The sequence below is a fragment of the Mauremys reevesii genome, linkage group 8, assembly GCF_016161935.1.
Source record: "Mauremys reevesii isolate NIE-2019 linkage group 8, ASM1616193v1, whole genome shotgun sequence".
Taxonomy (NCBI): domain Eukaryota; kingdom Metazoa; phylum Chordata; order Testudines; family Geoemydidae; genus Mauremys; species Mauremys reevesii.
In genome coordinates, this window is record NC_052630.1 from 89,474,449 (window position 1) to 89,595,562 (window position 121,114).

The window sequence follows — 121,114 nt, forward strand, 5'->3', positions numbered from 1 at the left end:
TCCCATAAATAACTGAAAAGCAGTAATGCCAGAAACCACTAATGAGGGCAGGGGTGAACAGAGTGAATTAATTCTAGATTGTGATATGGCAACATGTGAGCAAACGTACTGTCAGAGACCAGCTAGTGATAAGCCCTCTCTATGGCACTGGTGAGATTGCAGCTAGAATGCTGCATTCAGTTCTGGGCACCTCCAAACTTTGTCTGTAATTTGGAGGAAATTCAAAGGACAGCAACAAAAATAATTAAGTGGTTGGAGGAACTGAAGTAAGGAAAGAACTTTGGCTGACGTATCACTAATTGGAGGAGACATAGCCTTGTAGCATCTGAAGGACCTGAACACCAAAGAGGGAGAGCCTTTATTCAATGGTGGCATAACTGGGAAGAAACTGAATATCATAGAAAACTTACCGCTGTCTTTATCTGGAGCAGCAACTGCCCTGACTGCTTGTGGACACTAAAGAACTTGTTTTGTATAGGTGTATGATCTTTGGTGTCCTGGCTAAATTTCAACTTAATTCACGTTATGCCTCAACTAAACTCTTCCTGCCGTATCAGATGGATATAGTATTCATTTGTGGTGTTAATGTTTGCCCTTAAAGGAAATCTGCATCTCGCCCCAGGGTGACTGTTTCAGCAGCATATTATGTCCTTTACCTTTACCTGCATTTTAGTGATGTGTTAAAGTCCTTATCCACTGGGGCATCCTTTATTTACCCTACATTGTGCTTTGAAATCCTCCTTCTGGAAGGTGCTAAAATAGAACATAATGTTATTAAAACCATGGATAATGCTTAGCACTGAAAGCACTTCGTGTTTGTAGTGCATTATGGAGAAAAAAAACCCTACTACACTAGTGCAAATCTCACCCTTAAAACTGCCCTGGAGAACGCCCTCAAGGGGACACTCCTGGACTGGACTAGCTCTTCTACCTTCTATGTTTGTATTCTTCAAAAACCAAAACAAGCAACCCTTGAATGGGCATCTCTGGCTTTTCCCGCAGCTGAAGAGGCTGCCACTGCTGTATGAGACTGACACCAATATCTGCTGCTGCTGAATGGATCCGGGAGGGGAAAAGGGGGGTGGGAAGTGGAGAGGAGGAGGTAGGTATCATGTGATTCGCTTTCCTGCTCCTTTAAAGCAGCCACATGCAGCCGAGTACCGGCCACAATCACAGCTCTCAGCAGAGGGGGAGCCAGATCTGGGTGTGCCTGGGCAATCTGTGCTGAGTCTGTCTCCTTTCCATCCCTGCAGCACTTTCAGAGCTTTAAGTTTTGCAGCGAGAGAGAAGGGGGGTGGAAATCTCTGCAAAAATGGCTGGGGCAATTATAGAAAACATGAGCACTAAAAAGCTGTGCATTGTTGGAGGGATCTTGCTGATTTTCCAAGTCATCGCCTTTCTAGTGGGAGGTCTGATTGGTAAGTGTTAAAGGTGCAAACTTTCTCCTTCGCTCTGTCGTGTTGTTTAGCTACTTGTTACTGTATCACTGCCCTGCTTCTATGATCTAATTAGTCCGGCTATTGTAGTTAAGAAAACATAGCTCCGCGGGTCTCTTTGTGCACATTTCACTCTAGTGGCTACAAGAAAAGAAGGGGTAGGGAAAAGTTTTTTTGGCCTAGTTTCAGTGTCTGCTTAAAGAACGAGGAAGAGGGAGAAAATCTTAAGCATGGCGACTGATCGTGCATGGAAGTGTTGGGTTACAAAGTTTGTTTTGTTTTTCTCCTTACCTTCAACCCTTTTCTCTCTTTGAACCGGCTGCATGAGGAAATCTAATCTCCTTCAATTTAAAAAAAAAATCAATGAGCTGCTCTAGCAGAGGAAAGGAAGGTTTTTATTGTCTCTAATTTGCGGTGTTCTGTATTTAGATCACTGTTTACTTTTATTCTCCAACAATCTGCTGTTTTAGGTTGTATTTCAGCCTGAGGGGCTTTTGGGGGGAGGTATTCCTAACATAATGTGATGTGAGCTTTCAGCAAAGCTGGAGTGAGCGGGAGAGACTTTTGGGTGGCCATGGTAGCAAGTTCTTCTCCTAGCTTTGTGCTTTGAAGGTTTTTCTCACCCATCCCCTTCTCCTAGCCCGGCGGAGGGGGAGAAAACTCCTCTGATCCTGCTTCAAGAAGCTTGAGACTGTTTGTTTTTGTTTTTTGTTTGTGAAAAGTTTTCTGGCTATTGCTTATGGGCTTGGAAACACTCCCTTCCCCAAATGTGTATTGTGAACACTGCCTCCACTTTACCTCCTTGTTGGTACCCTGCGGGTAAGAGATGCTATCTTGGCCATCTTTGCCTCCTCACTCTCAAATCTCAGAATCAGGGAAGCTGCTGTGATGGGGCTCCACAGACATCCCATTAACTGGATCTTTTTCTTGCTCCCTTTGTTAATGAAGTGCCTGTGGCTGCAGCTTCCCAGAGCCTCTTCCAAAATTCGCTTTCTGGTGGAAGCTAACTGGTCCATACTTTTCAGCAGCAGCACCACCAAACTTTCCTGGGTGAAAAAATGTTAGAGCCACAGATTTTTATTTATTTTGCCTTGAAGGGGGCAAGTTTATTGTTTCACTACAAAATTTTTATGGAAGTGCTGACAACTTGTAATCCTGTTTCCCTCTCTTTGCCCCCATATTCTCATTCAGTGCCTATTGTCTAACTTATCCTGTCTGTGATGGTTGTGATTTTTTTTTTTGGTGGGGAGAGAGGGGGAGAGTTGCTGAGGGGATCCCAGAGTTTGGATGGTCCTGGAGGTATGAACTGTACATGGGAATAGTGCCAGAAAGCAGTTTTGTGGGTGGTTTTACTCCCTAAGGTGTCAGTTCCTTGCACAGCCACTACAGCATCCAGACAAATATTATCTCTTGTGTCTTGATAAATGGAGGAGGAGGTGGCAGCAGCATCTACTAGAAGAGACTTTGCCCCCAAACCAGGCGAACTATAGAATCCCCTAAAATCCTTCCTCTTTTGTCCCTTTCTATGAGGTGGAAATTATCCCACAAACTAGACAAGAATTTGTACTCCACATCTCTATGTACAGTTACTCAGGGCTCTGATGTGAGTGATGGCACTGGCTAAGATTATCTAACAGACATAATTTGCTCATGAGTGGTTGCTGTAAGGATTTTAATTATGGCTGATCAGAAATCCAACATCTTTTACTTTAGGAATAAAGCGGGGCTATTGCCATACCTGACCTTTACCAAACCTTCTCATTTCCTTTTATAGCCTATGAACCGATGATCTATCTACACCCCTAAGAGCAGATCCATTGTGTCTTGGTATGCAAGAACACCTTCAATTTCTAGAACACTTATTTGAGAATTCTTAAATGTCCTACAAACGTAACCTCCAGACCCCATGAGGATTTTTACAGCTTGTGTAGAAATGAGGCATAGACCCTTACTGATTTGGGCAAGGTCAATCACGTGGGATGTCTGTGGCAGACCTGGAAGGAGCTGGTGGTATTTCAGTCCTGTGTGCTTGAATCACAAAAAGGTAACATTACAGAGAAAGGGCTAAGGATCCAGACTCCCATAACTCTTAAAAGCTCTGCTCTGGCTTAAGCATAAGTTATTGGGCTAGATGCCTCGATCACTTGGTGAAGTTCTTGCCTTTGTCATGCAAGAAGGTCTGACTTTTGATGCTCTTAATGGTCCTTTTTTTGGTCTTAAAATATGAATCCATTAACATCCTTAATTTTCAATTTGCCCAATTTTCATTTGAAAATAGGGTGACTGGACAGCAGTATTCCTTATTTTAGTTGTAGAACAGCTGTGACCAACACAAAAATGCTCATTTAGAGCCAAAATGACTTGGATCCTAAAAGTTCAGTTTTCACTTTTTTGTATCTACCATACCACTTGCAGGTTGTGGACACAGCTACTTCTTTGAAAAAGAAATCCTGCTGAAACGAGATGGTGAAGTTCTTCCCTTTTGTGGGTTTACAACCTTTGGATACATATAAAGGGTTCTCTTTTTTTCCTCCCCATCCATTTAGTCATTGTCTGGGTCGCTTGATGGTGAACTCAGTTTCTAATACTCTATCAACAATTGCACGTACAGTATTTGCTTAAACTTACATGTTTACTTTTTTAAAAATTTGCATATGTAAACTGGGTGTGATCCTCCAAATCTGGCATGTTGATAGTGTACTCATGGTGCAAAGTTTACACTAGACCACCTGCACTAAAATGTTACTTCAATATTCAGTAAGAAATCTTCTGAGCTCTTCCGCCCCCAACAGTGTCCCAGTGTCTTTCAAACTATGGTCCCTGGAGCATCAATGATCCACACAAACCTACTTAATTCATACAATGGAAATTCTCCGAGTGGAGTTCAGGGAAAAGTGGGTCCATGGCAGGATTTTTGTCTTACAAAGTGGCCTGAGATTTAAAATATGAACAACTGCCATAGATTAGTCAATAAACTCCTCTTCATGGCTTTGACAGGAATGGTAACTTCACACATCAGAATCTTGGTCTTTTTGAAATTACTACAATACAAGCAGGGATGGGAGCTGAAGATGCATCTGTAATGATGACTTTGGTCTGCTTTGGTTAAGTCTAGCATAAAAAAATCCTCGGTTTATTTTTAGTCTATCCAGGTCTAGATACATATACAACTGGAACACAGCTACAAAGGTAAAACACCTCTCTGTTATCAGGAAATTAGGTCATGTTTCAGAACAACGCCTACGTGATGTTCTATGTTAGCAGGTTACTCTGTTGTCTGATTTGGGAACTGCAACAAAACTGCATGTTTTGAGCCTGTGGCTCCTGCCAGTGCTGGCTGTCAATCTACTAAACGGTATCCATACCTAAAATGTAATAAGGCTGCAGACATGCTGTTTAGGAAGCAGGGCTTTTATCAGTATTCACATGGAATTGTATGTCTGACTGAAGTAAGGAGTAACATTCCTACCAGGGTTAAGTTCCTGCTGAAGTCAATGGAATCTTTGCCTGAAGTAGGGAGGAGTAAGCAGCCCAGAAGGGGTGGTTTCCCTCCCTTCCTCCCCCGCCCCCCAGTCATACTTCTGGTATGAAATGCTGACTCCAGGCAACTGGAATTATGTGAAAACTCTGTACCAACTGCTCTCCAGACAGCAGAAGTCAATGGGAGACGCTGCCTAAGCTTTGAAGTAACAGTTCATTGATATATGTGTAGTTCACTCTCCTAAATATTGTACAAATGTAGTTGTAACTGAGATTGTGGGACATGAAGGAGATTAAGAGAAGACTTCCCTCCTGTAAATAAGGAGACAGCTGTTTACACAGCAGAAGTGAAGGCTGGGTGTGCAGTATGCCAGACCTCATGGACTAGCCAGTGTTAACAAACAGGGACATTTTGTGAAGCCAGTCTACCACTGGTCAGCAGCAATGATTATGAGGAAACTAGGGTTGGGACTTGATTTCATTGGTACCAGGAAGCCCTCATAATCTTTAAGGCTGGAAGGGGGCCATCATGATCAGCTAGTCTGACCTCCTGCACCTCATAGGCCACAGAACCTCACTCATCCACTCCTGTAATAGACCCTTAACCTCTGGCTGAGTTACTGAAATCCTCAAATCATGGGTTAAAGGCTTCAGGTTACAGAGAATCCACCATTTACACAGTTTAAACCGGCAAGTGACCCATGCTCCATCCTGCAGAGGAAGGTGACCCCCCGCGCCCCAGTCTAAGCCCTGCCTGCTGACACTGAGTTTACTCTGCTGTTGGCACAGAGGCCTGGTCTTGTGGGGGGGGGGGGGGATTTCGACCTAAGATATCGACTTCAGCTACGCTATTCTCATAGCTGAAGTTGTGTATCTTAGGTCAACTTACCTCCCATCCTCACGGCGCGGGGTCGACTGCTGCCTCTCCCCTGTCAACTCCGCTTCGGTCTCTCACTGTGGTGCAGTACAGGAGTCAATGGCAGAGTGATCGGGGATCAATTTATCGTGTCTACACTAGATGTGATAAATCAATCCCCGATAGATCGATCACTACCTGCTGATCCAGCGGGTAGTGTAGACGTACCCAGAAGGTGTTCAGGATTTGGGAGGGGTGTGGCCAGGGTGATCTGTTCCCATAACCTACCAAGCCATGGAAGTCTTGAGTTGCACTAACTAGTAGCTGGCTCTAGGCAGCTCCAGGGTCAAAGTAAGCCACAACTTCCTCTCCCATCTTTGCTCTGATTTCTGCACAAGTGTAAATCTGACCAATGCTCGCTTCCTTGGGAGATGCATATGGACTCCAGCACTAGTCTCGTTGGGAATGTTCTTTCCTTACAGAAGCTTTGCTTTGCTCCCTCTTCCCCCCACTCCTTGTTCAGGTATGGTGTTATGGTGTGGATATGCCCCCTCCTCCCAGCAGCTCAAACAACCACAGGGTTTCGAAGTAGTTATTAAAATTGGCCTTCTAAGACTTGTGTGTCTTCCACTGAAGAGCCAATTCAGGATTGAGGAGTTTTGGGAAAAAAAATAAACCAAAAGGGGGTGGGTGGGGGGATAAAGTTGCCAATCTCAAGCAATCTTCACCTGAGTCAATATGGAGAATTGTTGACAGTTATCTTACACACACGCACCCCTCTGGGGTGGAGGGAAAACTATATATACAGTAAGCTGCTTTTAAAAACAATGGAAAACTTACTATTTTTCTGTTTCTTGGAGTCTGAGTGTATATTTAACAATAAATTGTATTTGTTACAGGCTTAGTTAGAAAGTATATTTACCTTTATGTACAGCTAGGACATTAGTTGTGTCCTTAGAGAATTCCATTTGCACTGCTGGTGCTGTGGCAGCATATTATGCAGGGGAGCTTAGACCATACCTGTACATTGCAACATGATTTTGATAATCTGTGTAGATATGTAATCTTAGTTAAGCAGGAGTACTGAGTCTGAGACTGGATTGCTCTATTTTAAATATTTGGAGTAGAGAGATCTTCCCATTGTCCTGACTCCCCTCTGGCTTGGCATCTGCTGTAATTCTACATTTCCCATGCGTCAGTATGATTTGACCTGTGCGTCAGTATTTTTTTTTCCAGTTACGTACAAGACCCCGTGAAGACCAATGTAATGAAGAGTACAGGATGTGCAAGAGTTATTGGGAAGTTGTCACAAGTTCTAGGCTTCCCCGTAGTCATTCATTTGCTAATTCATGTGAAGACTACAAACTGTCTTGTCACTAGGATTTTTGGTAACTTGAGTTAAGAACACATCTTTCTTGTAGTAAAAAGGAGGCCAAAGAGTGGGAGTACTGCTGAGGCTTGAAAGCATACCTTACAGCCTCTGGTTTTGCAGGTGACTATTTTTACACAAGAGAAATTGAGGTTTTCATTCTAGTGTATAAAGTTGCTGGGAGGAGAGAGACTCATTTAAAAACACCGAGCATCATCACTTGCTTGCACTTGGTCAAGGCTGAGCAAACTCTGAAAAGTCGATGTGCTCCAATCAAAACAATTACTTGCAGGTCTTAACCAGTTAGATAATGAACCATTTATATACATGGTTCAGCAGCTATCAGCAATTCCAGTTCATTATCTAAGAGTCTGCTCTGTTACTTACCCGTGAGTTTTCTACAGGTTCCCCCCCCCCCCCGCCCCCTCTGATTTTATTACATTTTTAGGACTGGATGTTGCTCCTGAGAGAACACCATGCAGACTGCCAAAGTAAAATGGTTGTGAATTCCAGCACAAAACCATTTTTTTTTATATTCCTGATTTTCTTTTATTGTTTGACACTCCAAAACTATGGACAAGTTGTGCTGAATAGGTCCATGCTGTACTGTGGACACGAATACTGATAGACTCTCTTGTGTATTGAAAGATTCCTTCAGCCTGAAATTTTGGCAGGGATTCTGGGAGCTGATGGAAAAAAACAGAAATGAAAGGTCATGTCTATTTAGTTTAGGTCTACTCAATTCTTCTTTTAAGAGCTGTTACTGTAGCTGAATGGGCAAATGTGCCAAAGTTGACTATTCCCAGACAAAAACTTCTGTCCTTTGAGGAGCAGGCAGTAAACTTGACAAGGTAATATTTTAGATCCTCTTGTAACTGCATCTCTTTCAAGACAACAATTAACCTGAAAGGTCTGGGTGACAGAAATTCTGTGCTTCATAGTTTACATAAAGTGAAAACAACTGCATGGTTTTCCATCTTAGTTGTGTCTGGTTTTAAGTATAACAAACTTTATTTCTAAATTTTATCTGAAGATTTAGCAAGTGATGGTGGTCTGCCTCTTTAAGTCTCTCTCTCTCTCTAAGACTAAACAGGAAGTCTTTCCCTGGCAAATAGCATTTGTCGTCTTGCAGTTAAATTACAAGTCTCTCCTGTTAACCCAGGAATGCCTCTGAAGAGGGAAAGGCGAGCATGCATGCATTCCAGTGTTTCCTTAGCACTAGTTCAGGCATGTGTGAAATACTCATAGGCAACCACGTGTATGTCTGGGAGAATCTAAGCTGTTGATTTCAAAATGCAGAATTAATGTCAGTATCCATGTATTGGAGGAGAGAAGCGCCAAGGAAATATCGGTTGTCAAAACACAACTGCTTGTAGCATGAGATAGAGGGGTCACCACTGCAGTTACAGATCCCCATTTTCAGGGACTTACTAGCTTGACTCAGTGTAGCAGGAAACACTGTTTGATTTGACCTGAAAACTGACAAATGAGAGCTTGGATGAAGATTCAGCTTGCTTGTAATAATTAGAAAATTGAATTCTAGCATTTTTAAGTTAATAGAATATCTTGGGTGCATGTTTGTGCACTTTATAGAACTCAAAATGCTGGTTCTTTGGTGTAAAATGACAACTATCTGTGTACTTAAATGCAGTGTCTGAACACACTGCCTAAATTTCATTGTGAATCCACGTTCCAATTAGTTAAATGCTTCTTGCACAGGTGATTCTTTTCCAAGTGCTTTAAAAGCTAAACCCTGTCTTCACATCTGTAGAAAGTATCTCCTATTTTGGTTTTGTTAATTTAGTTTTATATGAGAAGAGCACAGTAAGAATTCAGCACCTTGTGAAACCATGGAAGTGGAGCAGTGAGGTACATGCCTGCTCCCTCTTTCATGTACTACCATGTGTAAGTACACCCGTGCTGCCGCTCTACCATATTGCTCACTCTGGGATTTGGGACTGGTGGCAGTGTGACTTTGGTGGTAGTACCAAGATCTGTGGAAACAATATCCTTTCCCCAAAGATCTTGGCCTTTCTGTACTTCCTATGAAAGGCCATCTGAAACCCCTTCTGTCAGAAACCGTATGAAAGGCTCTTGTACCTCAGTGTTGACACTGACTGGGAACCCCACCAGTCTATCCTTTGTTTGGTTTGTAAACACGTTGGGAGTAGTGATTACTATTGATCTGTGAGCAGTAACTTAGGATACCAAAAAACCTCTAAACATGTACTCCTCTGAAGAGAGCATGCTGTGCAGAATGTCTGATTTTTGCCTAGACAACTTCTCCCTTCTACCATCTATGGCCGCAGTTATGCAAGAACTCAGCTGTATACAACTGCATCTAGTCCCCATATGGCAATGTTGCAGGGCAATGATAGTATGGAGCGGTTTTCCCTCTACCTATGCCACTCCCTTCCACACCACTTAACAGGAGTCTATGCCCCTAATTTATTCTCTCTTCCCTCCCTCCCCCCACAGTCAAATCTTGAACAATGTATTCCTGTTACTTTTCTTGGGACAGTGCATATCTGGTCTTGTTTATATGACTGATTGGTATGGTTCAGTTCCAATGTATAAAGCCAACAATAAATGCATTCTCTAAATCCAATGGACGGTGTCTTAATGATGAACCTATCATAGGTGGTGATGGTTCTGAGTGAGAATCTCGTAAGCAGATCTCCTGTTGCGGGGTGATGGACTCGGTTAGATGATCCATGCTTGGGGACTGGATCTTATTTTATTGTAGAAATCTTAGGGAATAATGATGTTCAACTAGTAGACCCATTAGGGCACTGATCAATCTTGTATCTTGTCAAGAGTCTCCTCGATATGGGCAAGATATGAAATACCTAGCAGAAAGCCCCAACTCAGGCTTGCAATGGAAAACAAGTTACAGTTGTAATTATGGAGTTACTATTGCTGCACAGAGTTGCTATCAAAAAATGGCCAGGACACTCATGTCTCCAGCACAGGAGTGTGCCTTTTCCTGCATTGCCTTGATTTGTGGAACCATATAGATGCACGGGTCTTGGATGGTTAAAGCATGAAAACAGATGGAACTTAATTAACAATTCTGATCTTTGAGCTAGAGTGGAATGAATCTATATTCACATAACTGTGTGGCGCTAATAGGAGTAAAAAGTGGCAAAAATTTACTCTTGTAATTATAATTAAAAGAAGTGTTGTCCAATGGAAGTGGCACTGGCATAGGAGTCAGGGCATCTGGGCTCTGTTACTTGATGATGATGATGTGTCACTGATTTGCTATGCAGTCTTGGGCAAGACAGCTCATCTGGGCCTCTTTCCTTTCCCACCCCACCCTTTATTTTCTTTTAGATTGTAGTCTCTTCAGAACAGGGATGATATTTTTATAATGTCCCCAGCACAAAAGGGCCCCAGGATCTGTTGAGGGAGGAGGAGAGGAGTCTCTAGGCCTTACCATAATTGCAAAAATAAATAACACCTTTTTTATATACACACAGGGAATGGGGCTCTCTTATACAATCACTTCTATCCAAAGAAGTGCAGCTGTTGGTGATTGGAAGGGGATTTTTGACTTAGTCTTGGGAAATTGTAACTGTACTGAAAAATCACCCCAGGTGTCTCGTTAATATAATAGACATATTTATGCCAGTAGCAACACCTGGTCTGTCTGAAGTTATGATTTCTACCTCACATTGATATTGCTGTGAATAACTTAAAAGCCCACCACCAACAAACTTTTCAGAATAGCAAAAGCTAGCTCAGTCCTGATAAATTAGCTTGTTTATTCCAATCCTGCTGCTGGTTAGTGTAATGAAGCAGAAGTCCATTGTACATGCTCACTGGGTAGTGGTGGCTCTGCACAGAAGGGGGTAATTGAGTAGAAAAGCAGAATGCTCTTGGTGCATGGGAGAAGTTAATACCATGTGAGGTCACTAGGCTTCAAGCTTTAATCAATGTGGACACAATGCAATTGAGATTTTCTAAAGGGCTTGTTTATAGTATGATATCGAGGGTTAGTAGTTAATTTGAAATGCTGTAGGTGCTTCAGAAAAGAAGGTACAGAATATACTTATCACAAATATCCTTAATAGTAAAATGGTCACATCTATCCCATCCTAAATTTTGGGCTGAACCCATGTAAAAGATGTTTTTAAAAAGGGCCCCGTAGATTAACTGTAGTTTAGAGAAGAGGTAATCTATGTACTGCTATAGATATACCTAGTACTGCAAAATGCAATTCACAATTCATTTGTTTTTGTCCAAAAGAACCTGACATACTTAAACTAAACTGAGCCCTGAATATAGCAGAGCACAATACTGGACAAACAGGGTGGGAGTGTGGTCTCTTGGAACACTTCATGGGACAGATGTGGCTCTCAGCTTCTTGTTGGAGAAGAAAGGCGGGGTGGTTGGTGAATGTCAGTGGGGAAGATTGTTCGATTAATTTATCGGTAGTTAATTCTCTGCTCGCTCTACAGCAGAGAAGTTATTGTGACAGTCACCATCTTGGGGCTTGCCTACACTGGCAGTTTGCAGTGCTGCAACTTTCTCGCTCGGGGTGTGAAAAAACACCTCTCTGAGTGCAGCAAGGTTCATCCCTGAAAAGCGCCAGTGTAAACAGTGCCCCAGCGCTGGTAGCTGTGCCTCTTGTGGAGGTGGTTTGTGTGTGGGTATCTATTTTTTTTTTTTTTCCAAGAGCGCTGGGAGAACTGCGCCGCGACCACACAAGCCATGTTAAAGTGCTGCCATGGCAGCGCTTTAGCGTTGCCAGTGTAGACTAGCCCTTAGCTAACATCAGGGTTTGAACCCAGGACCTTCAGAGCTGAATTGAGGACTCTGAGGCCTTTTCCCTTTAGTGCTGATAAGTCAATCTCTAAGCTATGCAATTTGGGTTACATGAATAGCATAAGTCAAATTGACATAACTTAGATCTACTTCCTGCAGGGTCAACACTATGCGATGTTGATGGGAGACACTTTCCCATTGACTCCCCTTACTCTTCTCGATCAGGTGGAGTACAGGAGTTGATGGGCGAGAGATCGGCAGTCAAGTTAGCGCAGGGGTCTCAAACTCCCAGCCCGCAGGCCATCTGCAGCCTGCAAGCCTCCCCAATGTGGCCCGTGGTGCTCCAGCAGTTTTGGGGCTGGGTCTCTCCCTTAGCCCCACCTGCCACCCCCAGGTGCTCCCCCGGGGGCCCTGGCAGCGCAGTGGAGCGGTGTCTGCTTGCCCGCTCCAATGGCAGCCGGCCCCTCCCTGAGGGATAGGGCTGGACTGTACCTCCCCCCAGTGCCCCTGCGGCCAATGAGATGCTGCAGGGGCAGTGCCTGGGGGGCAGCAGTATGCAGAGTACCCCCCCCCCCCCGGCCTGCCCTGCCTTGCCTTGGAGCCCCAGGTAAGTGCAGCACCCTCAACCCCAGCCTGCCTCCAAACTCCATCCCAGAGCCTGCACCCAGACCACCTCCTGCACCCAAACTCCCTCCCAGAGCCTTGGGCAGGTGGGGGAGGGGCAGCGGTTTTTTTTTTTGGTGGGTGGGTAGGGAGGTTCTGGTCGGCATGAGTGACATTATTGGCCTGCTGGGAGGATTTGAGAACTGGCACTGGCCCTAAGGAGTTTGAGACCCCTGATTAGTGGGTCTAGTGAAGACCCACTAAAATTGACTACCAATGCATCAATCGCCACAGCATCCATCCTCTGGTAGATGTAGAGAAGCCCTAATACTGACCTGCTTTGTGGAGGCTTCGAGTAGAAATGATTTCAAGGAGGAGACTTCAAGTTCAAAGGGAGGCATAACAAATTTTGTTTCTTATGTGGAACAAAGAATGAAAGGGGCATTTAAACTTTACACTCAATTTTCAGAAAATGTGGTTTGTGCCTTATTTTACTTTACGATGTATAAAGCCCTGAAAGGCGTGTTTTTGGGGTGTCCTAATTTTCTGCTTGGTTTTTTACGTTTTAGAAACACAGTGAGTATTAAATGTAGCTTCTCCTGGTCTTGATGGAGAATTGGCTGAGGTTCTTGGAGGAGATAATTGTTCCCTCAGTCCTTAACTGGAGAGTTGGAGGTGATGAAGCTTTTTGCTGAAGCTTCCTTTCTCCATGACTGATCGGTCATTTTTGTTAACACCTATTTCACTTCAATTAAAGTTTGAAAGTGATGACTTTGTGTCCAGGCTAGAGCTGATCAGAAGTTTTCCAGTGGAACATTTTTCCATGGGGTGTGTGGGCGGGAAATGCAGATTGATCTAAATTGAAGTGTTCCATGGGAATGTGTCAATTTTGATGAATATCCAACGGAAAACTGCAAGCTCACCAGGCTGTCATGGAGCTGGGACACTCAGGGCTGCCAGGCTCTTCAGCTCTTGAGTCAGCTGGCTCCTTGGACTACCAGAATCCCAGCAGTCTGGAAACCATGCTCCAGAGCTCCTATCGCCACATCAGCCAGCCAGGTAGAATTTTCTATTTTGAAATTTTCTAAATAGAATAACTCCACCCCCCCCCCTGGAATTTCCCTTCGGTGGGCAACTTAGAAATTTCTACTTTCTGTTCTGAAATGAAATTACTGTTAATTTGGGAATTTCCCATGGAGGAGAACCCTTCTGTGATGCTTAAATTGGTTTACAACTGGCTTATGTTGACTTGGGCCCAAATTTGGTTTACGAGCCACATAGGGATTTGCATCAGTTTATCCAAATATTTTTAAATCCATGTAGTTAAACTGATGCAAGTTGAGCTGTTTAAAAACAGCTCAAAAAATCCTTTCTCTTCTCAACCATTTAATTTTCGCATCCTGGAGATATCATCTCATTAGTCTTCAAGTCTGTCTAGCTTGGACAGGACCTGAATATTGAATGTGCATCTTAAAACAAATCCAAAACAACAACTATCTTCAGGCTTGTGATATTCTCCCCCCCCCCCCTTATTTATTATGTAAAATGAGGTCCTGAGGAGTTTAAAAAAATTCCTCCACTGCCTTCAGGCCTTTATATAATGTATAAAGCAACAAAAAAGAGCCCAAGCCTGGTTTCTGGCTCGTGCCCACTTCACTTGCAGGTCCTCTTTAGGAGAAGAGTGCAGCCAACAGGAGGAAAGGATGAGAGCAGAGATGTAGACTGGGCAGGGTTATACGTGGCCTTAAAGGCAAAGGCAAGAACTATGGTGCAGAAGGTAGACTAATCGAGTGGCCCCTCATGACTGGAATCACTTTAATTTCTTCTTTGAGTAGTGTCCTGTACATGCTCTACTGCAGGATACGTACGCCCCTTTGTGTTCTTGATTGGAGATTTTTCTTCAGCAGTGTCCATGGTCTGCAACTGCACCTTAGATATTCTCATTCTCTGCCGCTCCCAGTTCCTTCCTAACCATCTGTGGCTTGAGAAGGAGCGTCAGTGTGTCTGTTATCTAGCCATGTGGCTTGCTACCTCTCTCTCACTTTTTCTACTAATGTTGTGTTCTGTTATTTAGCACAGTTTGTAGTTTTTAGGGGAGGGGGCAAGTTGAGGGGAGGAATATCCTCCTCCTTATCTTCATTCGTATGCCTGATTTTTTCCTTGGGCCTCAACCCACAGCCTTGAATAACAGGTTATGCCCAAAATCCATGGGCTTAAACCCTGCTATAGGTCTTTTCCCCCTCAGTGCTGGACAGTCAAGCTGCCTCCACTGCTTGGGAGAGACTTTTTTTTATCTCCTCCAAGTGTAAGAGCTGCTTAGCCTGTTCTCCCTCTCTTTTTTTAAGATATACTTTTAAATCCTAAACTCCCATTAATGGAACGTTCCCTGAAACCCGTGATGTCCGAGTCACCCTCTGTGCATCTGATTCAGTTTGTTGTGGAAAATTAACCACACTGTTGATTTTTGGATCAGACAGCCTGAGGCACCTTTATTAGAGTACGAATATGCATACAAGGAAGGTCATCATGGCCCCACGCAAGGGGTTAGCTGCTTTGTCTTCAACAGATTTTCACCAAGCTTATAAAGGCTAAAACCGCAAATTAACACTTACTTAGATTCCCTTATTTGGGATTATCAATGGCAAATTAAGCAAGCTAGCTCAGTACTTTTCCATATTTGGTTTTTCCTGTTGTTCTTTGGCAGTTTTCGTTGGTAGTCTGCCTGCCTTAAGACCCCTCCTTTGCGGTTGCATTGGATAAGGCTCTTGTCGCATTCTAGCTGAGTTGGCCTCTTTGTTCCTTTCCTCAGCTCCTCTTTCTCTGGTTTCTTCACACACCCCCGCCCCCCTTATACAGACAAATAAGTTTTTTGCAGAAGTTAACCTTTGTCCTATATAGCAATTGGGTTTTGCTAACAGGCCTGGGCCTAAAAGGCAGGGGTTAGGATGCAGTCTGCTTCTGACCCTATGGATGGGGGTCTGGCAAATTCCCTATCAAGTTGCCCAGAGAGCCCTCATGACTGTTGCTGCTGCAACAGTAAGCAAAGACCCTGTGGTTCCCCCAGACCAGGGGGTCAGCAACCTTTCAAAGAGGAGCAGCCATTTTTTGGGTCTTTGACCAAAATATTTCGAGAGATGCATCAGCTAAGCTACTTGTAGAGTTAGAATTTATCAACTAATAATGATTGAACATATTAGAGTTATTACTACTCACCAATATTTTGAATGCAACTTCTGCTGTTGAGCAACTATCTAAAGATGTCCAATGTTTGGTAACTGTGCTGTGATTTTTTTTTTTCATTTTCAAGCAGGAATCAACTGCCAGATGTTAGTCTTGGCTCCTTAGTTGCCTTTGTAATGAGCTGTTTGAATTTGAATATAAACAGGAAAGGGCTCCGGGCAGGGAATTGGGGTGCAGGGCGTGTGTGTGTGTGTGCAGTCTGGGAGGGAGGTTAGGTGCAGGAGGGGGTTCTGACCTGGAGCAGGGGGTTTGGGTGCAGGAGGGGGTGCAAGGTGCAGGCTCTGGGAAGGAGGCACTTACTACAGGGGGCTCCCGGCCAGTGGCACAGCAAGGTTCAGGCAGGCTACCTGCTGTCATGTCTGTGTGCCCCTGGTGCGGGGGAGGTGGCTCCATGTGCTGCCCCCGCCCCCAGCATGGTCCTGGCAGCTCCCATTGGTGGGGTGGTGCTTGCAGGTATGGGTAGCGCACTGAGACCCGCTGCTCCTGTCTCCCCAAGGGGCACACAGTTGCTGGCCAGGAGCAGCCTGTGGTAAACACTTCCTGGCCACAGCCTGCATCTCACACCCCATCAAAAAATGGCTCTGGAGCTGCAGGTGCCAACCCCTGCTGCAGACCATCAAAAAAGAAAGAGCCCCTTCCTCAGAACAGGATAAGAAGGGGAAAGTCACCCTCTTGGTCTGGATTTCAGGAGACATCATGTTTCCCCCTAAGGGTACTACTGGAGGAGGGGGAGGCTCTCCTCTGGTACAGAGACCCTCAGCACTGGCTAGAAAAAACACCTGTGTACTGAGAAGGCATTTGTTCAACAGCTGGCACCAGACTCAGTAACTCCGAAGCACAAGGGCTCTAAGGTTAAGCTGAAATCCTTGTCAGTACCACCTTCTGCTGCCAGCAGAAAAGGGCATCAAGGTCACACTTCAGCAGAGTCTCCATACTCCATACTGACATACTTAACTCCTGAGAGTACTTATCCTGTACCATCCAGGCTCTTGCTGGGAGGATCTTTGGATCCTAGAAGAATCTGAGTCACTTTTGCCTCAGGGTAATGAGACCCTCCCTGGTGCTACTAACTTACCTTCCAGAATCTACCTAACCTCCAGTATCAAACCAGTCACCAGTTCCTCATTCCAACTGGTACCATCTCACCAGCCAAACAAGACTTGATTGCCATACTGATGTGATTATTGGATCTTTTCCCCAGCCCCTGGCACCCACTCAGCTAGCAGTACTAGCACCACTTGCCCCTCTGATGGACCTGGGGTTTGACACCTGATCTGATTCTGAGGTGTCCATGCAAGGCTCCATTCAACTAGGGCTCAGTCTATATCTCTTGTCCTACTGAAAAGCATATCTATCTTGGACATTTACAGAGCAGCCACCTAGTCTTTGGATGTACATTTTTCCCAGCCCAAAGCTATTGTGCCTGCTTCCAGAGCTGATGTGGCTTTTGGTGATGCTGTTGTTCAGTCTGTACTGAATCCATCATTTCTGCACCCTCTTCTGTAATTGAGGAACTACTTGAGAATCTCCTCTGATGGAACATCCATAGGGACACTACTTGAAGAAGAACTTACTTACCTTGTACAGTAACTCAAGTTCTCTTAGGTGGGTGTGTGTGTCTGTATGGGTTCTCCACTACCTGCCCTCCTTCTCGTCTGCCTCAGAATCTTTGCACTGGACCTGGGAAACTGGAGAGGTGGTGGATCCACCACCTCTCGTCCCTCCTCTCCTCTTCCCCTCCCCTAATATGCCCTCATGCCAAAGCATAAGGATATCTAGGGCCATGCACAGGCCTACAGACACTGCTGATGGAAAATCTCCAGCCAAGAGTGCATGGGTGTAAACACGCTTTGTGGTGGAGCACCCCTAGGGAAACCTATCTCAAAACTCCGGTTACTGTGCAAGGTAAGTAACACAGCTCCTATCATCTCAGTCCTATTTGCTCCAAAAGTTTTGTGCCAGAGAAAGGCAGGAGTACAAACTTCCATGTCTTATTTTATGGGAGAGTGGTCTGTATGTAGCTTAAAAAAACTGAGCTGATAGTTTAGTATACTAAACTATTGGAGGTCATCGGGACATTCCTTTATTAAGGACTTGGCATCAAATGCTCTGAAACACCCTACATAGGCTTTTGTAGCCTGGTGGGGTTGTTTCACATCAAATGCTGGCATAACTGAACTTAAAATCTTGCAGTGGGGGCTTGTCTACATGGGGAAGTTAGTGTGAAATAACTAGGGTGGGAAGCTAGTGGGATATAGCTGATTTGTATTTTAACTCCCCGTGTGGACACTTATTCTGCATTTAAGAGTGCCTCTTTGTGTTCTAGGTTAATCCTTCCTAAACCACACAAAGGCACTTGTAGGGCATGTCTGCAGTGTAATCGGCTGTTGTGACTGCATGTGCAGTATGTACAGTATAAACATACTTGAGCTAGCTGTGGTCACAGTACATCAAAGCTACCTCAATTAACAATAGCAGTGGAACTGCAGCTGTATGGGTTAGTTGCACCCCCTGGGGACCTTGGGTACATACTCAAGCGGGTGCTTCACTGCTGCAGTTGTTACTTGAACTAGTTTGATCTGGTTAGATCAAAGCTAGCTCATATCTTCATGTGCTGCAATCACACTTCCCAATTGCAATGTAGACATACCTTCTGCAGAGCAAGACTGTTCACATGTAGAGCTAGTGTACAATAGTTTTTCTGAGCTGGCTATTATGGGCTTTTTTTCCCCATGTAGATAAGCCCTAACAAAATAAGTAAGTATTTTTGGCAGATAGAAATATGGCACTAGGTTTTGGGGTAAGGGTTGAATCTGGGTGCTCTGGAGGAGAGAAGATTAGAGTCCCAAAAATATGAATGAACCATTAGGATAAAAAAAGTGGGGGAGGGATATACGGAGTATCAAACTGGCAATAATAGCAAACAAATAAAATAATGGCGATCTCCCTAGCAAGAATTCAAGGTTGTAGGGTGTTTTTTTTTTTTTTTTTTTTTAAATGGTCCTGAGAACAGTGCAGCACTACCATCTTCAGTCTTCTGGCTTCCTAGAACTAAAGTGGTCGTCCCAGCGCTGGTGGGTGGCCGTGGTGTCCCAGCCACCCTGTGGTGTGTGTGCGCACATAGCCAGCTAGCAGCATTGCATTTGCTGTTGGGTTTGGGCAGGCAGGTATCTGGGCATAGTTGCAGCTTCGTGCTTTTCAAGTTTTCAAAAGGGGGGTGGGTGAAAGGGGGGGGGGGGGGAGAGAGGGGAGAGTGGGAGAGAGGGAGGAGAAGTGGAACACTGGGCAAAATCAGAAAGTTGCCTGTAAACACTGCAAAAACACCATCCAAAATACTCTTCCCCCCCTGCCCCTCCCCGTCTCCCCTCCCCTCTTCACTCAACTCAACCCCACACTATTCATTCAACCCATTGATTTCAGATTCATGATTAATGACACAGCAACAGGAGCTTGCGTTTTGAAGCAGCGGCTATGTTTGAAGAGCACGGAGCTCGAACCGAACTCAAAAAACAGAGAAAACACATAACAAAACAAGGGAATAATTAGTTAAAAAAATTCATTCTGGGATACTCCTTATACCCTGGAGGCCCAGCGCTGGTGTGAGTGTCACACTTGACTTGACCAGCGCTGCAGCGCTGCGCTGCAACCACCCCCTACCCCCCCAAGCAGACCTGGGTGGCGCTGCAGCGCTGCAGCCAGCGCTGGTTGTGCCCTGCAAGTGTGGACAGGGTGTAATTGCAGCGCTGGAAAGCCTCTACCAGCGCTGCAACTTGCAAGTGTAGCCAAGCCCTAATTGATCTATGATAATACTTGAAACTTAAGTTCTCGCTTAAATCTTGGTTCTTGAAGTTACATGAATTACTTGTTCCATGTATATGACTTGAGTGGAAGACTCCTGTATCATTAGCTACAGAATTACTTTTAATATTAAAAGTTGGAAAAATTTGTCTAGGAAATCCATGAGGGTGGTACCACAGTGTGTAGCTAGGAGTAATACAATAACAGTAAAGGAAACAGCTGAAAATTCGGGAAAACCTCTTCATAAGGAGAGCTGCTAGATTTAGGAAGAAGGAGCAATGTTGCTTGAGAGATCTCAGTCTAGTTAGGATAAAACAATCGACTAAAAATATCAAAGGGTATAGTGCTTCCCTGGAAGGCTGCTGCATAGTCTGGCTAACTCCGTGTAAACCGGAATTTTCTTGCCCAAGGCTTGTGGCTGTTTGTGAGTAAGGAGTCTTTGTGGTTGCTTGTTATAGAGGTGGAACAGTCTGAACCCCTAGTTAGTCAGACAGATGACCAGTTTGTCAGCACATACCTTCCAGACAGACTTGTTACAATATGGATATGAACAAGCTTTGAACAGTGATGATGTAGTCACGTTGGTTCCAGAATATCAGAGACACAAGGTGAGTGAGGTAGTAGCTCTTATTGGACCAAATTCGGTGGGTGAGCGGGACAAGCTTTTGAGCTACACAGAGCTCTTCTTTGGGTCACCATAGCTCAAAAGCTTGTCTCTTTCATGAACAGAAGTCGGTCTGATTTTAAATGCTGTATTTTAAAACTGTTACCTCCTCCCTCTTGTCTCTTTGAACATAGTGTGAGAAATGGCAAATACAGTGTAACATTCATTGCTTGAATCAGGACTACTCTGAAGAGCAATGAGCTACAACAGACAGGCTACTGAGATGCCTCTTGTGTTCATCTTCTATGCCCGCCCACCTGTGAGTGTTCTCTGAGTATCCTGGACTGTGAGTTAATTACCTTATTACCTCCTGCCTCTAGTGAGAGGGAATCCTCTTGTGGGTGTCAGCTCCTTCAACCACTCAAGCTGTCTCCACTGGGCTATGCCAGCCTTTCCTTCCGCCTTGCAGGCTAACAATAGGTGACTAATCCCTTTGATTGTTCCCCTGTAATATCCAGCTCCTGATACTACCTAATCTCAGAAATCCCAGATCCTCTACACCCAAAGATGCAACATATCCCAGTTTACAAGTTTTTCCTGGAAATAACACGTCTGAGTAAAACAAAGTAGGTTTATTTAAGAGAGAATAAAGACTTCTCTAGAAACAAGAGTGGTGGATAAGCAAGTGGTTACCATACAATACAAAACAAAACCATAAAACATGCTGAACATATGCTTATCAATAGTTTCCTTTCCTATCTATTAGACTGAACTGGGCAGGGGTGGGGATGGATAGGATTTAAAAAAAACCAAACCCTTACTCTGTTGCCAAGATGGTTGGCTTCTCAGTAACCAGGATCCAAAATGTTCATGAGAGCACTTGTGGCACCCCAAGTGGTTTCCTCAGTGAATGGAGCCAGAGTGCCCTTCCCTGTACTCTGATACTGGAAAGTCTTTTGTTTCTGTTCACAGCTTTCCTTTACCTCACTGGCTGATTAGGGAGGAGTGACAACTCCCTTCTGTCTGGATGGGCTGTCTGTGAGGCCCATTACTACTTGGTGATTTAAGCTCTACTCCAGTCCATAAAGCAAACTTCCAATATAAATACATTGTTCCTTTAAATGTGACCTGTACATACCTCTTGTAGCTTACCAAGATTCAAATCATTACAAGCTTTCTGTAGACACCTCCATAATATCCCTTTATGGATAAAAGAACAGGAGTACTTGTGGCACCTTAGTCTAACAAATTTATTTGAGCATAAGCTTTCGTGGGCTACAGCCCACTTCTTCGGATGCATGGAATGGAACGTGTGTGTGTGTGTGTCTGTGTGTAATTACACAGAGAGAGAGAGAGAATGAAAAGGTGGATAAATACCCTGCAGGATGTATGTTTAATAGTGTAATGAGTCTGTCAGGTCTGAGGTGAAAGCTATTGACACGGAGCAGGGGGACCCTTTGCTAAGCAGTCTCTGTTACACCATCACAAAGGGGGGAGGGGAATCTGGATAAAACTTGGTGGTAAGGAGACTTGGAGGTGACCATTGGATATGCTTCATGCACCAGCAATATTGCATGCACACTCACACCTTGGAGATTCAGCCTCACCGCCCAAGAAGTGAATGATAGGAGTTGCTGTCTCGACTTGGCTAGAGGAAGGCTTTTTCATCCAAAAAGTCTACTGACACAGTTCGGGTCAACCAGTGTCAGCAATGGTGGGAACTTTAGTGTGGCTGGCTTTCTGGCTGCAGCAGCTGTTTTCAGCACTATGTTGATTAGATGGCTTGGAATTCAGCACAATGTCTGCTTGCTCTTGCAGGTGCCAGATAGCCTTTCCCAGTTGTGCTCCCAGTGTGGCTAACTCTAGAGGTGAACTAGTGGTGGTGATAGAGCAGTGGTCCCCAAACTGTAGGGCCCTGCCCTTTGGGGGAGGGTCAAACTTTTTTTTGGCGGGTGGGCACAGTGGGGCCTAGGTCAGCCCACACAGGGGTTAGGGAGGGAGTGCCGCTCAGCCCTGTTCTATCTTCAGGCTCCACTCTGGCCCTGCCCCCTGTGCTCCTGGCTGCAGCCCCAGCCACAACTCCAGCCCTGACTGTGGCCCCTGGCTCCTGTGTGGGGGTGAGGGGTGACCAGAAAAGTTTGGGGACCCCTGTGTTAGAGATATTTTCTGTTAAAACCTTGCCTACACCAGTGGCCCTCAACCTTTCCAGGCTACTGTACCACTTTCAGTAGTGATTTTTTTTGTCTCATCTACCCCCTAGTTACTCCAAGTTTAAAAACTACTTGCTTACAAAATCAGACCTAAAAATACAAAAGTGTCAAAGCACACTATTACTGAAAAATTGCGTGTGGTCTCACTCTTACCATATAACTAAAATAAATCAATTGGAATATAAATACTGTACTTGCATTTCAGTGTATAGTATATAGAGCGGTATAAACAACTCATTGTATGACACTTTCGTTTGTACCGACTTCACTAGTGCTTTTTATGTAGCCTGTAGTAAAACTAGTCAAGTATCTAGATGAGTTCATGTACCCCCTGGAAGACTTCTGTGTACCCTGCCCCCCAGGGGTATGCGGTACCCCTGGTTGAGAAGTACCTACACTTAAAAAAAAATTCTGAAAATATCCCCATTCTATGACACACTTCCTGATTAGAAGTCCTTGTACTTGGTTACCTCTAGTAAATGATCTAAACAGTAATTACTGCAGTGGTCCTCAACCTTTTTCGTCTGGCGGGTGCCAGGTGATGAGCCCCGGAGGACCGTGGCGGTGGACGAGTATCCACCAAAATTCCGCCGACAAGCGGCAATGTCAATAGGTGCCGCCGCCGCCGAGCTGTATCATCCAGAGGCATCGCCGCCACCGAAATGCCACCAATTTTCAGCAGTGACACCTCTGCAGGCACTGCATCGGGGACCCCTGAATTACTGCATTTGGTTTTTTTTTTCATTACAACAGCAGTTGTAGAACTCGGGCAACAATACCACACTGTATTATGCTCAGAAATGTCATTTTTTTTTTAAATTACCTTTCTACTGAAATATACCAAGGCACATGTACAGCTGAACGAAATGTAAGCATGTAAAACTGTATGGTTAAAAACAGCATGCTTGGCACCAATATTTAACTGGAATCTCTTGATGGTAGAGTTGTTTTTGCATAGCTGTTGGTTGACTTGGCTGCAGTTTCACAAAGCATTTTCTCCACTTGGTTCAACGCTTTCTCCAATTTAATGGGATCTGAGCCAAACAAGTAATGTAAGCCAAGTGGCAATGCTTGTTTGGTGTGCAGTTCCTGACAAGAAATATAGAGAGAGTGTCTCTTCTTTCTCAAAGCTGTAACTTTGGCTGGGGAGATATCTGAGGTTGCAGGCCAAGTATCTAAAATCATAATCAGCCAGCAATGAAAACATATATTTAAAGCTATAATGAGTTGCATCAAAGCAGGAAACATTAAAGTAGAAATCACGATCCCTCTTAATTCAGAAATGCCTGCTTTAAATCAAACCCAAAGACCTTACAGTGTGTATAAAAGCTCCAGGAGAGCTTGTCTGAAACATCTGGCTTTTTTCTTTTAAAAAAAACAAAACAAAAAAAAACTAGAATTCAAACTCTTCATGCAAAGCTGCTGTTTTTTGTTAGTCATCAGTGCTAGATTACTGTCTTGTCATGGGGCTAAAGGAATTTAACACTCTACTGCTAAGGTGTGTGTTTAATGGGGTTGTGGGGGACACAAAGACACACATCTGTTACATAATCACGGACACAAAGTTGCCTTTTAAAAACCTATTTCTTCATTTTAACCATAGACTTATCAGGGATTTGTATTTGCTGGGGCTGTGATAACTTATACTTTGCTTCTCATGGCCCCCTATTGGGGCCTGTGGAAGCCGTGAATAGATGGAATGCAGTGAAGGGACTGTTGGAGGCAGGGGCAGTATATGTCTGAGGAGATTGGTCTGGGAAGGTTATTAAAGGCAGTTGCCTATAGACAGATCACACAACTTTTGATCTTTTTGTTACAAAGATCCCTTTCGTTGTCTTTGGCATAAAGGGGCATCAGGGCATGACATAGTCAGGTCTGTATGCCCTCCACTACAAAAAAAACAAACACACACGTTCAGATCTGTAACTAGACAGTTTTAGCGGCCAGTGACAGCAAGCATATTTGCGCCTCCTGCTGTTTCTCCTCCTCCCCCCTCCCCCCAAAGCAATTTTCTGCCCCATGACTTTGTACCTGGGGTGGCTGCCCCGCTTGCCCTACCCTGGTTACAGTCCTGCATGTATTGGCTTTGTTGATCTGTTTCTCAGTTCTTCCAAGTACCTGCAAATAACATTTTGAAATAAAATTGACGGTAGTAGCCCCCTGCCCCAGCAGACTTCCCTTTTTGAGCTTCAACTGTCCAGCCTGCTCTTAGAATAACACACACTTCTTGCCCTAATGAGCACCTTGGGGCTTCTGTACGGGTAAAGCACCACAGGGGCACAGCTGCACTGCTGTAGGGCTCCAGTGTACGTACTGTCCCCCTGTTATCTCTCCAAGAGACAGTAGCTAGGTTGATGGAAGAATTCTTGTTGACCTAGCACTGTCTGCAGGGGGACTTAGGTCAGCTTAATTACCCATGATCAGTTTAGACTTTTCACACCTTTTGAGAGCGATTTATAGCTGTGATCTAGGGAAAAAAATCAGTGTAGACCAGGCCTTGTTCTTATCAGTTATAATAACTTTAGATTTATAAATCTAAACTCTAATTTTACAAATCAGCTCAGTCAAATAGACCAAAGGGGCAGTACTAACTTTTTAAAAATTGTGCAAGTAGACTTGTGTGTAATGTGTAAATATGTGATGTCTCTGATTCTTGAGTCATTTTATCGGTGTTTGGGCTTGCTGGCATATGTGTTCCAGCTAATTACAAAAATCAGACTGACCAGGATTTTGTCCTGTGAATTCCTAAACCTTGCTGTGTAATTGGAACTGCTGCAATTTGCATGTGGGTTTTATTATGTCCTGAGTAAATCAACATATCAAAAAGCATTACCAGCAAGGTCTTTACCGGTTGTTGAGAGCTAATGGTGACCTCATGAAAATAGAATTCTGTAAGAGCCGAGTCTGCATTGAGTCTAGCCCCCTTCTTTCATATTTAAAATGACCACACTTACCAAGTCATTTTCTTCCTGTAGAAGTTTTGGCATGGCTCACTAGCATTCTGCATGCTATTCCCCCCCCCCTCCCCCGCCCCTCCTGTCTAGGTGATAGTGAAAATATGTAAGTAGTTGAGAGGGTAAGATTCAAAACACCCTCCAAGTAATTTTAGATGAGGTTTCCATTTATATTTTCATAGCCTAAGGGCACTTGTTGACATCATCTGTAATGATTGAGTAAAGCTAGTCAACTTGTTTTTGGTTTTTTTGGTATACACAAAGGTTAGTTTGGGAAATTAAAAAAAAAATTGTGTGGAAATTTTTTCACTTAAAAAACAAACAAAAAAAAAACAATGTTCTGGTGTTTCAGTGAAACAAATCAAAAGGAACATTTATTTTTCAGAAGATACTTCTCTGACCAGCTCTAGCTCTGAGTTCAGAAAACTGGATAACTGAAATCAGTGCAATAGAGTATCTTTTATATTAATGCTACCTCACCTCGTAATGCTTCAGAAAGCTGGATATCAGTTGTTAAACTAGCACTGTGGTAGGAATGATCTAGTGGACATTTACTGTGAGATCAAACTGTAGTGAATTGGTTGTTATGAAGAATCATGGAGTGTTCTGGTTTTGTAGTGACTCTTTAGTTTATTTGGTATAATACACATCTAGATATAGCCTTATACTGTAAGTACTTGTCATAATATTTTAGACCTATTATGACTTCCAGCACTTACCAAGTGTAGCGATATTTGAGAAAATGCCAGAGAGCTCTACTGGATGAACCAGAATGCAAGCTGATGTCACTACCTTTTTTATTTATTTAAATATTGGTTGGTTTTTTTTTTTTTTTTTTTTAAGATCCTTTCCTGGATTGGGGCCAATGCAAACTTTCTTTCCCTTCTGGTCATAATAACCTGATTTACTCTAAACGTCCTGTATCGAGAGACAATGTGGCATATATTATAAGATTCTTTTTGGGGGTATTTTTTATTTTGTTTTATACTAATGGCAGTTGGGTGTAAAGAGGAAAAATTGTTTTCATTTAACAAAATAATGTAAAATGTTTGTAATGCCACAATTTCCATAATATATTGATATCAGAGCCTGGCTTTTCAGACTTTGGTTTAGGCAGAAGCAGCAAGAATGTTTTCATTTCATGTTAGCTGGTCCTCTCTTCTCCTTTTTAAATGCCACAGATGGGATAGTTTCCCTGACGTGTTTGCTGCTTTGTATGTAGAGAATGTTTGTTTGGTGCTTCTAAAGACAATCTGGAAGTGATTGCATGCTTCATGAAATGCCCAAATGCTGTGAAAAGCACAACACTTTTTTTTTTTTTTCCTGGTTCAGTTTTTCTTCTGCCACTTCCCACTCTGGAAAATACACAGTAGGAATTATCACACAAGACTGCAGGAATATGAACACCCAGCTAGGAATGGGAGAGCTCTGTCATATTTAGAACCCTCTCAAAATCATGGTTGCTAGATTTAGAATTATTCCAGTTCCACTTAGCTCCAGGGTTTGTGAGGTCTCTTATGCTTATGTGTAGCTTTGAAGTATTTATTTCCCAGGTGACACTAGAAACATGACAGAACTACTTTGACACAAGAATTATTGTTTTGCATTGCAGTGATGTTAGAAATACAGGTTTTGTTTTAAGGGGGGGGAAGCTTTTAAAACCCCCAAACACCTCACATCCTTTGATTCCTACATCCAATACTGAAGGACTTGCTTGGGGTTTCATCTGTTTGTTTTATTTATCTTTTAAGACAAAGGGAGTGACTCCTTTTTTTTTTTCCTCACGTTGGTGTAAATCAGGAATAACTCTATTAAAGACAGAGAACGAGGAATACTTGTGGCACCTTAGACTAACCATAAGCTTTTGTGGGCTAAAACCCACTTCATCAGATGCATGGAGTGGAAAATACAGTGTGTGTGTGCGCACACGCACACACTCACTCTACATGAAAAGATGGAAGTTGTCTTACCAAGGGGCGTGTGTGTCAGTGCTAATGAGACAATTCAATTAAAGTGGAAGTGGGCTATTATCAACAGGAGGAAAAAATCACTTTGGTAGCAGTAATGAGGCCAATGTAATCAAGGTGGCCCATTTCAAACAGTTGACATGAAGGTGTGAGTAACAGTAGGGGGAAGTTAGTATGCGGAAATTTCACTAGAGAAACTAGTTTTCCCCTTACTGTTTCATGGAAAAACAGCGTAATGTAGACAAGGCCATGGGGTGTGACTACAATGGCAATCCAATGTAATTGGGTTTCTGTATGCTTTCTACACTACAGCCCTCCCTGCATAACAGGGTTCAGTCCCATCTACACTTGAGCTCTTTATCCAAGGGGTGGGTGGGTGTGTGTGTGTGTCCTCTGAACTGGTTATAGCTGTGTAGTGTAACGGGTCTGTATGTCTGTCTGTGACTCACTCACTGACACATACGGAAATCAGATCAGTTTTGGGGGCTAAGGGGAGTGGGGGACGACGAATACAGCAGCACTGAATTTCAGTGCTAGAAACTATTAAATTAATGGATGTCTTCCAGATGGTACAGTAGCTTGACACTCATTGTACTGTCCAACTTGCTGCTTTTTTTTTTTAAAGTTGTGATCCAGCAGCAAGAGAAATAGTTTTATCCTAGCCATATGCTTTGATTCAGTTAATCAGAGCAGGTCGTTATCTCATCTGCATGATGAGGTTCGTGACCATCTTATTTATCAGCTACTGATACAAGTATGTGCTTTACACAGAGACTTGCTCACTGGGACATATTGAAAGGGAATTGTGGGCAAAGTAAATTGACCAATAATATTTGGTTCATCTCTTATTGTTAAAGGTACCTGGAGCTGAATCCATTTATTCCCTTTCCACCAGCTAATCTTATTTTGATCCCACTGTTTAGTCACGCATATGTCTGTCTGCTTACCTAATAAATTGAGCACTTTTTACTTTGCTGCATGGCTCAGTTTCTGCTTAATCTTGAAGGATAAATATTTGTTGGAATATAAGCCTCTTGGGTAACTTATCAATATGGTAGTTGAACATAGGAGAAGTTTCTCAAAATTTACAGTTCCCAATAGTCTTTAAAGAAACAGTATTTTTATTGGCAATATGCTGATCTTCATTTGATAGGTGTCTCTCTCTCTCTCTCTCTCTCTCATGCCAACTGAACTCTAAGAGGCAATTTCTATGCATTCTTTTCTCCATTCAACTAATCTGCTGCCACATCTCTTCACAAAGGTGAGAGAGAGGCTATATTCTTCTGACCCCTATGTTCTTGGGCATAAACTAGGGAAATACAACCTATATGGAGCTGTTATAAGGTGGGTGCGTAACTGGTTGGAAAACCATTCCCAGAGAGTAGTTATCACTGGCTCACAGTCAAGCTGGAGAGGCATATAGGAAGGTCCCACAGGGATCAGTTCTGTTTAATATCTTCATCAATGGTTTAGAAATGGTATAGCGAGTACACTTAAAACGTTTGCAAATGATACAAAGCTGGGAGGAGTTGCAAGTGCTTTGGAGGATAGGATTAAAATTCAAAATGATCTGGAGAAATGATCTGAGGTGTAAATAGAATAAAATTCACTAAGGACAAATGCAAAGTACTCCACTTAGGAAAGAACAATCAGTTGCACACCTACAAAATGGGGAAATGACTGCCTAGCAAGGAGTACTGCAGAAAGCGAACTGGAGGTCATAGTGGATCACAAACTAAAGATGAGTCAACAGTATAAAACGGTTGTGCACACTATAAAAAGCAAACCTCATTCTGGGATGTATTTGCAGGAGTGTTGTAAGCTAAGACATGAGAAGTAATTTTTCTGCTCTAATCCATGCTGAGTAGGCCTCAGCTGGAGTGTGGTGCCCAGAAATGGACACACTACATGTCAGGAAAGGCTGTGGAAAAATTGGAGAGAAGCCAGAGAAAAGCAGCAAAAATGATTAAGGGTCTAGAAAACCTCTTAAGCACTGGAATAAATTGTCTAGGGAGGTTAAAAACATCCATGATGGAGATTCTACAAGAGCAGGTTAGACAAACATCTGTCAGGGATGGTTTAGATCAGAGGTGGGCAAACTACAGCCTGCGGGCCACATCTGGCCCACAGGACTGTCCTGTCCTGCCCGGCTAGCCCCCGACCCCTCCCATGCTGTTGGGTCTCCTCTTCCCCGCAGCCTCAGCTTGCTGCACTGGCAGCGGTCTGGGCAGCAGGGCTGTGAGCTCCTGCCGGGCAGCGTGGCTGCGAGAGCCGCCAGCCTGCCCCAGTGCTCTAGGCTGCGCAGTGGCGTTGCTGGCTCTGGCCAGGTGACACAGCTGCCAGTCCTGGTGCTCTGGGGAGGGGGGGCTTGGATAAGGGGCAGCGGCCGGTTGGATAGGTATGGGAGTTCCAGGGGGCCTGTCAGTGGCAGGGGTGTGGACAGTGATGAGCTGCCAAAATCTTAACCAGTTCCCTATAAAAAGTTCTGATTTATGGGGGGAGGGGCCGGGGCAGGGGAAGACATACTCGTGGGGCCAGGGGCCCCTGCAGGGTCTGGGGCAAATTGCCCCACTTGCCCCCTCGGCAGCCCTAGAGCTTGCAGCCCCCTCCCCCGTTACTTTGCTGGCAGCTCAAAGCAGCAAGACGACTCTGGAGCTCAGCTGAGCTGCCCAGCTGGTGCCGGTGGCTGGCCACGCTGCAACTGGGGGGAAGCGGGGGAAGGGCCGGGGGAGCCTCAGCCTCCCCAGGTGGGAATCCTGGGAGCAACAGGATGGTCCGGCCTGCAGACCAGAGTTTTTTGCCCACTCCCTGGCCCTTTAACAACCGGTTCTTGGGAACCTGTGGGAACCAGCTCCAGCTCACCACTGCTAGGTGTGGATAAGGGTTGGGGCAGTCAGGGAACAGGGTGGTCTGGATGGGGGGGTGGGGTCCTGCGGGGAGTCCCAGGAGGGGATGTTCAGGGTGGTTGGATGGGCTGGGGGCTCTGAGGGGGGGCAGTTGGGGTGGGAAGTGGGAGGGGGCAGATAAGGGGTGGGGGGCCAGGCTGTTTGGGGAGGCATAGCCTTCCCTACCAAGCCCTCCATACAGTTTCAGAACTCTGATGTGGCCCTAAGGCCAAAAAGTTTGCCCACCTCTTGTCTAGATAATGCTGGGTCCTGCCTTGAGTGCAGGGGACTGGCCTAGATGACCTCTCGAGGTTCCTTCCAGTGCTGTGATTCGATGCAAGATCTTGAATGCTGCAGACCTAATGTGGTGTTGCTGCCTTGGGTTGGGCAGGGAACATATCTGGATACCTAATTTTGAAGACCTGTAGATCTCTTCTCTTCTCTCCCCACCCCTGCACCGTATAGGAGACTATCCAGCAGACGTAGGTTGATGGGTGGCTACTACAGTGTGAAGGTTGCATAAGGGTATAGTGTAGCTCTGCAGACTGAGCATTCAACTGCAGACAATAATTTTTGTACCTTTTTTCCTGGGTTACCCGTGCAGATGCCATAGCATGGCAAGCATGGAGCCCGCTCAGCTCACCACTGCTGTTGTGAGCATTGTAAACACCTCGCGCATTATACTGCAGTATGTGCAGAACCTGGCTAAGAGACGGCAGCATGAGGATGATTGTGAGGAGGACATGGACACAGACATTCCTGAAAGTATGGGCCGTGGCAATTGGGACATCATGGCAGCAGTGAGGATGGTTGATACAGTGGAATGCCGATTCTGGGCCTGGCAAACGAGCACAGACTGATGGGACCACATAGTGTTGCAGGTATGGGATGATTCTCAGTGGCTGTGAAACTTTCACCTGTGTAAGGCCACTTTCCTGGAACTCTGAGTTGCTTTCCTCTGCCCTGAAGCGCAGGAATACCAAGATGAGAGCTGCCTGACAGTTGAGAAGCAAGTGGAGATTGCCATGCTTGACTGCTACCGAGTCGGGAATCAATTTGGAGTGGGCAAACCTACTGTGGGAACTGCTGTGATTCAGGCAGCCAACGCAATCAGTGACGTTCTGCTATCTAGGGTAGTGACTTTGGAAAATGTGCAGGTCATAGTGGATGGCTTTGCTGCAGTGGTTTCCCTAACTGTGGTGGGGCGATAGGGATATGCGTTCCATCTATCTTGGCACCGGGCCACCTTGCCAACCAGTACATAAACCGCAAGGGATACTTCTCAATGATGCTGCAAGCACTGGTGGATCACAAGGGACGTTTCACTGACATCAACGTGGGATGGCTGGGAAATGTGCATGACACTCGTATCTTTAGTAACTCTGGGCTGTTTGAGCAGCTGCAAGAAGGGACTTACTTCCCAGATCAGAAAATTACTGTTGGGAATGTTGAAATGCTAATAGTTATCCTTGGAGATACAGCCTACTGCTTGCTCCCATGGCTAATGAAGAAGCCATACACAGGCAGCCTGGACAGTAGTAAGGAGCAGTTCAACTAGAGGCTGAGCAAGTGCAGAATGGTGGTAAAATGTGCCTTTGGACATTTAAAAGCTTGCTGGTGCTGTTTGACTAGGTCAGACCTCAGCGCAACCAATATTTCCATTGTTATTACTGCTTGCTCTGTGCTCCATAATATCTGTGAGAGTAAGGGGGAGATGTTTATGGTGGGATGGGAGGTTGAGGCAAATCACCTGGCTGCCAATTTTGAACAGCCAGACACAAGGGTGATTAGAAGAGCACAGGTAGGTGCGCTGCACGTCGGAGAGGCTTTGAAAACCAGTTTCATGACTGGCCAGGCTACAGTGTGACAGTTGTGTATGTTTCTCCTTGATGCAAACCCACCTGCTTCGTTGTGGGTGTTTCCCCTTTTTAATTTTTTTTAAAGGAGATAACTGACAAGGTAGCCCGGGTTGGGTAGGGTGGGGTGAGGGAGGAGGGAAGGACAAGGCCACATTTTTGATTTATAATGTGGCTACAATAAGCACTGTTTGAATGACAACCTTCTCTTGCTTGGGCCATCCTCTGGAGTGGAGTGGCTGGGTGCCCGGAGCCTCCCACCCACGTTCTTGGGCGTCTGGGTGAGGAGGATATGGAACTTGGTGAGGAGGGCAGGTGGTTGTACAGTGGATGCAGCGGCGGTCTGTGCTCTTGTTGGCTTTCCTGCAGCTCCATCAGATGCCTGACCATGTCCATTTGCTCCCCCATTAGCCTCAGCATTGCATTCTGCCTCTTCTCATCGCGCTCACTTAATGCTTTCCTGGACTGTGCCACTGAATTCCTCCATGCATTCAGCTGTGCCCTATCAGTGCAGGAGGACTGCATGAGCTCAGAAAGCATGTAATTGTGAATGCATTTTTTTTTGTGGTTAAATTTTTTCTTAACCTCAGGGATGGAGATAAGGGGAGCATAGAAACATTTGCACCTGCAAGGTGATAAAAAGGGAGAGTAAAATTTAAGATGATACATTTCTGAGAACAAAAGGGAGACTCTCTTTCTTTCACAGTGAATCAAGTAATTCACAGCAGACAGCACATGTGCTTTAGGTACAAGGTCGCATTTTGTCTTTTTATATTGAGTGCCTGCCGGTATGGTGACCCATCTCACACAACTGGGCAACAGAATTCGGTTTCCAGGCAGCCTTGGTAAGCCAAAGGGTACGCGGGTTTGGCTTCTAATGCCTTCATAACATGTGGGAATGTTTTCAAACTGCAGCACCCTCCTTTCCCATACCAAGCAATGCCAGTTGGGTTTGCCATTTAAAAAGAGGGGCTGCAGTTTTCTAGTGGATATGCAGCGCACACATCCATTATAAAATCAACCTAACGTGGCTAAATTTGACCTAACCCTATAGTGTAGACCAGAGCCGAGTTGCTAACTGTTGTGAAAAGGCATTGTGAAATCTTGTTGAAGGGCCACAGTGAAATCTCTGGCCCAAGCCGCACTGGAAGCAAGTATGGCACAACTGTAGAAACTTGAATTAGTGACTGCAAAGACTGGGAGCCTCACAGCCCAAAGACTTTTAAGGTGGCATTTCTAGCAAGCTACAAAAAGTGCAATAAACCCTTTTGCTCCTGGTTTGTAAAGCCCATCGATCAACATTTCCTATAAGTGATGGTGTCTACTAGAGTCCTGCTGCCGTGAATGGAAGTCGCTAGTTAATATTACTACTTCTGGATTATCATAAGCACTGGTTTGAAAACTAATTTGGATTAAAATGTGGTAACATGGCTTAACCAACTGGGGTGGATGGAGCCAAATGGTGTCTAGTCTCAAGCTCCATCCATTCAGCTGGCTAAACCATGCTGAGGCCATTTAAAAACAACTTGCATTCAAATTTCTCTCTGCAGAAATAAGGCTAAAGGCAAGGAAGGGCTTTGCATGTAAGAACTGGGAGCGATATGTATTCTAGCTAGATAAAGTCAGCTGGGATGTGTGTGTGTGTGTGTGTGGCTTTTTGTTTTTTATGATGCCTCATCCTGGCCTCCCTTCTTATGTTAGAAATCTCCTTGGACAAATACCTAGATGTACAAGATATTACACAACAATATGTCTAATATGAGCCTCCAGCTAGTTCTTTGTCTCTCAAATAATTACAAGCACAATAAAGAGGCTAGGTTTTGAAAATCTGTAATTGCCTCTTTCTGCTAAAGAAGCTGGAAATGCATAGGTGGCACATTCACATCTAAATTCTTCCACTATGCCATGTACCAACTGATACAATAAAATCACAGCACACAGCTTATAGAATGACTTTTTTCAGTCCACATTTTCTTTAGTCTCTCTCTGAAGGGCCATAAGTTGGACAACTCTGCCTGATCCAGTGGATAGATGTGCTATGTTCTGCACCTCACTTCCATTGGCCTTCATTAAGTGTCCCTCATGGTCACCAGTGGCTAATCCACCATGTGATGCAAAGTGCCACTGGTATGCCTAGTCAGTAGAACAAGGCTAAAACGTTTTCACCTAGAAACTTCTTTACTTAACTACTGTGTTGCTTCTTGTGTACGTTGAAAGGATTCCTAAAGTATTTTTAAAAGGCTAATAGCAATGACTGCTCTGATGTAACTTGCCTCCTGTACTTTTCTGGGGGGTTGAGGATAATCTGGTTTCATAAACTGTTAGTCATGTAACATGTTAAAGATTCTAAAAATGTGGCTTGTTTCAATTTCAGCTCCAAGTCCCACTACAGCTATGCACTACATGTCAATAAAATGTGTAGATGTACGGAAAAACCACCACAAAACCAAGTGGCTAATGCCTTGGGGACCCAACCAGTGTGAGAAGATCCAAGATCTTGACGAGGCAATGAGCAGACAAATAGAAGCCAATGACATTGTGTTTGCTGTTCACATCCCCCTCCCCAGCAAGGAGATGAGTCCCTGGTTCCAGTTCATACTTGTTATCCTACAGCTGGACATTGCATTCAAGAAAAATAATGAGATAAGTATGTCTCTCTCTGTATGTCATGCTGTATGTATCCCCAAAAATGCTTGATCAGTACAAGAAAACGTTGACGTGTGTGTTTAAAAAAATCTTTTAAAATACATTTTATTTAACTATTTTAATTGTCTATATAGACAAAGTTGAGCTACATGGGGTACGTACTAACAGTGAGAACATATAAACACTGTGTTCCCTTTTGAAACCATCATCTTAAGGAGAATTTTAATGTCCTGAAGCTCTGTCAATGTATGTGTTATTTACTATGTATAAAATTTATTTAATCATGGGGAAAAATCAAAATATCTCCCAACAATACAAAAGGGAGCGACCCTGGTAAGAGCAATGTCTTCTCCAAACCCCCCTTTGCCAGATTCTACTACGTAACAAACTGTTTGGGCTTTAATACTGCTCCCACTGAAGTCCACTGGCAACAATCCACTGACTTAGTGGAACTAGGATTTGAACCATAAAACAAAGGTTGCTAATTGTGGTCCACTATCTCCCTCTGCATGGAAGAAAGTTTTAAAAAAAAAATTCCAGAAACTATGTTGGGGGTAGTGATGCTAACAAGATGAATGGTCAGTGAAAAGAACAGTTAATTATTAAAATTGTGTGAGCTAGGGAGGCTCCTTCTCATTGAAAAATAAATCATGGGGAAGGGACAGCTCTAGCAAAAGAAGGAAAGTTAACATAAGGAACTCTCTTCTTCCTCTCCCTCCCAACAAAGAATGCTGAAGCATAATTCTGATCTGATCTGCAATCAAAAATGGCCTTTTTCTTTTCTCCCTCACCTGCCAAACCTCAGTTTTGCAAGCACAAATATGGAGTGGATTTTTTTTATCTCCCCCATCTTTTTAAAACAGAAATGATCTCAAGGTGATGTTCAGTCCTACTTTTGTTGAGTGAACATGAATCTATCCTCTCCTTTCTGTTACTGGGTGTAGTAGCCTTACACTTTTGGATGATAACCTGGGCTGGCCCCACCTACAAGGGCTCATTCTGAAAGACTTTGCAATGGTAAAATGCATGGTTGATTTCCATTATGACACCACTTGGAAGTCGCTCTCCTAAGATGTTAAGAATCATTAAAAAGGGGATAGAGAATAAGACTGAGAATATATTATTGCCCTTATATAAATCCATGGTACGCCCACATCTCAAATACTGTGTACAGATGTGGTCTTCTCACCTCAAAAAAGATATTCTAGCACTAGAAAAGGTTCAGAAAAGGGCAACTAAAATGATTAGGGGTTTAGAGAGGGTCCCATACGAGGAAAGATTAAAGAGGCTAGGACTCTTCAGCTTGGAAAAGAGAAGACTAAGGGAGGACATGATAGAGGTATATAAAATCATGAGTGATGTTGAGAAAGTGAATAAGGAAAAGTTATTTACTTATTCCCATAATACAAGAACTAGGGGTCACCAAATGAAATGAATAGGCAGCAGGTTTAAAACAAATAAAAGGAAGTTCTTCTTCATGCAGCGCACAGTCAACTTGTGGAACTCCTTACCTGAGGAGGTTGTGAAGGCTAGGACTATAACAATGTTTAAAAGGGGACTGGATAAATTCATGGTGGTGAAGTCCATAAATGGCTATTAGCCAGGATGGGTAAGGAATGGTGTCCCTAGCCTCTGTTCGTCAGAGGATGGAGATGGATGGCAGGAGAGAGATCACTTGATCATTGCCTGTTAGATTCACTCCCTCTGGGGCACCTGGCATTGGCCACTGTCGGTAGACAGATACTGGGCTAGATGGACCTTTGGTCTGACCCAGTACGGCCTTTCTTATGTTTATCCATATCCAAAATTATTATATAGTGTTATTACAGACTAATCAGCAGTACTCCTAACCAGGCTAAAATCAACTGTATTAAATCTACACTTTTTTTTTTTTTCCAGTGAGCACACATCCCTTGCATTTATAAATTAGCTTTTCAAGGCTACTGAAATCTGTATAGGCACAGTCAGAAAACCAGAGAAAGATGAGGAGGATGTTCATCTGTACTCAACAGTGACCCTGTAACTTTATGCTTGCTTGAACTGGTGGTCAGTTCACTGCACAAGCCAGGACCTCTTTTCACTAGTGGTCTGCAAGCTGTTTGAGCTGAACAAAAGTATATTTGCAATAATTCTCTGTACTCAAATTTTCTAGCTGAGTTGGATTATTTTGAGGAATCTGATATTCAGGTTCTGGGAGGGGGTATGTAGACAATATTTGTCTGGTGGGGGCAGGGATCCAGTGACAAGGTTGCAGTGACTCATGTTGTTTTTTGATGTAGGCTTTTCCTCTGACCAGTTCGAGTTCTAAATTTTGCCACTTGAGCCACAGGGCAAGGATAATGGGAGACTGTCATAGTTCTACCACAGTTTAATTAGTATTACTCTGCTCACTAGGCATTGCTGACTGTTTAGAATAACACAAGTCAGGCATGTATGTCAGTCAAACAATTTCAGAACGTGGTCATTGACTAAACAGGGGCTTTCCTGTGGTAGAATGAAATGCTAGTCATGACGCTGTGGCCCCAAGTGGACTCTGTAAGATGGTTTATTTTTCTCAAAGCAAAACAAACTGGGTAGCCCTAAAATATGCCTTCAGGAATGCTGGTATGACGCCCTTCGGAAGAAAGGAAGGCCTTATTCATGTACATCTTTAGAAACGTGTTTAGGTCTTTAATAAGGATCCAGATACTTAGAAAAGGCAGTTTGCTCTTATGTCTGTCAACTCGCATGGGAAAGCTGCCTGAGTTCAGCTTTTCTCTAAAAAAGGCTAATTTCTGGGTCTAAACAGACTATTCCTTTTTAATGCAATGTTTACTCAAATACTGAAAACAACAAATGCTCTTGCTCAGTTTGACTGACTGTTCTGCAAAAGATGGGGAGCATGGAGAAATCTGCCAAAGAAGTGTGAACTGCTGAAGTGGTTAAAATGGGCTGTGTTTGGCTACTGAAATACGCCATGCATAGTTCGTTTAATTGGTCAAGCAGGTACAACTGCAAATAGAATTCCAGTCTTATCTTAGTGCACTAAGTCTCATTCACATAAGCTGTATGAAACAAATGCTCTGTGTGAATAACATTGGCCAGTCTCCATCAATAACACAGCTGTTGAAAGAGCTTAGTTACCAGGACGATGGATGGCACTCTCTGAGGGAATGTTTGTATGCAGTAATCTGACATTTAGCTGGCTGGCAGCAACCTTGAAAGTGAGAGAGAATTATGAGGCGGGGGGGGCCCATTGGTGGTGATCTTGTTTCTGACCACAAGAAATGGCTTGTTTAAGAGTCACTACAAAAGACTTCTTTTGAAACTAGAAGTGTTACTCTAATTAGATCTTATTCCTGTCCATTGAGTTGGAGAACACTGGAAACTTTTTGGGAATGGGTAAAATGCCACTCAGCTCATCAGTGCTTATTCCACCATATAACACCTGGTTTCAAACCAACTGTTTCTTGGCTGACCTACAGTATGCATGCCTCAACTTAGCCCAGCACCTAGCAGGCCATTGCCTGCATTTATGCTCTTCTAAACTTTCATGCATTCTGGCCTTTGATCGTTCAGCAGTAAGTTTGCCTTCAGCAGGTAATATTCCAAGTTGGATACACTTCCAACAATGGCTTAAATCCTCTTTCACTTGCTTAATAGATTCTAATGCAAACCTATCTTTTGTTCTCATAATTTAAGTCCTTCAATTTAAGACTAGAGAGGACTGAGGATTGGAAACTTAAGTAATAGAAATAACTGTCTGCACATCTTGCTGCCGCCACCACCACATTGGTTATAGCTGAATGCTTCATGAAGGAGAGAGAATGTGCTGTATCACTAGACACAGTATTTTTTTTTTTTTTTTGTCTGGTGTACCTTCTTGGACATAGGACTTTCTAGTTTATCAAGCTTCACCTCTTGTACATCATCTGGAAGACTGGGCCATTGTACACTGATCTATAATAATGAACATTAGCACTCCTCCTCAGACTACTTTATATTTAACCTTTTATGCAGAGAACTGATTTACTTCTATTCACATTTGGGCTCGGTTTTATTCCCAACTCTTGCTGTAAACTTGGCCAAGTCACATGACATCTCTGCCTCCATTTCAACGTGTATAAAATCAGGAAAACATTTTGAAATCGGTATATGAAATGTGCTTTATAAGCAGGAGGTGGTGGAAGCATTTTATTACACAGAAAATCAATGGTGTGACTTTACCTATAACATTCCCTAGGTTTCTTGTGAAGGATTTAAACCACTTTCAGCCTAATTTAAAAAAAAAAGGGGGGGAGGGGGCAGGGGAAACGAGGAGACACATTTGAAGTGAATCTTAAAAATCCTAATAGATGCAAATAACTTAAATTTCCAGTATTGTCAGCATGGAGGAAACAATTACCATCACCACTTCCTTTTTTCTGAAGGAGATCACACCATAGTCCATCTAGCCCGGTATGCTCCTACTGAGATTTGTATGAGCTGGCCCTCTTCTCTTCCTAGGTCGGCTGGCTTGTACTTCCATCCTTCGTTAGCTGTCTGCTAATGCAAAAACTGACTTCCCCCACCCCCAGTTGCAGGTGTCTTTCCAGGTTGTTTTATTAGTATGTGGCTGGCACAGACCTGTCATTCTGTGAAATTACTTCCTTATTTTTAGACTGCGTTTTGTGAGTGAAGATATCTGTACTAATAACAGTTTAAAGGGAATTGGGTGACAGCTCATAGCAGTTGAATCTCTAACCTCAAAATCCCAGACATATTGAGATGTGACATGGGGAATGCAAGGAGAGTTAATCGTCTTTTTATTTAGGGCTCTTGTAGTTTGTGACCTGACTTACCTTATGGATGTTCATGAAACTGTCATGGAGAAGTCTGTGACTGGCTGGAAGCCTTAGGAAAACCTGGGAGCAGGAGACAATCCTCCTTGGCACACTGCCTACTGTATAAACTTGTTTATTTTCTCATTTAGAGAGTTTCAAAATAATCTAGTGGGACAGGTGAGATTATTATTCACCACCTCTTGGTTTTGACAACTGAGGTGCTAAATGAGGATGTGAAATCTGAAGTCTCTATTATCCATACAGCATCCTGTTTATATTGACAATGGAATTGCATAACCACCTTTTCTGTGCACAAGTGTCCTGCGCATCTATGGAAGGCTCATCTAGTTGAAGCATGCAGTGGGGGAAGTGGAAGGGAAACTCACAACTACACATGCTTAATCTGAATCTTAACTATATACGGTAGCCTGTTACAGGTGCCTGGCCAGTCTCATGTTTTGACACTAAAGGAGGTGGTGGATACCATGTTTGTGTGTGACCCCCCCCCCCCCCAACCACCTCCAGGTTTTTGCAGCCATACATGGTTCTGAAAACTGGAGAGCTCTATGCAACGTGGAGGAACTGAATAACTAATTCCCTGAACATTGATATTTTGACAAGCTGAATATATTTATGGGTACTCAGCAGCAGCTTGCCTGTCTCTCTCTTCCTCACCTACTTCTCTCCCTGAATAAGAAATCTCTCCTGGTCTCTCTCTACCTCAAGTATGGAGAAGATACTACCCCCTCTTCCACTTGTCTCTACCTTTCCCTTCCCAAACATGACTCTTTAATTTCCTTTCATAGGAAGGATGCATGGCTGCCTCTCCAAAGCCTTGAAGGTGTTGCCTATTATCCTGGTTCTGATTTGTGTTTTGGGGGATGGACTCCTTATTCTCATCCCCAAAAGTACCTGGTGTAATCTTGAATGGGCTCTGTTCTCATCCTGCAGCTGTCTGAGCCCAAAGAGCACTCCATGTGGATCTGAAGTGGGGGCACCCAAAAGCCAGGAGTAGAAAAGATAAAAGGCCACCAGAAGATGAGCCCTTCATGGAATATGAGAGGGCGAGTTGGGTCAGACTTTTGTTTAGAGGTCTTAATATTTCTTGTGACTTCATCTGCAAGGTCCCTACCCTCTATTTAAATCCCTTCTTGAAGACCCAATTTTTTGCCATGCTAAATTCCTCATAGGCAACTAACTTATACCAACTAACCCAAGAAGCACAATTTTGACTACCTTTGTACGTTGTACCTTTTTTTTTTTCCAATGCCCCTTTCTCAGTTCACCTCTAACTTTAAAGTATAAGCTCCTCAGGACAAATATTGTGCCTTGCTTCTGTTTAGAAAGCACATACTATGTATTGGGCACTACAAGAAGCAAGTAATATCTTGATGGGGAGTCTTTGTTCACTTCTCCGATTTGTCTTGTTGACTCTTGATACCTGTACCTGACATCCAGTTTAAAAACCACTCCCTTGTCTTGTGGCCAAACATAGTGGGGTGTCTGCTTTTGCTCCAATTTCCATACCATGCTACAGTACGTTAACTATATACATGGTTCCTGTTGTGTGGTGTTTCCTTAAATCTGCAAGAACATCAGCAGTGTTATCCAGCTGAACGAACGTATGAAAGAACAGTTAACTGTCTAAGGATGTTAGTATAGCCAATACAAGTAGAGTTACAAACCTTTCACGGTTAAAGTATTTAGCAGAATTTTTATTTTTATTTTTCTCCCCCCAAAAATAGCTGGTTTCAATGAAAGGAGTCATTAGTGCACCCAGGTGGGGAATCCAAGTCTTTCTTTCTTCTGTATTGGTGTATATAAGAACCTTTCTGTTCTTGTCAATTTGAAGCAACACTTCAGTCAGGTTGCATCTCTGATGGGTGGAGTAATCCCAGACTATTGATTGATAAAACTCTGAAAACTTGAAAATTCAGATATATTCTGGATTTTACTTTCTCTTTTTATGCATTTTTCTTGGCTTGGACAAAAATATACTAGTTAATTTTTGCTTTCTGGTTTTCATGACCAGTGATAGTGCAGCAGTGTTTTAGATTTTAAAAACCACTTCATTTTTGCAAACTGTTCCCACTGGAACTGAAGTCCTGAATAGTCCCGTTTTTTATAGTTTTGTAAAATGGGGTGTGTGGGTGGGCTTTTGGGGCCACATTTGACTGGACTATTTAGCCATTATTTGCTGAAACGCTAAAACAGTGGACCTGAGCTCGTGTATTCATATTTCAAGGAAGCCTAACTAATGCAAAGATGGCTCTGGGGTATCAGAACTCATGATCAATCTGGAAGACACAGATCACACATGGGACAAAAACAGCTCAGAAAAAACCATGTTGGCGTCCACATTAAAGCTTGAGAGCCACCTCCAAACACACTATAAATAGCAAGTCTAAACCACAAACCCATCCACACCCCTTCCCAGCATTCTGTATGAGTGTACCATTACATAATCCCAACAAAAACATAACTCTGAAAAAGATGACAAAGGCAAAGGCCAAGCAGAGCTTCAAGAATCTGTTCTTATTCTATTGTAGATTTGAAATATTATCCCTTGTAAACTGTAAAGCTCAGTTTCACAAAAGAGCACAGCATCCATAGTTGGGGCCAGAGATTCAAAAGAATATGTTGGGTGCAGAGTTCCTTGTCAATCTGCTCCTATGTGAACTATATAAGTGGGGTGGGATTAGGTGGATTTTTTGTTTTGAGATCCCCTTTTGCACAACATCTCTGTCCATGTTTTGTATATAAATGGCCTTTCTAAACATCTTCAGTGGGGTAGATTAGATGGCATGCATATGGCAACTTATCACGTGGTGAGATTTCTGATCTGGTCTATTGGCAACCATGCAACCTTCCACTTCTAGGGAATTTCAAAGCAGATGCTGCTTGTGGTAACCTGTACTTTGAACTACTACTGCTCCAGGCCTGTCCACCATTTTCTGCATCTGCTTTGAAGTGTGCAGTGAAGAAAGATTATCTTCTGAGAGAGACGTTAGAAATGGTGAAAATGGACATGAAAAGCATAAACAGCAGGAGAAAAGCAGAAGAGAATGTCCATTAAGGTTTTTTAACATGTTCTATCTTACTATACTTAATATAAGCTCCTGTACACACATGAAGTGGGGGTAGGGCCCATTACTTAGTGAGAGTTCTGCTTTCATCGATGGCTATAATACAAATTCAATTGCAGTCATGGTGAAGTGGGTCATGAGGCAGCAAAGCCTTGACATGGGATGCTGGATCATGTGTGTGTGCCCTAGGACCAGTGTTACATAAGACTAGAAGCTAACAAGAATAGAAAAGAATACCCAACACTCATGACCAACAAAGATCGGTCACCGTGGACTTCTAGGACTCCTACTGGAGAATAGATAAACACCCTATAGAGGGTGAATGTCTGTATGAGTTGGAGTGGAGGGATTTCCATCACCATATGTAAATCAGTTTCTCCTTTATATATTCTGAAATATGTATTCTCGCACCTTTTTTGTTGCATACTGTTCCTTTCATAATAAGCTTGGTTGTTACTCTTGCAGAAGACAATGCAGAAGTTACGCTTGATGTGTCCTTGGCCTATCGTGATGACATGTTCAGTGAATGGAAAGAAATGGCACATGCGATAGAGACCCGAAAGCTAAAATGTTCTTTTGCCTCTCCAAAAGTAGGTATTGCTGGTTTCTATGAGCTCTTTGCAACTGGACCCAATTCTAACAGCTTTCAGCATTACCAGGTTTCTGTTGGGTGTACAGTAAGTGGATGGGAGTTGCAGAGGGGAATGCTGCCAATAAAACCGGATTTCAAAGACTCCAAGGCAAGAGTGTGTGTGTGTGTGTTCTCAAAGGAATGAAATTGGGATCCCAAGTAGTCATTAATCCTGGGGTCTACATCGGTGGTTCTGTTTTTAAGCATTACAAGTCTATTTTAAGAAATGTTGGTTGGTTGTTTTTTGGTTTTGTTTGGTTTTGTTTTTTTCCTTCCAGAACCTACTTTTATTTAAATCACTGTATCATGAACAAAAAATTTTGGGGGGTGGGGGAAATCCCTACTACAATAAGGTTTTAAGGAGTTGTGGACACTGGGCTAACAACTGTGACTTGATGGGTTGCATAAGTGGGTTCCTGAGGTTGAGTAATAGTAGGGGAGGTGGGAAGGAGAAGGAAATAACCTTTTTTCCCCCATTTTGTAATTCTGGGATTTGGGGGAAGATAACTGAGACTTCAGTTCTTTGTGTTCCTGGTGAGGAGTCTGAAGTGGCATTTCCCGCAGCAAATCACATCTATGGTGGTGGTTGAACTCATGCATGAGAGTCCTGTTAGGGACCAGGGCCTCACTGTGCTGGGTGCTGTACAAACACAGAACAAAAAGATAATCCGTGCCTCAGTTCACAGCCCTGTAAGACGAGAAATAATTGGTAGATGTAGCAGATGGACGGGGGAGCACCAGGAAATGAGATAGTATAAGCACGATTGCAGTGGTGTCTGTGTACCAGCTGACTGTCCATTGTCAAGTTGGGGGGGTGGTGTTGGAAGTTGTGGGTATGAGTAGGCTTGATGGCAAAGGAGAGCTTTAACTATAAGAATTTGAAAGAGATCAATGAGGTAGCTTTGCAGGTGTTTGTAGGGAACTAATTTCCGGGAGTAAGAGGCAGCGTGGGGAGAAAGCATGAAGGTGCTCCTTCAGAAACTGAACACGTGGGCATCAAAAGCTGGCCATTGGCAGAATTGACTAGGGAAGTGAATGGGGGGCGGGGAGGTAGGCCTTGAAAGTGAAGAGAAGTACTCTTGCATTTGATGTATGGAAAAGGAGGAGCCAGCGAGGGATGCAAATACTGGGTGATTTGGACAAAATGATGAGTCAGGAAAATGACCTTTGCAGCAGTGTTTTGAATGGATATAAGTGGGGCAAGATTGGCCTTGGCAAATGCAGTGGAGAGGGTGTTTGAAGAGCAGGACAAGAATCTTAGATGTGCGGATGGAGAGGCTGTATCTTCAAGATATTACACAGGAAGAACTGACAAAACTTAGACACACATCCTCACGGCCAGGCTATATAGAGTGCTTATCTCTGTGTTGGTCATGTTGAGCTTAAGCTGACAGCTGGAAGTCCATGAGGAAATATCTGAAAGACAAGCTAAGATTTTACTCTCTAAAATAGAGATCATCAGCAAAGAAATGATGGTGGAACTTGCATTTGTGAATGAGTGAGATAGATAGATAGGCAATATGTAGAGGGAGAAGACCTGGGCAAAGCCCTGTGGGACCTGCCCGCCCACCCGCTCGCCCTCCCAACTTCAGGAGGAGGAGGGAGAGGAATAGGATTTTTCAAATGACATGTGGAAGGCTGATCGGCAAGAGGGAGACCCTGGAAAAGACGGAGTCACAAAAGACAGGACAAGAACTTCAGCATAGCCAATCATGCTCCTCATCTTGAAGGTGGCCAATGGATCAAGGAGACTGAGAATGGAGAATCTCTGTTCTAATTCAGGTTGGAAGAGGTCATTAGAGAACTGAGAGCTGTTTCAGTGGAGTGCAAGTGATGGAAGCTTTCTTGGAGAAGGTCTAGAATGGAATTGGAAGAGACACTCCCTGCAGGCCTTGTGGACAGCGCATCTGATCGATGAGCTTGGGGATGAAGGGGGTGGATGAGGTAGTAGCTGGAGAGGCAAGTGAGGTCAAGGATATCTTTTTGAAGATGGGAGAGACTAAAGTATGCTTGTATTGAGAGGAAAGAGCCAGAGGCGAGCGAGAGGTTAAGGAGAAGGCTAAAGAATGACTGACTGCAGGGAAGAGATTGAGGATGTTGAGAGATTGTATTGAGTTTATATTTAATGGCCATCTTGCATATACAAGCAGGAATAATGCATAAAATAACTCTAAGTAAAAGTGGTAAATATCAGGGTTGATTTTTTTTTTGAAAAAATCAAACTGATTTTATTTTTTTAATCTGTTTTTTAAAATGAAATCCTGAATTTAATACAAAATGTTTTTTAAGGCTAAACTATTTAAATATGCTGAATCCCTGATGGAGCCTCCATCTAAAACTCTGTTAGTCGTTGCCTTTTCTATATGAAGAAGGCTATTTTCCCCAATTCTAACTTTTGAGGTAGTTTTTTGTAAATTGTGGCACAAATAGATCATGTACTGTATTAAGGGTGTGATCCTGTGGAGGACTCAGGGCTGCGTTATTGTGTGCAAGGCAAAGTCATTGCAGGCACTGGGACCTGGCCTCTGATTCCAGGAGACACCATGTATCATCTCATCAGGATCATTCAATGAGCCCATCTAGTTTCTCATTGAGCTGTAACAAGCTGAACAAAAATTCAAGTGTGTAACTTTGTCACAGTCAATGCTGCAAACGTTGCAAAGATAACGAAGGGAACCTGAAACTTGACATCTGGGTGCAGTGCTCATTTGAGGCATCTTTTAGCCAAGTACAAATCTAGGAATAAAGGAAAATCATGTTGGAATTACAAAATACTTCCATAACAGCCACTTTGCTTCAGCTTCACTGAAGAGAGCAGGAGGATGCAAACTAATTCTCCCCCAGGATGGATGACAGAATTCATTGGTTGGCTGTCTGGAGCTGTTTAAGAACTGGCCCATTCTGATGACAATTTATGAAGAAAAGCATGGCAAAATAGATGGAACTATCACAGCCAAAGTAGGCAACATCAAACATAAGGGAAAATGTAAGCGGGAGGATTCAGTATATTCAGTTTCTGCAGTTTGCCCAAGGCTATGGAAATAAGTGCTGCCATATTGCTGATGCTGTTGAAATTTTGGAGATTTCAGGCAGTAAAGAAGCAGATGGATCAAGCACTTACTCCCCCTAATTTCCTTGCCAATATTCTGAACCAGAGTATCAGGATAGATGCCTAACTGCTGAAGATCATATTACTATGACATAGGTATCTAAATATTCACCCATCAATCATGCAAACCATAATAAATTGAAGGGCTGGCGATGAACCATTCAAGCAGTGAATGTTTGCTGCTGATCTTTTAAAGAAAGTCACACCACTTAACTGATTTAAATCACTAGCCAAGTACTTGGAACCATAGTTTGTTGAAGTTCTAAACCAGCTTTTGACAGCAATAGCCTCTTCTGCAGGGACAGAGTATTTTCTTCATGTGAACTAATGCATGCGAGGTTGAAAAATCAATTGGGAGTTAAAATAGAAAAACTAGTCTGTGTCTCTCTCTTCTAGGCTGTGAATAAAAACAAAAGGGAGGGGATCAGATCTCCTAGTTAAGTTTGTTTTCAAAGTTTTTCAGTCTCTTGAAAATGAGACCGAGGGTAGGTATGTCCACACTAAAAACGCTGTGCCGTGGCAGTGGAGACACTACAGTGACAGAAGGTGGAGGGTTCTGTTGCTGAAGTAAATCCACCTCTCTGAGGCCTGGTCTATGTGGGGGTGGGGGATCCATCTAAGTTACACAACTTCAGCTATGTGAATAATGTAGCTGAAGTTGACATACTTAGATCGACTTACCATGGTGTCTTCTCTGCCTGCGCCTCTCGCCGGGCTGGAGTATAGAAGTCAAGGGGAGAGCGCTTGGGGATTGATTTTTTTTTTATTGCGTCTAGACTAGATGCGATAAATCGATTCCCCGCTGGATCGATTGCTGCCCGCCAATCCAGCCGGTAGTGAAGACATACCCTTAGAGGTAGTAGCTAGGTCATCTGAAGAATTCTTCCATCTAGTGCTGTCTACACTGTGTGGCTTAGTCATCTTAACTATGTCTCTCAGGTGTGACTTTTATACACCTAAGCAATGCATCTAGGTTGACCTAACTTTCTAGTACAGAGTAGCCCCTCAGGTGAGTAGGAAGTTAAGCTCAAGAGACTTTCACTTAAGCATATTTGAAAATTTTCCCAGGCTCACTTGAAATAGTTTTAATTCACTTACGGCAGTTAATCCTTCTGTTCCTTTAAATCATTTTAGTTGTAAATGTGAAACATCGTATGATAAGAGAAGATTATGTATCGAAAACATTTAAGGTTGTTGTTTAATAACTGCACATTTTTGTGCAGTTTTAATGAAACTCCAATAGCCATACTAATGCAGCTCAACACATGAGTACAAGTTTAACTGTCCAGTAAATAAGGAATATATCCTTCACTATTTTCTAACATACTAAAAATCTGAATCTCAACCTATATAAATGCTTACACTATAACTATATACATTTGTTTATCCTCCTAGGTAGCAAAAAAGTAGCAGTCTAATGTAAAGGCGCTGTCTAATTGTAAATATTGATGTTTTAATGGCTATATCAACCAATGAAAATGTACCTTTCTTTAGAAAATTAACTGAAGTACAAATGGAGAGGTTGATTAAAATCAATTATTTTTAAGCATGATTTAAGTGACCAAGTGAAAAGCATAGTTTTTAATCAATCTACCCTGATAAATATTAAGCAGCAATTGATCTATTAATAGGGTTTTGCTGGCAGTTTGACAAACAATGCTGGTTAATTGATTACAGACCTATTATCCCTGCTTAACATCTGATATTTGAATATTAGATGCTGCATAACTACTTCCTGCTTACATTTTTTTTTGTCTAAATGCTTAATGCATTCAATATCAATTACAGACTTTAGGTCTAGGGGTCTAAATCAAATTTCTATTACTTCTCTATTCACTACCTGTACTTACTTGTAAGTCATTCTGTGTGAAAATTGAACATTAAAAATGATGACTTACTTACATTCTAAAACCGCTACACAATAAAATAACTTTAAAAATGAACAGGCCTAAGTACACTTGATTGGATTGTAGTGATCTGCGCTGTGAAACAATTGGAATAATTTAACAGTACCGATATTACTGACTAAACTAGCCAGTTAATTGCAGCATTAATGTGCACCGCTAAGCTCTACTGGATGGAACTGGAACTGTTCAGCCATGTGTCAGGCCCTGTTCTGCTAACTGAGAGTCTCCTTTAACTCCGTTTGGAAAAGCCAGACCAAGACTATTTGTAACCTACCCTTGCTACCACAGGAAGTTCTAAGTAGCCATAGTATATAGCATAGTGACACCAATGAACTTCTTTTTGGCCACGGATTAAAACAGGCAAAAACTATAGTATTGAGGCAAATGGTCACTGTTCAGGAAGAAAAGGGCTCAAATATGTTCTCATCAATTTATGTTTTCAGAGAAAGCTGGTTGATACATAGCAAATCCACATGGAGAAGCAGTTCACTTTCTTTTTATATGTATTACTACACTGCTACCTCAATATAATGCCACTCGATATAACACGGTAAAGCAGTGCTCGGGGGGAGGGGGCTGCGCACTCCGGTGGATCAAAGCAAGTTCAATATAACACCGTTTCACCTATAATGCAGTAAGATTTGTTGGCTCCCAAGGACAGCGTTATATCGAGGTAGAGGTGTACTTACTTCCTGGTTCCCTAAAAGGGGAAAGGTTAGGATGTGATGAAACAAGAAGTCTGTGCTGTACATCTCCAAATTAGAGTCCCTGGAAGGACTAGTTACTGCTTTACAACTATCGATTTATCATCTCTGAAGTCCAAATAAGTGATCCAATCTGACCCCTTTGCATTTTCCCCCTCTCCGCTATTCCGCTAGACCACAGAGCATGAAGGCCGACACTATGACTGTGATGCACTCACTTTCATGGAAATTGGAACTGTGGCTCACAAATTCTACCTCCTCAACATTCGACTCCCTGTGAATGAAAGGAAACAAATTAATGTGGGAATTGGGGAAATAAAGGATGTTCGCCTGGTGGTAAGTGTGCATGTCTCATTTCTATCTTTACTGTGGGCTCCCGTCTCCTCTGGAGTAGGTGTTTAATGTGGACTCACTGCTGTGTCAAAGGTGAGAAGATATTTGTAGAATCCAACCTTTTATTGGGTTTATGATTTTGCTGTGACAAAGTAACCCATGACTGATAGAGAAATGGGAAGGAGTTTTGCTGTTCTGTACAAAACCACAATTGCCAATTGTTCTATTCCCTAGTAAGAATATAATGACACTATTTTCTAAGGTCAGTAAACCTGTATGACTTTCATCATCAATGCAGCCCCTTTTCCCACTGGATCTCTTCTTTTGACTATTCTCTAGTTATCCCTCCCCTTTCCCACCATGCTAACTTCGCTAATGGGATAATTCACTGCTAGTCTGGTCTGCTGGTAATTGCTTTCTTGAATGACTCCAGAAGCAGGCAATTTTATTATGCCTGACTAACATTTTTCTATTGCATACAGTCTGTCTTTGGATCAGAGTTTAATTTAACTGGAAAAAATATGCCTCCTATCACATGGCCACTTTAGGCATAGAACTTAAAATAAGGGATGAGAGGAAATAAGAGACCTGGAATAATAGCACTTGAAGAGGAAACCCCTTTAATCATGTCCCCTTTGATTTTAATTTAAATGTGTTAAGTGTCCTTGTCTCTGCCTCATTTCAGTCTTAGCACCTTGATGGACAACATTATCTGAGAGCCTAAATGGTTCTCCTGTTTACCACCATCTAATGCAGTAGAGCTCCTCTCTCTCCTCTCACTGTTTTGGCTTTTGAGCAGCACTATTTCTGGAGTAACGATCAATTTGCCTATTAGCTCTGAGTATTTATTGGGGTTACCATCATGTATATCCTCATTCCACATTTAATAGTAAAGTTGACTAATTTTCATGTTAGAATAAATTTAGTTTAAATGCGTGGCAACTTTTATTGATTAAATTGTATGCAAAAATATACCTATTAAACACCAGTACTAAAAGAATCTGTTTTTATCAATTTCTGGTTATTTGGAAATTGAAGTGGTGGAATATTTGTTAGTTGTCAGGAGTCCTTAAATTCTACTTGAACTGAATGGTCAGGACACCCATTAAACAGCGGTGTACAGCGCTTTCCATTTTGTCCAACAGTTCAGCTGTGCATTTCACAAGCAATGCTCTTTAATATTAAGTGGTTGTAGTTTAGACTATTGCAATTTCTGTCAGGCCCTGTGACTATCACAGGAGAATGCAAATCTGATCTTGTCTGTAAATATTGAAAGTGAAATATTGTACAGCTCCCACGTTTAAACTTGTATCCTCAGAGTATCCATCAAAATGGAGGCTTTACAAAAGTGTGGTTTGCAATGAAAACCTTCCTCACGCCCAGCATCTTCATCATCATGGTTTGGTATTGGAGACGGATCACGATGATGACACGCGCTCCTGTCCTGCTGGAAAAGTGAGTAGAGGAGTAACTCACTGTGATCCAGACAACACAAGAGATTTAAGCCAAAATGTATGCCTCATGCAAAGCCTGGGTAAACTGGCCATGTGCTAGATTGCCATCCCTGTGGATCCATTTTCCTTCCTTCCCCACTCTTAGCCAAGCCAATGTGGCAGCAGAGCTGCTCTTCAACCTCTATTGCAGTCTTTGATCTGCAATAGTCTGCATAGCTGATACATTCCTCCTATGTGTGCGTGTGACTAGACCCTTCTGCCGTTCTCTCACAGCAATCATGGAGCCACAGAATTTGCCTCCCAAAACTCTTTGGTGGTGCGCAGGAAGCCCCTGCAGGGCTGTGTAGCAGACAATGTCTGTACCCTCTGTGTCAGTTCCCCAAAACCTGATGCGTATCTCCTAATGTGGCAGAAACATGCTAGGCTGCTGCATCAGGGTCCCCGCTGCCTGTGGGTGCATGTGTAGGATTAGCACCGTAAGAATTTGACTGCCCAACCAGTCCTTTGAAAACAGCAACTGGTTTTCCATTTTGACTCCTGAGCATGGGCTTTGTTTGAAATGGATACGTTTCTTGCCAGTTACTGAGTCACCCTTCATTAACGGGTGGCTCTGTGGGGGCAGGATAACAGGACTGCGCTGTGGGGTGGGGGGAGTGGGCAAACAGGAAGGTATCGTGGCAAAAAGGAGGACACCTCTACTTCATGAAATTTGAGTTCCTTTGACCTAGTCCTCTTGGTCCTTTCTTTGAAATGGAAAGGGATTCTGTTCTGTCTGCTTCTCCAGGGTAATCTTTGCTCTTGGGATCTCCATGACGTTCATAAATATCCCAGTAGAGTGGTTTTCCATTGGATTTGACTGGACTTGGATGTTGCTCTTTGGAGATATTCGACAAGGACTCTTCTATGCCATGCTCCTGTCATTTTGGATAATCTTTTGTGGCGAGCACATGATGGTGGGTATGACTATGGAGTAAAGAGTATCTCGTTCCCTTTAGAAATCCGATAAATTGTTTGTAGCATATGGGAATAAATGCTAGCCAGCCAGACTTTCCCACTGGTTTAGATGTATAAATCTTAGCTAGGAAACGAGCATCTCCTGGTTTTACAAACCCTCTCCCCAAGAGGAATTGCAGCATCAGTGGTTGCCTTAGACAAGCTCACCTGGTGGATACTGGATATTTGCAAAGCAACAACTTGGAGTGTTGTGCACATTTTTCATCAGATCTCCTCTTCCTTAGAAATAGCATAATGCTCCAATGCCCAGACTGGCAGAACAGTATTAGTCTATGGGCTTGGCTACATGGTGCTCCAGCCCACACCAGTGGACTGCACCTTCTAGATCACAGCAGCATGTCACATGCTAACTGGCCTGTGTGGACGCTGCTGGCGGGCACTTAAAGTTCCCTACTACCTGTTGTTAATATACCACATAGGGCTTGTCTATGTTTAAGCCGAACTCCTCACCTTCTTTCCTCCGGATGGACACGCTGCTTGCTAATCTCCCACAAATAGAAATGTACAGATGCCCTTAGATCTGAGAGGTTACTTATCTAACTCTTCTTTGGGAGTCACCTCTGTGCGTTCCCACTATTTGCCCACCTTTCCCTCTCCTCAGAAGTCAGTATGACATCAGTACTGTGTGGTTTGGGAGAAGGAACCAAGGCAGTTGGGGGGAGGGGGGACTGCATTTCCATATGTAGGGTAGGGCAGGGGTGGGCAAACTTTTTGCCCTGAGGGCCACACTGGGGTGGGTAAATTGTATGCAGGGCCATGAATGTAGGGCTGGGGCAGGGGGTTGAGGTGTGGAAGGGGGGTGCGATGTGCAGGAAGGGTCTCAGGGCAGGGGGATTGGGCGCAGGAGGGGTGTGAGGTACATGAGGGGGCTCAGCACGGGGGTTGGGTGCAGGAGGGGTATGGAGTGCAGGAGGGGACTCAGGGTAGGGGGATGAGGTGCAGGAGTGGTGCGGCAGGGGGCTTAGGGCAGAGGGTTGGGGTGCAGCAGGGGGTTTGGGTGCAGGGTGCCAGCTCCAGTCCAGGGCCGTTTTACCTGGAGCAGTTCTGGAGTGACAGTGGTGCGCAGGGCCATCGCTTGCCCACCTCCGGGGAGGGCAATGATGTCTCCCTCTCACAAGCTCTTTCATGTATCCCCAATGAACCTGGCTTCCCAATCAAGTATGCAGCTCAATCTGGGATGCCATATCCCACCATGGAAATGCACAGAGGTGACTCCAAACAGCACCTAGTAAGTAACCTCTTTCTTGACTTTGCTATGAGTCTCACTGGGTGCATAATTCAGTCACTTTTTTTCCCCTTTCATGAATTAACTTTCTTTTTCCATGGCTTGATTCATTAGGATCAAAATGAACGAAATCGTCTTTCTGGGTACTGGAAACAGGTTGGGCCCATAGCTGTTGGTGCCTTCTGCCTTTTCATCTTTGACATGTGTGAGAGGTAACGGAGACACTTTTTTCTCTTAGACTCTGTAGTGCTAATATGATTGTGCTCTGATCTCAGGTGCTGTCCTCTTTACAGGGGCAGTTGTTTGGATACAATTGATCTTTACGCTGGGTCCATGTTGGTTTGCCTTTTTCTAATAGCTTTATTGAGACAAGGATTGAAAAGTTGGTACAAAGGCTTAGCACTTTTCAGGCCATTTGGGTCTCCCCACGCCAACACTGGTATTCATCAGCCACCTTTCTGTGCCCTTTGGGGAAGGGAATGGCAAGTCCTTTTTCCTTAGACTAGGTATTCAAGTCATTAGCCCCCTTATAACCCTGTTTCCTCCAAGCCCAGTGTTCAATTTCTTAGACATCCCAGTAGCAATTTCCCCAATTTAAGTTTTCCCTTCCAGATCAGATTGCATTACTTAAAAGTAGACTTTTTACTGGAAAATGACTGACCGAAAGTGAGAGAGAGAGATAAAAGGTAACTCTCTGTCTGCCTAGCCATACAAGTTCACAAAGCATCGAAATATTCCATGTCACAGGACAAAAAAATGTTTTTGACTTGTAGTTCAAAGGGTATATTGAGCAATCTCATAAAGCTGCACTGGAACAGTGAGTGAGTTTCAGAATGAAAATGCAGTAGACCTAGGTGTTGCTTACAGTATTGCTTCATTGGTATGTGTATCAAGACAAAGTTAGTCCAGTCTGTTATATAAGAAAATTTCATCCCTTTTTCTTGTCTTAACATTTACATGGGGAGGATTTTTCTTGCATGTATCCTATACATTTCCAACAAACACTTTTTTGAAGCAATGTGGAGTCATTATAATTCTGCATAATTGAAAAGGAGGTTTAATACTGTGCAAGTGACAAGAATTCCTTCTCAGCTAGAGTGCTTGACACCATAAACAATACATATTTTAAAAATGCTATCACTTGCATAGCTGATGCAAGTCACTTTGGACAAGCAAGGTACAGTCTGCCCCAGTGCTGACAGCAACTGTCCAACCATTTGCTTCACCATTTTTCTTACGAAGAGACAAGAAGGCTTTTCCTTTGGCTTTTATAGTACTGTGAAGTTGTGTTGGAATAGTTTCTGTAAGATTACATGTCCACTGGAATGTAAACTGAAGTCTCCCCACCCACCTCCAAACACACACTCCCAAATTACAAAATAACATTACTAATTTTTCCAAACTGTTAAGTTTGATGTATAGGAATGTGTATTTTTACAGTATCTTTGACTCTTTGCACATGAATTCTGATTGCCCTGAATTCTCTTTTTTTTTTTTTTTTTTTTTAAAAGAGGGGTACAACTGAAAAATCCATTCTACAGTATCTGGACCACAGATGTTGGCACGGAGCTGGCTGTATCCTTTTATCTGTTTGTGCTGTAGCATTTATTTTTTGTTAGGTTTTTGGAGTGAGAAATAAGTTTTTTAGTAACTAAAAATTTCACTTTCTCAAAGTACTTATTGAACCTGATGAAAAGCCTATTCACTTGAGTAAAATGGGACTAGGAAATTGGTTTCTGACTCGAATGTAGTGGAGGATCTAGAGTATCCTTTGAATGAACAACTTTATGGCTGTATAGGGGGACACTTCTAAAAATGTTAGTGCAGCATGTAGATTTTGCTGCAAGAATGAATTCTGAGATTTAATATTGAGATTAGAAAAATTAGCATCTGCCTCAAGCTGCAGAAAGTCTAGGAAATGGCACATCTTGAGTTAGGGTTTGGGTGTTAGTGATTCTAGAAAAAAATCTTATCCTCTCTGTACCCTGTCTAAATTGCACCCTTTCTGCTATTCCCTCTCCTGGTCTGAACTAGAGCAGTTTTTTCTCTGGGGCAGTTTGTTTCATCACTGACACTTGGAAGTGTGGTCCTACAACATTTATACAAATTGCTTTTTAAATTTGCCTGGTCACGCTGGAAGTGCTTTCAGCTGCATTTAATTTTTATCAGGCTAAGATAAGGTAATGTGATTAGTTTCACTTCCCCAGCATCTCAGCCCTCTTGCAGGAGTCGCCTGGATCGCATGTTGGTTGGCTATTACTTTTCGACTTCTCTGCTAAGCCCTGTCTCTTTGTACCAGCAGAGCAGAAGTGACAATTCCAGCTTAGCCTTTTTAGCCTGCAGGAGTTTTAATATTTTATCCTCGTTAACACCATGTTAAGTGCTTGGGGGAACAATCAAAGCATCGGCTCTGGGACTGAGCTGAGGAAGGGACCATGAAGCATACACCCTCACTCAGACGGAAGCTTCTATTTAATGCACACTAGAAGCCTGAATTAGGCTTATTACGATAATTAATTTGCTTTTGTAAAGTTCTAATTACCTGAATAATATTTTCTTCAATCTCCTGCTTTGTCAAGTAGTTGTTCCCTTTAACTTTACTGCTCAGATGGCATTTATTATAGTGGCAGGAATCTGCCTTTGCCTCTACTTCCTGTTTTTGTGTTTCATGGTGTTTCAAGTGTTCAGAAACATTAGTGGGAAACAATCCAGCCTCCCAGCAATGAGCAAGGCTCGCAGGCTTCATTATGAGGTTAGAAAACCCTTGTTGGATTACAGTTGTGCATGTGCGTGCGCTCGTTGCTTTAGTAGTCCAAAAAGATGACTGCTGAGCTACTAGAAAAACGGTATCCACCCTCATTAGCTTTTTCCATAATTTAGAAAACTTTGTATTTTACCAGCTTTTTCATGCTACCAAAACCACCCTAATGTCAGCTGACAAAAAGGCAATCAACTTTTCTTCGTTCTGATATTTAGCTCCCACTAATGCTTTCAATCTTCAAAGTACTTTACAAACACTAACCCGCACAATGTACTCGTAGGCATTTACTCCCAATCAGCTCTGTTTTTCCCTTCAGAGTGGTGTGGCCCGGTGGTAAAAACCTTTTGAGATCTACTGATATAAAGCACTATTATTACAGATGAGGACAATGATGCAGGGTGCTCATGTGTCTTGCCCAAACCACTTGAGTCTGCATCAGAATAGGATTAAAAATCAGGAGTTTCTGGCTTGCCATCCTCTCCTTAGTGTTTGTCCCTGGCCAGAGCTGTACTCATTCCTCTTTAATTGCTGTTGCAGAGCAGAAGGAGGAGCCCAGATAGAGTTGCAGTCAAGCCAAAAATGCCTGTTTTCTTGGTGATAAAGATTTGTGTGTCCATAAAACTTTGGTAGAAAATGTTCTGATGAGTCAAACTCTGCATCTAATCAGGTCGTTTGTGACTCATTAAAAGGCACATTACTTGTTCCAATAAGAAAATCTGTATTTTTGCAGATGTTTCCCTGAAGTCTTAGCTCTTTCATCTCCTTTCCTTGAGTTAAAAGTACGGCACCAGTATTATGGATTTGTGTTACAGGAGAGCTTAGGGCTCCACTGCTCTCATACTGTGCAAACACTTAACAAAAAGACAGTCCTTGCCCTGAGGACTTCAGTCTTGCCACGTTCAGCCCACCTGCTGCACAAACTAACTTGTAAAATGTCCTCACTTCCCCAAGATGCCTGACTCAGTGTGATTCCAAACTAACACAACTAAAATCCATCTTTGTTAAATTCAAAACAGATTTAAAAAAGCAAACAGTCTGTGATAAATTCACATGGTTTGGGGGTCTTATGTCATTTGTTTGATGTCCTTAATCTATATCCAACATTCATTTAGTCACCTTAAATTCTTGGCCACGGGAAATTAGATAGGGAAAGTTTGCATCCTCCTCACATGAACTCGTTACACTTACAGAAACAGAAAACATTTGTAAAGTAGATCACTCCTGGTATAACCTAACAAACCCTCATCAGATATATGTTCTAGAAAGAATGTATATCTGATTTAGCAAGGAAGCCACAGACTATCAAATATGTTGTTAATTTAATGAAACCTTTTTGCTTAAACTCAAGTGCCTCCTTCACATTAGCTCTAAGTAAATCAGTTTAATTTTACAGCAGCAAATGTAATGGAAAGCAATAGCAGTCAAGATCTCTTAAACCCCATTCAATGTAACTGGGAGGAATGCAGACGTGTGGGGAACAGGGAATATTGGCTGTCACCAGGGCAGGACAAAGGAGCAAGTGGGTGATTGTGGGTTTTGTGGTTTTGGACTAATCTTTTTTTTTTTTCCCAATTTCCATCTTGTAGAAGCTAAAAATTAAAATGGGATGGTCTGTTCTGTTACGGTGATCAGTGTCATCTCTCTCTAAATAGGGGCTGATTTTTAGGTTCAAGTTCTTGATGCTCATCACTCTGGCCTGTGCAGCAATGACTATCATCTTCTTCATTGTCAGTCAGGTGAGTGTGCTGAAACCAAACTTGGTATGATAGAGTGCAGTATCCAAATTCCTAGGTAGTCAAGATATTGGTTATATCCTAGTTCAGAGGACACAGGAATGCATAGATTGTAGGTGAGGCTGGTATCATCGGCTCATTGTTAAGGCTGCCTGATATTTCCCATTATAAGACCCTGTTTTCAGTTGTTTATAACTTTTTGGCAAACTTAAACTGTTTGGGCTGAAATTTTTCATACTGAGTGTCTGCCTCAGAATAGCATTTCCCCCCCCCCCCTACATTTCAGCCAAAATAGTTTACCCATTTGCAATATGAAGGGGTGGGAAGGGTGGTTTGTCTGTGTTTAAAAAAAAATTCTGATGACCTTTTTCTTTGAAAATCTCTAATATGTGAGTATACAATTATAGACTGTCATCATACATGTTCACAAGGGGGCCGAATTGAGGTTGTATAGGCAACCTTAATTCTAAGAACATAAGAACAGCCATACTAGGTCAGACCAATAGTCCCATCTAGTCCAGTATCCTGTCTTCCAACAGTGGCCAATGCCCCAGAGGGAATGAACAGAACAGGTGATCCACCCCCATGTTGCCCATTCCTAGCTTCTGTCCAACAGTCTAGGGACACCATCTCTGCCCATCCTGTCTAATAGCCATTGATTGACCTATCCTCCATGAACTTGTCTAGGTGGGGTGTTTTAATTCTATGATTTAACTTTTGAGTGCTTGATTTTGCAATCTTAAATGCTCTTAACAGTTTTTTGGGCTTGAGGAAGTTTATATTTCTGTCTCTCTCTTCCTTCGGAACTTGGATTTAGCCTATAGATTATATTTTTATTATAATTATATGTCCACATATTGTGTATTGGGCTGTTCTAAGTTGCACAGGCAAAACCCCATGCACCCTCTTGAAGGTCTACCCCACAGTATTCCTCTGAGAACAAGCCCCTTCACTCTCCTGACCAGTTCCCAAGACTACAACCTCCCAAAATGACTTTCCAGTGTTAAGATATTTTATTGGTCTCGGGTGTAAGGTGGCAATCACAGTTGTACATAGATACGTAGGCTTTAGTTGCAGAAATGCAATGAATACACCTTTATAAATTAATAGTCAAACTCCTTTCTACTTTCAAAGTAGAGCTGTTCTGAAACTTTTTTCATCTGAATTTTCTAAAGAGTAATACTCTTTTCCTAAGGAAAATGTCAGTTGTAGGACAATTTCAGTTTTGCTGGGGACGTGGGGGAGAACCTTCTTTTCTACTAGGGAAACTGAAAAGACAGCTCACCAGCTAGTCACTGGAGTGGGGGGACTGACAGGCCCAGTTCTTTGGCTGCAGGAATTGGGAGGTGTGGGTCAGCTTCACTGCAGGCAGAAAGCAAAATTGATGAGAGCCTCCCAGATGGGCAGCTGAAAGATTTGGTTTTGGGAGAAGCACAATGAAGTTTTTCTTGAAATCCTTACCTGTGGAAAAATTTTGGATGTTTCATTTCTGCTTGTGATGAAAACTTCTTTTTCAAAAAGGTGAAATTTTTCACAGGAAGGGATTTTATTTTCTTGCCAGTTTTACTTGTAAGCACTTCTTCTGAGTTGTGCACAGAAGTACCCTCAGACATACTATATTAGCGAATCTAGCAGCTGCATTCCCTTTGCTTATGGAAAACAATGCCGTAGTCTGATTGATTGGCATGGCAAGATGACTCTGATCTAAAAATCTGTTCAGTTGAAGCAATTGGTTTGAAGTTCTACCTCAAATCTGGCAAATCATTTTGTCTGGCTACTTTCATCAAGTTTGGTATTTTTGTTTGTTTAAAGGCTATGTTCTGCCACTGTCTTATTTTTTTTTTCTTTAAAGCAGAGCTCATTTTCTATGGGGAATTATGCTTTAAAGTCGATGGTAGGCTATGGCTCCAAATGACTTGTTAATTTGGCTTTTAAAATGGAAGGCAGTCAAGGTGCACAGCCCATGCATTTCATTGTTTTCAATATATTTATTAATATTAAATGACTGTTTTGTTTTTCTTAACTCTCCATAGAGTCTCTTGTCTCTTTCTTTATATCTGGAGCTAATGCTATCAGCCATAAGTCTCTGCCGTAAGACAGAAGCAGTGAGACGTGCTGGATGCCATTAGCTCTTTGCATTATTCATGCTGTTTTCTTCTATAAAAGGTTTATTTATAGACCCTCTAAAGTTTTCAGACATAGCCAGTCTCCCAGGTACTGCTCGATTATAATTATCCTCTCACTAATCTTCTATGAGTGGAATGATCTATCCTGAATGTTCTGAGATAAATTTTGTTTTTTAAACAACAAACCAAAGATTAATAAAGTTTCTAATATGAATCTTGTTGCGTGTGCCAGTCCTTATAGGTTGGTGGCAGGGGAAGAGACTTTTTAGTATAGACTTTACTTCCATGTGTTTTCTGTCTGGACATGGATTTCAGATTTCTCTGTATCTGCTCTTAGAAACATGTACTTGCTCATCATAGAATTCTCCTTACCTAGCTGTCCCTGTTGAATCTCTGCTTTCTCGTGGACAGGTGACTGAAGGCCATTGGAAGTGGGGGGACTTCACAGTACAGGGGAACAGTGCCTTCTTCACAGGCATCTATGGGATGTGGAACCTCTACGTCTTCGCTCTTATGTTCCTATATGCTCCATCGCACAAGAATTATGGTGAAGATCAATCAAATGGTAAACTGGGCTCTAGTGTGGCTCTAAATTGCTATCAATACTAACTTGAAATAGTCTGGGGGCAGCATTGTGTAGCTATGGTGGAGGAAGTGAAAGACAAGACTGAGGAATGGAACTAAATAGCTTTGTTTACTGAGTTTCCAGTTGGTTTCCCTTGGAATACCTTTCAGTAGCACAGTGGCTCTCCAGCATTAGCTCATGTAACTGTTTGTTTGGACTGAAACCACTGCAAAGGAACATTCTTCCCTTCAAATGAATCGAAGGAATCCTGGAAACCCTTCTTAGTTCTCAGTTTTAGAAAAGCTTATTGTTTCCAAGACCCAATCTCTCGGGAAATTTAACCTGGCAGTCACTCTCGTTCCCAGGTCCTCCTTTGTGCATCACGCTGAAACATAGCTTTGTATTTCAGGTGACCTGGGAGTAAGTAGTGGGGAGGAGCTTCAGCTCACCACCACCATCACCCATGTGGATGGGCCAACTGAGGTTTACAAGCTGGCTCGCAAGGAGGCTCAGGAGTAACTCCTGGAACACCTCACTTGGGACAAACACAATGAAGTACAATACACAGATTGAGACAACGTCCTCCTTGAGGAGACATCAGAAGTTACTCCCTCTACAAATGCCCAGTATTTATAGTGTGTTCACTGAGCGGTGGAACTAAAATAGAACCTTTGTAAACTCTCTTTAATATGGTGTCGCTATCTCTGGGGGAGGGCAGGATATGTATTCTATATTTTACAGACATGCTAAATGAACACTAAGGATGCAAAGTGAAATGTTCAAGAGTTAAGCCAGGATTAATGTTGCCTGCGGAACCTTAATTTTGGCTCCTTGTGTGTATGCAGAATGGTAGTCTTTAATTACTGGGGTTTTTACACAGGACTCCTGCCTCATTCAATGCACAAAGTAAACAGTGCTCGCTTAAGAGGAGGTATTTAGTATTTTGGTTTTTCTTGTGTGTAATTTCCTCATAAACACACAGAAAATGCAAAACTATATTCTGTATCTAACCATATTGACACCCTCCCCACCCCCAGTTGGGTCACTGGCAGGGTTCAAACCTTTAGATCTGGAGCACAGACCTCTGCCACTTAGGCTAACAGTATCTGGTAGCAGTAGTAGGCTGTTACCTGTGTGTGGACTAGGCACCAAAGAGGGAAGAGAGATGCACCAAAGAGGGAAGAGAGATGCACACTTTACTAGTGGATTTCACAGCTATTTGCTGACAGAGGAATGTAGAAACTCTGAACTCCCTGGATTCTTTTCCAAGTCCTGGAGGGGAGTATAGTCTAGTGGGTTATAAACCGTTCTGCCCTTGTCCCCCAACTTCTCTGTATCCTCCTATCTGCCCCACTCCCATTGGGCAGTGCGTCCATATCGTGATGCCCACTTTTCCCAACCTAGCACTAAAAATTTCCCAGATCATTTTTTACAGTGCTTCTATATCCTGGGAAATTTCCCCAAACCTGGGAATTTGTGAGTAAAATGTTTCAACTTGCGAAATTTTGGAATTTTCATTCAAGACATTTTACTCAAATTCCCAGATTGTGGGAAATTTCCCAGGATATAGAAGCACTGCCATTGGGCTCCTGAACCCCTTCTCTCCCCTCCTTTCTCCATTTCTCTGCATTCTAGTGATGGCTCCTTCTCATCCATGATGCCTGGGTGTCAGGAGAGGGAGCATTGAGGACACAGGAGAGACTCTCTCTCTCTCTCTCTCTCTCTGTTCCTGTGCTCAGTGCCACAGCATCCTGCAGCAGCTAGGAGGAGCAGTTGCAGGGCAACTCCTGCTCAGAGGCTGCAGCACTAGCATGGAGCATACTCGGAGATGGAATGTCTGGAGAACTTAGCTGCCAAATCTGCACTGAGCATGTGAGAACCAATATTTTTCAGTGTCTCATAACTTGGCCAAACTTCCTGACCAGTTCTTAGACTCTTTGGGGAGTTTAGCTCTGGCAATGTCCTGCAGACGACTGCACAGTTGAGCAGGACTTTCCCTGCAATTGCTGCTCTTGGCCGCTGCAGGATGCTGTAGTGCTGCACACGGTATTAAGTCCTGTGCGCTCCCTGCTAATACCCAGGCAGTGTGAAGGAGGAAACAGCCTGATTTCAAATGCAGAGGGGATGATCCAGACCTGGAGGGAGAGGGAGTGGACTAGGATTCATGTGGATTGGGGGTGTAGCCGAGAGAGACTGTGACTAGCAGGGCAGGGAGATGAGGAGGAGGAGGAGCTAGAGCTGTAGTGAGGGAGAGAGGAAAACTAAGGCAGGCATGGGTTGGAGGGGACTGGGGCAAAAGGGGAGAGGCTGAGAGAGATGGGCAGAATTGTCTGTGCCCGCTAGAGTGCATACTATGCCAGAACCTGGAATGGATTCCTGAGTGTCTCATTCCTGCTGTCAGCAAATATCTTTTGAAACTCCTGGCAAAGTTTGTGTCTCATCCCCCTCTAGAGCTTGGTCCATGCAGAGGATGAGTCTACTGCTATGGGTTGCTCAAGTAATAGAGGTTTGTGCTGTGAATCTTAAGGTTCCAAATCTGCTGATGGCTCATGCATAAGGCTGTTTTTGTCACTGAGGTCATGAAGTCACAGAATCCGTGACTTCTGGAGGCCTCTGACATTCTCTGCTTCAGCCCCAGGGGCTGCAGGACTCTGGAGCTGACAGCCAGTGGGGCCCTGGCAGGGTTCCAGTGACAGGCCCCCTGGAAGGTTCCAGCAACAGGTGATAGACTCCTGATGGGGGACAGTCTTGCATGGGGAGAGGGGGATGCCTTGGGCTAGTGGCTGGGGTGTCCCATTTTCTCTCTAGGAAATATGGTCACCCTGCAGCACCCAGCTGCCATGGGCAGAGGGGGGCACAGTCATTTTTCAGTTGGCCTTTTTTTTTTTTTTTTTAAGCCTGGGAAATCACTCACACTCACACTCACAGACAGACAGACACAGTAGTGCTAAGGTTGCAAAGTCAAGCATTCAGAAGTTAGGAAATGCCAGTATTAAGCTTGCCTGTGTAACCTTAATATGACCCTCTTCTGCATACACATTATGATGTAGTTTTTAATTAATGATCTCACACTATTTCCTGCTCCCATAGGCCTCCCTCTGCCTTATTCAGTGCGGAGGATGGACCTGCTGTGGGGATAAATCAGGGATGTGTAGTGAAGGACACTACTGGCTGTAGCATCCCCATCACTAAATGTACGTGTTCCAGTTTCTGGCTGCTCACCTGGAGGTGCCTAGGACCAAATTTGCAGAAGTGCTAAGCGCTCCAACTGAAGTCAAGTGTTGCTGCACTTGGAGCATAGGCTATGAAAATGCTAAATCTCCTAAAAACAAGGCTCTGGGCTTCTCAAATTCACTACCAAAAATTAATGGACACTTGGACAATTTTGGCCATAATTTCTGTGCCTCGGTTCCCCATCTGTAAATGCGTAAATGCCACCTCTGTGGGGAGGGGGGTATGAAGATCCCATGTATTCATGTTTGAAGCACTCTGAGAGCATTAGGAGGAAATTATTAATTTTTGTATCCAGTGCAGTTTGGATGGGCTTTGTCAAAAAAAAAAGCCTGGATCCACATTGAGGAGAATAAAAGAAGATATTGAATAAATATATGCTCACACAATGAGGCTGGGGTCCTCTGGAGGAAAAATATACATAAGCATATAATTAAAGATGGTAACATAACACATTCCCAAGGGGGCAGAATTCAGTTGCCCTTCCAATCTCAATTCTGTCATTTCACAACTTCTGAGAGCTTGACTCTGCAACCTTAATGTTACTTTAACTTTAGGTTTTTTTATGTAATATCTATGTACCTAGAATAAATTCATCCTGACTTTTTTTTATAGCATAGTGTAACAGTGCATGTTGTAAAGATTGATTTACGAAAGAGTCATTGCAGCTTTAAAACCAAATCTCGTGTGTCCAACACTAACAAGTCTGTTATGGTGTAGATATCTTTTTATATTTGCTAAACTACTAAGTGCCACTTGCGTACCAGAAACAGCCCCTGGATCTTATTAAATTGTTTGTTTGTATGTTCACTTTTTACAAAATGCTTTAAACAACCTGGAAAAAATGTAGTTTTGTTAATTTAAATAAAATATACAATATTGTGGGTTGGTTTGTTGGCTCATTGAGTGAGAAGAAATTTTAGCCTTTTTTGGGTGTCTTTTTATGGTTTGTCTGCCGAACTGCAGTGGATAGACCGGCGGGGCAGAACTGTGCTTTACTGGAGACCTGAATTTCCCACCAAGCCACCGATCTAGTTCTTGGTGATGTCTTGTGTCTTTTTGGCCTTTTTTAAATCGTCTAATCCATATTTCTTGTGAAAATGCAAAACTGATTTTTTTGGAAGCTGGAATTCTTTTGCATAACTCATTATGAGGCAAGATGGCTAACGTAAGCAACTTGTCACTTCAAATGTGATGAGATGCTAGAAAGCAGTACTTCAGTGGCTGAGCTCCTTCTCTTTAATTCCTCACTTTAGAAGCAGTTACGTTATCAAAGTAACTTGGGTCTTGCTTACACCGGGCCAGATCCAGTGCTTTTTGAAGTCAATGGGAACTGAAGCAGGGCGGGTCTCAATATCACAGGTATTTGACATTGGACCTTACAGCTAACTGAAATTCCCTTTGTTTCCTTGTACTTCAAACCGACTTTGCTAACTAGTTTGGCATGTACATCTGCCCAGGGGCATTCTGTGAAGGGAAAGCTAATGTATTAAGTGAAATAATTTGAACTGACAGTTAAACTTACAGGAGACCATTACCGGCTGCTTGAGCTACATGGTGGGATTTATTTATTTATTTTAAATGATATGACATTAGTTTTTTTGAGAACTAGGAAACTGTCAGGAAGAGTGAGTTCCTTAGGTCAGAACGTGTTCAGCGCTAAAACCAAAACCCCCCTCTCTGATTGGGCTTTCTTGCAATAGTACCCTCCCTTTCATACTAGTGTCCCCAAACGCTCCCAAGCCTGCTCCTGGATAGCAGAAAATGAAGCATGAGGTGCCATTGGCAGTTTCCCTTATAGGAGGCGCTTGGCTGTTGCAGCGATTGTGCTGGGGGGAGGAGGGGGAGCATTTCCAAACACAGAGAGGTACCATGCTCATGTTATGATTTCTGTCTCACATACCCTGTTCTGAACCCTTCTTATGCCATCAAACAGCACGGAGCATGAACAAGAGTGCTGCTCTATGACCACTTTAAAAAAGCTAACAAACCTACAGAGCTTTCTAAGTACATGCTGCCAGCTCTATTCAACAGAACAAGGTAAAGTAGTTTTAACACCACCCTAAATAACAGACTATATAGGAATGACGAGCACCAGGGTACAAACTGCTGTGCTTTCTTAGGGTACTTCAGGGCATGGTGTCAGTTATACCTCTCGGGAGGTGGATTAACTACAGCAACTGGAGAACCCAGTCCCATCACTGTAGTGAGGGTCTACCCTGTAATGCTAGAGCAGTGCAGCGGTGGCACTGCAGCTGTGCTACTGTAGCATTTTAAATGTTAACACAGCTGCAGACATAAGACCATAGTTTGTTCAATACTGGCAAGATAGCAGAAGGCATGAACTGTACTGCGAGACTTGTGCTTCTGGAAGCACCTGGAAAGGAGGTGGAGTCTTGTTTACACTTACGCCTTGAGCAGTAGCCACTATGCTTCCAAGCAGGCTTTGTACACCTTACTTGTCTGTCTCAAGCCCATGGACCTTGAGTTTTGTCACAATTCTAGGTGCAGTTCATCACGTTTGTAGTGTGACTTAATTTACAAAACTAGCTGTACACTAATGCACCACTACAGTGAGTTGAAGGCATCTGGGGTACCCTACATCTGGCCCACATTCAATATAGGAACCCAGCCCTGCATTTCTTACACACCCAGACTTCCCTTGTCTTCAGTGGGAATCCTGGGTGCTCAAAAAAGGCAGGGCAAGGCCCAGCTCCCCCTCTGCACCCCTGATGGAATGTGAAATTACAGTGATGCTTTTTGGCAACCTCTAATCAAACCTCCTTTGTAACTTCTGTACTTGGTTGATGAAACAGTACTAAGCTGGTGCCTGTAACACTCCTAACAATCACTCTTCATTCTATATACACTGCCAACAATGGGGAACGCTTTCTTGACGAGAAAAATGTTACTGTTGTATTTATAGTGCAATAAAAGGGGCCACATGACTTTATTTATGCATTAGGATTAAATGGAAAAGCGGGATAATGGATTAGGTAGAATACCTAAAAAAGGCATCAAACCATTACAAATAAAGACTATTTGTATACAAAAAATAAACTGGGAGGCTATATTTCACAAGAGTGACAGATGTGAAAGAAGCTGAGACTATCCATTTATCCAGCTAAAATGACTAAAGAGAGCATCTTGCATGACAATGAGTGGCTTAATGGGAGACGGTGCTAACTGTGGAACAAAGTTTTAGACACTCGGTTTATCACAGGCCATGTCATTTATCTAACAAATGTTTGCAATTAACATTTTAAAAACAAAGACCATTAAAATGCCTCTAATGGCTGTTTGTGAAGATGTTTTAAACTGCTGGCTAGGTTGCATTAGAAACTGGTGCAGTTTGCATTTGCTTCCCCTCTCTGAAGATTAGGGCACAAACATTCAGACGTGTTATTGACACTGCAGAGGTGAAGTGGTCCAAAAAAACGGATGGTTAAAGAGAGAATCAATTTAATTAGTCATGTCTGGACAATTGTTTTACTTAGTCTGATGTGGAACATCTAAGAATACTGTGTGGGGTTTTGTTTGCTTCCTCCCTCTTCTCTCCTCCACCCCCAATTGTAGTCTATGTCTCCTGTTTGTGTGGTTCTTACACACTAGCAGCAGGACAGAGAAACCCTTTTTTGAATAGGAAAAGGTGACTGTAAAACCACAAAAATTGGCAGAGGATAGGTATGGGGCGTGAAACTATTAGATTTTAAAGTGATGTAAAATGCAGAGGAAGCCATTTGCAGTACACAAGAAGTTCTATTTGGCCTACAAAATCCAGAAATTATTCAGCATATTCTTGAGTGCATCTACTGGTACCATATGTATTCAGGAACTTTTCAATAAAAGGGTTCGTTGTTGGAAATGATGTTTTGGCGGGAGCGTATCCGTCTGGATTAAGCAGTCATCAGGAAGGTTTCTCAGGCCCAGGAATTTCTGGTCAGATCCAGAGAGTGAGACCCCAGAATAGCCAGTAAGATGTGGGTGAGCCAAGTCTGTGTTCCTACTCTGCCATTCTCCCACAGTGAAGGTGAATGCCCTTCCCCCCAGGCTACCGGCTGGTCTGGGTTGGGTCTCTCTGCCTCTCCTGCTGAAGCTGTTCCACTTGGTATAAATAATTAAGCATTCAGTGAGAGAGACTGACTCGGTTCTCCCATATCCCAAGTGGGGTACAAAGTTCAAGTCCCTGCTCTAAATTAGGAAGAGCAGGGAGCTGAGCCTGGATTTCCACCATCCCAGGAGCGTGCCCTGGCCACCAGGCTACTGGCTATTCTGGGCCCTGGCTCATGCTCTCATCATCTTCACAAAACCTTTGGAAAGCTCATGGATTCTTCTGGTATGCAACAGGACCTGTTTCTGAAATCCCATAGCTCTAATATGCATACAGAATACTCCCATCATAGATGTGAGCCTTGATAGCTAAATACAACACAGAAATGTAAATACCCCCTATGGGTCCCCTGGCCTTGGGTTCTTACCATTGCCTGTAGGTTTGCTTGCATGTTCTTCCAGATTCAATTTCACTTTCAAATTGCCTGAGGCATACATTGTAGGGGACAATCCTACACTAACCCCAGCCTGTGAATCTGATCTAGCCCTTCCATCTCCAACTTCTATTGCCAGATGTGCACATTGCTTGTACAGCTATCCCAGTATACTGAGCTTGCAAAGCACTCTTAGTGGGGATATAGTGTTTACCAGCCCAACAGCATCTACACTGGGGCTTTTGCCCGCACAGCTATGCTGGCCAGGGATCGCACCCCTGACCAACCTCTCTATGCCAGCAAGAGTTTGTAGTGTAGAGCTAGCCTATGGTTTTGTGACTAAAGAACTAAAATAAGCACCTGCTGAATGGGCAGTTCTGGCTCTCTCCACAGCTGAGGAGGCTCTATGAGACTGCCATAAATAGCTGCTGCATGATTTGGAAGGGGAGGAGGGGCAAGATAGTGTCCTGTGTTTCACTTTTGTGTTCCTGCTCCTTTTAAAGCAGCCAAGCACCAATCTAAATCACAGCTCTCAGAGGAGGGGAGGCAGATCCAGTCTTGCCTCAGCAGCCAGTGCTGAGCCTGTCTCCTTCCCATCCCCACGGCACTTTTCAAGCCCTCAGTTTTGCTGGCGAAGGGGGCCCAGTATGGCTGGGGCAGTTTTAGAAAACATGAGCACTAAAAAGCTGTGCATTGTTGGAGGGATCTTGCTGATTTCCCAAGTCATCGCTTTTCTAGTGGGAGGTCTGATGGGTAAGTGTTAAAGGTGCAAACTTTCTCCTTCCCTCTGTCCTGTTTAGTTATGTGTTGCTGAATTGCTTCTATGAACATGCATCTTCCCCAGACCTCTTTGTGGACTCCAGTGACTACCAGGAAAGAAGGGGCAGAGGGGAAAAAGGTGGTGCTGCCTAGTTTCAGTATCTGCTTGGAGAGGAAGGGAAAATTGAATAAGAACTTTGAAACTAAAAATCTTTAACTTCTTTGGTGCAGTTACAGGAAGTAACCTAATCTTCAGTTAATCAAATAATAACAAAAACGACAGCTGGGAACTGCTCCAGCAGAAGAATCTTGTTTATCTGTAATTGTGCTGTGATGGAGGTTTTTTTTTTTCTCTTTAAAGTCTCTCTCAGATTTCATTTCAGGAACTCTGCCAAGAGGAAGCTCAGTACAAGTTACAGGGTGGGGGTGGGGGTGGGGGGGGAGTCTGCTTCATGAGGTGGGTTCTTGGCAGATATGGAAGAGATTGAGGAGGCATTTTGGTAGAGTGACACTTGGGGTTCTCTGTGTTTTGTGATGATGTTTTTCCCCTCAGGGCTTTTTGAAGAGCTCCTTTCTCACGTCAGGGAAGCTGCTAAGCAGATTCTCACAGCAGCAAGAAAAATTGCTTCCTTAAACCAATCTGATTGACTTGCCCAAGTTCACATAGGAATTCTGTTGCAAAGGAGATAATGGCACCTGGCTCTCCTAGTCTGAGTCCTTCACCACATGATCATCCTTCCTGGCCAGATGTGCTATTTGGCATTGAAGGGGAACACATGTAGTAAGTGGTGTCACCCTTCATTATTTTAAAGGAGACTTTAAAATTGCACTGGAGGTGCTGACAGTGTCCTGTCAAGTAAATGATGTTACCTCCACTCTTTATGGCACTGTCCACTTACTGTGTAGTCCTTTAAATAACTGCCATTTGGTATGTGTCTTCATTTGATTTTTGATTCATAAACTGCTTGTTGAGTGGTGCAAAACCCGAACAAGCTATTGAGCGGTGAGTGTTTACAAAACACAACATGTCAGCTCCATGCTGGGCCAGGTTATACAGTGCTGCCCAACACAGAGCTGGTCCTAGCTGAGCTGCTTCACCGGCAGCAGGGGGAAATGCCGTTGTGGGGGTTTATGGCTCATGGGCCATTGCTTCATGGCATGGAGTATCTGCATGCTCAGAGCTTGGGGTGAGACCTTGGTGAATCAGGGCATATGTCATAAGAGTCCCCCCCAATCTGTTATTCCCCTCGCTCCCTCACTGCACTGTGCACCCCAGCTCTAAGCACAAGACCAGTTGGTTGTTATAAGCTATTCTGTTGGCTTTGTGTGTGTCTGCCCTAATGACGTTTTCCGGAATATTGAGCTAATGCCTCTTGATGTAGCTATTAATATTAAATACAGCAGACACGAAAATTCTGTCTCAGGTCTTTATAAGGAACCGGGGGCAAGGCAGGAAATAGCAGTGTGATGTTTTGGATTCCACAGATGGTGGATTCCAGGTGAAATCTTTTTACTCACTGCCAGGTTTGCAACAGTTACTGGAAACTTTTGAGCAACTAGAATGTTGCTCAACAGGATTTCAGAGCTTCCTTAGTTTCATGTCCGTTATGTGCAGCTTGTGCAACCTCCTTTATTGGGAACAATATGGTGCTAGGAATGCAGTAGTCCCTTTTCAGCTCTAAGAAAGGAGACGATCTAGCCAAAGTGACATGGACATCATACATTCAGCCCTCACTTCTATCTACCCTGCCAGTTGCAGGTTGCTGATGCCCTTATATATAATATTTTTTTGCAGGGTGGGGGGAATCGCTCGTGGGTAGATGCTTAGAGGACAAAAGCAACAATAAATGCATGATCTCCACTTGTAACTGAAGGACTAAGTTGTTCAATGGCAGGCTCTGTTGATGAGGAACGCCACTTCTAATCCTCTGGCAAGAAAATTTGAAACCAGCTCATGCTCTGCTGATTTTACAAGGCAGGATTTAAAATTTTATCATTTATTCTGGCCAGTACTTCTACTCTGGCTTTAATCTGTCAGTAGCTCATAGCTGTCACAAAGGGCGACCGCACTTCCCCTCCTACTTGTGCAGAGTCCTGGTGATGGCCTTCCAGCTAGTAAAACCATATTGCCTGAAGCAGTTAAACCCTGTTTTCATCCTGGTTTAACTGCTAGTCGGGATGGACTCAGTGTTTAAACCTATTTGTTAAAGCAGAAATCTGAAATAGAATAGTGGTTTTAGCACATCTTGGCCAAGAGCTACTAGCCAGCGAAACCCTATCAAAACAGCTTATGGTAAATGTAAAACCAAGAAGTGTAAAATCATTTCTACTCTGGCTTCATTACTGCTGCATTATCCTTAATGAAAAGGAGGGGTTGGGCCCTGATACCACAATGTCCATGGAATTACTCATGTGCCTAACTACCTTGCTGAATGGGGACCCTGTAATCAAAGCTAGCGCTAGGCATAAGCAGACTAAGCAATTGCTTATGGCCCTGAGCAGCTCAAAGTGGGCCCCCTATTTGCTTTTTGTTTGTTGGGGGGGGCGGATGCTCCTGTGAAAGGTCCCCAAAGGGGTAGCACTGCCTCTGCCTGTCGTGTTTTCTAGAGTGAGCCTTGCCTACTACTCGAGGTCTCTGGAAGCCATAAAGAATGCATATTCTAGATGTCTCATCATAAATGTGCCTGGACCGGATTCTGATCTAGTTTATACCTGGTTTAATTGACTTCATGGGAACGTCTCCTGATCTACACTGATGTGAAGTCCAAAATCAGGCCCAATAAGGCCTTTTTCATCTTAGAATTTTTGCCAAGAATTTCCACTCTTGTGAACATGAATGGTAGATAGGATGGGAGTGGTCATGCAGACAAGGCTCTCCGAAGCTGTCTAGAGCCGCTTGGTGCAGGGCTAGATAACTGGAAGATGTAGCCACGCAGAGCCCTGTCTACACTTGTGCTCCCATAGTTACTATGTTCCATTGCTGAAGCTGAACTACTGGTAGCAATGGTGGGGAAACGTTTTTGGCAAAGAACTCTAGTGTAGACAAGGCCTCTTTACTGGAGCAAGAAACAGAAGGATGTAGAATTGGGTGCCACTGGTAGTACCAGTATGTGTAATTATCTGATGACTGAAACGTACCTGTCCAGTTATCAGAGTCTCCATCCAGAGGCAGAACAGGCTTGTTCTGCAGTTTACTGCAGCCAGGATCTCAGCTGAGGACCTCATGCTTGGAGCAATATCTTCAGAGGGGAGCTTAGAGAGTGTCCCTCTGGCACAAGTAGATGTTGCTTTTCACTTATACTTGCTCCTGCATAAGCAGAAGGGTTACTAGGGAACATCCTCTTTTTAAGACCTGCTGGAAGGGATTCACTGGCATAGAGTTGGTCCTATGTGCATACCTGAGGAAGGGTCGGTGGTGAATACTGCACAAAAAGCAGTTAGTCATTGTGCCATGGATTTGCAGATTTTATGAATGTGGTTTGTGTTTCCTTTTCAGCTCCAAGTGCCACTACAGCTGTGCTTTATATGTCAGTAAAATGCATAAATGTACAAAAACCCCATCACCAAACTAAATGGCTAATGCCCTGGGGACCCACCATGCAGCTGGACAACGTGTTCAAGATGGATAATGCCATCAGTAAGTCACTTACTAACTGCCCCCATGCTGCTTGATCAAAATATCTACCTTTGGCATTTTTTAATGGATTTTTGGAAAAAAATTGCTTAGTTTTTTTTAGCTTCAAGTGACAATAAAGCTTGAACATTCCTGAACAGAAGTGCTCCTAGCACAGTTCGGAATTTCGGAATGATTGTAGAGGAGAAAAGTAGACAGCCTGGGGGAGCTATTACTGCTTGATATGCTTGGTTAGTATTAATTGTATTACAGTAGCACCTAGAAACCTCATTTTGCTAGTCTCTGTACAAACATATGGCATGAAACGGTCTCTGCCCTGAGGAGTTTATAGTCTAAACTCCTCTGTGTTCTGCAGTGTTGTGTGTGTCAGCTCAGCTGTCTCATGCTCTCCCCTCCATCAGTAGCACTGGTTCGGGGGTGCTCTGTGTAGTGTTTTGGGTTCCTTCAGCCTGACGGTGCTCTATGAATGTAAACTGTTACAATGGGCATCTTAGCCTCCAGTGCAAGTATATCGGAAAGTGAGAGTGTTCAAAGCTGGGCGATCAGGGTAACACTGACGTGCCCTCTTCTCTCGGTCGTGCTATGCTAGCCCGGGGCAACTCCAGACAATTCGCCTCAAAATTGCACGGTCAGTGTGGCAGCAACTGCTCTTCCATTTTACATGTGAGGGACCAAAAAGGGATGATCTTGTCTAGCGATTTATTCTAATCTGTAAAAATGGGTACAAATGGATACATTGGTAAAATGAATGTAATATCCAGCTCATGAATCTGTGCTAGTAGGTGAACACTTCAGTCTCCCTGGACATTCTATAACAGATTTAAAAGTAACTGTTCTTGAACAAAAAAAAATTTAAGAAACAGACTTCAAAAAGAAACAGCAAAACTAAAATTCATTTGCAAATTTAACACCATTAATTGGGGCTTGAATAGGGGCTGGGAGTGGCTGGCTCATTACAAAAGCAGCTTTGCCTCTCCTAGAATTGACACCTCCTCATCTGTTATTGGGAGTGGACTACATCCACCCTGATCGAATTGGCCCTGTCAACACTGGTTCTCCACTTGTGAGGTAACTCCCTTCTCATCGTGTGTCATTTTATAATGCCTGCATCTGTAATTTTCACTCCATGCATCTGAAGAACTGAGGTTTTTTACCCACGAAAGCTTATGCCCAAATAAATTTGTTAGTCTTTAAGGTGCCACCGGACTCCTTGTTGTTTTTGTGCTTCTAATATGACTTGCACTTTTCATTTGAAGAGCTCTCTGAGTGTGAAGCGCTATTGTTCAGAGGCAAGTAGCATGTAGTGTACAGTTTTGGTTCTCCAGGGATGGAAATAATGACTCTTAATTCCAGTGTGAACTGACTTATTAATAGAAGAAGGTTGGGCTTGTGATTTATACCCTGCACTAGGACTTAGGGTGAGTGAGTTCAATTCCTGGCTTTGCTACAGACCTCCTGTTTGACTACGGGTAACTCACCTCACTTCTCTGACCAACTTCAAGCTGCCACTGCAGCTCTTCTGTGCAGCTTGGAGCTGGTTAGCAGATTTCCCACAGGACTTACTTTGCATAGATTTTCAGGCCAGAAGGGACCATGATCATCTGGTCTGACCTCCTTGGGTGAGAAACAAAATCTCACCCACTGAGGAGAAGTCATGAACCAACACACATGCTCTTAGAAAGCCAACAAGCTCCTGAGACACAGCCTGGTCCCATTCTGTCTGAGTCTCTCTCACTAGTCCCAGAGACAACTGGGTTTTCTGAGAGCCCCCACCATCCCTGTGTGTATCTCGTCCCAATTACCATATTGTTCAGTGGTGTCTTTGGATTTGCATAAGTGGGGAAATTACACTGGAATAAAGTTACTTTCATTCTAGAATAGAGTGTCCGTATGGGGAGCTATACTGGCACAGCTATAGTGCTATAATAATACTGCTATATGTCTGCTAGTCAGTTCCCCCATGAAGACCAGGCCTTCATTAGAGGGTGAAGATAATTAAGTCTTTCTTCTGCCCAGTAGTCTAGCCTGTCCATTTAGGGTCCAGCGGTCCAGCCACAGTGTCCCCATGATGGCTGCTCCATTGTTTGGGTAGTTAAATTCATTCAGTCGCAGAGGCTTGCAATCACTGGTCTTGTGACAGTATCTATCTGTGGGTGAGGGCACAGAAACTGTCTGCTGCCTTCTCTTCAACTCTCACAGCACATAAATCACATTTTGGAAACCGATCAATAATTGTTACAGAGCACCCCTCCTTTCATTGTAGGGGCATAAACCAACTCAAAGTGGATCACACATGGGGGCCCTTTGAAAATCCCAGCTTTGGTGAATAGAATTAGATGGTAATGCTACAAGTGAGTGAGCTCTATTATGCCTAGAGAAGGGTACCATAATGATTGAGCAGCTGGCTCTTTGACCTGTTCTCAAGTAAGGTGGTAAACATCTAACCCTCCAGTATGGGCTAAGGGTGGATTTTCAAAAGCAATCAGTATTGGCCAATCTTTATTCTCATTGATTTCAGTGGGGCAGAGTTAGGCCACTGCTGAGTGCCTTTGAAAATCCCTCCCTAAATCACCACCCGAGATAGATATCCTTGAATTTTATCACAGTACCTCTCCTCCTTCCCTGAGCCGACACTGCCTACAGTTCGTGTTGTAATTATTTTGGCTGGTTGTTACTCTTGCAGAAGACAATGCAGAGATTACATTTGACGTGTCATTGGCTTATCATGATGACATGGTCGCTGAATGGACAGAAATGGCACATGCAGTACAGACCCGAAAGCTAAAATGCTCCTTTGCATCTTCAAAAGTAAGTTATGGGACAAAATTTAGTCAGAGGTCCACTACTTCTTCAGTATTCTTATGCTTCATAGGATTTAGCTGCTGCATCCATGTGTCCTGAATGAGTGTTTGATTGCCCTATCTGGACATTGCCCTGTGATCAAAGCCTTAACTAGAGGAAAGTAGACTAGACCTAGTAGTGAGTACAGCTTTTGAGTAGAAAGATTGCCTTGTGGGTAAGACAGCGAGTCAGGAGATCTAGGTTCTGTCCCCACTCTAACAGCCTTCTGGCATGACCTTGGGCAAAGTACTTGTTGCTCAGTTTCTCCTGTTGTTAAAAGGAGCAGGGAGGGAAAAGGAAATAATGTCTGTCATCACTGTGGAGTTGGGAGAGTTAATTCACTAATGTTTGTAATATGCTTGGAGATCCTTAGGAGATTGATAGATTCATAGACTCTAGGACTGGAAGGGACCTCGAGAGGTCATCGAGTCCAGTCCCCTGCCCTCATGATGATATAGCTGTGCAAGGTCTATGCATTATGCAAAATATTCCAACATGATTGGAGCACAAATGAGGTGAGACGAGATGAAAGAAAGTTCATTTGCCTTAGTTATCCCTGTTTTGTTTTTTGCAACAGTACCATTTACTGTAACTACTATAGTCATTTTTTTAAATAAATGACAACTCAGTAACATGTTTCAGCTCCAGGTATCTGCTTAACCAGCTGCCCCACCTCACAACTGAAAGGCAATATGGTAATGTAATTGCCTGTCTTATTCCACAGTCCTGCTTTCCCTGAAAAGGGAATATTCAGGATATGATAAGGACTTTGTACTGTGCATCGCCACATTTTAAAGCAGTGACTGACTGTTTCGGTGAACAGAACCAAACCATGGTAAGGTCCAATTAAGTGTGAACAATGCTGACTTTGTATTTTCCCTCTCTATGCTATTCCACCAGACTAGAGAACATGAAGGCCAATGTGATATGCTGCCTTTCATGGAAATTGGAACTGTGGCTCACTTATTCTACCTCCTCAACATTCGACTCCCTGTGAACGAAAGTCAGAGAGTTAATGTGGGCATTGGAGAAATAAAGGATGTTCGCCTGATAGTAAGTGTGTGTCATTTGTATCACTTGCCTTCAGTAAATGATATAAAATATCTTAACCACTACCACAAGTGGTCTGGGACAACCAATTTTATTTCATCTGTGCCTCACAGGGCAACTTCTAGTCATCACCAGTCTGCACAAAATTGAATGGATGATTTATCAGTACAATACCCTAGTTCCTATTCGTAATCCATTGAGCTATCTAGCTACTACCTTTTTGGCACACAGAACCAGAAGAGTTTTTGTTTAAAACTCATTAGAGCTCACTCTGAGTTTTATAAAGGAAAACTCAGATCCCACAACTCCACACCACTGTTATCTCCTAAGACTTTTTGTTGGATTGGGAAACTGAGTGGGGGCTCTTAACTTCTCTGTCACCATTTGAACCCAGTTCACAGCTGTAATGTACATTGCATTATATGAAATGAGTTAGTCTCCAGCCAGTTTCTTAAGGTTCACATCACTAAAACACCACTATCACTGGCACTAATTGGCATCCTTGTTGTCAGTCTTCACTGAGAGAGGGGGAGCAAGTTGACAGCCTTCATGTGGTGCTTCTGTTAAGTGTTGGCGTTGTGAAAATTAACCAACATGCCAATGTCGTCAATTGGCCACCAGACGTCGTATTACCGACCTCCCAATGAACATAGCAATGATTATACTATCTCAAACCACCCTTTTCAGGACCAAAAAAGAAAAGTTGGGCCAGTACTCTGAATATTCCAACTTAATATAGAAGGGATGTCCAGGGAAAAAAGCAGATTACCTCTCGAGGACCCTGAAAGACCATCACATTGACCTTGTGGCCCTCCAAGAAACACATGTGAAAGAAGATAAAGGTGCCAGACATAAAATCTATGGCTATACCAAAATCGCTGCTGTCAACCATCCAAAACATGGGCTAGCAGTGTACATGCAAAATGGATTAGAGGATGTGGAAGTTTTGGAAGAATCATCAACCAGTGGAAGAGAGATCAACATGGTTAGAATCAGGGACATCATTATAGTAAACGTATACAAGCCACCTAACATCATGTGGCCTGATCCCATCTCACCTTCCCTTCCTCATCCGGCCATCTACATGGACAACTTTAAGAGGCATCATGAAGACTGGGGAAATGACTCAAATGACATCTGGGGAACAGATCACAGAATGGGGCCCCCTCGAAGACCTCCACCTGCTCTATGATCCGAAGCAATCCGGATCTTTTTGGTCTGCGAGGTGGACAATGAATCACAACCCTGACCTGTGTTTTGTGACCCGTAATAGTGCAGGTGTCCCACTGGCCACAACAAGAACCATCCTGAGTTACTTCCCACATAGCCAACATCGCCCAATCATCCTCCAGATTGGCCTGGAAGTCCCTCTTCTGCAGTCTGTGCCACAGCTGCATGGGAATTTCCGAAAGGTTGATTGACCTGCCTACGCTTCAGAAAAAGAACATCAAATCCCACAGCTCAAACCAATACCTAGAAACTTTGTCCACTTTTCAAACATCCTAAAATTGACCGCTAAGGAGTACATCCCCCCCCCCACAGTGACTGCAAGGCTTTCACCTCCTGCTGGACAAAAGAATCTGAGTCCCTCCTGAGGGAATAGGAAAGGAGCAGCGACCCTGTGCTGCTTGAGTCCTTGAATTCGGTGTCCCTGGAAAAGTGGAAAGAGTTTGTTTGTTTGTTTTGAAAGCCTTGATTTCACCCATGGAGTCATAAGGCATGGGCTCTTTTGTGGCAACTTGGCGGATCCCAGCCAGTAACGCGATGCCCGGCAAAGGTGACCATAAATGCTATTGCCTCTCATCTTCTTCTTTCTAACAGCTAGACGCTGACAGACATGGTTACATGCCAGGAGGTCCAGCAGGAATTCCGCAGAAACCTTCAACAATGCCCAGAGGAATCCCCATTCTCCTCCCCATATTCTGTTGAGATCGATGTTGCACAGTTGGAAACCAAAAGCCGGAAAGCTGCAGGGGTTGATGGCATTCCTCTAGGGTTTCTCAAGAACCTGGTGAGACGGGGACGGGAATGGCTGGAGTGCTTTTTACTGCTGTGCATAGAACTGGAGAAGTGCCAACAAGCTAGCAACGGGCAACAGTGGTTGCCCTATTGAAGCCTGGGAAACCCCAGAGGATGCAGCCAGATAGTGCCCCATCTCTCTCCTCTCAACCATCAGCAAGCTCATGGAACAGGTGCTGCACCACCATCTGTCTGACCTTATCAAAGACATCCTCCCAGCGGAGCAGGCAGGATTTTGCCTGAAGAGGAATTGCTGTGACCAAGCAAAAACAGCGAGGAGTCCTTGTGGCACCTTAGAGACTAACACATTTATTTGGGCATAAGCTTTCGTGGGCTAGAACCTACTTCGTCAGATGCATAGAGTGGAAAAATACAGGAGCAGCTATAAATACATGAAAGGATGGGGGTTGCTTTACCAAGTGTGAGGTCAGTCTAATGAGATAAATCAATTAACAGCAGGATACCAAGGGAGGAAAAGTAACTTTGAAGTGGTAAGAGAGTGGCCCATTACAGACAGTTGACAAGAAGGTGTGAGTAACAGTAGGGAGAAATTAGTATTGGGGAAATTAAGTTTAGGTTTTGTAATGACCCAACCACTCCTAGTCTTTATTCAGGCCTAATCTGATGGTATCCAGTTTGCAAATTAATTCCAGTTCTGCAGCTTCATGTTGGAGTCTGTTTTTGAAGGTTTTTTGTTGTTTGTTTGTTTGTTTGAAGAATTGCCACTTTTAGGTCTGAGTGACCAAAGAGACTGAAGTGTTCGCCTATTGGTTTTTGAATGTTATGATTCCTGATGTCAGATTTGTGTCCATTTATTCTTTTGCATAGAGACTGTCCGGATTGGCTAATGTACATGGCAGAGGGGCATTGCTGGCACATGATGGCATATATCACATTGGTAGATGGGCAGGTGAACGATCCCTGGATGGTGTGGCTGATGTGGTTAGTTCCTATGATGGTGTCCCTTAAATAGATATGTGGACAGAGTTGGCACTGGGGTTTGTAGCAGGGTTTGGTTCCTGGGTTGGTTTTTTTGTTGTGCGGTGAGTAGTTGCTGGTGAGTATTTGCTTCAGGTTGGGGGGCTGTCTGTAGGTGAGGATTTGTCTGTCTCCCAAGGTCAATGAGAGTGAGGGATCATCCTTCAGATGATCCTTGATGATGCACTGGAGAGGTTTTAGTTGGGGGCTGTAGGTGACGGCTAGTGGCATTCTGTTACTTTCTATGTTGGGCCTGTCTTGTAGAAGGTGACTTCAGTACCCTTCTGGATCTATTAATCTGTTTCTTCACTTCGCCAGGTGAATATTGCAGTTTTAAGAATGCTTGATAGAGATTCTGTAGGTGTTTGTCTTTGTCTGAGGGATCGGAGCAAATACAGTTGTATCTTAGAGCTTAGCTTTAGACAATGGATTATGTGGTGTGGTCTGGATGAAAGCTGGAGGCATGTAGGTAAGTACAGTGGTCAGTAGGTTTCCGGTATAGGGTGGTGTTTATGTGACCATCGCTTATTAGCACTGTAGTGTCCAGGAAGTGGACCTATTGTGTGGACTGGTCCAGGCGGAGGTTGATGGTGAGGTGGAAATTGTTGAAATCTTGATGGAATCGCTCAAGGGCCTCCTTCCCATGCGTCCAGATGATGAAGATGTCATCAGTGTAGCACAACTACAGTAGGGGCATAAGGGAACAAGAGCTGAGGCAGTGTTGTTCTAAGTCAGCCATAAAAATGTTGGCATACCGAGGGGCCATGCGGGTACTCATAACAGTCCCGCTGACTTGAATGTATAAATTGTCCCCAAATCTGAAATAGTTGTGCGTGAGGACAAAGTCACAAAGTTCAGCGACCAGGTTTGCTGTGATGGTATCGGGGATACTGTTCCTGACGGCTTGTAGTCCATCTTTGTGTGGAATGTTGGTGTAGAAGGCTTCCACATCCACAGTGGCTAGGATGGTGTTTTCAGGAAGATCATCAAAGGATTGTAGTTTCCTGAGGAAGTCAGTGGTGTCTCAAAGATAGCTGGGAGTGCTGGTAGAGTAGGGCCTGAGGAGAGAGTCTACATAGCCAGATAATCCTGCTGTCAAGGTGCCAATACCCGAGATGATGGGGCATCCAGGATTGCCAGGTGTATGGATTTTGGATAGCAGGTAGAATACCACTAGTCAGGGCTCTAGGGGTGTGTCAGTGTAGATTTGTTCCTGTGCTCCTTTAAGGAGTTTCTTGAGCAGATAGTGTAGTTTCTTTTGGTAATCCTCATTGGGGTCAAAGGATAATGGCCTGTAGAATGTGGTGTCAGAGAGTTGTCTAGCAGCATTGAGGAAGAATTCCAATGTAAGTTGAAGACTGGGATCGCCCTTGTTGATCTGTGCTCGGCATACAACACTGTCTGGAGAAGGGGCTGCCTCCTCAAGATCTCTCACGTCATTCACTGCCAGCAAACGATCTGCTTCTTGGCGGCAATGACTGGGGGTCGCCGCTTTAAGGTACACCTTAATGGCTAAACCAGTAGACCAAGAACTCTTAACTCAGGCTCTGTTCTGGCCTGGATACTTTTTAATCTATATACCAAGGATATACCAGTGACGGAGTCACGGAAATTCATGTATGCGGATGATATTACCCTAACTGTTCAGCATACAAGCCTCCATACCATCAGCTGCACCCTAACCTGAGATCTTAGCACAATGGCTGATTATTTCCAATGCTGGAAACTTAGGCCTAACCCCCTTCCCTCCTCCTCCCCTCCGCTGGTGACTGCTTTCCATCTGAACAATAAAATGGTTAATACCAACTTAATGTGCCATTCTGTAGTGAGACCGTCAGCCATGAGGCTAATCCAAAGTGTCTTGGCATTACACTGGACTGGAGTTTGACCTTTCAACAACACCTAGAACACCCACGATAAGGTCAAGTCTCATGTCGTGCTTATCAGAAAATTGGCTGGAACATCATGGGGCTCCAGTCCACGGACCTTACAAACCGCAACAATTGCCTTGGCATATTCTGCAGCTGAATATTTTGTGCCAATGTGGTCTCATAGCAGTCACACTAAACTTACTAATGCTATGCGCAGAGTGTTAGGGATGCTCAAATAGACTCCAGTTGACTGGCTCCCCGTCCTATCGCACATCCGGCCTGAGCAGCTCTTCTAATCTGTGGAGAAATCTTGCTTTCTTAACCATGTCAATGCAAATGCAAAGATCCTGCTGCATGATGACCTGAAGAACTCCCAAAGATGAGATTAAAATCCCACAACCTCCTATGGAACAGTATCAAGACCATTACATCCATCTTTGATGCTGAGGCTCAATGGAGAGTCACATGGAGCATTTTGACTGCTCAAAACAAGCACATCATCACTGACCCTGCTGAGAAACTACCGGGTTTTGATTTATGTCAGAAAGACTGGTGCAGATTGAATCGCATCAGGACCTCTCCTGGGAGATGTGGACAAACCTTCTTTAAATGGAAAATGAGGCAAACACCTGTATGCGACTGGAGCACATCATATGTGAGTGTCCCCTTCGTTCTTTTGCCGGGGGCCTGAAGGACATTCACCAGCTCATTGCTGCGGCACTGTGTTGGCTATCCAACTTAGATATAAATTTGTAGTTGATGCTACTTAGCCAAGCCATACGAAAGAAAAAGACAGAGAGGGCAGGCATTTAAAGCTTTCTTGAAGATTAGGGCTGAGGCTCACTGCCAGGGCTGTGTGGTGAAGTTTGCTCTGCTATTCCCTGGCTTGTAGCTGTCCTTTTATTATATAGGGTATTTTACAAGAACTGTTTGCTTTAAAACATATAAATATAAATCACCCTTTTCCAGGGTCTGCAAAGGAAACTGCACAGAGACCGTCTGCTATATTGACTGCAGGTAGGGAAAAGAGTGAAATATCGTACAGCTTCCACACTTAAACTTGTCTTCCCTCAGGGTATCCATCAGAATAAATATTTTACAAAGGTGTGGTTTGCAATGAAAACCTTCTTCACACCCGTCATCTTCATCATCATGCTCTGGTATTGGAGACGGATCACAGTGCTGACGTGTGCTCCTGTCCTGCTGGACAAGTGAGTAGTGGAGTAATTCTCTCTGATGATCCAGTGAACACAATGGACTTCAGTTTAAATCATGGGTCTCAAACTCAAATGACCATGAGGGCCACATGAGGGCTAGTTCATTGGCCCGAGGGCTGCATCACTGACACACACACCTTTTCTGGCCCTTCCCCTATTCCAACCCCTTTCCTGAAGTCCCCACCCCAACTCCGCCCCCTCCCTGCCCCCAGAGTGTGCATGAGGGGTGTGGTGGGGGCTCAGGGCAGGGAGTTGAGGTGCAGCAGGGGGTTGGGGTGCAGGCAGGGGGCTCAGGGTGCAGAAGGGATGTGGGATGCAGCAAGGGGCTCAGGGCAGGGAGTTGGGGGGCGGGGTGCAGGAGGGCTTCGGGGTGGCAGCAGCGCACACCGGGGCCAGGGCAGGCCCCTGGCCCCGGGAAATAGCTGGAACCATGTCCCTGCGGCCCCTGGGGGAGGGGGATGCAGGGCTCCGCACCCTGTTTGCCACGCCTCCAGGTACCTCCCCCAAAGCTCCCATTGGCCACTGTTCCCCGTTCCTGGCCAATGGGAGCTGCGGGGGGGGGCGGTGCCTGGAAGCCAGGGCAACACATGGACGGAGCCCTCTGCTCCCACCCCCGGCCACAGGGACGTGATGCCAGCTGCTTCAGGGAGCGGTGCAGGGTGCAAGGGGGGGAATCCTGCGGCTGTAGTTTGCCCACCCCTAGCCTGGAGGTAGGCTGGGGGGGCAGGGGCAGGCTGCAGGAAATAGCCCCCCGGGCCGTGTGTTTGAGACCCCTGGTTTAAATGCTTCTCCCCAGTCAAAGCCTGTATAACTAGAGGGGAAGTGACCAAGAGTCCTGTGGCACCTTATTAGACTAACAGATATACTGGAGCATGAGCTTTCATGGGTGAATACCCACTTTGTCAGATGCATGTAGTGGAAATTTCCAGGGGCAGGTATAAATATGCAGGCAAGAATCAGTCTAGAGATAACGAGGTTAGTTCAATCAGGGAGGATGAAGCCCTCTTCTAGCAGTTGAGGTGTGAACACCAAGGGAGGAGAAACTGCTTTTGTAGTTGGCTAGCCGTTCACAGTCTGTGTTTAATCCTGAGCTGATAGTGTCAGGGGAAGCAAGATTTACCCCACAGGGATTTGACTACTTCTCAATCCTCTGCATAAAGTAGCACTGCATTTTCATTTAGACTCGTACGCCTAGGCACATATTTTCATTTTTTTTATAGCCATGCCTTACTTGCCAGTCACCATGTGAGCCTTTAGCCATGGTATTTGTGGGAAGACAAGAAAACAGATACCAGTGCCACCATGAAGGCAGGGGAGGGAGGGGAGTGTTAACAAGGATTTGCTTTAGCAGCAAAGTGCAAATATCTTCCTTTCTCCCAAAATTCCAAACTCTACTTCTTCATGACTCTTCCGAACCCCATTGGCCTACAGACCTAACTCATTCCTAGCCCTATTTCATAGTCACTAAACTAATTGGCCTTGTTGACAAGTCTTTTGGTAACCAGTTGATTCATCTCCCTTAATATAGATAGAGCGGTGAACTTTAGTAAAAGGATTGACACATATGCAGGGTTATATTAAAAATAGCTTAAGACTTGGAAAGACTGGTTTATGATAGACAAAACTATGGAGACAAGTGACTTCTTAACAACAAAAAATCTAAGAACTGGGTGACAATGGAGTTTGTGACTGGTGCAGATAGGTGAAGATGCTGCTCAAACATGCTACTGTATGTCCACACCAGCCGCCTCAAGTGTAGCTGGGTTTTTTTCTTTGAAATCCAAAATGATTCTGTTAACTCTGTTTCTGCTTCTCCAGAGTCATCTTTGCTCTTGGGATCTCCATGACGTTCATAAACATCCCAGTAGAGTGGTTTTCCATTGGATTTGACTGGACTTGGATGTTGCTCTTTGAAGATATTCGACAAGGAATCTTCTATGCCATGCTTCTGTCATTTTTGGATAATCTTTTGTGGAGAGCATGTGAAGGTAGGTGTGACTATAGAGTAATGAGTCTTTTATATAGATAAAATGTGACGACTTGTACTAAAACCAGATTTGCTGTCAGTCAAATTCATGCACAAGTGCTTCTTGCAACATCCAGGGTGACATTGCCTTCCATATGGGCAGGATTTGAAACTGATACCTATAGAAGTACATGAAGGTGATTCCAGCACAATCTGGTAACTAGCCAAATTTGGACAGGGCTTAATAAAGCAAGAGAGGGAGATGCCAATGTGTACAACAGATCTGGAAAATCTAAAGGCTTGCTTTTTTACAAAATGGGGAATAATAAAAAAATGTATCTTTAAATATAGTGGTGCTGGGTTTTCCCCCCAGCCATTTGGATTAAGTAGCAATTTGGTGCCTGGTAAAGGCTCACTTTTTGGCAATATAAAGGACCACCTGGATGTTGAGTGATGATTGTTTATTTGTATTACACTGGTGTTCAGGAGCCCCCCTGGATTGTGGCTCCATGGTGCTAGGCACTGTATAAATACATGGTAAGACACTATCTTACAAGGGGACAACAAATAAATGGAAGGAAAAGGCAAGAGAAGAGCCCTGTGTGACAACTCAGTTTATGCCCGTGTGTATCTATATCAAACTACAAACTCCATTTTGTTTAGGAGCCTCGTTTTGATTGTAAGACTGTACTGTGCCTTCCCTGTGGTCTTTTTGCCTCCATTTTGGACTGACATTCCAAGAGAGGTTGACATAGGGCAAACAATACCAAGTGTCCAAGGGTCATTAACTTGGACGGTCTCCTACTTGAACACAAGCACCCTTGGATGATGAGTTGGGTACTGCCTGGACAAACCCAACCCTGCGTGTGAGCTAGGAGCCAAGAAAAGGATCACCAAACAAAGGACTTGAAGTGAAAGATGGTGGGCACCCTGACAAAGGGGGCTGTAACTTTATATAAAGTGTGCCTCTTTGACTGGCTGTTGCAATGGAGGGGAGAGACCAGAACCTGAAAGCTAAGCAGCAAGAGGGATCCCTAGAAAGGACTGGCCAAAACCCAAAGGCCTCTCTGTGGTGAGGGCACCGGAGAGAGGGATTTTTGCAAAGGCTTGTTGTTTTTTCAGGGATCTGTAAGTCTCTTATGCTTTCTCTATGAGTAAGGTGTGTGTGTGTGTGTGTGTGTGTGTGTGTGTGTGTGTGTGTGTGTGAAGGAGTTACTGTGCAAACCCTTTGTTCCTTGCTGTAACTCTCACATGTCCCTGAAGGGTTAAACTAAATCAGAGTACCCATCAGGATAAACCTCTGGGGCCTAGGGCAGCTGGACTGCAGGGTCCTGCTTCCAAGAAGGGGCACCTGTGAGGGAATCTGAATCTTCTCAGGTCAATAAATCAGAAGTTAGAGACAGTGTCTGGACACTGCTCAGTCTCAATGGGCTTAGAAGCATGTGGGATCAGATCCAGCACTTGGATCCAAACACAGCAACCTGGTGAGCGCACAGCAGGGTGAGTTTAACCAGGCCTGTGTCATCCTGCATGTTGTGCAGTATCCTAGAACCTGCCATTGTGCTACATGTGATTATTCTGTTTGTTTCAAACAATAATAATAAAAAAAAAACAGAGTCCTCAGCTCGGTGCAATTTCTCTATGTTGTTGTAATGAAGCTTAGGCCTCTGACTTAGCTTCTTGGCTCTACCTGGCATGATTATTTTTTCCCATCCTTGTTTGCTTAGGATCAAAATGACCAAACGTGGCTCTCTGGAAGTGGGTTGGGCCAATAGCTGTTGGCTCCTTCTGCCTCTTCATCTTTGACATTTATGAGAGGTAAATGAGACACTATCTTCCAACTGGCCTCTGTAGTGCTAACATGATTATGCTCAGATTTAAAATACTCTGCTCTTCCGAAAATGGATATTATTTGGAAACATGGACAAATATGTTCCTCCTTCCCACTTCCTATCCCTCTCCCCATCCAGTTGAAAATAACATTTCTCAGGTTTTACCAAGCTGCAAAGACTAATGCTTAAGAACTCACACCTTGCTCTATTTTCAACTTTATACTGATGTGATCTATGATTATTGTGGATTCTCTCCTGTTTTCAGAGGGGTACAACTGAAAAATACATTCTACGGTTTCTGGACCACAGATGTTGGCATGGAGCTGGCTGTATCCTTCCATCTATTAGTACCAAGTGTTTATTGTGGTAGAAACTAGAAATAGTTAAGTAACAATTTATTTTTTCTCTAAGTTCTTATTTAACTGGTGAAAAGCATCTTATCTTGGATAAAATGGGACCAGTAGTTGGTTTCTAATGATTTTAATATTGTGGATGATCCAGAGTGTCCTTTGAGTGAACAGTGTTATGGTTCTGTAGGGTGACACTCTGTCAAACATTAATGCAGCATGTAGATTTTGCTGCAAGGATGAATTCTGAGACTGATGTTAATATAAGGGAAGTAACTAGAAAAATTAGCACCTGCCTCAAGCTGTAGGAAGTCTGGAAAAGGGCACATCTGGAATTAGGGTTTGGATATTTCAGTAGTTCTAGAGCAAATCCTGTCCTCACTGAACCCTGTCTAAATTGCACAGGTTATGCTTCAGAGTGGTAGCATGTTAGTCTGTATCAGCAAAAAGAACGAGGAGTACTTGTGGCACCTTAGAGACTAACACATTTATTTGAGCATAAGCTTTCTTGGGCTAAAACCCACTTCATCGGATGCATGCAGTGGAAAATACAGTAGAAATATATATATACACAGAGAACATGAAAAATGGGTGTTGCCATACTAACTATAATGAGACTAATCAATGACAGTGGGCTATTATCAGCAGGAGAAAAAAACTTTTGTTGTGATAATCAGGATGGCCCATTTCCAGCCGTTGACAAGAAGGTGTGAGTAACAGTAGGGGGAAAAATTAGCATGGGGAAATAGTTTTTACTTTTGTGTAATGACCCATCCACTCCCAGTTTTTATTCAAACCTAATTTAATGGTGTCCAGTTTGCAAATTAATTCCAATTCTGCAGTTTCTCATTGGAGTCTGTTCTTGAAGGTTTTTTTGTTGGAGTATTGCGACTTTGAGGTCTATAACTGAGTGACCGGCGAGGTTGAAGTGGTCTCCAACTGGTTTTTGAATGTTATAATTCTTGACGTCTGATTTGTGTCCATTTATTCTTTTGCATAGAGACTGTTCAGTTTGGCCAATGTACATGGCAGGGGGCATTGCTGGCACATGATGGCACATGTCACATTGGTAGATGTGCAGGTGAACGAGCCTCTGATGGTGTGGCTGATGTGATTAAGTCCTATCCACATACCTATTCAGGGGACACCATCATAGGATTATCATCCTGATTATCACTACAAAAGTTTTTTTTCCTACTGATAATAGCCCACCTTAATTGATTACTCTCGTTTTAGCTGGTATGGCAATATCCATTTTTTCATGTTCTCTCTGTGTCCGTGTAATATCTTCCTACTGTATTTTCCACTGCATGCATCCGATGAAGTGGGTTTTAGCCCACGAAAGCTTATGCTCAAATACATTTGTTTTACCCTCAAAGGTGCCACAAATACTCCTGTTCTCTTGACAGGTTATGCTGTTCCCTCTCCTGATCTGAACTATAAGTTGCTGGTTGGTTTTTGTTTGTTTGTTTTGTTTTTCCCTCTGGGGCAGTTCATTTCATTGCTGATTGGGAGTGTTATCCTACAGCATTTATACGATTTTCTGTTTAAAGTTGCCTGTTCACGCTGGAAGTTCTTTCAGCTGCCTTAATTTTTATTCCAGGCTGAGATAAGGTAACATGATTAGTTCCACTTCTCCAGCAACCCAGTCCTCTTGCAGGAGTCTTCTAAGATTGGTTGGTGATTAGCTAAGCCCTGCCTTTTCATGCCAGTGGAGCAGAAGTGACAATTCCAGCTTAGCCTCTTTAGCCTGCAGAAGTTTTAATATTTTATCCCTCATTAACACCATGTCAAGTGCTTAGGGGGAACAACAAAGCATCAGCTCTGGGACTGAGCTGGGGAAGGAACCGTGAAGCATATACCCTCACTCAGACGGAAGCTGCAGTCTGAAGCTTCCATTGAATACACACTAGAAGCATGAATTAGGATAGCTGAAAGCAGACTAATTACCTGGATGATTGTTTCTGTAAATACCACTCTGCCAAGTAGTCATTTCCTTTAACTGGTATGCTCAGCTGATGGCATTCATTACAATAGCTGGCATCTGTCTCTGCCTCTACTTCTTGTTTCTGTGCTTCCTGGTGTTTAAAGTGTTTCAGAACTTCCATGGAAAGCCATTAAATCTCCCACCCATAAAGAAGACTTGCAGGATTCAGTATCAGGCCGGAAAAGCCTGGTTAAATAAATAATGTGTGTGTGTGTGTGTTCTGATAACTCTTCTAGGGAGACTGGAGTTGACTTGATTGCAAGTCTTCTCCCAATTGGTTTCTGCTGCAGGGGAGAAAAGGAATGTCCCCTCTAGATTTCTGAACATGCTCAAAATGTCCATTGTGCTATTACAGACGCTCCCCGACTCACGCAAGCATTCCATTCCGGAACGCCTTGCATAACTAGAATTTTGCATAAGTCTGAAATGTATACCCGACCATTATGCACAAAAAACCCAACCACAACTCCTATTTCTAGCTTACGTAATTTTTTCCGTAAGTGTGGATTTGCATAAGTCGGGTTTCGGAGGGTGTCTGTATTAATGATGTATTATTTTCCAAAAATATTTAAGCCCCTATTGAACATTTCCTAGTAGACATTATCACAGGTGGAATCTTTATCTTAGAAGATTGTCTCACTAGGAATATGTTATTTACTCCAATAAAAATGTGTCATATGCAGCACATGTGATAATTGGGCCTACAAATTTACTCTAATTGTGAGCTCAACTGAATGAAAGTTTATAAAATGTCACAATAACCTATAACAACAAAAGTTGATGCAAAAAGATGCAAAAGTGAGCCAACCCCCCTGAATTAGTCCAAACAAAAAGGGCTACTGATTTAACGGAAAGATTGCGTTAAGAGCATGCCTAGCATAGGTACCGACGGTCTGACCAAGCTCTTTGTTAACTAAAGAGGAAGAATTAACGGAGCCAGGGTACAGTGTATGGACAAGGAGCCAAATACTACCTTCTGTCCAATTGTAATCTAGTGCTAAGTTTTCTTTATCGCTCATCTCTGGGGTATCTCAGTACTGTGCAGGGAAAGTCAATGACCATAGCAAGGTCCATAGTGGATGTCACAGAGGAGTCTGCATCCTGCCATTCTTTGTTTATCGGAAGATACGGTGGAAAGCCTTTATTTAAAAAGGGGGCAAATGTTGGGTAATTCTAATTCCCTATTTAGAAATACGTCATAATTTGAGCTAAATTTTTCAAAAGCAACTCAATGATTTAGTATCAGAGGGGTAGCTGTGTTAGTCTGGATCTGTAAAAAGCAACAAAGAGTCCTGTGACACCTTATAGACTAACAGAAGTATTGGAGCATCTGACAAAGTGGGTATTCACCCATGAAAGCTCATGTTCCAATACATCTGTTAGTCTATAAGGTGCCAAAGGACTCTTTGTTGCTTTTTTCAATGATTTAGGTGTCTTAAGTCTGGTTCCTAAGTCAGTTAGGCACACTAGGAACAAAGAGTGAAAATTTCAAAAGTGCCTCATTTGTCCCTGGCTAAGTCAGTCAGAATTCTGTCCAGTCTCACACTGTAAGCATGGTGGGAGTGTAAATGGTTAAGCATGGAAGCTTGGGGCTGTCAAATTTGCTGCTGTTTTAATGAAACCTTTTGATTAAGTTGAAGTGGTGCCTCCAGCACATTCACTTAGTAAATCAGCCTCACTCTATCCTGTATCATTTCACAAAAGGAAATGTAATGGAAAGCAGTAATAATCTCAGACACTTAAACCCCTTCTCTGTGCGTCTGGGGGGAATTCAGATGTGTAAGGGAATGAAGAACATTGGCTGTCGCACCTAGAGGATGTGTGCGAGTCTGTTTTTGTTGGTAGTTTTTTCAATGCTGTCTGTATACCCAGGAGCTGAATATCAGGTTCAAGTTCTTGATGGTCATCACTTTGATCTGTGCTGCCATGACTATCATCATCTTCATTGTCTGGCAGGTGAGTGTGCTGAAAGGTAATCCTGCATGAAAGCATTCCTGCATTGTGTTGTGACACCTCAGGTTCATCCTTGTTCAGTCTGGAGTGAGAAGGGCCATAGTCAAAAAGGCCATTCAGTACCATGGATTTTCATCAGTGTTTCAAACACTACGCAGCTTCTTGAGGCTTATCCAAGATGCTTCCTCTGGGACTAATCCCGTTTTCTGTGCTGAACAATGCCCTTGAAAAACTAAGTCTTCCAGTGTTGCACTGGAGGAGGGATTTCTGTTCTAGAAATTACAAGGCAGCACATTGGGTTAGTGAGTAGAATGTGAGAGACACCTTCAGGAAGAAATGGTTGTGATTCTTGGTTAACTACAAGCCCTATGGCTCTGGTTTTGTGTGTAGAAGTGCCTTCTCATGGGCTGCAGTGGTGATGTAGAGATATGTGATGTCTTAATATAGAGCCCTTTGAAATGCTTATAGAAAACAATACACCAGTGTGAGCTGCATGGTTATATCTTAGGTATATCTCTATATATTATTTTTAGAAACTATCTCATAGAACTGGAAGGGACCCCGAAAGGTCATCGAGTCCAGCCCCTTGCCTTCACTAGCAGGACCAAGTACTGATTTTGCCCCAGATCCCTAAGTGGCCCCCTCAAGGATTGAACTCACAACCCTGGGTTTAGCAGGCCAATGCTAAAACCACTGATGTGTCAGTGGGTTTCTATTTACCTAATAGATTTTTGCGGGAATTTGCTTGAGCAATTCTGCCACCTGCTCTGTCCGTTGTCCTGTATTTTATTACAATCCCATTCTGTGTGTGTTCATGTTCAGTTCTGGGTGGCAAGCCAAACATTTGGTCCATTATCCATCCAAAAAACAACTGGTGGGCTTTGTATTTCTCGCACACATGCGCACACACACACACACATGCTCATTCAATGTATTTGAGACTCTTCCTTACCTGCCTGGCCCTATTGAATCTCTGCTTTCTCATGGACACTGGTGGCTGAAGGGCACTGGAAATGGGGGAACTTGTTCACAGGGTACATGAATGGTGCCTTCTTCACAGGCATTTATGGGATGTGGAACCTTTACGTCTTCGCTCTTCTGTTCCTGTATGCGCCTTCACATGAGAAATTTGGCGAAGATCAGCAACTAACAGTAAGCTGGGCTGTGGAGCTGTTCTTAATCAGTTGCATACTGAAGTAAAGTGGTGGTTACTGCTGTTTGCATATCCAGCAGAACTGTACCAGTAGGGGGCCCTGGGAGAGAATCCTAGAGCTGGTGAAATGTCTAGCGAGCATCTGTTTCTCCAAGGGAAATTCGTATTGTTATTGGCTGGATTTAGAGCTCTTAGCACATGGCAGCAAATGAAAAAACAGATCTGGAAAGTAAAAAATTGCAAATGCCCCTTGGCTTTCAATGGGACATAGGTGCTACTGACATTTTTTTAGTCACTTGTAATAAACCACTAAAAAATGTGCTTTAGGGAATGACTGACTGGATCATCCAATAGGTATTTTACTTTTCTAACTTCTCCGATTCTATTCAAAGATATTTTTCTTTTTAAGGAACACTGTAAAGTTACTCACTTTATATATAAAGTCATTGTCCTGACCTACATTTCAAATAACGCTTTGGATTATTAAAATGGCCTTTAAAAATCTAATTCTGTTTGTTCAGTTTCTGTATTTCTCCCAGCATGGACAATGAAAATAAACTAGTTGGGTTCACTAACTGGGAAAGCTCTGTCCATTAGAGACCTTGCAACTAAGAAGCCTGGGTTTTCTTCCTGACTATACTACTGACTTGTTCTGTGATCCTGGGCATGTCACTCAGCTTTGTTTTATTGGCTTAGAAACAAGCACAGGGAAGTAAATTTAGCCAGGTTTCTGGATTGCTTTGAAATGGTCAGCTGAAAAAAAAACCCATATTGCAAAGTTTAAAACCAAAAAAAAAGGGGTGATAAATGTAGTCAGTTTCAATATCAGTTTTTCATGCACTAGACCAGTGGTTTTCAACCTTTTGTTCATTTGCAGACCTCTAAAAAATTCCAAATGGAAGTGTGGACCCCATTGGAGTTCTTAGACATGCAGATCCCCAGGGGTCAGCGGACCACAGATTTGAAAACTACTGCACTAGACCCCTGTCTCTTCCAATCTAGCACAACATTGCTCAGGTTTACAACACTAAAAGGAATCTTTTTTTTGTTTTTGTTAAGCATCCATCGTAAAGAGAATGTGACCTTCAAATTGGTTTGGGGGTTTGAAAAAAGATCTTTACACCACTTTTAAAATTTGGAGCCAAATTTGAGCTAGCAGTGTCTCATCAATCAGCAAGTCTTTCTCTTTCCTTTTTAAATCAAAGTAAAAATCTCCAAACTTTTTTTGTGATTTAGGATGAGAAGTGTGGAGAAACTTCAGTTCAGCTCAAACCACCAGGCTCGCCGGGCCAATAGAAGTTTGTAACCTGCTCGCAAGGAGGCCTAGGAGTAACTGCTATGCTATCATCTTTAAGACAAACCTGAACTGAAATACAAGATACCGGGCTACTCAACGATTTCCATGAGGAGCTACATCTTAAACTGCTCACTTTATAATTTATAATTGGTCTTCTCTGAGCAGGGGTATTGGATAGGCCCTTGTGCATCATTCCACCCCTCAGTCCATAGAAACACCTGCCAAAGATACTACAGCTTAGGGTCCCCTCACATACTCAGGGATCTGGACACCAGCTGTTAGTACTTCAGAATCCTGGGCTGAATCAGCCAGCTTTTGGGGTGGGGGCCCTGCAGACTTTTCCATGATGGTGGACAAATCCCAACCCCTAACCATGGAAGGATCTCTGAGGGCAGGGCCACCCAGAGGATTCCGGGGGCCCGGGGTCTTCGGCGGGGGGGCCCGCTTCGGCGGTAAGTCGGTAGCGGGGGGTCCTTCCGTTCCGGGACCCGCCGCCAAAGTGCCCCAAAGACCCACGGCGGGGACCCCCGTCCACCGAATTACCGCCGAAGCGGGACCCGCCGCCGAAGTGCAGCCCCCACCGCGTGTCTTCGGGGCACTTCGGTGGTGGGTCCCGGAACGGAAGGACCCCCCCCCCCATGCTGCCAAATTACTGCCGAACACCCAGCTGCACTCCAGCGGCGGGTCCCGCTTCAGCGGTAATTCGGCGGCAGGGGGGTCCTTCTATCCCGGAGAGGAAGGACCCCCCGCCAGCGAAGACCGGGAGCGAAGAAGCTCCGGGGGCCGGGGCCCCGCGAGAGTTTTCCGGGGCCCCTGGAGCGAGTGAAGGACCCTGCTCCAGGGGCCCGAAAAACTCTTGTGGGGGTGGCCCTGTCTGAAGGGACTTCTGCAGAGATTTCCAGCCCAAAGCCTCTTCCTGCAGGTTTTATTGCAGGAGAAGACAAGTTTGCCCAACATTTGTTAACTTTCTTTAATGTGGTAGCTTTCTTTTTTGTGGGTGGGCAAAGCAGGAGTGTCAGGTACATGTATCCTTTTTTACTACTTATTTTCTGGGATAGGTGTAGAATATTCTATAATATAATCTCTGCGCCAGGAATTGGTCAGCTAGTGAACCCCACATATTTAGGACTCTATAGATTAGCAAATATCTTAACTATATAAAAATCTTATTAAATGAACTGTGAGCCTAGAACCCTTTTTTCCTCTGCTGTAGGCATTCTTGGCATTAAATCCAAAATTCAGATTTATTCCTTAGTCCTAATGTCTAGTTCAGGACCATTTCTGGTTTTGCTTTACATTAAAAATAGCTTATTCTATAAATACTTAGGTACTTCAGAATATAAATGCTTTTCTAATATTTTTTTTTAAATAATCTACACATTTATTACATATGGGGCATTGACATTTTAAAGCATAGTTTGACACAAGTTAAATAAGAATTACAGAATCCACAACAGTCTTTGGGTCTTGTGAAAGTTTTTTATCCTTTTTTGTTTAGAATATATTCATACTATAATCCACCTAGAAAAAATAAGACTTGCTTATGGCAGTAAGGTGTCCAATACACTGTGCCTGTGTGAATCTGCCTCAGAGATACACTGCTGGGCTACAGTAGGCTAGGCAGGGAACTAAAGGGAGTTTGTTAGTTTGTATTGTAGGCCATGATCTTGCAAACACTTATGCACCTGCTTAACTTTATGTATGTGAGTAGCTCCATTGATGTCTGTAGGCCTCTGTGCATGTGAAAATGTTTTTAGGATTGGGTTCATTAGCTTCCAACTTGATTTGAGGTATGGGTCCCCCGTTAATATGGACTGTGTTTCCTAAAGTCGAGCTCCCAAGGGTGTTTATACTTCAAAAACGTTGGGTTCTTAAAATTTACAGGCTGGAGCTGGTTGCATACATCTCCCCTCCTCACCCCCCAAGCATAGGTGAGTGATTCACCAATTTGTGGCAGTTATTTGCTGCCATCTGCTGGAATATGGAGGTAAGTTTCTCCCATAAATGTTCATTTACCTCTATAATTTACAAATGTCTGGAGATCCATGTGCAGATCAGTTTCTTTTCTAACTGTGTGTGTGAGACAGCGCACCTCTTCCCTTTTAGTGTTCACCTCAAGAACAGAGTTAGGGCCTTTCCCTGCCTGTTCCTCATGATGTCAATATGGCCAAGAGGCCTTGTGGCGTATAGCTTATAAGCCAAAAGGGACTACTGTGATCATCCAGTCTCCCCTCTTTGTATAACGCAGATCATGGGACTTCCCTGAATTCCTGTTTGAATTAGATCATGTATTTTTTTTTAAAATCCAATCTTTATTTAAAAATGTCCAGGGAAGGAGAATCCACTGGACCCTTGGTAAGCTGTTTCGGTGGTTAATTACCATCACTGTTAAAAAAAAAAAAAATAAAAAAAATTAATGTGCCTTATTTTAGTCTGAACGTGGGCACTCCAGCCAGATCTCCCCTCCTCTTCAGGCTCTAAGATCACACACCACAAGCTATTTGACGGTTTGGTTTCTAAGCTTCGTGGAATGAGAGGTAACGTCTACTCCCACGGAATGAATTTGTCAGGTAAATGTATGGCTCCTATAAGAGAGAACCAAGTGCTCCCTTCCGTGACTGGATGCAAATGTGCCTGCTGAACCTCCCCATAGAGCCCCAAGCATTATATACAAGTTGACATGCAGACTAGTCCATAAGGACTCAAGGTCAGGCTGGCAATTTGTTTTCTCTTACCTAGAAGGGAAAATTACTGCTGCTTAATGTGTGTTACTGGGTATGAGCATGGGGAAGAAATAGTTAATCACTGCCATGAAATGACCTGCTCATTGCCCTCCATTTTTTCCATAGTGAAAGATGCTGTTTATCTGCAGAAATTGCATGTGCAGTATCCATGCAAGCTTCCCTCCTCTCTCCTGGCAGCATGCCTCCCTCCCCCTGAGCTGAAAGGATCTTCCTGCAGGATGAGAGGAGAGTTCATTCTCCAGTTGTACTTAATCCTTGGTTTCTCTGTGCAGATGATAGCCAAAGTGTTAATTAGTGACAGTCATAATGAGATTTGCTAAGGTAACTAGCTCACTTCACTTAGGATACCGAATAGCCAATAGATAGTTACTGGGATGGAACTGAACTGGGGACCTCCTGCCTAATCCGGGACATAGAATTTCATCCAGTTACCCCTGTATTCATCCCAGTAACTTGTGTTTGACTAAAGCATATCTTCCAGCACCAGCCTATCCCAGCCTCAGTGAGCTTCTAGTTTGAAATACACCTTTGTTAATGCTGCGAGCTGAACACTGGGAAACAAAAAAGGATCTCAGCTGATGTTCCAGCACAGATCTGAATGGAATAAATAGGGAGTCAGCCTCTCTCTAATGCTATTAACCCTGCTTACATTTCATCGTGCAGCTCTGCAGGGAACCTCATTACAAAAGCAGTGCCCCCATCCCCGACATTTGCAATGCGTGAGGTATTTTATTTGTTCACAGTCTAGCCCTCCTACGCATTGTGTGGTTATGCTGTGTGTAATAGCGTCACGTTAACTCCCAGTGAGCTGAGAACAATTTCTTTTGAGGGATGACTAATAACAGGAGGAAAATGTCCTGAACAACACACAGTCTCCAGATAGTTGTGATTCATTCAGTGTGATTATAGCGCGTAAGTTTTACTACTGTAAGAGAGGTACAGTTTGCCAGAACGAATTCCCATTCTTTTGTATTTCACACAACGGTAACCTGAGTTTTATTATTGATATTATATACTCTTTTCCCCCCTGATTTTTATTTATTTATTACTGTGGGGGGCTGGGATTTTCCAGGTAGGCCTAGGGAATTAGGCCTCTAACGATTTAAGGCCTCTTTGAAAATTCCTGTCATGGTTCCTCAGACTTTTGGCTGGATTCTGATCTTGGCAACACACACAGGTGGGACTAAGTATCTAATCAGGAGGTCTGGGGAACTCCGAATCAGCCCTAATCTTTATCACTGACTGACTTTGTACCGTATTGCTTCTGCTTTTAAAATGTGACAGAGCTGGTTTTAAAGTTTAGCACCATTTTATTAGCAGCAGCATAAATAATATAGTGGGTGTCTAAGTGCTTAACAGAGACCAAGAGTTTACTAAGTAGGAGCCTAAAGTTAGGACTGGAAATCCATGGTTACCAGGCGAGCTGTGCCTTAGACACCTCCCCCCTCCCCTCCTGCCATTTGTCCCCCTTAGGTGACAGGCCTGGCTGCTAACACTTCACTCTGGGTGGGGCTACAAGGTTCAGAAAGTCTCAGACTCTATCTCTGGCCCATAGCCCCCCCAATTAAAAGATTGTGTCAACCTGAGAGGCCCCACGGGGTTTGGCAACTCTAAGGGGTTCCCTTCAGGAACTTGTGACCATGATAAGTTTTGAACAAAACAAAGTGTCTTAAGAACAAAACGTTCTTGCATAGCCGAGCAAGGGTAAAAATGAGAGATCTATATTCATATTTTCCCCCTTAGCCAAACGTTGGTGCATTTAATCTCTTGCAGGCTGGCCTGCTCTCAGCATACCTCTGTCTCTATGTCACTTTACACTGCCTGACACAGACACTCCTGAGCTGTTCCTGCTCCTTCCTAGGGCCAGCATCTCCACAGGTTAGGTTTCCCTTTTGACATTAGGGTTAGCCTTGGGAAGAGTAAACTGTTCTTCACCTTGATGGAGTCAGGTAGGGGGTATTCCCCAATAAACAGCTTCCCTATTGTTTCCTTTAGGATTCTTATCTGCATCGTTTTGCCTTTCCTGCTTGGTTCCTTAACAGCCCTTTGATTTAACTCTAGATGTTCAGCTAGGAGAATATCACACAGGTAACCTGAGGGGCATATAGGGTGACCAGATGACAAGAACAAAATATTGCCGAAGCGCAGGAAGGAAAAAAAGCAAAGCAAAAAAAAAAAAAAGCCAGAGTGCAAAATATCGGGACATACATTGGTCAGGGCTGCCTAGAGGATTCAGGAGGCCTGGGGCAAAGCAATTTCGGCGGCCCCTTCTGTAAAAAAAGGTTGCAATACTATAGAATACTATATTCTTGTGGGGGCCCCTGCGGTCGGGACGTGGGACAAACAACTAAATATCAGGACATCTGGTCATCCTAGGGGCATATGCTACTTATTTAAAAAAATACTACTGCACAACTCCTTTGTTCTCCACACATAGGTAAGAGTCTCACCCCTAGTCTGGCCTTTTTACATGAGAGAAGAGGGCCAGAGATGCATAAAGGGGCCACAAAAGCCCTGGTACAAGCTGGGGAAGGATTCCTCCAACACAGGCACTGCAGATGACCAGCCCCCTCACATTTGTGTAAGAGGCTAGTATTTCAGAAATATGCAGTTCCCATGGACCTTAATGGAGTTAATCAAATTCTCCCCTGGTGCGAGCACAGAATCAGGTCTCCCCTCCAGGAGCTTACAACTTAGGTTAGCCTGACACTGCTAGACACAGGACAAAAGAAGGTTACTTGTTAAGTATCCTCTTGATTCCCTTTGATCTTGGGCTTTCTTTTATTTGAATTAATGTAGATTTGATGAGGTTGTGGGTCATTGCTGGAGAGACTGGGAAGTGGGTTTTGGGGTGGGGTTGGGGTCGTTGAAGCTTGCCTGGGTAAAGTATTGGAGAAGACATTACAAGGAACAGGGGGAGCTTAGCTAGAAATGGCTATGTACAAGATAAGCATCCAACGAAGTGGGTATTCACCCACGAAAGCTCATGCTGCAAAATGTCTGTTAGTCTATAAGGTGCCACAGGATTCTTTGCTGCTATGTACAAGATGTCTGCCAAATAGCACCCATCAACCCAGTGCAAAAAGGGAGAGCCTTGGTTTATATTTTCCAGCAGTAGTGACCTCTGGCTGTTTTGAGTAAGAGTCGACCTACTGATTTTGGCCAAATCCCTCTCTAGAAGGTTGACGTTCAGCATGAATGCCTTCTATTTGTGTATATTTTTACAGGAACTGAGTTGGTGGCTATAGCAATATTTTACCTCCTTTTGGCTGTTTTACCTCCGAGACGGGCAGCGACTGTCACCCAAGTTCTGAAACACCCCCAACAAACCTCACCTGAAAGATTTAAATAGCTAAAATGACAGAAACACCCCCAATTTGGGATGAAAATAAATGCTGAAATTTCCCGGGGGATAGAAATCCCATATTTCTCTCACTTCTAGAAAAGACTCATTAGGTCACTTCATTCAGGTTTGATTCAGTGCAGATTGTTCCATGCTTAATGTCATCTCATTTCTCCTAGTTATACACCCTTGTATGACCCTCAATAACTGCTTTCAATCCTCAGAGCTAATCTTGTATTACATATTGACATACTGTCTCAGGTGGAAGAAGGAAAGACTAGGCCTAGCGGCTGCTGAACTCTGGTTATATAAACAACCTTCCATGGCTGTATCAGATGCAGGTCCTGATATAAGTAAGGCACAGTTGGGCCCCTATTGTCAGTGTTGGTACTCTCAGTGTATAGGAAATCATTGTGCACCATGAATCACACATCTGCAGAAGAGTCACAAATAGACACCTGTACATACAGTATTATCTGTTACAATAAAATGAAAGCTTCACTATGAAGGGAAACATCAGTTTCTGGGGTGTGCTGCCGCTCCTGTGGAAGGCTAACTACAGAATTTTGATCATTCAAAAAGCCCAGAACCAACTGTCCTCATGATACAAGTGCTGAGGCTAATTCTGAGAGAATTGTCAGATGGGACAAGATGGCTGTGCTATCAGCTGTTTGACTAATCACCTACCAAAGCTGTGCTAATGTGGCCATTAAATGTTGCCCTTTTGACCCAAGTGCTTAGCCAAAAATTTAGGGTCTTGTGGAGATATCGGTGACTGAGTCAGGTATTTGTTTGATGCTATCCTGTTTATTACAACAGATGTACATAAAGGCCTGTTACTCTGAACACAGCAGGCATCAAACAGAAGACGACCATTTTGTTGGTCATAGTGTTAGGTAAAAAAGCAAGTCCTTACTCACCTCTCCAGCACCCGAGTTCGTGCGGAGTTGGTATGGGGCTCACAAGTCTGTCAGAGACCAGACAACAATTCGTTGATCAACGGGCTCACACCATCCTTAGCTTACAGAAAAGCTTCGGAGTAAGTGTGGCAAATTTATTAGGGTTGAGCATTAATATTTATACACAGAAGTAAACAAAGTGATTAACAGATTATAATGGTCATGCATAATCAATCAAGATTCTACAGGATAAAACAGGTTAAAATGTAAATTAGAAAAAACAAAGGGGAGATGGCTACTTAAGGGGAGGGGGGTGTCATGAGTAGTTCGCAGGTCAGAGCTTTGATTAAAAGTTTCAGACAGAGACATCAAGTCTGAGTTAAGTTTCAGTTCATCAAAAGTTCAGACCCAACAATAGTTCCAAGACCCTTTGCAGCCATTACTGTACTTAGCCCAAAAGCTCACTCTCCGGGTGTTTTCAGGGCAACATTCCCAGCACTTGTGCTGACTGGGTTGTTGGTTTTCTGCCGCTTCTCTGGTTTTTCTGCCTCTCTTTCACTGACACACACTCCTTCACAAAACAAGAGCTAATGAAGCCCCTGTGCCTGGCATGTGCCTTTGTTTTGGGTGATCACATGTGCCCATCTTAAGGGTGGAGGCTGCTATTGTTTCAACTACCTGGTTATATAGAGGAGCTTAACTATTTTAAATGAAAGGAGGTGGTTACACCCACCAGTTTCAATTACATTTAGCCCAATCCATAACCCCCCTTCCCCACCATCTCAGCTTCACCCATGGCCCTGCAGGAGCCTAAAATAGCGACATCATAAACAACTCATCCCACACAAAGCTGATGTCCAAACCGGAGGACTGCTGGAGCACACTTTGTACTCTCTACAGTTCTATAAATCATCAAAAAGAGTGGGATATGTCAATCCCATTCCCTTTGGTGCTGTTCTACAAAGGTAGCTGGCTGAATCCCTGGAGTCTGATTAAATCTTTCCATCACCACATGGGACTGTGGGTGTGCAGGGTGGTGTGGATCTCTAGAATCTCACAAACCTGCTGAAACACTTTGAGTTCAAAGTTTCTCCTTTGATGTGTGTGTACCTCACCTCTCCCAAATCTAGTAAAGAATTCATTCACTAGGATTCCAACTGCTGCCATGGGCTCTTGGTTCCTTATTGAGTAAGCCTCAGCCATTTTGTAATTTAGGCCCTAGCTATTAACCAATATTGATTGGCAGCCTTTGTCTTAGGCAAAGGCACAAGCACATCAACAGCAATGCACTCCATTGTTGCTTCCACAAGATACAGCTTCATGGAACGAACTCTCCCTGTCTTAAGTGGAACCCTTCTTCTCAACACACTGCCCAAGGTACGATGGTGCAGGTATTTTTACTGCTAGGTTGTGTACTTTCAAGTCATTGTTGCAGCGTTTCCCCAAATTAATGCTGTTTTCTCCTTTTAATAAAAGACTCAGTTAGGCCCTGTCTACACTACAAGACTATTTCGAATCTACTTAAGTCAAATTTGTGGATTCGACCTTATGAAGTCGAATTTGTGTATCCACAGTAAATACACTAATTCGAATTTCTGAGTCCACATTAACAGGGCCGGCATCGACTTTTGAAGCGGTGCACTGTGTGAAGCTATCCCACAGTTCCTGCAGTCCCCGCTGCCCATTGGAATGCTGGGTAGAGCTCCCAATGCCTGCTGGGGGAAAAAATGTGTCGAGGGTGGTTTTGGGTAACTGTCGTCATCAAACCGTCAATCACGCCCTCCCTCCATGAAAGCGCCGGCGGGAAATCTGTTCGCGCCCTTTTCTGGTCGGTTACAGCGTGGACGCCACAGCACTGCGAGCATGGAGCCCGCTGCGATCATCGCTGCACTTATGGCCGTTGTCAACTCCTCGCACCTTATCGTCCACCTCTTCCACAGTCAGCTGCTGAGAAATCGGGCGAGGAGGCTCCAGCAGCGCAGTGAGGAGAGTGGCGCAGACCTCTCAGAAAGCAGGGTACGCCGCGCAGTGGAGATCATGGTGGCAATGGGTCAAGTTCATGGTGTGGAACGGCATTCTGGGCCCGGGAAACAAGCACGGACTGGTGGGACCGCATAGTGCTGCAGGTCTGGGATGAAACAGAGTGGCTGCGAAACTTCAGGATGCGTAAGGGCACTTTCCTTGAACTCTGTGACTTGCTGGCCCCTGCCCTGAAGCGCCAGGACACACGGATGCGAGCAGCCCTGAGTGTGCAGAAGCGAGTGGCCATAGCCCTCTGGAAACTTGCAACGCCAGACAGCTACCGGTCAGTAGCGAACCACTTTGGCGTGGGCAAATCTACCGTGGGGGTTGCTGTGATTCAAGTAGCCCACGCAATCGTTGAGCAACTGCTCTCAAAGGTAGTGACTCTCGGAAACGTCCAGGTCATCATAGATGGCTTCGCCGCGATGGGATTCCCAAACTGCGGTGGGGCTATAGATGGGACTCACATCCCTATCCTGGCACCAGCCCACCAGGCCAGCCAGTATATTAACCGAAAGGGCTACTTTTCAATGGTGCTGCAAGCACTGGTGGACCATAGGGGACGTTTTACCAACATCTTCGTCGGGTGGGCGGGCAAGGTTCATGACGCGCGTGTGTTCAGGAACTCTGGTCTGTTTAGACGCCTCCAGGCAGGAACTTTCTTCCCGGACCACAAAATAACGGTTGGGGATGTGCAGATGCCTACAGTGATCCTCGGGGACCCAGCCTACCCGCTAATGCCCTGGCTCATGAAGCCCTATACAGGCACCTTGGACAGTGAGAAGGAACTCTTCAACTACCGGCTGAGCAAGTGCAGAATGGTGGTGGAGTGTGCTTTCGGACGTCTTAAGGGGAGGTGGCGGAGCTTACTGACTCACTCGGATATCAGCGAAAAGAATATCCCCGTAGTTATTGCTGCTTGCTGTGTGCTCCACAATGTCTGTGAGAGCAAGGGCGAGACCTTTTTGGCCGGATGGGAGGTTGAGGCAAATCGCCTGGCTGCTGTTTACGCTCAGCCAGACACCCGTGCTGAAAGAATATCCCAGCGGGAAGCGCTGTGTATCCGGGAGGCTTTGAAAGCAAGTTTCCTCAGAGAGCAGGGTAACCTATGACTCTCCACTTGATTTTAAGAGAAGCTGATCCTGGGCCTGTGTCTCTATGTGTTGAGTGAGATCTGCGGTTACATACCCCGTTCTCCAAGTTTCCCCCACTTCCAAAACACGTTTTAAAACAAATTAAACGGAACAGTTATTAATAAATCTTTCTTTTACTTTGCATTTCTGTTCAGGGTTTGAAACATGGATGCATACTGTGCTGGGTACGGTGTGCACTGATGTACAGACCGCTTGTACAATACAGGACGGACAGCCTCCTGCTCCTACATAGGTCTCTGGGGTGGGGGATGGTTTCAAGTGGTTGTGCATGTAGGGGTGGGTTTGCAGGAAGGGGCGAGTGGTGCCGTCTTTGGATAGGGATTTGGATGCAGGCTCTGGGCTGTGGGTTTGGGCGTAGGAAGGGGTGAGGGGTGTGGGGGAAGGGTGAGTATCTGTCCGTGGATGAGGGCTCTTGTTGGGGCTCAGGGCAGCGGAGAGGATCGCGCCTACGGTGGAAGTGCATGGTAAGGGCAGCATGCCTTAACATTAGGGGGTGGCAGGCGCTAGGACCGTGGACAAGCGTACACATCACAGAATGACCCGGGGCAGCATACACCACACAGAGTGACCCTGGTGACTACTGACTGCAGTCTGTGTGTGCCCTGCAGTTGATCCTGCCCCCGATAGCCTACATTAGCAGGGTACAGACTATCTCGTGCAATTATAAATCCCCTGCCCCCCCCCTACATACACAGAGTCTTCTGACACGAAAGACGTGACGGAAAGAGTGAACAACAGCAAACAGCTTTTATTAATCTACTACATAGTGGGGTGATGAAACTTGGATTTGGGACTGGGTGATCCTGTAAGGGAAGCGCTTCTACACAGTTATAGCGTCAGAGGTGTGTGGTACATTAGCACTCAGCTGTGGTGCAGTGACAGTTCTCACGGCCCCTACTGCCCCTCCGTCTTGTAATTTTCGGTGAGGGGGGGACAGGACTTCTTGGCGTTGGAGGGTGGTTGCAGATACAGTGCAGGGGGGCTCTCTCCTCCTGCCTGCGGTCCTGCAGAACATCAACAAGGCGCCGGAGCGTGTCCGTTTGCTCCCTCATTAGCCCAAGCAGCGTTTGAGTCGCCTGCTGGTCTTCCTGCCGCCACCTGTCCTCCCGTTCGCTGTGTGAGCACTGGTACTGCGACATGTTCTCCCTCCACTGGGTCTGCTGGGCCGCCTCGGCTCTGGAGCAGGCCATCAGTTCCGCGAACATCTCGTCCCTAGTCTTTCTCTTTCGCCACCTAATCTGAGCCAGCCTCTGCGAGGGGGATGCCGGGGCAGTCCGGGAAAGAGCAGAAGCTGTGTGATGGGAAACAGTAAGTGATTTCCTTGAACAGATACATGTTTGCGAACAGTGAACACAGTCTAGTCAGTTTCTCTGAACAAGACCATACAGGGCACCAAGTTCCATGAGATCTCAGGACAAGTTCGAGATTTCGGAATACGCTCTCATTGGCGGCGCCATTGCACAGGAGAGCGGACAAGTGGGGAGAGACAGCTGAATCCGTTTTGCAGACAGTCCTGGTAAGCCTTAAAGTAGATAATGCTTATCAGTTAGTGGATAGCTGTGCTCTCCTGCTAAAGGCAATCTGGAAAGCAGAAAGGCTGAGCCTTTTCCAGCCCCTCCCGCCAGTGCACGGGAAAGATCAATGTATGCTTGTTCTCTGTGGCCTCCAGCATGTGGCTGTTAAGCGAGGGTCGTTGTTATGCAACCTAATGTTAAACCATTAACAATAGTAACAATACACTAATTGCCCTACTTAGATGCAGCCTTTCCAGAACGACATCACCCTGAGGCGGGTCACTCGTAGTCAGAAAGAGCGGATGATAAGGGAAGCCCTGCACAGACCAGGACCATATGCAGCAATGCTGGTGGAGGCGATGATTCCTCTCTACATTAGGATGTCCTGGCGCGGAAGAGTGTGCTTCCACGGAGCACCCAATAAGGCACCTCTCCCCAGGAACCTCCTGCGGAGGCTTTTCGAGAAGCTCTCTGAGAGCTTTGTTGAACTGTCCCAAGAGGATTATTGTTCAATCCCTATATGTGTGGACCTACTATTTATATAGTTTGACATTGAACATTTTTTATATAGTATTTCTATTTTTTCTATACCTGTTTTTTAAAAAATAAATGTTTCCATGTTTATAGCACTTACCGCCTGATCCTTCACCTGATTCTGAGTCCGGGTTAATGGGCGGGGACGGTTGGTAGGGGATCTCTGTGAGGGTGATGAAGAGATCCTGGCTGTCAGGGCAAGCGGTATTGTGTTCGCTGTCGCCTGCGCCGTCCTCCACAAACCCTTCCTCATCTTCCCCATCGGCGAACATCGCCGAGGAACTGTCCAGGTACACTATGCCATCCTCAGAGTCCACGGTCACTGGTGGGGCAGTGGTGGCAGACCCACCGAGAATGGCATGCAGTGCCTCGTAGAAGCGGCATGTCTGGGGCTGTGCTCTGGAGCGTCCGTTTGCCGCTCTGACTTTTTGGTAACCTTGTCTCAGGTCCTTGACTTTCACGCGGCACTGCATCGCATCCCGGCTGTATCCTTTGTCTATCATGGCTTTGGAGACCTTCTCGAAGGTCTTTGCATTCCGCTTGTTGGAGCGCAGCTCCGAGAGCACAGACTCCTCGCCCCACACAGCGATCAGATCCATGACTTCCCGGTCAGTCCATGCTGGGGACCTCTTTCTATTCTTGGATTGCCCGGACTCCTCTGCTGGAGAGCTCTGCATCGTTGCAGGTGCTGCGGAGCTCGCCCCGATGTCCAACCAGGATGTCAGATTCAAAGTGCCCAGACAGGAAAAGGAATTCAAATTTTCCCGGGTCGTTTCCTGTGTGGCTGGTCAGAGCATCCAAGCTCGGACTGCTGTCCAGAGCGTCAACAGAGTGGTGCAGTGTGGGATAGCTCCCGGAGCTACTAAGTTCGATTAGCATCCACACCTAGCCTAATTCGAGCTAGCCATGTCGAATTTAGCGCTACTCCACCTGTCGGGGTGGAGTACCAAATTCGAACTAAAGAGCCCTCTAGTTCGAATTAAATGGCTTCCTGGTGTGGACGGTTGAGCAGTTAGTTCAAATTAATGCTGCTAAATTTGACTTAAAGTCCTAGTGTAGACCAGGCCTTAGACTCAGTGATTCTGAGTGGTGAAGTAGTGTCTCTTAAAGGGGCCCAAGGGTTCAGGTTTCCCCAATTACTGGGTAGGGTCTCGAGCCAGTCCTGTTTTGTATTATTAAGAGGCACCTCTAGATATTGAACCCAGCCCTTATTGCTGATTACCTCACCCAGCAGAAGAGTTACGCTGGTTAATCAGCAGCACCTGCATGGTGAGGGGAACCCCCAACAATAGCTGCAGGAAGGAGTGAGAGGTTCTGTAGCACTAATAACAACCCTCCTCCTACATAACTAGCTCAGATAATGAGACCTGAGGCACATCTGCTAGCAGTGCTGCATCCACTCCTCCCATCTCTGAGTCACTGGCTGAGTCAGCTCTGTTTGCCACAACTGCAAAGAGGACTGTTGTTTTTTTTTGGGGGGTTTTTTTTGAATTAGTCAGGCACAGGTGGTAGCAAAACCTCCTCCGCCGCAGTGGCTAGAAATGAACTCTTTTTTTCAAGATCTCCTAGACAAAATGGGAACAGGTGCTGCTTGGAGTCCGTGTGTACTAGACACCCATGCTGAGCCCATCAAGGAACCCCGGTGTGGTAAGCACAAATATGTGCCCCATTCTGCTCTCATTGAAATCAGTGAGAGTCAAGGGGTGTGACTTTGTACCAAAATGAAACCTACTTACAATATCTGGGGCCACTAGTGTGGCACCCACCTCTCTCCCTCCAGCCATGTGACCTATGGGAAAGAATCTGCAGGGTGGAATGAGCCAGAGGCTAAAGCTAGCAGAGCAGCTGCAGAAGCAGTTTAACCAGAGACTGATGGACACTAACAGTGTTGTCAGACCCTTTTCTGCAGCTTTCATGCTGAATATTCTCTCCCCTGTGCTGTTGGCTCCAAACTCCTTCCTCCTTTTGTCTTTCCAATTAGCTAATCCCCTCCTAACAAACCTCACCTGAAAGATTTAAATAGCTAAAGTGACAGAAACAACCGAAGTTGTGGCACTAGCATGTCACTTGCAGACCATCCCACTGTTATAATCCTAGCCTCTAACCAATGTCTGGTTAGATTGTAAGCTCCTTGTGGCAGGGAACCACATCTTCCTCTGTGGTTGTACAGCACCTAACACAATGGCCATTCTGCATTGGCCCCCAGGCACTATTGTAATAAATAGTCTGGCAATTTTATTTATTGAGCCTGAAAAGAAATGCAGCCTCCAAAAGCCTATGACATGGGATAAAGGAAGACTTAAGGATGAGATGTTTCAAAGCTGTCGAGGGAATTTAGCCTATACCATCCATTGAATGAATGGGAGCTGCATGGCTAAATCCTCTAATGAGCTTTGAAATATTCATGTTTTTAGTCAAGTTGCTGGTAGACAAACTATCAATCAGCTGCAACAGATCCATGCAGAACTGTGGGGGAAATCAGCTTTTTTAATGAAGGGGAGCACACAGTAAAACTGTTTCTTAATGTGCACTAATTCTGCAGTGGGCTGATGTGAGCGCTGGTAACAATTGCATCTCTGCATGTTAGAGGAGGGGTTGCCTTGAGGAAACATCAGGTGCTTTTAAATGAATTGGCATCACTAGCCAGTACCTGCCAGACTATCCTTCATGCCAAGGCATATGCTATATATTTTGGTTACCTGTTTCCAATGAGTGAGATTCACAATTTTATTTTAGGATCAGGTCCTCAGCTGGTGTAACCTGGCATAACTCCATTGACTCCTCTCTATATATCAATGAAGACTTTAAGTAAGAAAAGGTGCCAAAGCAATTCAAAAGCACTTAAGTGACTTAAGAACCTAAGTCCAATTTTCAAAAGTGATTTAGGCACTTTGGCATCTAAGTCTCAGTTTAAAGCAATGGAACTTATGCTCCTAAGTGTCAGTCACTTTTGAAAATGAGACTTAAGGTTGGTCTAAACCTAACATTTAGTTCGGCCTAGCTACGTTGCTCCGGGGTGTAAAAATTCACACCCTGAGAGACATAGTTAAGCCACCAGCGTCGACATTGCTAGCTCAACAAAAGAATTTTTCTGTCAACCTCACTACTGTGTAGTGAGGGGACGGATTTACTATAGGACAGAAAAATCCCTTTAGTCACACTAACAAATGTCTATGCTACAGCTGTAGCATTTGTATTGTCGATATACCCTTTGGTGCATAAGTTCCTTAGGCACTTTAGAAAATTTTATCCTATACCTAAAATTGATCCTGGTAAGGCTCCTCCAGACACCTCTTTCCACATTGACACTTTGTCATTTTCCATTATGTTGGGGTCCAGAATATAGTTTCTAATCCAATTCCAGTCAAGGGAAATGGTAGATTCTCCATCTCCTGAAGTCGTCAGATCAAGACTGGATCCTTCCTAGAAGATATGCTTCAGCCAAGCACAATACTGGTGTAAGTGGATGCAATTCTATGGCCTGTGATACGCAGGAAGTCAGACTGGATGATCTAATGGTCCCTTTTGGCCTTAAAATCTATGGATCTATGCCCTTGTTCTGATAAGCCAAGGTGAATTAATTTTTCATTTAACATTTTGTGAAATGCAATATTTAAGGCTTTATTCTCCAAATGAATATGGAAGGCATCTACTTTCTCTTTTGCCACTCTCCCCACACCCTTTTTTTAAATAGTTACAAATTTAGTCAGATTTTTCTGGCAAGATTTATTCTTCATGACTCTACAGTGCCCTCTGAATTATTACTATTTACCTATTCAGTGATTTGCCCACTCACGGCATATTATTCATTCAATTATTTTCCTGGGGACAGGAGTGAGATTTATGGGGACACAATTGTCAGGTTAATCTGTCTCTCCTTTTTGAAAGTGATTAGTAGTTTTGAAAATTGGAAATGTGCTTTTCCTCAAGTCCTTTTGTGCTTTCCCATTGTTCCAAGATTTGTCAAAAACACTTCTTGTTGGGACTGGAGGTTCACTAGCTACCGGTAATTCCTTTCATATCCTGGGATGCATCATATGCATCAGCTGATTTGTATCTTCAGCTGTGCCAGGTTTTTTGTCTATAGTTGCCTTTACAAGATTGTCCTGCATTACTGACTGTGCTGCACATGGTTTGTTGAGCACAGGTTTATAAACCCCATGGCTGGTTGCTAGCCCTTTGAACAGTAATGTGATAGGAGGAAAGGCTGTCAGAAGAGGAGAGAGTATCCTGGTGGGGAATGCTGCTGGGAAACAGCAAGAGAACAATCCTTATTAAAACTTCAGGAATGATTTGGCCTTACACTGAGACTGATTGCCTTTTATTTAAACCTTGAGCAGCACAGTAGTTAGTTTGCCATCCCTGCTGGTGGAAATGGAGCCCAGCCATGACTGCTGGAACATGAGCCACACTGGAGCCAAATTCTCTGAGATGTGGATGCAATTCCCATTGTGCTAATATAAATATTAGATTGATGGGGGTTATATCTGCAACATGATGCATCCTGTTTTAGGGGCACCACTCCTTTTAATTAGAAGGAAATTATATCCCTGGAACCTCATTTCACCCCATACCCTGAAAATCTCTCTCAAAAGATGTCTTTTATATGTTTGTCCTGTACATGTTGAACAGCTGAATGATTCCATCAGCAAGACTCAAACAACCAAAGCTGTCACATCTATTTTAAAAGTTAAACCCTTCTCGCTTTTCCAGAGCATTAAAACATCCATATAACTTTAATGCATTAATAATAGTCTGCCTGTCTCAAGCACTACTGAAGTCAAATGTCTATCACCATGGCATATCTAATTCTCCTTTAAAGGGGATGTCGTCTTAACCTCTCACACTCATTCTTCAGCCATGTCCAAGTATCTGTCTACCAACCTGGTTCTGGTCATTCTACAAACTTCTTGGACATGTAGGTAGCCAGCCTGCTCTTTTTTGCAATAATCCCTATGCAAAAATCACTCTTTCCACATTTCACAATTATGTTTCCACTTATACCTTATGCAATGCCATCACAGGCATGTGCCATGTTATTGATTTGAACTGGGCCCATATAGACCATGGTTGCAACCAAAGTCCTGTAGTGGCACCAAATCTTGTATAAAGGGGGTCAAATGAGGTGTCTGAGACCAGGTTATAGGTTGCTGGTTGTAATTATGCCATCTGTATTGTGACAAAGTTCCTCCTCTACCTTGGTGGGTCCTGCACTTATTGGCAGATTTGCTCACCTCAGTGATCTTCCCCACAGTCTGGGTCAACTCCTCCAGTGTTGAATCAGGAGTTGAGAGGTTTGGGGGGAACCCAGGCCCTCCCTCTACTCCAGGTTCCAGCCCAGTGCCCTGTGGATCACAGCTGACTATAGCGCATCCTGTAACAGCTGCATGACAGCTACAACTCCCTAGGCTACTTCCCCTTGACCTCCTCCAAACACCTTCTTTATTCTCACCACAGGACCTTCCTCCTGGTGTCTAATAACACTTGTACTCTGTGGTGATGCTTCCTCTGACTCCCCTCTGCCTGACTGGAGTGAGCTCCTTTTTAAACCCAGGTGCCCTGATTAGCCTGCCTTGATTGGCTGCAGGTGTTCTAATTAGCCTGTCGGCCTTAATTGGTTCTAGCAGGTTCCTGATTACTCTAGTGCAGCCCCTGCTCTGGTCACTCAGGGAGCAGAAAACTACTCATCCAGTGACCAGTATATTTGCCCTTTACCAGACTCCTGTACCCCACTGGTTTGGGTCTGTCACAGTATACATGTATCATTTTTGTAGTTGAAGTTATGAATATTGGTTATATACTGTCTGTATTTCAAATTTATGCTATGTTTCTGGGTAACATCCCAGACAGGTTGGTGTTAGCTCTGCCTAGCCTGCTTGATGGCCCATTAAGGACCATCAGCTACACAATTGACCCATTGAGAGAAGGCAGATACACCTTATAACTCAGCAAAGTATGCAGGAACTTGCCATGTGACTCCGGACTCCATTTTGCTGTAATTTTCCACAGTAAGAACAAAGAGGTGTTCTGACACCTGGAAAAGACTATAAAAGGCTGATGCCTCATCTCCATCTTGTCTTCAATCCTGCATCTTACCTCTGGAGGGACTTTGCTACAAATGGAAGCGCTACACAAGGGACTGAATGACCCATCCCAGCGGGGGATGTACTCCAGAGACTTGTTTTGAACCTGCAGTTTACTCCATCACTGCTACAAGCCTGAACTAAGAACTTTTGCTATTACTGTATGTAATTGATTCAATTTAACCAATTCTAGCTCTCATCTCTATCTTTTTCCTTTTATGAATAAACCTTTAGATTTTAGATTCCAAAGGATTAGCAACAGCATGATTTGTGGGTAAGATCTGATTTGTATATTGACCTGGGTCTGGGGCTCGATTCTTTGGGATGGAGAGAACTGTTTTCTTTTATTGGGGTGTTTGGTTTTTATAACCATTCATCCCCATGACGAGTGGAACTGGTGGTGATACTGGGAAACTGGAGTGTCTAAGGGAATTGCTTGTGTGACTTGTGATCAGCCAGTGGGGTGAGACCAAAGTCCTCTGGCTGGCTGGTTTGGTTTTCCTTAGAGGTGGAAAAACCCCCAGCCTTGGGCCATAACTGCCCTGTTTAAGCAATTTGTCCTGAATTGGCACTCTCAGTTGGGTCCCGCCAGAACCGCATCGTTACAGCATGTTGCTCCCCGGATATTAGACACACAAAGTGGGTGAAAATATCTTTTTTTGGACCAACTTCTCTTCAGGAGAGAAACAAGCTTTTGAGCTACTCAGCTTTCAGGTCTGGGAAATGAGCTGTGACACTCAGAGTACAATACAAGGTGGAAAAAATTGTTTAGCATAAGTAGTTATACATACTTCAAGGGACCACTCAAGGTGAACTGGCCCTTATATCAATAGTCCTTTTTGTTTGGATTAACCTACTTTTTTGTTTTCTTTTTACAGTTTTTCCCTATCAAAAGATATGGTTATAGGTTATTTTGGCATTTTATGAACTTCACTTCCTTTTTCATAATTGAGCTCACAATTAAGGTAAATGTATAGGCCCAATTATTACAGCACCCCTCATGTCAGAGCTTGAAAGGTGGTCCTCAGAGAATAGCCTTTCACTTATCATTAGCGGGTCTTGCACTGGGGAAATTCCCCCCTCCCTAAAACTGGGGCTTTATGCTGCTATGGATGGCTCTCATAGGCTGGTGGGTCTGTGGGGGACACAACAGTTAGCCACACCAAACTCAATATAGGTTCTTTATTCTTCTGCTACATAAAAGCCTCCCTCCCCAAAAAGTGAGTGTCCTGACCTGGAATGATACTGCTGGGTCCTCTACACCTCACTAGCTCATGGCTCACAGCCCTCCTTAACCTCAAGGGAGTCCCAGGACCCGCTTACAACATTCTAACACTTACAAAGGTATTTCTCTTTTATGGGGCTAGGTCCTCACTTATATCTTCCAGCTGGGAATACAAGCCAATCATTTGCTGCTGCTTAGCTGGACCCACTGATTCCCAACATGTGCCTGCTGGGCCTCTCCTTAGGTCAGCATTTACTGCTCCCTGGCTCCGTATGCCTTTAAAAGGTCAGCCCACCCTACTCTACACCACTAGTTTATAGGTGCTGGAGCAGGGATTATGATCTCATTCTGTAGACTTAACTAACTAGCAGAGTCCTGTAGCTGGTGGAGGGACTTGTGAGTATATCCAACATTTTCTGCAACTAGGAGGCTTGTGACCTGCAAGGAGCAGCTGTATCAGGTAAACCAAAGGATGTTTCCTTCTCCCCAAGTCATCAAGAGGTGTACTTGTATCAGCTGTTAGTCACACTTCAGCGATGCTCAGTAATGTCTCGTTTATAAGACTAGAGTGTAAAGTAATAACTAGCCTTTTTTAAACCACAGGTTATTTGACATCATATGCTGATAGAGGAGCCGTTATTTGTTAAGAACCATCAATGGGCTCCGCTATGTATGAGACACATGTTAAGACAGTCCCTTCCTTGGAGAGCTGACGATTGAAGATAGACATAGACAAGATGTGCTTGGAGGTGCAGACAGAGGAGTGTCAAATATATATATTTTAAAGTGGAAAAAATCCAGATGCCTACTGGTGTGGTATCCGAGAGAAATAAGGGCTATTTGAGCAGTTTGGGGGAGGTGAGAATGGAAAGTCAGGCCATGAACACTTGTTTATAAAGCATGATGATAATGTCCTTGTAGACTTTTGGAAACACTGTTGCATCTCTACAGTGACTCTTCAGACTCTATCCTATAAATACCTGGTTATGATATTTGTTACGAAAAAATTTCCATTGACGGTCTAAGGGTCAGATTGGGAGACATTATAGTCAATCAGTTCCATGTATATGCTGCATATGTATTGTCTCTATGGTAGCAGATCCCAACCCTGGCGTTCATAACAGTAATGTGCTCAGACTGTTGTGATGGACTAGGCTAGGGTGACCAGATGTCCTGATTTTGGGGTCTTTTTTTCTTATATAGGCTCCTATTTCCAACCCCCCCCCCCAACCCCTATCCCGATTTTTCACATTTGCTGTCTAGTCACCCTATTCTAGGCTCCCCTAATGAAGAGTCTTCATCCTCCCGTGGCTCAAGCCTCAGGAGACTTGGGTTCCATTCCCGGCTCTGCCACTGATCTGCTGTGTGACTTTAGGCAAGTCACTTCCCCTCCTGGTGCCTCAGTTTCTCCAGCTGTAAAAGGCATTAGGGGCCTTGCTTTCCTTTATGAAATGCTTTGAGATGTGTGAATGAAAAGCTGCTAAATAAGAGACCAGTATTAATGATGGGCTTCGGCAGTATCCACTGCACTGCCATCACTTACGTTCCCGTCAGTCTGCTTTAATCCACCAGGAAACCCCTCCAAAAACAAACTGCAGCCTGCCAGGTTCAGGACATCCAAGCTCCATTGTGGGTTAGATATATGCATACACACTGGAATAGGTGGCAGCAGGCACTGAAGCAGCTGAAGTCAGAGTCTAGTAATGTTAATCACACAAGGATGGAAACCATTGGAACCATGTCCTCCTAAACTCCCTGGGCCTGGATAGTGGGTGATTACTGCTCCTAGCTCTGGGTTACTCCACACACCCTCTAGGCCTCATGTCTTGGTAGTAGGCCCCTGCCACACAGCCAGCTACTCTTGAACTAGTGTCTCAGCCCTTCTGAGTCCCCCCAATAGTTTATACATGCTCCCTTCAGCAATCCACCCTCGAGTACACTCCGGTGTATAGTCTAACTCTTTGGAAACCACATGAGCATTAAAGCGAGGAACCACGGGCTTTGCAAAGGAACTTCTTAAACACACTCATGCTTTATTCTTAGACACCACCAGAGAGATAAACTTAGGCACAACAACAGTCTTCTGAACACAATCCCTACTTAGTCTTGGAAATCTTGTGTCCCCATTTTGTGAATCTTGGGGTTTGGTCCAGGTCCTTCAGGGAGGCCAGGTCCCTCCTGCCTCCACTCCTCCTGTTGACTCTTCTGGTTCTGGTAATGAAATGGCTGCCCTTGCTAGAGAGCATGTCACTTTTTAAATAAATGACACCTCTTCTCTATTCCTGTCTTTCCCTTGGGATTTTCCATGCTGCAGCCCCAGGTGGGACTGCTGGCAGAGAGTTGTTAAAAGCAAATGTTACATGTCAGTTATAAAAGAGAGGAATTCATAATTGGCCACAGACATATCCTTCAAACTGTCACAGGGGGCACAGACAGCTACGCAGATGTAGTTTCCATTGTTGCGACAGGAAATGGCTCCAATGAAAAAGTGTAGTCTTGGGTTTTTTTAGAACTTATAACAAGGCACCTGTGACCTAGCACTTTGATAGGTCCTTTTGCTAATCGAAATAAGTAAAACTCCAAATGAAAATTTATCCTGAAACAAAATTAGGAATTTCCTTTCTCTTACACGTATGAGGGGAAAAGATTATATTGAATTGGAATAGTTCTATGGAAACAACCTCCATTCAGTGGGGACAATACAATAACTGCTAATATAGGAATCCTATTTTTAGCTAAAGCAAATGTACACCAGCCCTATACAATACATGCTCAGAGATTTTAACAAATAGCCAAGAAGAAGACATGCAATTAATTTGTCTGCTTTTAAAATACAAATAAATAACCATAGGTCAGGAAGAAGCAGTACCACACTGCACAACTAAATATAGGAAAATCTTCTCCCACTGTTTGTTAGTATAAAGAAGTGCTCGGAAAAGCCTTTTTATAATGAAGATCAGCACAGCTGCATGTGATGGGTTGGGAAACTGGTCCTGCCTAGATAACAAGGTTAAATTGCCCTGTCTCAGGCAATGAGGCTGGGACTATAAGGAGACAGAACACCTGAGCTCCTCTAATAAGGCAGCATAGCTTCCTTGAACTGATGATCTACTAGAGAGTGTCTTGGACTGTTTGTCCTGAACAAGATATCTGTGCAGAATGTCAGGAAGTTTCTGGCTAAACATTGTGATGCTCTGAAAGGAGGAGAGCATCTCCAGTCTTAACAGCAGGTGATTTCAGTTCAGTGGGGTGGGTGGGGGGCTGGTCCCTCTAATGTGTAGTATTTGTACCTACAATTCCAGTGTTGGCTTCATTTTTTAAAATGATTTTTTATTTAGGAGTACACTGATTTTTTCACCCACGGGATAGTAAAAGGTGTGAAAAGAATTTGGAAAAGATCTAGCCACTGCTGGGAGAAGTACTTGGGCACAAATAAGAAATGAATAACAATATTGGTTTTGGATCTGGCTGAGAAACACTTTGCTAGACTCAAGTCAGGTGTTTTGACATTAAAGACAACAGTCTACCTCAGAGGAAAGCCCTGCTAGCATCTGCATTATACAGAGCTGCTGCTTCTAGCACTAAGCACTGTGTTTGGCTTTGGAAGAGTGCTCTAATAAATCCAGGCTGTTTTTCCCCAGACAAAATGATAACCCTCCAGTGGAAGACTTGGCTCCTTTAACTATTATTATTCCACTCCAGCTGCATGAATGGGATGTTCCACTCCCGGAAAAACTGAATGAAATACAGGGTGACTGCAAGCAGGGGTGAGTCTGTGTGGCTCCATCACCTTGGAAATACAGCTAGGCAGTTGCTGGGGCAGGTGTGCCAGAGCGGCCCAGCTGCCAGGGCGGAGCAGGGCTGCCAGCAAGGGCAGATTTGGAGGCTGGCTTTAGGGCTGCTGCACAGGGGGAGCCACGCCTGCCCTCTCCCTCGGTGCAGTGGTGCTTCCCAGCCTCTGCTCTCCATCGGGTACAAGTACAACAGTGGAATTTGTATTTCCATTGAGTGCCAGCTCCACACCAGGCTGCCCCTGCGCTAGCTGGCTTTTTGGAAGAGCACAAGAATGAGGTAAAGATTCATATACATATTTATTCTGTGCTGAAGCTTGGATGAGGAAAGGGGGCTGCTTTCATTGGCTGTTGCTAAAGCCCTGTGCTGTCTTCAGCTGCACTGCAATAATCTTATTACTCATCAAAAAACCAGCAGTGGTGCTGTTGCTTGCTCCCTCCTGGCTTTGGGAGGGCCTGGGGCTACCACTTTCTCCTGCATATGGAGCTTGATTGCTGAACAGTACCAATGTGACTTGCCTGGGAGGAAGCTGCTTGTCTGGAGCTGGGAGCACTTGTTGTGTCTGCTCTACAGTTGGGGAGTGGAGGGGGTGAGAGTGGTGCATGTTTGGGGCTCGAATGTGGCAGATAAGTGTGTGAAAGATGGAGCTGGCTAGGTCTTGCTGATATTGGCGAGGCCGCCCAGAGGATTCAGGGGGCCTGGGAAAAAGCAATTTCGGGGGCCCCTTCCATAAAAAAAAGTTGCAATACTATAGAATGCTATATTCTTGTGGGAGCCCCTGTGGGGCCCAGGGCATGGGGCAAATTGCCCCACTTCCCCCCTCCCCTCCCGGGCAGCCCTGGATATTTGCTGCTACACCCCCAAATGTATTACCAAAATAGCTACTTTCCTGCCACCAAAACACCCAGACCAGGACACATCCTGGTGCAACTGTTCTGCAAAACCCACCTGGATGCTGCCAATTTTGGGCCCCAATCCTTCAAAATCTACCATGTAAGTGGAGAACATATCACTGCTTTTTCTGTACCTTTAACAAATCCAGACCTTGATGCAAAAACTTGCATCCAGGGATCCTGCCAACTTTTGGCTACAAACCCAGAAATTGTACCATCAAAACAGAGCGGGTGTAGCTCTCACTATTCTTCCCAAGATATCCTCCTTCAAGAAAACTGCAATTCTCTAATTTGGCACCAGTCTCTTTGTGAATCTGGATAACTTTTGGCTGCATACTCCCCAGTCCTTCTACTCACACTTACTATATATATGCACCTTCCCCTACATCACCAGCATAATCTGGATCCTTACCTATCCTATTGCCAAAATGGTGGTGAAAATGCACATTTCACAACTCTGTAGAACTCTGTAAACATACCATTGAAATAGCAACAAAATTAGATCTATGTATTCTAAATAAATAGAGTGCTGGAAACATCCTCCAGTCTGTGATGTCCCATAAATGATCAGCCATGCAAGTTGCATCTCCAGCCAGCCCCGCCCCCTAACTAAACAGGGTATTATTTCTTTATCAGCAGCAAAATCAAAGCACCAGAGCCTAAACTGGGAAATATCAAGGCTTGGTGGCTTGACTGGGTACTGGGTGGGGGTGAAGGCTGTATTTTTTTCCTTTTAATACCACAATTCACCTCTGTAGCTTTAAATGATTCCATCAGAATAAAACTCTCACACACGTTCTGCTGATATACTTGACCAGTGGAATTTTCATGGTCGGGGGCAAAAATTGGCTAGATCTAACAGGAACCAAGTGCCAGCTCTGGATAGCTGTCCTGCTGTTGCTCTGTGGTGTATCTGGACTTTCTTTCTGGTGTAAGAAGTACCTCTATCCTTGTTCTCTATTTATGCAGTAGAATTTGAAGGTAGGAGCCAAAATGTGGCTGGATCTAGCAGAGTCCAGGTACTGGATCTGGGCTTTGGGAGTCTGTTGTGCCAGGATGTGTGGGGGTTCAGGCTTTCTGGGACAGATTTTTTTTATTTTGCTGGTCCAATTGAGGGGGGCTTGGATGCAAAAATCAGCAGGATCCAGGAAGATCCCCCTTACCCCTTTTTTCTGAAGGGGACTGATGATGCAGCCACTCCTGGTTATAGATGACCCGAGTGCGTGATTCTCATGCCTGCATGCCTCACTGATTGTACCAACAGCTGAAATATTGCATTAGCTTAGATCCATCATTAGAGGTGATGGCCAGGTTGTGCTGCCTGTTGCTCTGCGAGAGAGCCAGCGTGGGAGAGTGCACAAAAACTAGAGAGAGAAACAAACACACACATCCCGGATTAGCATCGGACAAAAGGTGGGAAGTGAGGGAGCCTGTCGCTGGGATTGGTGTAGGCAGCAGGAGCAGAGCCTCTGCACCAGCTGCAGGGGAGCTAAGTGCTGCGGGGCTCTGTTGCTTGGGCACAGAAGAACTTTAATGAGAGAAGCTGCCTGATCTTAGCTCTGATGGGTGATTTTTATCTCGTTTCTCCGGATATTGGAGCTGGTGGCCACAGGTGAATTACAGTTTTCACTTTCAATATGATGCTGTGTATGGGACGTGTGCCGTGGGGATTTGACTTGGCTTTGTAATACAGCAGAGAGATGAAGGATGAGAGGAGGGGGTGTATTTATCGGCATAGCAAAACCTCTTGTGTACTGTGAATGATGAGTTGTTGTTTTTCTTTTTCCCTTTGTTTTTCCTCTCTGCAGGTCGTCTCTGCATAAGGGCATGTAAACTCAAGAAACCTGGGCATTTGCAATTCAGACCTTCCTCACTTCTTGGGTCACATCAGAGCAAACATGCCAGAACAAAGCAATGATTACAGGGTGGTTGTGTTTGGAGCTGCAGGGGTTGGTAAAAGCTCCTTGGTCCTTCGCTTTGTAAGGGGAACTTTCAGGGAAACCTACATCCCTACCATTGAGGACACTTACAGACAAGTGATCAGCTGTGATAAGAACATCTGCACCCTTCAGATTACAGATACCACTGGCAGCCATCAGTTCCCTGCTATGCAGAGGTTGTCTATCTCCAAAGGTCATGCTTTCATCTTGGTGTACTCGGTCACCAGCAGGCAGTCCATGGAAGAACTTCAGCCAATCTATGATCAGATTTGTCAGATCAAAGGGGATATCCAAAAGATTCCAATAATGTTGGTTGGTAACAAGAGTGATGAGACCCAGAGGGAACTGGATGCCAGTGAAGGGGAAGCCTTAGCTAGCAAGTGGAAGTGTTCCTTCATGGAGACATCTGCTAAAATGAACTACAATGTACAGGAGCTCTTCCAAGAACTCTTGAATCTGGAGAAGAGAAGAACTGTCAGTCTCCAGGTGGATGGGAAGAAATCCAAGCAGCAGAAAAAGAAGGATAAACTGAAAGGCAAGTGTTCTGTTATGTGAGTATACCTTGAATGGCTGGAGCCGGATCACTGCATGATGTAATAAGAGCATGGACTTTCTCTCAGAATATTCTCATGTAAAGTGGAAACAGTCTGCTCATAGGCATTCCCTAGAAATCCAAGAAGAATAAATAGGGTTTGAAGCCTATAGTTTCTCTCTGATAACTCAATTGGGTCATTTCCAAGTCAATGATTAAAGACACTGTTTTTTTTTTGTTGTTTTGTTTTTTTTAATGTGTCTTTTTAAGCAAATGGAATGTCCAGTGTTAGCCATTACACAACAGTCCAGATTTTGAACAAAAAAGTTTACAAACAAGATCAAAATACCGGAATGTATTAATAGAGGCATAAATCATCTTTGTTATCCCTGAGTATATATTAGTTTTTAAATATTCTCAGATTATGTATTAGCCTGAAACAAAAATCCTGTTTTGCCTACAGTGTGTATATACTTCAAGGAAAAATGTTTTCAGAAATGTAGTGACCGCAGCAAATCTTTCACAAAGTTAGGGTGTCTTATTACGAAGGAACAAACACACAATTTTTCAGATATGTAGATATTTGGGGAGAGACTGACTGGCTTACCAAAGACATGCTTGTTGTTTCATAATAAAAATTAAATTTATGTATTGTTATGCAGCTACTGATATTTTACAGCTATGTGACTTATTAAAGTTATTCCTGCATGTAATTAGTTTGTTTGCTGGGCTTTTTTCTTGCCAACAATACTCATTTCCATTGCACCCCGTAACTTGGTTAATTCCCTTTGTCTTTCTTGCTGTGTTGTGCCTAGGGGCCCAATCCTGTACAGTGGGAAGCATCCTCAGTATCTTGACTACAGCTGGAGAGGAGAGAGCTCATAACCCCAGAAGATCAGGCACTTATGTAGCATAGTTACTAACAGAAATTGTCTGCTAACTTGCCTCTTATTGCATAGCTGAGCACCAACAACTGAAATAATGCTTTGCACTGTATATAGCATTCTTCAGCCATAGATTTCAAAGCACATCACAAACGTGAACAAGTTTTACAATCTCTGTGGAACTGCTGGGGAAATTGAAGCATAGAGGTGAAGTGACTTGCTTAAGTCTGCCTCATATGTGTGATATGGGCCACATTATCACGGTCTCTGAGGTAACAGATTTCAGTCTGTCTGACTCCTAGGCCAGTGGCCTTTCCCTTTCATCACCCTAAAGAGAGATGGCCTGAGTTCTTATAGAGAAGATCAGGTAACTCCAAGCACAGGTATATTATTGGCTGCAGTGAGGCCGGTTATTTTGTCAACCCAACCTACCGTTTTGAACTGCAAATCCAGCTTTGCATACTACCACTGATGCTGCTTTTATATAGCTATAAAGATTTTTCTTCTGTCTATTCTAAATTGTCCTGGCTTTAGTTGAAGCCCATGACCAGTTATTCTTGGATAAACGTTTTCAGTTTACGGGAACATCCTGATCTCTGAATTTTTTTTTTATTTTTATTTTTTTCTGAACTTGAACAAGAGTCCCAGTCAATTTATATGCCATCCCTCCCCTTTTTTTCTGTCTCTGACAAGTGTTTGTAATTGTGCCCCTGGCTCTTTGTAGTATCCTTCTGCATATGCAGCCTTGATCCACTGTCTGCAAATCAGTAAAGCTATTTTAACGAGAATGAGGCTAAATCACGTTGTGTCCA

The 121,114-nt window shown here is 43.9% G+C and overlaps 3 protein-coding genes and 1 pseudogene across 14 annotated transcripts; all 4 read left to right on the plus strand.

Moving 5' to 3' along the window:
• The first annotated feature begins 1,154 nt into the window (after positions 1 to 1,154).
• Positions 1,155 to 64,239, plus strand: WLS (Wnt ligand secretion mediator). The gene is made up of 12 exons (XM_039484057.1): positions 1,155 to 1,418; positions 34,403 to 34,675; positions 43,028 to 43,152; positions 49,088 to 49,249; positions 50,565 to 50,701; positions 51,485 to 51,653; positions 53,054 to 53,151; positions 54,451 to 54,514; positions 55,548 to 55,691; positions 57,353 to 57,436; positions 59,971 to 60,124; positions 60,534 to 64,239. The coding sequence occupies exons 1-12, from the start codon at positions 1,313 to 1,315 to the stop codon at positions 60,641 to 60,643; spliced, it is 1,626 nt and encodes a 541-aa protein (XP_039339991.1). The 5' UTR covers positions 1,155 to 1,312; the 3' UTR covers positions 60,644 to 64,239.
• Positions 64,240 to 68,361: 4,122 nt separating this feature from the next.
• On the plus strand, positions 68,362 to 88,426 carry LOC120370029 (annotated as a pseudogene).
• Positions 88,427 to 90,137: 1,711 nt separating this feature from the next.
• LOC120370030 (protein wntless homolog) lies at positions 90,138 to 93,182 on the plus strand. Its single transcript, XM_039484058.1, has 3 exons — positions 90,138 to 90,296; positions 91,287 to 91,445; positions 92,683 to 93,182. The coding sequence occupies exons 1-3, from the start codon at positions 90,240 to 90,242 to the stop codon at positions 92,740 to 92,742; spliced, it is 276 nt and encodes a 91-aa protein (XP_039339992.1). The 5' UTR covers positions 90,138 to 90,239; the 3' UTR covers positions 92,743 to 93,182.
• Positions 93,183 to 111,153: 17,971 nt separating this feature from the next.
• DIRAS3 (DIRAS family GTPase 3) lies at positions 111,154 to 120,131 on the plus strand. Of its 12 annotated transcripts, none has more exons than XM_039483386.1 (3): positions 112,566 to 112,721; positions 115,903 to 116,028; positions 118,755 to 120,131. In XM_039483386.1, the coding sequence occupies exon 3, from the start codon at positions 118,845 to 118,847 to the stop codon at positions 119,439 to 119,441; it is 597 nt and encodes a 198-aa protein (XP_039339320.1). In that variant the 5' UTR covers positions 112,566 to 112,721; positions 115,903 to 116,028; positions 118,755 to 118,844; the 3' UTR covers positions 119,442 to 120,131. The 12 variants fall into 12 exon arrangements, with proteins under 12 accessions (XP_039339327.1, XP_039339320.1, XP_039339318.1 ...); XM_039483387.1 differs by lacking the exon at positions 112,566 to 112,721 and adding an exon at positions 115,304 to 115,491; XM_039483389.1 differs by lacking the exon at positions 112,566 to 112,721 and adding an exon at positions 115,304 to 115,491 and having other exon boundaries at positions 115,964 to 116,028.
• Positions 120,132 to 121,114: the final 983 nt, after the last annotated feature.

Bases quoted from the DNA above. Each gene is read 5' to 3' on its own strand.
- DIRAS3 (XM_039483393.1), top strand. From the start codon at position 118,845: ATGCCAGAACAAAGCAATGATTACAGGGTGGTTGTGTTTGGAGCTGCA.
- WLS (XM_039484057.1), top strand. From the start codon at position 1,313: ATGGCTGGGGCAATTATAGAAAACATGAGCACTAAAAAGCTGTGCATT. The intron at 1,419-34,402 runs GTAAGTGTTAAA...TTTCAATTTCAG, and splicing joins TCTAGTGGGAGGTCTGATTG to CTCCAAGTCCCACTACAGCT. The intron at 55,692-57,352 runs GTTAGAAAACCC...CTCTCTAAATAG, and splicing joins CTCGCAGGCTTCATTATGAG to GGGCTGATTTTTAGGTTCAA.
- LOC120370030 (XM_039484058.1), top strand. From the start codon at position 90,240: ATGGTCATCACTTTGATCTGTGCTGCCATGACTATCATCATCTTCATT. The intron at 90,297-91,286 runs GTGAGTGTGCTG...TCATGGACACTG, and splicing joins TCATCTTCATTGTCTGGCAG to GTGGCTGAAGGGCACTGGAA. The intron at 91,446-92,682 runs GTAAGCTGGGCT...TTTGTGATTTAG, and splicing joins GCGAAGATCAGCAACTAACA to GATGAGAAGTGTGGAGAAAC.